Source organism: Rana temporaria, chromosome 6, assembly GCF_905171775.1.
Source record: "Rana temporaria chromosome 6, aRanTem1.1, whole genome shotgun sequence".
Taxonomy (NCBI): Eukaryota; Metazoa; Chordata; class Amphibia; order Anura; family Ranidae; genus Rana; species Rana temporaria.
In genome coordinates this window covers 2,312,798-2,456,976 of record NC_053494.1, presented here as the reverse complement: position 1 = coordinate 2,456,976, position 144,179 = coordinate 2,312,798, and the positions used below count along the sequence as shown (strand labels likewise).

At 44.7% G+C, this 144,179-nt stretch overlaps 1 protein-coding gene across 1 annotated transcript; it reads right to left on the bottom strand.

Annotated features, from left to right (window-relative positions):
* Window positions 1–29,387: 29,387 nt before the first annotated feature.
* On the bottom strand, window positions 29,388–118,490 carry LOC120942792 (uromodulin-like). Its single transcript, XM_040355717.1, has 13 exons — window positions 118,262–118,490; window positions 90,508–91,293; window positions 85,184–85,276; window positions 78,201–78,409; window positions 74,597–74,760; window positions 69,064–69,306; window positions 63,674–63,836; window positions 57,499–57,595; window positions 50,791–50,814; window positions 46,668–46,691; window positions 33,158–33,181; window positions 31,894–31,917; window positions 29,388–29,500 (listed from the first exon to the last, which is right to left on the bottom strand). The coding sequence occupies exons 1-13, from the start codon at window positions 118,488–118,490 to the stop codon at window positions 29,388–29,390; spliced, it is 2,193 nt and encodes a 730-aa protein (XP_040211651.1).
* Between the last annotated feature and the right edge of the window lie 25,689 nt (window positions 118,491–144,179).

Below are 144,179 nucleotides of genomic sequence, written 5' to 3'. Positions count from 1 at the left end.
GGGGGGATGGACATTTGGGATCAAAGTAAATGGCCTCATGGTCCTCCAACTTTACTCATCCCTAACAATTATCACTCACCTGTCCCTTTCCTAGACTTAACCCTTATGCCGCATACACACGATCGGATTTTCCGTCATGATAAACTCTGACGGTATTCCGTTCAAGCTGTCTTGCATACACACGGTCACACCGAATTCCGACCATCAAGAACGCGGTGATGTACAACACTACGATGAGCCAAGAAAAATTAGGTTCAATGCTTCCGAGCACGCGTCGACTTGATTCTGAGCATGCGTGTTTTTTTCTCTGTCGGAGTTCCCTACAGACGAACGGAATTTCCGATAGAAATGTTTTCCGTCGGAAAAAAAGAGAACATGTTCTCTTTCTAAATTCTGACTGAAAAAAGTCAGATGGGGACCACACACGGTCGGAATATCCGATGGAAACATTTCGTCTGACTTTTTCCATCGGAAATTCCGATCATGTGTACAGGGCATTAGCCCATCCCTACACTTTAAACCTTAAAACTGAAACACCATCCCTGTCAACTTACCCCGATTGTTAACTGTAACTAGCTGTTGTAAGATAACATTATGGCCCAGATTCAGATAGGAGAGCGGATCTTTATATTGGCGTAACATATGTCATTTACGTTACGCCGCCGCAAGTTTTTCAGGCAAGTGCTTTATTCACAAAGCACTTGCCTGTAAAGTTGAGGCGGCGTAAATCACCCGGCGGAATTCAAATTCGGCGGGTAGGGGGCGTGTATCATTTAAATCAAGCGTGTCCCCGCGCCGAACGAACTGCGCATGAATCCCAGTGCGCATGCTCCAAATCACGTCGCTAATTGTCAATGAAAGCGACGTGAGCGTAACTTACGCCCAGCTCAATTGTGAATCGACTTACGCAAACAACGTAAAAAATTCAAAACTTGGTACGGGAACGACGGCCATACTTAACATTAGCTACGCCTCATATAGCAGGGGTAACTATATGCCGAAAAAAGCAGAGGGTACACGACGTAAAAAAATGCGCCGGCGGAACGTACGTTTCTGAATCGCCGTATCTACCTAATTAGCATATTCCTCGCAGAAATATATGGAAGCGACACCTAGCGGCCAGCCTGAAATTGCAGCCTAAGATACAACGGTGTAAAACACTTACACCTGTTGGATCTTAGGGATATCTATGCGTAACTGATTCTCTGAATCAGGCGCAAAGATACAACGGCCGGACTCAGAGATTCAACGGCGTATCAGGAGATACGCCATCGTATCTCCTATCTGAATCCGGTCCTATGTGTCTTGGTGTATGTGCTGTAAAAATATAATGCAGATTTGTACTGTATTTTATCACGCCTCCCGGTGCTCACGTGACTGCTCGCTGCTCTCCTCTTCCAGGCTGACAGCTACAGTGGGAGGGGCCAAGAATCCCCCGCTGACATCAGTCGTGATGATTGGAGGAGAGAAGGAGAGCAGCGAGCAGACACGTGAGCGTTGGGAGGCGCTCTGAAATAAGGTAGAAATCTGCATATTTTGTATAAAGCACATACAGAGGGGCACATAACATTATCTAACATTGGGGATTGTATGAATATAAAATAGTTATTATAGCAGCAGGAAAGGAAAAGGCAGGAAGCAGAGCGGCAATGTCACTAGGCAGGGAGGGAGGGAGGGGGAGAGGAGGACCTAAGAGAGCTTAGGATGATGGAGGCATGTAAACTGACTACTCACTAGGGGGAGAACCTCTGGGGGAATCAAGGATGGAGAAAGATCTGGGGGTCCTAGTAGAGGACAGACTGAGAAATGGCATGCAATGTAAAGCTGCAGCTATCAAAGCCGGCAGAATTTTAGCATGCATAAAAAAGGGGATATACTCCAGAGATAAAACAATAATCCTGCCAATTTATAAAACTCTGGTAAGGCCACATCTGGAGTTTTCCATCCAGTTCTGGTCACCAGCCCTTGGGAAGAATATGCTGGAACTGGAGAGAGTCCTAAGAAGGGCAAAAAAAACTAATAAGGGGAATGAACGACCCCAATTACAAGGAACAACTGCAAAAACTGAATTTATTTTCGCTGGAGAAGAGACGCTTGAGAGGGGACATGATAGCGATTTAAAATATCACAATTGTGATTCCAGCGTAGGAAAAAAAACTATTCAGTCACAAGGAGTGTAAGGGGACACGGGGCCACACAATGAGATTGGAGGAGAAGCAGTTTAACCTTAAACTTCATAGGGGTTTTTTCACTGCCAGGGCGATAAGGATGTGGAACTCTCTTCCACAATTGGTGGTGGCTGTGGAGAGTAAGAATATTTTTAAAAGACTCTTGGGTGTACATCTTAAAGAACACAACATACAGGAATATGAGAAATATAGACACTGACACACATACACCTACACAGGTTGAACTGGATGGGCTATGAAGGGCATCTTCATTGACTAATTTGTAGGGAGTAGTTGGCCTGTGTGATCAGCTCCAGGGTCTTGTAGACCTTGGCTTATTATAGCAAATGCTATAATGATTGAAGGCCCTCTTGGTCCCCCAACTTTAATCCATCCCTAACAATTATCATTCACCTGTTCCTACCCTGGCCATAACACTTAGATAGACAGTACAGACATTTTCTTTTAAAGTGGTTGCATACCCTCACCTACAGGTAAGCCTAAATTAAGGTTTTCCTATAGGAGCTTGCAATATCTTGCAATATCTCCTTACCCCCCCCCCCCCGCTGTCTCCTGGGAAACACACTGTTCCCAGGAGAGAGCGGGGACCAGTGACGGCGCGCCGCGCTACTCCCGCATGCTCAGTAGGGAACCGAATAGTGAAGTCACAACGCTTCACTTCCTGATTCCCTCACCGAGGATGGTGGCGGCAGCACCCGAGAGACAAGCGATTGCTCGTCCTCGTCTGCCGGCATCGCGGGCGCGCTGGACAGGTACAGTAACTGTCCATTTTTTAAAAGTCAGCAGCTGCAGTATTTGTAGCTGCTGGCTTTTAAAAAAAAAAAAAAAATTGCGGAACCTCCGCTTTAACTTTTATGCTGATACTTCTGATTATGGCCAGATAGTTCTATGCTGTATCCTTCTCATATTTCTGATTCAATTATGTTTCAGTAGATTCTTTGTACCTCAGTCTGGTGCAGGGGCGGACTGACAACTTATGGGGCCCCTGGGCAATAGGAGATTATGGGGCCCCTAGGCAATAGATTATGGGGCCACACAGTATACACACATACAGTATACACACACAATATACACACATACACATGCAGTATACATACACAGTGTAACGGAATAATCCGTGACACCCAGAGACTTTTGAAGGATGGGGGGGTACTCCTGTGCCAGCGTCACTAATGACTCTTGGGTCTAGGGTCACCTTGTGCCCCTTTTGGGCATAGGGTGACTGATAAATGGTAATTCATGTATTGCAGGAGATCTGGACATGTTACGGGTGATTTTCATGCTGACCCACAACCGGTCAATAAGAGACCTTCAATGACTGTTGAGATGCTAACTAAGTCTGCTACTGTGGTGAGGTGGATTGAAGCTGAGAGTCAGCCTGGCTGGCTATTAAGGGATGTTAACGTATCTTGCTGTGATTACATTCATTGTCCATTGTGCTAATTACGGCTGCTCCTAAGACCTTTCATTGTGTGATGCTAATAACACTGTTTGTGTGAAGATGCAATTGATGATAGATATGTGTTGTGAGTTAGCAGTCTAAAGGTCAGACGTCTGACTTAAGGAATGTGTATTAGGAAGTAGGTGAGAACAGCTTGGCGGAGCCATGCTGTCTGGATAATGTTTAGTAATTAGCCCATCTGAAGGTGTATTGAAGCCCCATTGTGTGATGCTGGGGGTGGAGAGTTTCATTGTCACTGTAACATGCTTGTACTGTATATAAGAAAGCTAAGATACCATTAAAAGTATTCATTCATACATTTTGAAACCAGTAACAGAGCGTATGTCTCGTTATTCTGGGAAATGAGATGGATCGTGTCTGCTGGATTGTGGAGTGTCAGATAAGCTGTCGTGGTTGATGGAATGGAAAATCGTAAACGGTGGTGACCATTACACACAGTATACATACACACACACACACACACACACACTGAAAAGGTACTGGAGAGGCGGGGCAGCTATAATCTTGTGATTTTTTTTAAAAACACAGATTTTTACATACTGTCCCTGGTCTTACTGAGGCTGGCAACCCTGATGGGGCCCCCTAGTGGCATGGGGCCCTCGGACAGTGCCCGAGTGCATGAATGGTCAGTCCACCCCATGTCTGGTGTACTCCCTATAAGGGGTTCCAATTTTCTCTCCCTTGCTGCTCAATGATTGGTCCATCTATTTTACATTGTAGAGAATGGGTGATGTCTATGAGACAAACAACAACCTCCTGTCCAAGTCCTCTGTCCTCTTGGAATAATCTCTGTTCTAGAAGGAGTTTTGGTGATATGGTATCATTTGGGGCTTACAAATACGCAGATAAAAATTATTAAGCATAAAAAAAAAACATATATATAAGTATCCAATCTCAAGTTTACCCGATTGTGTAATTGGTCCAACTGACAGAGCACCATCATAACTCTGGGGGGCTCTAGTTCCATCGCTTTGACTGCCTGCTCTGGCACAGTCCTAGAAACAAACAAGATCATTAAGAAAATAGTGAAAATGTGACAAGGGTTCATCACCAGTATAAGATGAAATCATCACAGTATTCACAGAGCTAAGCTGATGAGCTGACTGACTGGAGCTCAGGTCACACCTTATCACTCTCATACATACTGTAGCTGCTGACTTTTAATAGGGACACTTAGCTGTCAAGGGAGCCCGCAATGTCACCCCCCCCGAGGTCGTTCCGTCTACCGGCTCGGGTGCAGGTGTCGCCATTCTAACTAAAGTAAACTGGCAGTGGAGCCTCCAGGCTTCACAGCCGGTTTCCTACTGCGCATGCGGGAGTTGGGTGGCACTTTGTGAATGGCCACCTCGTCTTCTGGGACACACACAGGTCCCCGAAGGCAGCGGGGATGAAGGAGGAGGGTTTGCGACAGAAGAGGACATGATGTCCTGCACCGCGGCTGAGTTAGGACGGAAGTACACTTAGTACTTCTAAAAAGGTTTGAAAGAAAAAAAAATATATAGATAGCCAAAAACGAGTGGTGGAGGGATGGTCTTTAGTTTAAGACCACCTTATAAAAGTGGGTGGAACTCAACTTAAGGGGATTGCACCACCCACTTTCCCATAATCAGAGACTGAGCTCCTTGCTTTGGTTTGTGAGGATGTGTAAATACCTTCTGTTTTAAGAAGGCAATTCTGTCATTGTATGCTGTTATTACTTCATCATTGTAGACAATTGTGCTCTTCCAACCTTGTGGTGAAGGCTTTTTCTGTTCCACCATGACTGTGCCCCCCCCCCACCCCTGTACAAAGCCAGCTCTATAAAGACATGGTGTGACCAGTATGATGTCATCCCTACTGAACATCCTTAGGATGAATTGGAATGCTGGTGAAGCAAGTCTTCTCTTCCATAATCCGTACCTTACCTCACAAATGGGAACAGATTCCCACAGACACCCTCCAAAATCTTGTGAAAAGTCTTTGAGAATATGATGGACTTCATATTATCTGCTTGATCTTACACTTGTAAGGCTGGTGCACCCTCTTTCCCTGTTTTCTTTTAGAGTTTCTTCTGGGTTCCCCCTGACCTGTTTAGAGTGGTGGCACAGCTGATGCGGTGGTGTGATATTTGCTCTACGGCAGGAACATTTGTTTATTTTTGTATTGACATCCAACATGACTACCTGACCTCACAAATGGGCACAAATTCTCACCCTCCAAAATGTAAATAATTTGTATTTATTTTTTAATACTCCTGAAGATTGTCTGATCTCCAGAGAAGCAATGTTAAAATACACCTCAATTGCCCAATTCAGTTCTCTGAACTTTGTGTTTCTCAGCAAATCTACAGATTAAATATTCAAGGATTAAAAAAAAATGAACTGGCAATTCTCTGGATTTTTTTTCACCCCTATTCATGGGAAAACGTATAAAATAATGCAAATGTTCACCTATTGATAGCATACTTGAACTGTGGAAAGCATTGAGACTGTGTGCTGTTTATGCTCTTATGCCTCGTACACACTTTCAGGAAAACTGCCATGACAGCTTTTGGCCGGGAAAACTGTCCATGTGTATGCTCCATGGCAATTTTCCTGACATGTCTTCTATTTTCCTGCCCATGGAGAGCAGGGGAAGGGAAATCCACTGCCGCCAAGCAAGGGAAGCCGCTGGTAAAGCCAGGGAGAAGCACTGCCCACCACAGAAGGAGTAAGTGCACCAGACCCACCCGACAGATCGACAACCCAGTGATCGGCAAATAGTATCACCCCCCAAAACAAAAGACCACTGGCCGCCACTGCCACGTCTGCTATTTCATCATGGACAGCAAGTTAGAATCAAATGTTACATTCTTCGTGAGATTAAGATGTTTGGCATGATTTGGCAAGTTTACAGTGATGCTGCAATGAGTCAAACGAAACCAAGGGGGCCCCAGGCTGCTGACCCAGGAGCAGAAGGAACACCACATCGAAGTCTGTCAAGAACTCCACCGGCGTGACCTGGGGAGGAACTTGGCAATGACACAAATTCAAATCACACTTGAGAATTGCCTGGACTGTTCCGTATGACCCACCGACAATGGCAGCGATGCAGTAGATTGTTCTCCAACGACCATCATGCACAAGTTGTCGCATGGTTTTGTCATTTTCAGGGGGTTGAGCTTGTTGAATGTCTTTTTGATCTCTCGTTGTCTTCCAGTGATGTTCTATGGTTCTTGAAGCCTGTGTGCCACTCAAAACAACTGGAATGACTTATTGCACCTTCAACATAAACTTGCCAAATCATATGAAATGTTTCTGTGCCAGATTTGCCCAGTTTCACGCAGAAATTCACATTTTGCTCTTTGTTCTAACCTGCTGTGCATGAAATAGCAGACGTGGTAACGCAAGTGGTCAGAATAGCACCAGTTGCAGAGTTCCAGATGTATACAGGACAATGTCTTTTGGCACACTGATGTGACTTATGAAGGTCGGTGCTCCCTGTGACTGTGCGTACAATCCTCAATGAAACAAAGAAAGCTAAGCTAAGTTAATCCCCATACACATTACATTACTAGGGTGCTAGCCCAGCTCGCATGCTGTGTATCATAAAGCAAATGATTCTGGGTGGCTGCACTTCCAAAAATCCTCTTTATAGAAGTTCATGTGACAGGTAGTTAACAGATAGAGGTAATGACTAAGCGCATTTGTGTGAAATGCCCCTACCTTCTTGTACCATGCTCCATCGGTTAACCACCTGTCACATTAACTTCAATAAAAATGATTTTTGGAAGTGCAGCTGTCTGGAATCATTTGCTTCATGACTGTGTGTCAGTGGCGGCCCATCCACAGAGTGCCCTATCCATGCGTTCGGCCCCCTGACCTACTTATCAGAACGCTGGGCCATGGATTGCAATGAGGGGTGGGTGTTTTTTTTAAGCACCTGATAAGAGCCAGAGGCTAATTTCACACTAAAGTTCCTCCTCGCCAATCAGGAGGTAGGTCGTAAAAACCTGTTTCCCAAATGGCCAAAGCGTCAGGTGATCTTATTGGATGCCTAGAGCTTTGGCGGAAGATGAGACACACGGCAGAGGAAGCTTGAGGAGCAGACACTGGAGCCACTGCTGCCCACACTTCAGGAGAGGACACTACAGCCCCACCACATGATTGACTAAGTGCCAGACTGCCCGTGGGGGGTTGCTGTCAGTGCTGCGCCACCTGGTGAGGGGTGTTGTTTGCCCCCCCAAAAGAAGAACCCACCAGCCGCCACTGCTGTGTGCGCAGCCTTGTTCTGCCATCTGTTGGTGTCTTACAAAACTAGTCTGAAAACCTTTTGATATCACCTCATATATAGTTGCAGAATTTTTCAGTATGTAGAGAATCATAGAGTGTTCGCCCGACTCCTTACATTGTGTGTCAACATTCAGGAGATTCAATGGTTAGCAAACTATTATTTTTTCTGATTCATTGTTTCAGTTATCCTGGTAATGGGATTTTGGACTGGACCAGCTTTCTTATCTGCTCTAACCCTCATTATATAGATGGAAATCTACTTACAGATGCACAGGATCCAGTACTGGGGTCACACAGGCTGACAGCGCAGTGTAGATACACACGGTTAGAGTTTCCATTAAACTTGAACATCTGCACAGAAAACCGTCCTTTACTGGAGACACCGTTCTCTTCAACGGTTATGGTTCCATCTGCCTTGGTTTTACAGCTAAATAAAGTAAAAGTGAGATAAATGGGCATTGTACAGATAATTATTATAATACACATTGTATTAAAAAAAAAAAACTTTATTCAGAGAAACAACAATGTACATAATGGTTTATAAACGTAAAGGGAACGGCCAATCGAATCTGGTACTTTAGCTTTGGCTGGACACCGGTGGGTTAAACCATCCAGCAACTTCTACTGTCTCTGCACACCGGATATAGAGATCCTTAGAGGGATCTTCTTACATCAACATTTACCTGTTTTGGATGATGTAGTATTTGGAGGAGTCAGTTGCATAATTTGTTGGGGTGGCGTAGCAGTTCTTCATCACCATAACAAAATTTGATGATCCTCCCAGAAAAAAAACTCCAACATACAAGAATTTCTCTGTGGACAAGGCAACTTCTGATCCCGTGTATGGAGTTTTGTAGTTGCTATCCTTATATAAAGCCATGTAGACCATGAACTGTCCCTTCCCTGAAACTGTGATCGCTATAGTGCTGCATTTCAAATAGAAGAAAAATTATTTAAAAAAAACAATTAAATATATTGTAAAAATTCTAATAATTTAAATGACAGTTAAAAGGTAAATTAGTTGAGATTGGCAAGAATAGAAACATTGAAATTAGAAGGGTTCGGTCACAGTTACAGACAATAAAGCAATACAGGGATTCTCTGTAGGATAGATGACAGAGGCCTAAATACAGATCATACCACACAAGACAGTACTAGGCCCTTCCACAGTGAGATTTTGGGTACAAGACATACAGAATTTTCATTAAGACTGAGTGCAAAGCTCCAGAGGATTATTTCTGAGTTGAGAAGACTGGGCTTGTCAGGGTTTGATAGGATCAGGATCTGGAGCTTGAAGACTAGCGAGTCCAGCGGACTGGATGGAGTCCATGAATCTCAGGAGAAGTGTGAGAACCCAGGGTCAAACAAAAGCAGCAGAAAGAGGGCACCTGGGTCAGTGTAATAGTAAAAACAAGTAAGGCCCCGTACACCTGACCGGTTTTCTCGGCAGAATCCAGCAAGAAACTCGATGGGAGACGTATTCTGCCAAGAAAACCGGTTGTGTGTACACTTTTCGCCGAGAAACCCGTTGGGAAACTCGTCGAGCCAAAAAGAGAGCATGTTCTCTATTTCCTCGTTGGGCAATGGGAACATTTGGCTCGACAAGTTTTTTGACAGCCGAACAAGGAACTCGACGGGGAAAACGTTGTGTTTCGCCCGTCGAGTTTCTCGGTCGTGTGTACGGGGCCTAACACTATATTCAGATACACTTACATAAAGGTCTTGCAAGCTGCACACAGGGTGGATGTGGATCACCAATCAAGCAGCCAGCCGTCACAAGGGATGAGAAGACTGTTGTAGGGATAAGCTCAGACCCGTGGCAGCCTGGCAGCTTGTCTTTTAGGGGAGCCAGAGCACCGCCCCCTCTAGCCATGGCCACCACCCCCATGCTCTAGCCATCGCTGCTGCCACCCCCTTATTTATGTGTCTGGCCCCTTTCAGGATGCCGGGCGCCTGCATTATAGAGGGTGTTTTTTTGAAGCAACTGATTAGAGCTACAAGCTCTAATAGGCTTCAAAATAGGGTGGGCTTGTGGCACAGAGCAATGTAGCCCATCCATAAGCCCATCCAGATGTTACAACAGCAAAATAATGTTCATGAGCCGCTATCCGATGCCCCCATCCCTACCGCTCCTTGATGTCCGCCGCTGCCCGATGCCTAGATGGTGTAAGTGGACTAACCGGCAGACAGTGAATGAGGGGGGCTTTGAGGTCCTGAAGAGGGGGGTGCCACCCCCCAAAAAAACAATGAGCCGTCACTGTATATAACCAGAAGTATCTCCAGCTCTCACACCCGCTCTCATAGAGCTAGCAAGAGACCAAATTAGGATGGGACGGGGACCTGAGGTGCCCAGAGACCACATATTGAGAGGCCAGGGAGTGGACCCATGTAGAAGTGGTGCTACATCTCACCCCCCTCTCTCTGACACCTCCCTCTCTCTCTCTCTCTCTCTCTCTCTCAAAAACACACACACACCCACCCATCTCTCACTCTCACACACCCTTTCTCTCTCACTCTCACACGCCATCTCTCTCTCTCTCTAACTCTCTCTCTCTCTCACACCCCCTCTCTCTCTCATCCCCCTCTCACACCCCCTCTATTTCTCTCTCACACACACACACCTATCTCTCTCTCTCACACACCCATCTATCTCTGTCACACACACCCATCTCTCTCTCCCTCAGCCCCTCCTTCTCTCTCAGCCCCCCCTCCCTCACAGCCCCCCCTCTCTCATTCTCCCTCTCTCATTCTCCCTCTCTCTCAGCACCACCTCTCGCTAATTGCAGTGCTGGCACTTTGAAATAAATATGTTGGTTTTGTGTTGCAGTTTGGGCACTCGGACTCAAAAAGGTTCACCATCACTGACATAGCCATTCATCGAGTAAAATACCACATTATTGCCACTGGATGAAGCTGAGGTTTATAGAAAATACATAAGAGTTACACTCTAGAAATTGTGAACCCACACTGAAAACACTAGCGGTGCCGCTTGAGGTTCCTGTGTGTCCTAGTCTTGTGACTCACACTGAGGATCCTGGCTGGGGAAAGCCTGCATGTAGTTTAAAGGAAGGACGTATATAGTGGAAGCAGCCTCAACCCGCCTCCGTACCGGCTACGCCTCATGACTAAGCCCCACGGCAAGGGTGTGGGCTGATTAGAGCCACACTGAGGCTGCTATTATAATGGCGACTTTTGGGTCCTGATGGTGTGCAGCACTCAGGGCTGTCTCCTTCCTTTCTCCTGCAAACTCTAGAAAATGCTAGCTATTGGTTACACTTATTTGTTAATTCCCTCTAGCATGCTCTAGAATTGTTACATTGTAGAAGGATGTATATATGTTCTGTGTCCCTCACTTCATCTAGTGACCATAATGCTGTATTGTACTACAGTCCATAATAAAAAGAGCATTAATTTAGAAGATAAAATAGCTTAAGGAACAGTTTTCTTTGCCCAATTTGCACCACATTAATATATAAATTAAGATTTTATGGATGAATGGCTATAAAATATACAATATTTGGAAATAGACCCCATACATGTATTTTCTGCTATGGCACATTAGTTCCAGTGTCTCCTCTTGCACTGGATAATCATCTATGAAAAATCTTGTGTTTTGGATCAGTCAGATTTGATGGAACGGCATCCTAATGTGAATCCATCCAGAAGCCAAAATACTAAGCAGGCCACCATTAGACATTTCCATTATCCTTAGACTTGCATTTTATTTTTTTTGCTTTTACCTGATGATAGGATCGGGAACCGTATTCAGACTTTCTATCATATCAAATTTGTTGGAACACTGGAGGGTTGCAGTCAGGGATTTTTTGCTTGGGGTGGTTCCATAGGTGTCCACATTAATGGTGATAACAGTCTTATAGGTGACATGGGTGTTGTTTGTTTCCTTAATAAAAACATATGAGAAAAAAACAATAATTACAAAATTGTATTATATAGTGCATCTATTCCCTCCTCTCACACTAAATGCCAAACAAAGGCCACATAAGATGCAATGGAACTTCAACTATTGGATAGAGCCATGTGAATTCTTTCACACCCATCTAGAATTTTTTTATTTTTTATTTTTCATATTTATTTACTTTTAACAGTGGCACCCCTGTTGATCTTGGTGAAGTCATGGGGGGAGGGGTTGGACAGGAGGAAATGTTACAAGCTCAGTTTTAGAAAAATTGAGTTTGAGGGATTGAGTTTGAGGAAATGGCATTGTGACATATCTCTGATTCCCTGGCTGGGCAACTCCGCCAGACCTGTGTCTCCTGTTCTCCAAACGCACCCGCTGCCGGCAGACTCGCCATACCCAGCCCTTAACCCCTCAATCACGAGACAAGCCACACAAGTGTTGAGGGTTAAACATGCAGAGCATAAACTGTTTATTAAATACAAAACATACACCTTTAAACACAGTAACACAGTACACATGACAGTACACACAACTGGACCAGACTTTCAAAGAAAAAAAAAATCAGACAGGCTTTTTTTTATCGGAAAATACGGCCATGTGTAGCCTCCATCGTACTTTTGTTGTCGGAAATCCGACGGACCTTAGATAGAGAACCCGTTCTCTTTCTTTCCGTCGGACTTCCGATGGACTTATGGCAGACTTGTGCACGGTCAAAAGTTTGGTCGTGTGTATGAGGCATTAGGGACACTCCCCTTAGCCTTGACATAGAGGGGGTAGGGGATAAGGAAGAACCAATGGGAACTCAACACTTGTTAATTAAAACATAAACTACAGTTGAAACACATAAAGGGATTATGATAAGCAGGCAGCCCCTCCTTACATATCCCCTGCTGGGAGGTGTCTCCAGACCTTTTGTCTACATGCCATGACCTAACATAATTAACACAACACAATATAGGGACCTTCATTACATTATCCCAACGCAATTTTGTCCCCAAGTCTTGAAAACAAGTACATTGCTTGTGTAATAAAAGTATATATTTAGCCCAGCCAGGTCAATAGGTTTAGGTAGCCGGAAACAACTCCACAAGCCCAACTATAGATACCGCGTTCACACGGTTCCGATGAACTGGCGACCGCGGACACAAATGTCTGGAGGTGGCATCTTCTCCAGGTGGTGGGAGACGGCAAATAGCCTTCCAAATCTCCCATTCTCTGCCGGGGCATAGACTGTGGGTAGGAGGCGAGCCCACAACCCCCTCCAAAGCACACAGTGACAGTGGGTTCTGTCACAGGCATGATATCCATACTGATATGTAGATTAGTACATTTGTGATAGGTCAGGAGATGAAGGGGTCGATTTGACCAGTAGAAAGATAGATCTGGATCAGCATAAAATCGGTTTTTGAAGCAATGGGAGGTTATCAACTGGATCAGGGAAAGGGTATAGAGAGAGAATAGGAGGGGCCCAAGGTCAGAGCCTTGGGGTACCCCAACAGAATGTGGAAGAGGAGCAGAGGAGTTGGGGATGTGCATGACACTGAAAGTGTGCTGAGATCGGTAGGAGGAGAACCAGGAAAAAGCCGTGGAGTCCAAGGGAGTGGGGTTTATTGAGGAGGAGCAGGTAGTTGACTGTGTCAAAGGCAGCAGAAAGGTCTACGGCCCCGTACACACGTCCGAGAAACTCGACGGGCAAAACACATCGTTTTGCTCGTCGAGTTCCTTGTGAAGCCGGCGAGGATCTCGGCGAGCCAAGTTTCCTCATTGACTAACGAGGAAATAGAGAACATGTTCTCTATTTGGCTCGACGAGTTCCTCGTCGGTTTCCTCGGCCAAAAGTGTAGACACGACCGGGTTTCTCGGCAGAATACGGCTCCGATCGAGTTTCTGGCTGAATTCTGCCGAGAAACTTGGTCGTGTGTACGGGGCCTCAGAGTATGAGTATGGCGTAATGGCTATTGCTTTTCTTTCAATAATTTGCAATAACTAGATATGGTTACAGAAAAAGGACGTTGTATCAAAATGAACATCATTGAAGCATGAACAGATTAAATCGAACAAGAACTTGACAAGTGTATAGATCACAATAATAATAGCAAAGATATCTGTCTTGGGTCCAACTTGATGGATAAAGTGATCATAGTAGCAAGAAGAAAGTGGAATATTGGTTCTATTAAGAAATAGATTATCCCCCCTAATGGGAGTTAGGTTAACTAGAGGATAACCTGCCCACGAAACCCAGAGACATGTCCCAAAACAAATAACCAAGCAATGAAAACTTGGAGAGGGAGAGAGAAGAGGGAAAGACCTTAAGAAAGCATAAAGCAAACAAAAAGAATACATAATTTAGAGACAGAACAGGCATCAGGGTTTCGCATGGAGGCCATTGGTTTTAGAAGTTAGAAGGTCATTAGCGGGTTCTCAGTTGGGCAGTTTCAGTGGAATATTGCGGGTGGAAGCCAGACTGTAGGAAATCTGTAGAGAATGTTGTTCTCAGTGAGGTAGCAGCTCATACGGTTGTAGACAAGGCATTCAAGAACCTTGGAGGCAAATAGGAGCAGGGAGATGGGTCTTAAAATAATTGTAAAGTCTTGTTTTTTTTTTAATTAAGAAACACGTTATACTTACCTCCTCTGTGCAATTGGTTTTGCACAAAGCAGCCCAGATCCTCCTCTTCTCGGGTCCCTCTTTGCTGCTCCTGGCCCCTCCCTCCTATAGTGCCAGCAACTTTCTATGGGGGCACCCAAGCCAAGTCAGCAATCCATGTATCCATTCAGACACGAAGCCCCAACCTGACCACAGCCTACTGTGTCTCAGCCAATCAGGAGAAGTGTCCTGGACGGCTTAGACATTCGTGGACATCGCTGGATAGTAATGGGGCTCAGGTAAGTATTAGGAGGGGGGTTCCACACACAGAAGGCTTTTTATCTTAATGCATAGTATGCACCTTCTGCCTGTAGCACTACCCCCGTAGGAGCTGCAGGTTATATTTTGGGTGGCACGTTACCTCAGTGTTCTCGCTGTCCAGGGTGAAAGGAGAGTCTGAAGAATTTCAATGTCCACACAATACACGTATTTTTCTTGGATTTATTTGGGAGAACTTCAGAAGAAAAGAAGGATGAGGGGTGGAAGGGTAGGTAGGTTCAGGTGCATAATTAAAGTAAGGAAACACTCCTGTTTCCAGCAAACAGTTCTAGCCAGAGTGGGTATTACTCCCCCGGATAGGTCCCTCTCACTGGCCTAGCAGCCGGGATGGTGCACGAAGCAAAGTACAGTCTCTGCCACAGACCTTCCTTTGTAGATGAGACACTTTTGGTCCGGAATCCCCAGCCACTGGATTCAGCACCGGGATCTCTTTAGCTTGACTTCTTTAGAACTTTTAGATCCGACAGGTGACACTGTCAGGCCTCTCGGTGTACGGTGCATGCTTCGATGAATTTTCCAGGCCTTCTCCCAAGGAACCAGCCTCTTGGATCGTCCTCTCCAGGATAGGTCCCCCCCCCCCCCCGGCTTCCTTCATCAAGTGGCTTCCTCCCGCAGGACCGACAGCACAGGATTACCCTTTTAGCACAGGCCCCAGCCAGACAACCGGGCCCACAAGCAAAGCCGCAGCTCCGGGCCAGCGTGATCCCCGAGCTAGGATTCAGGGCTTGCACCTCAGGCCAGGCGGGCCACAAGGAGCAGGCGAACAACAGACCCCGCACCAATGGCGTCTGTCCCTTAACTACCCCTCCCCAGCATGCGCAGCGGGGCAACCACTGCCACTGATTTGTTGCTGAGGGGAACACTCAATACACCTTGACCTTGCTGCTGCCACCCTTGGCCTGGGGTAGTAATGACACCCCCAGACGAGCAATGGTGGATACTTTCAGCACAGCCATGACTGGAACAGAGGCTAAATTGCCCTTAATCACTCTGGTCTGAGCCAAATACCAGCTCAGACACCCACTAAATTTAAAGTAGCACCTGTTTAACAGGAGCAGGGCGCTACATGCCTTTAAGCTATTCAAGCAGGTGGGGTTCACTGAGGTTTTTTTTAAGTATGGAGGTAAGCAGTGCATGTTTGAGCGGGGAAGGAAAGGTGCCAGAGGAGAGGGAGAGGTTGAAGATGTGGGTTAGAGAGTTTAGGATAGAGCAGGAAGTGTGGTCGTAGTAATTGTGAGGGGACAGAGTCCAGGAGACAGGTGGTGAGGTGGGCCTCGTAAAGGAGTTTGGCAACTTCCTGAATGGTAACAGGGTTGAATGAGGAAAGTATTGAGTGTGGTGTTGGACCTGGTGTGTTGGTTGGAGGAGAATGCTGGACACTGGATATCTCATCACAAATTGTGTCCATTTTGTTTTTAAAATGACTGGAAAATTATTAAAGAATACTTACCCTGACTCCACAACTTCCGAGTTTTAGAGGAGCCAGAATTGAGAAGGTATTTGTGGCGGGATCATCCTGGAAGTCATAGCAGGCGTTATCCTTCACATGAGTCTTGTTGAAGTAAATATTCAGGTCATTAAACTGACATTTATGGAAGGTGGCTGTCATCTCAAATGATCCGCAGGTCTTCTCTGGAACCACCTGTGACAAATCTTTAAATGAAACATGGATTTATTTTATTATCTTTCAGGGATGCCATTATATATTCCAAAGATGTCAGCCTGCATGAAGGATTTCCAGGATAATGGGATTAAATGGAGGAGGGGCATTTGAGCAATAAAGGAGGAGCTGGAAAGACTAAAAACGGCTTTTGCAATGACTTGGGATTATTACATAGAACACATTAAAGTTTAGAGTAGATGAGATTTTAATGGTTTGATTTCCATTTACGTTAACCACTTAAGACCCGGACCAATATGCAGGTTAAGTACCCGGCAAGTTTTTGCGATTCGGCACTGCGTCGCTTTAACTGACAATTGCGCGGTTGTGCGACGTGGCTCCCAAAAAAAACTGGAGTCCTTTTTTCCCCACAAATAGAGCTTTCTTTTGGTGTAATTTGATCACCTCTGCGGTTTTTATTTTTTGCGCTATAAACAAAAATAGAGCGACAATTTAAAAAAAATGAATATTTTTTACTTTTTGCTGTAATAAATACCCCCCAAAAATATATAAAAAAACTATTTTTTTCCTCAGTTTAGGCGATACGTATTCTTCTACCTATTTTTGGTAAAACAAAATCGCAATAAGCGTTTATTGATTGGTTTGCGCAAAAGTTATAGCGTTTACAAAATAGGGGATAGTTTCATGGCATTTTTGTAATATTTTTGTTTTTTACTAGTAATGGCGGCGATCAGCGATTTTTTTCGTGACTGCGACATTATGGCGGACACATCGGACAATTTTGACACATTTTTGGGACCATTGTCATTTTTAGCGCGACCCACTGGGCTCTTAAAGGCAATGTACATGCCTGTGCCCAGCCGTGCCATTCTGCCGACGTATATGTGCAGGAGGCGGTTCTTAAGTGGTTAAGGCTTTGTTCACATTGGTGTGATTTGAGAGGAGACTTCAGTTGCACAGAATCACATGACAATGGAAATTGCATTGTTTTCAATGGTGTCCTTCACACCAATGGAACTCAACACAAATTGGAAAAGGTTCCTGTACTACTTTAGTGCAATTCTAACATGATTTTGACCCCATAAAATATGCAAACCACATCCAAGTTGCACTACATAATTGCACTGAAAGTTTAATCAAAATCTGATCACAGCAGTGTGAACCGAGCCTAATACCGCGTACACACCATCACTTTATGTGATGAAAAAAAACGACATTTTCTGTGAAGTAAAAAATGACGTTTTTGAAACTTCAATTTTCAAAGACGAAGTTGCATACACACCATCGTTTTTCTCACAATGTTCTAGCAAAGCGAGGTTACGTTCCACCACGTTTTCCATTGAAGCTCGCTTCTGGGCAAGCGCGGGTGTAAAAACGTCTTTTTAAATGACATTTTTTGCTACACACGGTCAATTTCTGTGAAGTAAAAAACGACGTTTTGAAAAACGACACATAAAATTGAAGCATGCTTCAATTTTTTTTTGGTCGTTTTTTACAAGACATAAAACAACGTTTTCCCCCACACACGGTCAATTAAAGTGACGTTTTTAAAAACTTAGTTTTTTTTCATCACATAAAGTGATGGTGTGTACGGGGCATAAGAACTAGGAGGTGGTGCAGCTTAAAGACCAATAGGGAGTGATGTTACTTGTATCCCTTTATTCCATCAGAAAGACAGAGAACAATTTTCAGAGGCTGCAGCTACACAGATTCTGGGTCAATCCCCACCCCCATCAACACCTCCATTTGGCTATATGGCGCACTTGTGAACATTGCCAGACTGGTGACACCCACCTGTATTCTAAGTTGAAAAGATATTGGAAAGATTTTTGATCAAAATATTAATACAATTTTGAAAACTAGTGTTGTATGTAATCCACAGGGCAGCCATCACATATTTTGGGGCCCCTTACACAGCTTTAGGCAGGGCCCCCCTGGAGCAGAGAACCGGGGAGGGGGGTGCTGATGGAAAAAAAAAAAACAAGTGTAATCTCTTCTCTCCTGAAGTGAGATAATAAGCGAAGGGGGGGGTCTGGGCCACTTATAGGGTACCATCGGGTCCCTTACAGGTGTAATGCAAAAAAAATCTAAATAAAAAAAAACGGGGGGGGGGGGGCACATGTGGACCATTACAGGTGTAATGCAAAAAAAAATGGGAGGGGGCCAGCCAGGCCTGTAAGGGGCCCTGGGGACCATCGGGCCCCTTACAGGTGTAATGCAAAGAAAAAAAAGAATAATAAGAAAAAAAACGGATGGGGGGCCAGCCGGGCCCCTTACAGGTGTAATGCCTGTACCCCCCTGATGGCGGCCCCGGTAATCCATATACAGTACATGAATTTTGGGGCATCCAGAGTAGGAGTCTCCAAACAATGACCTGCAGGCCAATATACCGCTAAAGGATTGCATAACAGATTTACAGATTTGTATTTTCCCCCAATATCTTAGCAATGGATGACCTTCTTGAACCAGCAAGAGGACAGAAATTCCTCCATCCGTACCTGCTCTACCTCCTGCCTCCCACCCTGCTGTTACAATGACAATAGACATGCTGAGAGCAAGGTAAGGGTGGACTACTTATAAGAAATCTCATGTAAAGGGGAGGCTCTGATGGGGACCCTAATGTAGGGGGATTCCTAATTTGGACTCTAATGTAAGGGGGGCTCTGATGAGGACCCAGACATAAAAAGGACTCCAATGGGCACCCTGAAATAAAATGGCCACTCTTTGCTTAGGAAAAAGCAGATCCACAGAGCCTCTCACCGACCACCCAGCATCCCAGGCCTCCAGAATACCCGCTCTACAGTGTGATCCAAAAAGACCCTGGCAGGGCCCGCAGCTGGTAAACAAAAAATGTACCTCCTTGTTCCCTGACATGCACAGACGTCTACAGCCTACAGCAAAAAAATATTCATTATTTTATTATTCATTAATTATAACACAGATTTTTTTTTTTTTTTTTAAGCACGTGAATATTTAAAAAGTTTATGATGGTCCCCATACTGGAAAGGAGACTTTAGCTCTAGTGGTTCCAAAAATCTGAGATTGGGGCTCAGGGAAACATTGTTCCTTGACAGAAAATGAATTGCACAGAATTGGATCTCCTCACATCCAACAACATTGGGGGGGATGGATATCCACAGTCAATCAGAAATTGAGATTGAAGCGGGTGACGATTCAGCATAGGGGAGCTTCAAATAAGTATCTGGGGGGAATGCCTTCAGGGACCCAGCTTGGTACCGAATTGGTGAGAATATAAAACATGCTATTATCTCGGGAAAGTTGGAGTCATGTTTTGCTTGGGATTTTTTTCTTCTCTCTCTTTTTTTTGGACCTGAGGGATGTGATAGATCTCCTCTCTTTTTGCAGCTAATTATCCTTCTTGTGTGTCCCGGCTTCATAACATGCTCCTGGTTTGCCGCTCATACCCACTTTCCTTTCTGGGCAGGGTTACCACTAATAAAATGAATGTGTCACCCAAAATATATATTTTTAGAGCCCTGACGATTACTGTCCCGAAATCTTTCATTGATCAATCTCAGTATCGGCCCGGATTCACAGAGAACGGGCGCACATTACGCCGCCGTAGCACATCTCAATGTACGCTAAGCGTAGAGAGGCAAGCATGGAATTCAGGAAGCCAGTGCTCCCAAAGCTGCATCGGCGTGGCGTAGATTTCAAAGGCGCAGGCCGGCGTAGGTGGAAGGGGGCTTGCCCCATGCAAAGCCATGCAAATGAGGTGTGGCCCCATGCAAATGATGGTTTGAGAGCCAGACAAGTAAGTTGAATGAACTGCGCATGCGTCGTGTCGTGGACGCATCCCTGTGCACATGCTCATAACCACATTGGAACAACTACCTAAGATACGCCGGATCACTGCCTACGCCATGAACGTAATCTACGCCCATCCAGACATACGTCCTATGTAAACTATGTAAAAACCGCCGGCTTCTGTTCCCTGGTGCAGACCTTGACATGTCTGCTGCTGAGTTACACCTCCTTTATGGGGCTTAACTTTACGCCGGACGTAGAACTTACGTGCACCTCTCGTAGCCTGCGTCGGACGGGCGCAGGTTCGTGAATCGCCGTATTTTCCTCATTTGCATATTTGAATGGCTAATCAATGGCAGCGACCACCATGCGGCCAGCGTTAATGTGCGCCCACCCTACGCCGGCGTAGGCAAGTTACGTCAGCGGGATTAAGCCTGTTTGTAGGCGCATCTTAGTTTGTGGGTACGGCGCACAGATACGACGAAGCATATTTGCACTTACGCGGCGTATCTGGAGATACGTCGGCGCAAGTGCTTTGTGAATCCGGGCCATCCTTTATAAATCACAGTCTGCAGGAGGCCTAAGTTTGCCCAAGTTTTTTTTGCATTTTTTGGTTTTCAGGTTCTCTCCATTAGCCCAGTGGAATATCATTAATACTAATATCCCATGGACTAGATTTGAGTCAGGCTCTATATTTTCATTTTTTTTTTTTTAACATTAAAAGTTTATTGATGCGAAAGGGTACAGTTCACAACAGTACATGGCATGACTTTCAGGCATATGAAGTCAGTCATAAGTTTATCAACTTACATTCTTGAATTTGAACATCAATACTCTCAAAAAAGGTAAACTAGACACAAGTAATAAGGTTATTAGAGTTAGCGGTCTTTCGATATGGTCATTGTATGCTAGTTGTGTGATTATCCTCGTCTATACATAACTAACGCCGTGTGTACAAACGCTTAAGTGTTGTCCTGTTATATTTTGTACCTGAGCAACATGTAGCTGTAAGAATATACAGATTCTAAGAGATAAAGAAAGAAAAAGCAATTGGGAATTTAGTGACAGTATAGGGTGAAAGAAGAAATCAGAGTAAAAGTAACGTCTCAATGTGCGGCTCGGCCGCCGAGCGTGCAAAGCAGATCCAAGGATGTCATACGTACAGCCTGTTACGTGAAGAGTTTAAATGCGATTCACATCATCTCTAGTCTGGGAGCCTGAGATTTCAGAATAGGTGTCAGAATATCTGAAAGCAAGCCAAGGCCGCCATGTTTCATGGAACCTCTCTGCTGTTTCCTTGGACTGGGCAAGTGTGTCCTCCATTTCGTGGGTCTCTGATATTTTATGTAACCACTCTGAGATAGAGGGCAATCGGGTTGTGTTCCATTTGCATGGAATAAGGGATTTGGCAGCGTTTAGTAAATGTTTTGTGAGTGAATTTTTATATTTTTTCAGGGACCAGTCAGAGATATGCAGAAGACAGCATGCCGCGTCAAGTGGCAACGTGGTCTCGGTGATCTTGATTATCAAGTCTTTTACCTTAGCCCAAAATGGCTGTATGAGGGGACAATTCCACCAAATGTGGAGCAGGGATCCCTCCTCTGTGTTGCATCTCCAGCATTTATCACTTTTTAGGGGGTTCCAAGTGTGCAATTTAGTGGGTGTTAGGTACCAGTGCGTTAACAACTTGTATGCCGTCTCCTGCATTCTCGCACTAATTGAACATTTGTGTGTCAGGATGCATGAATTTCGCCATTGCTTAGGTGTTATGGTTACCTGGAGATCGTCCTCCCACTTCCTTCTGAGCCCATCATCCGGGGCACCCCTGGCCTTCTGCAACCAGGCGTATGCGGTCGACGTTGCTCGAGGAAGACACTCACCAGTATGACACACCGACTCAAATTCTGTTAGGGGTCTACTAAATATGTTGAGTTTGTCTTTGCTGTGAAGAAAACTGCGTAACTGCAGATAAGTCCAGAAAGGTAGTGTAGGGAGACCGTTCTCTGTTTTGAGTGCACTCCATTCCTTGATTGTCGACTGTGTATAGCAGTCTCCAGCAAGGAAGTGGCCATTTCCTATGGTTGCTATAAGGTGGTTATTACCAACTCCCGGAGTAAACTCAGGATTGTCTTTTAGTGGTGTCAATGGGCCAAGAGGGGTTGTAAGAACCGCTCCCCGAGCCACTTCGCGAATCGCCGCCAAAGTGGAACCTGTGATAGGGTGACGTTTCAGTTCCCTTGGGACCACGGGCCAACTCATCCAGGGTGAAAATCTTGGTGATATGGGGTGTAACTCGAACTCTAGGTCTACCCAGTCTTTGGATTTTTGATGACAGTGCCAATCTATGACTCTCGTCACTTGGGCCGCTAGATAGTAATCTCTAAAATTGGGTAGTCCCAGCCCACCCTGTTCCTTTAACCTGAGTAGAGTGTTGTATTTTATTCTGGGTTTCCCGTGGGCCCACAGGAACCTACGTAGAATCTTGTGAAGGGTGGCAAAGAAGCTAATTGGTAGATGTATTGGTAAAGCACGAACAAGGTAAAGGTATCTCGGAAGGATGGTCATTTTAATTATTGCTGCGCGGCCAAACCACGTGAAAAAACCTTTATGCCATCTCTCGAGGTCATTCTCGATAGATTTACATAGTGGGGCAAAATTTTCGGTAAAGATTGAAGTTAATTTCGCTGTTAATTTGATGCCTAAGTATTGTAGGCTTTTGGTGGTCCATTGAAAGGTGGAGTTCTGTTTAATATTTGAAAGGTCTTGTTTTGGTAGATTAATGTTCATTGCCTCAGATTTAGCATAATTTATTTTTAGGTTGGAAATATAGCCAAATTGTGTGAATTTACTTATCAAATTGGGAATGGTGGTGTGGGGGTTAACTAAAAAGAATAGTAAATCATCCGCGAAAGCGGCCATTTTGTATTCTCTGTCCTTGACTCTGAAACCATTAATTGCGCTTTCCGCATTGACGGTCCTAATGAAGGGTTCTAGTGAGAGGATGAATAAGAGTGGGGAGAGTGGGCATCCCTGTCTCGTTCCGTTTGATATATGGACTTTTTCTGATAATGTACCGTTAATTTTTAGCCTAGCTGTTGGGTTTTGATAAAGGGATGATATCCAGGTTAGCATCTTGGGACCTAATCCAATATGTGAGCATGTAGCCAGCATGTAGTCCCACGCCACTCGATCAAAGGCCTTCTCCGCGTCTGTGGACAGGAGAAGGCCTTTGATGCCCAGCGGGTCTGCTGCGTGTATTAAAAGCATAGCCTTAATAATGTTGTCTCTCGCCTCCCTTCCTGGCATGAAGCCCACCTGTTCGGGTCCTATGAGCGATTGAAGTAGTGGTGTTAACCTATTGGCTATTATTTTGGAAAAAAAATTTACGTCCAGATTCAGTAATGATATGGGTCTGTAGCTCGTGCATTCGGTAGGATCTTTGTTTGGCTTTGGAAGTACTGTAATATGGGCTGAGAGCCAGTCTGGAGTCACTTCTCTTTGGTTCGACAGGGAGTTCAGTGCTTTTGCTAGGGGTTCTGATAATATGTCCGGTAGTGATCTGTAATATATGGCTGTAAAGCCATCTGGGCCTGGGCTTTTGCCTGTTTTTAACTTTTTGATGACCTCCTGAATCTCTGATGGGGTAATCTTATCTTCTAGGACCCCGGTGTCAGTGGTGTCCAGAATGGGCAGGCCACTCTTAATTAGAAAGTCCTGAATGACTTGGGACCTGTTTCCTACCATCCCAGGGGGCCTATGTTGCTGAGGTAGATTGTACAAAGCTTTGTAGTATGAGTGGAAATGTTCCGCTATTGCTTCATTGGATACATCCAACTTGTTATTTGCTCCCTTGATCCCCAGAATGGTGTTGCTGTGAATGTGTTCTCTTAACGCTTTAGCTAAATACTTGCCCGTTTTGTTGCCTGATTCGTAATATATCTTTTTCCTAAAAAACAAAAAACGTTTGGCCCTATCATCAAGGATCCGTTGTAGTGCTTTCCTGGCGTCTAGCAACTCAGATGCTGTGCCCACTGAGAGGGACTGTTTGTGGAGGGTTTCTAGTTTGTGAATCTGATCGGAAATTTTCCTAATCTCCTTCTCTCTGTCCCTTTTACGCCTAGCTCCTATTTTCATGAGTTCCCCTCTAATGGTGCACTTGTGGGCTTCCCAAATCGACATTGGATCCATGCCAGGCGTGTCATTGCGTTCAAAAAAGAGCTTCAGAGACAACTTTATGTCCTCCAATAAAGCCGGATCCGTCATCAAAGAGGAATTAAGCCTCCAGGTCTGAGACTTCGGTTTTTTTCTAAGTAAATCTAGGGCCAGGGCGATTGGGGCATGGTCTGATACTGAACCTATGCCTATTTTTGCTTCGGTCAGGATCGGGAGGTCTTTTTGTGTGATAAAAAGATAGTCTATGCGTGTGTATTTCTCATGGGGAAATGAATAGAACGTGAAATCACGTCCGTCCGGATTCATAAATCTCCATGTGTCAATTAATTGTAGTGAGTGCAAAAGGGATTTTATTTGTTTAAGGGTCCTATACTTCATACTAGATTTACCGTTGGACGTGTCTACTAGAGGATTCAAGGGGATGTTGAAGTCCCCCCCCAATACTATGCATCCTGAGGCAAAGCACTGTAATTGTTGAACTAGGTGTCTGCAGAATGACAAATGGGCTCTATTAGGGAAATATACGTTTGCTACAGTTAGGGGAGTGCCCCCGTAGAGCCCCTTGATAAATAAAAACCTGCCTTCAGGATCGACCTGTTGACCCGTAATCTCAAAGGGTGCTTCCTTGTGGATTAGAATGGAAACTCCCTTAGATTTGGCGATGTCATTGGTGGCATGGAATGCCCTGGTGAATGTTGAGTCGGTGAGTCTAGGTACTTGGTGTGTTTTAAAGTGTGTCTCTTGTAAATAAACAAAGTGCGGTTTACCTTTACGAAGTTCTCTGAGCAACGCCGAACGTTTTTCTGGTGAGTTTAGTCCCCGTACATTGTGGGAAATGACCACCGGGGTGCGACCAAGCGAGGAGTACGCCATGAGATGGACCCAAAGGTGGACACTTAGTCGCCCAGACCTGAAACAAAATTGAGAAGACAAAAATCACTGAGTTGCAGCTTCACCGCTCCACGGCCGAGCCCACACAAGAGACAAGAAAGGAAAGAAGAAGAAACAAGATAGTTCAAGAAGAAAAATTGAAGAGTGTATGATCTACCTCGTGATAAAGCCCTATCCTCTGAGGTCAATGAGGTCTAGTAGTGCTTTGTGGCTCAAAAGAACCGTGCACTTTGTGGGGATGTGGGAGACGGCCACCTGGTTATCGAGGTTATGTATCTCTATCACACCAGATTTCAGATAGCAACAAGTTTTGGCAAGGGCCAATATATTTAAAGTAGAGTAAATAAAAACTGTTACTACGCCTCCTAACCGCACACAGCCTACAAAATATCTGATTGTAATTAAACAAATGTTAAGCATTATTTGGTTAACCCGACCAATTGGTGATGTACTGCACCTCAAACATTGATGAAAACTTAGTAAATTTAAGGAACAAATAATGGTGCAGATCATCACCATTTCTCCTCATGTGCGCCAATCGTGGCGTCTCATGATGAGAAATAATGAAAACTAAGATTGCTATGAGAAAAAACATATGAAAAACAAGAAGGAACATAGCAAAAAAAAAAAAGAAAAAAACAGATTGCAACTTTCCAGAACTGTGACAGCTAAAAAGAAGGTATATTCGGCGATGGGACCCCCCACTTTAGGTAACTGCCTCCCCCTGTCAGAGCATATTTCCCCTCCTATAGCTATGGATCAGGAAACAACATTTGCTTTCTCATGTGGTATAGAATAATGAAGGATCTACTCTTTCTGACTTAAAAAAAAAAAAAAGGAAAAAAAAAAAAAAGGCAAAAAGAGAGAGTATGAACTTCTGCAATATCTCCCCATGTAACCACATGACACATGAAAAAAAAAAACCTATAAAAAGTAACACAGGAAAAATAAAAAGGGAGAAAAATAAGGGGGGGGTGAAAGGTGGAGAGGAGCATGTGTCCCATAAGAGAGTAAGGGCAGAGTCACTCATTTGCGGATGTCTGGATAGTGCTGCCACAGGAGAGAGTTTGGCGTCTCATCAGTCGTCCCCTCTGTCACGAGCTTGGGCGAATCCCCGTCCTGGGGTCCCGTTTCTGGATCCTCCGCTCCTGGCATGTTTTGCTTTTTTTGGATGTCTCTTCTCCGGGGATGAAAGCGGCGAATGGGAAGGGCTTCTTTCGCGTGGAGGTAATGCAAATTCCGCGTACCAGTCAGGCAGGCCTATCTCTCCCAACCCCAGACCTTCACAAAACTCCTGCAAATCTGCTGGGATTCTGAGCACATGCTGGTGGCCATTTGCTGTGACGATGAGCGCAAAGGGGAAGCGCCATGTGTATTTTAAGTCTTTTTCTCTCAGTGCATCAAGCAGTGGACGCAGGGCCCTGCGGTTCCTCAAAGTGATCTGTGAGAGATCTTGAAATAGCATAATGGACTCCCCATTAAAAACAACGTGCTCGTTTCTCCTTGCCTTCCGCATGATCTCCTCTTTGAGCTGGAAATTTTGGAGGCAGCAGATAATGTCTCTAGGCGGTGCCGTGTCTGGGCCCCTCGGCCTGAGGGCTCTATGGGCGCGTACAAAGTCTATCTCTATGTCCTCTTGTCTTTCCAGGAGACTATTAAAAAGTCTTTTCAGGGCAGGGATGATGTGGTCTGGCTCCACAGATTCTGGAATGCCTCTCACCATAATATTGGACCTCAGTCCTCTATTGTCGAGGTCCTCCAGATGTCTGTTTATTTCTATGAAGTGATTCGTATGGGATACCGTGATATCCTCCAGCCTGTGTATGGCCCTGTCACGTAGTTTGCCCGCCTGTTCTGATGCTGCCAGCTTCTCTGTGAGCACCACTAAGTTGGTCTTCAGGTCTGTGATTGCAGCAGAGAAGGTAGACTTAATGTCGGCTGTGAAGCCTGACATATCATCGTAGGTTAGGGGCTTGTTGGAGCGGGAGGTACCCCTACCTGTGTCCTCGGCAGCAGAATCAGAGTCTCCACTAATTTCCTCCGCGTGTCGTGTCGGCGCCATCTTGGGCCCAGTGGCTCCGTACTTCGCCTGTGTCTGGGAGAAGTGTTCAGTGATGCTCCGTGTCGCGGGGGTCGACTGTCCTCGTCGGGAACGAGCCTGGGGCGTAAAGAATAGTTTTTTGCCCGGCATCTGAGCTTCTGTGGTCGGGTAACGAGCGAGTAGGCTGTGGGCTGACCGGAGCTCCTCTAGTGTGCTGCCATCCAAGCCGCGCGCCAAGCCACGCCCCCCCTATTTTCATATCACCTTCTAGATGTTATGTTGCCCTCATCTATGTCTACAATAATCTACCCTCTCTTTACAAATTAGGCATTTTCATGCCTCCCATTTTGGTCTCTCCCTTACTTCACCAATTAAAATGTTCAAAAGACTTTGCTGTAACTCTTCCAGAGGGAAAGAGCTCATCTTGGACCTTTATCTATCTGTTATCAATACCCTTTTTTCTAACTCCCTTTCTTATATGTCTAATGCCACGTACACACGATGGGAATTTCCGACAAGAAAAGTTTGATCGGAAATTCCAATCGTCTGTATGCAATTCCGACGCGCAAAAAAAACACACATACTCGGAATCAATTAGACGCATGCTTGTAATCAATTAACTTCATTTTTCCTGGCTCGTTGTAGTGTTGTACGTCACCGTGTGACCGTGCGTATGCAACACAAGTTTGAGAGAAAATTCAGTCGTAAAAAAATCCACGGTTTTCTTGTCGGAATTTCCGATCGTGTGTACACGGCATAATGCGGCGTACACACAGTCGTTTTTCGGCATGAAAAAAATTTACACTTTTCAGCATGTCCAAAAAACAATGTTTTTCCAACTTCATCATTAAAAACGACGTTGCCCACACACCATCGTTTTTAAAAAATGATGAACAAAGCGCGGTGAGGTACAACACGTATGACGGCACTCTGAAGGGGAAGTTCCATTCGCCTTTGGGCTAATTTAGCTGATTCCGTGTTAGTAAAAGACGATTCACACTTTTCTGTCTGTTACAGCGTGATGAATGTGTTTACTCCATTATGAACGGTAGTTTTACCTGAACGAGCGCTTCTGTCTCATAACTCGCTTCTGGGCATGCACGGGTTTAAAACGTTGTTTTAGCCCACACACGATCATTTTTTACAACCCGAAAAATGAAATTTTTCAGAAGCCGAAAAACGATGTGAAGCCCACACACAATGATTTTAAATGACGTTTTTAAAAATTTTATTTTTTTTCATGCCGAAAAACGACCGTGTGTATGCGGCATTAGGCTCAGTTCACACTGGAACCGGCCGTGGATTGGACAGGAACACTGTGCGTCCCCGTTCTCTATTTCAGGGAGGAATCAGTGCCGAATCTTCGCCTTAAATGGAGCCAAAAACACACAGCGTTACTGTGCAAGCTGCTCCGAAGCCGCCCCAGAGATATGTGAACCAGCTCCATAGAGAGCCGGTCACATTCTCCTGCTATGCGAATTGGATGCAGCGAAAATTTGCATCCAATTCGCATAGGTGTGAACCTATCCTTAATGGGAAGAATCGCCTTCCATGGATTAACTGTCGGTCCCACCAGGTTCTGGACTTCATAAAAATAACTGCCAGTCACAGAAGGTTCTACCCTTTCAGAAAGTAATTTCCAGTACCACCTGGTCCCATCCTTCCTTATCTTGATTGCTATTCCCACCAGTTCGCATCATTCCTAAGATTGACTGCCAGTCCCACCAGATCTAACTCTTCCATATCTTGACCACCAGTTTGACTGGTTTCTTAGTCAGACTACCAGTACCACTGGGCACCAATTCTCTATCTAAGTATCATTAGGGGAATATTGAAAGGATGTGGCCTAGCCTGTATTTTGGCTTCATCATCCCACATCAACCCATCATGTGGGACAGACAGGAGCTTCCCAAACTATTCTGCACAATTTTGCACCATGCTATACAATCTTTGAGGAGATTCTGAATTTCATAGGTTCGAAATTATTTTAAAAAATGTAGACAACATCTGATCAAACATTTCAGGAGTTCTCTCATTCTATTCCCCAGTGTTGTCATCAACAGAAATAAAAACCCAACTGACATTTTTACTATTCTTGAGTCTACCCAAAGTATGTAAAAAAAATGCCTTTGCCTGGGGTAAAACTTCTTAAATTCTTGCATACATACCGGTCACCTTATACGGATCTTTGCAAAAGCATCCATATCGACTGCCCCTCAGCTGCCATTCCTCGTCTGCTTTACATGTCTGTGTTGAAGCACCTATACAGAGAACATGGATACCAATAAAATGTATTGGATACTTTTATAAATAAGATAATATAAAGAAGACATACTGGGAACTATGGTATGTTTCATAGAATGAGTGGATTGGTTTGGAAACCCAATGAATCAGCAAATTGTGCTTTTTTTTTGTCATCTGTGAAAACACATTAATCTAGTCTGCAGAGAATTGTACAAATGCAGCTCAGCTGCCCGTTCCCTTCTACCAAATCAAAAAAGCTGAAAGTGAAATTAGCCTTTCATTTTGTATGGCTTGAGGACAAGCTCAGGAGAGCCATCATTTGTGTACCTGTTGGAGCACACACTCTATGGGCATCCAAGGCTGGGACAAGGCAGGAGTGGCAGGGGCAGCTGCCCCTGGTACACTCTTTCAGGTGGGTGGAGGGACGCCGTGTGGCTGCCCTGCCTTTCTCGGAACGTGCACTACGGAAGAGGATTCGGCTGCTGCTGCCGGACTCATTGCTGACACCTCTGGCCACTTTCTGCATGTGCACTGCTCCTGTGTGTGCTGCCTGAATTCTACACTCTGCTTGGCTCCAGCTCTTCTTTGTAAGAATTTAAAAGAAAAAAAACTTACTAGTGGTGGTGGAAGAACTGGGTTCTGTAGAGATTAAAAACAGACGACATGTCAAAGATATTTTCCATGACACTATATCCTATGACAGGTGTAAAGCAATCTTTATGATTTATACAAGGTCCTGACAAAGTTCAGGGGGTGGAACGAAACATGTGGATAGACCAGACATAGGAACGGACCCCCCCATCCCCTGCAGCACCACACGCCTCGGTCACTTAACAGGCACTCACAGTAAATGTCATCCAATCGTTCACAAGGGAATTTCCAAATACGGGACTTTCTTGGCTGTGTGCCAGTTTATATCTTATGCTCCTGCTTCTGCTGCCTGGCTGTTTGGCTGGACTATTGATGAGCTATGAAAACTGCTACCACCAGCTTCTCACTGTTTATCATCCGTACACCATATTCTATATCTGATATGTGATGCTGACAACTCAAGAGCACAATTGGGAAAAAGTTGTCACCATGTAACAGGAAGTGAACAAGACTCTTTATGGCCGGGTCACCAGAGCTTCACTGCAATTGTTATAATCTCCAAACCACGTCCCTTCCTAACCAATGACACCACAAAGCTCCTGATTCACTCCCTGGTCATCTCTCACCTCGACTACTGCAAATCCCTCCTCATTGGGTTACCTTTAGATAGGCTCCTCCCCCCTTCAGTACATCATAAATGCTGCTGCCAGACTCATCTACCTTACAAACCGCTCAGCGTCTGCTACCCCTCTCTGCCAATCCCTCCATTGGTTGCCGCTCACCCAACACATTTAATTCAAAATACTAACAATAAATTACAAATCCATCAACAACTCTCCCCAAACTACATCACTGACCTAGTCTCAAAATACCAACCTAATCCTCTTTATTTCTCCCAAGACCTCCTGATCTCTATCTCCATCATCACCTCCTTCTATTCTCGCCTCCAGGACTTCTCTAATGTCTCTCCCATCCTCTGGAATTCCCTACTCCAATTGGTCAGACTATCTCCAAATCTATCTACCTTTAGGTCGATCCCTGAAACTTTTCTTTTCAGAGAAGCCTATCCCCTAACAACTGTTCTTTCATTTTCTTCATCAGCTCATCCCCTGCAGTTATTACCCTCTCATATAACTTTAATGAATGAATGAATGAATGACTTGTATAGCACTACACATGCAAACTGAATCGCCTCTAGGTGCTTTTTGCAGCCAGTGTCTTCTTGGCTGGTGCGGTCATTTACCCCGTAGGATCTCGACACGCTTGGGACACACAGTCATACACACATACATACATGTATACTGGGGCAATTTGGACAGGATCCAATTACACTACCTGCATGTCTTTGGAATGTGGGAGGAACCCGGAGTACCCGGAGGAAACCCATGCAGACACAGGGAGAACATGCAAACTCCAGGCAGATGGTGTCGTGGTCGGCATTCGAACCAACGACCCTTTTGCTGCTAAGTGAAAGTGCTAACCACTACACCACTGTGCTGCCCCTTGACACCCCCTAGATCAGTGATGGCGAACCTTGGCACCCCAGATGTTTTGGAACTACTTTTCTCATGGTGCTCATGCACTCTGCAATGTAGTTGAGCATCATGGGGAATGTAGTTCCAAAACATCTGGGGTGCCGAGGTTCACCGTCACTGCCCTAGACTGTAAGCTCCAACGAGCAGGGCCCTCTGATTCCTCCTGTATTGAATTGTATTGTAATTGTACTTTCTGCCCGAATGTTGTAAAGCGCTGTGCAAATTGTTGGCGCTGTATACATCCTTGTATAATAATAAAAAATATTTTAAAGAAAAAAACTTACTAGTGGTAGTGGGGGAACTGGGTTCTGTAGAGAATAAAAACAGATGAAATGTCACAGATATTTTCCGATGATATCATATAGTCATAACTTTATTACCATGAGTACATTTACAGAACAACATTGATTAGTCCGATTGGTCATGAGCTCAATGACACTATGGGGTTGATCTACTAAAGGCAAATCCACTTCACAAGTGCACTCAAATATCTGAGGGGAAGATCTGAAATGAGGAGAAGCTCTGCTGATTTATACATCCAATCATGTGCAAGCAAAAATACAGGATTTTATTTTCCTTGCATGTCCCCCTCAGATCTACAGCGACTGCACTTCTAAGTGTACTTGTAGTGCAAAGTGGATTTGACTTTAGTAAATAACCTCCTATGTCCTATGACAGGTGTAAAGCGTGCTTTATGATTTACACAAGGATACAAGTTTGGGGTACAAGGGTGAGGGTCTAATGAAGGAGCATGCATGCGTGCCGCCTCCCCCTGTATCCCCAAATCAAGTCGCACCCTGGTCTGCAGCATCCTCAGCCCCCCGGTGACCACTATTGGTAGTGCGGGAATCCACCAGCACTGCTCATAGTCTGCCATTGTTACCGAGACAGAGAGGGACCTAGCATTGCCGGGAACTGCAAGAGGGACTTACATCTGTTTACAATCTCATCCATCCCTGGGAGTACATTACTTTTTAACCATTAAAGTGTTTTAAAAGATTACACTTAGAAGCGCTGTTCCTGTTCTTCCTCATGATTTATGATTCAGACAAGTGGGGCAAATTACACATCTGCTCATATCAAGGCAAGGCCACCAATGATGACATGTGCCTCTTGTTCAGAGCTCAGGGATGTTCCTTCCTGCCTCTTACATCATAATCTCTGGAGGGCACATTCATTGACCAATAGGCAGGGGCAGGGAAGAGTTGGTTCAAATGTTCAGCTTCAGGGTCTTGTAGACATTGGCCTATTATAGTAACCAGGGGTTGGGGGTTTTCATGAGGTCTCTACAAGGTATGTGAGTCTTCATACAGGTATAGAACACACTTTCCTCTAGAATATTCCCTTTAGGAAACTTCTCTAGATTTGTATTGAAGGACAAAAATAGGAGAACAGTGTACGGAATGTTGGATGGTTTACTCCTCACCATATATAATGTACAACAAGAGCAACCAATCAATGATATGATCATCACATTATATTGTACAAGTATAAAATAATCCACAGGACTTCCACCATTGTGATCTGATAGAAGAATAAAACACTTACTAGGAGTGGTGATGGGAATAGGTTCTGGAAAATAGAATAAATGATATGAAATGAATAAATATTATCAGACACGATGACATTCTACATTGTTACTTGTATGTCTACTTTGGATGAATGAAATGTGGGGGTTGGGAATTTGCAATCAATGCAAAAGTGATAATCACTGTAGGCCCTCATGGTCCCCCAACTTTATCCCATCCCTAACAATTATCATTCACCTGCCCCCTTCCTAGACTTAAGGCTCCTTTCACACTGGGGCGGGAGGTGCGATGACGATATAGCTTCGCTATTTTTAGAGGCGCTATATCATCGGAATTGCGGCGGTATTCGGCCACTAGTGGTGCGGTTTTAACCCCTGCTAGCAACTGAAAAAGGGTTAATACCGCTGGCAATGCACCTCTGCAGAGGCGCATTGCCGGCGGTATAGCCGCAGTTTCCCATTGCTTTCAATGGGAAGGAACAGTGGAGGAGCGGTAAACACACTGCTCCTCTCACCGCTCCAAAGATACGGCTAGCAGAACTTTTGGACCGATCCTGCTGGCACACCGCTCCAGTGTGAAAGCCTGAGGGCGTTCCACACTGGAGAAACAGCAGCTGCTGTTTAGGGTCGTTTCAGGCTCTATTTTTAGCGCAATAAGGCCTGCAAACCACCCCACTGTGAAAGGGGCCTAACTCTTAGCCCACCCTACAATTTAAACCTTAACACTGAAAAATCATCCCTGACTTAAGCCTGAAAATTAACTTTTAAGTGCCAGTTCACACAGGGACTTTCAGCGCGACTTTGCGAGACGACTTCAGCGCAACTTCAGCGTGACTTACAACGCGACTTCAAGTCGTCTCCAGGACAGACGACTTTGCAAGTGGCCAATCAAACAATAATCAGCTCTGTGGGAGGGAGGGGGGAGGGAGGGGTTTGCCTGAGAAAACGACTTTCTCTCCCTGTAAAGTTGCTTCAGTTAAGACAGAGATCCGACTTTGGAGGCGACTTCCCTTGAAATCAATGGGTACAAACCGCCTTGAAGTAGTACAGGAACCTTTTCTGAAGTCGGAGTGACTTCAGTAGTGTGCATTAAGATGACTCCATTCACTTCAATGTAATTTCTCATGTTGCGCGACTTGGGGTGACACAAGTCGGATCCCAAGTCGCGGTAGTGTGAACGGGCACTAACTGTCAACTTACCCCGATGCTTACTGTAACTCAAACACTTGACCCTTAAAGTGCTTGCAAAGCCACTATGTGATGATCATACAACAGCCTCTGTTAGATATCATTATGTGTCTCGGTGTATGTGCTGTATAAAAAATATGCAGATTTGTACCATATTTTAGCATGCCTCCCAGCGCTCACATGACTGCTCGCTGCTCTCCTCGTCCAGGCTAACAGCTAGAACAGGAGGGGCCAAGAATCCCCCACAAATGTCAGCCAGGAGGAGGGGAGGAGAGGAGGAGAGCAGCGAGCAGTTACGTGAGCGTCGGGAGGCGTGCTAAAATATGGTACAAATCGGCATATTTTTTTTATAGGGATTGTATGAATTTAAAATGATAGTTATTATAGCAAAAGGAAGGGAAGGGGCAGGCAGCAGAGTGGCAATGTCACTAAGCAGGGAGGGAGGGGGAGGAGGACATAGGAGAGCCGAGGATGATGAAAGCACGTAAACAGTGTCAGGTAAACAACAACCATTGTGGCTAAATAGAGGCTTGGCCGTTATCACAAGGAGCAAGAGGGACGTCCCGATCCCACTGCCTTCCACTGCTTCGCCCGGTCTCCTGTCCGCTGGCTGGCTGGAGTCCCGAAACAAAATTGGAATCGGCTTATATTGGGTCTCCGATGTAGTAACCCGGAAGCGATGTCACAACGCCACTTCCGGTTTACTCGGTTGCCAACGGCACCGATTCAAAAAAATCCAAGGTATTCAAAATGCAGATTTTGGCGTTTTGAATGCTTTGAAGTGCAGAGTGTCATGAATTTGTAGTAATACTTTCATGCCCCGTCTGTCTCTTACCTGGTCTGTGTATCAGCCTTAGGGCCTGCACTCTCACACCTGCATGGTTAAGTAATCTTCCCTCAGCGTGACTCCACCCCAGCCTCAACAGGAACCACTATTTAGCACTGTGCTGTCCAAGCCTGCCTTGCCGAGGAATATTGTGTGTTTGGTTTCCTGTCACCTGCTTGCCATGTTCTCTACATCTGTTTATGTTACCGATCTTGGCTTGTTCTTTAACTATCCCTGCCTGCTTGTTACCCTGACCTTTGGCATGTTCTCTGTCTATCCTTGCCTGCTAGTTGCCCCGAACTTTGGCTTATCTCCTGACTATCCCTTGTTATCCTGGGCTGCTGCTTCCTCTCTATCCTCCTGTAAACCACCGCAAATAAGAGCTGGGAGACCCTGGGGGCTGCGACCTGGAGCAAGTTGCTGTGCAGTCCATCCTTACCACTAGAGGCTCTGGTAAACAACTGCTTGCTCTTAGACCTGCGCCCTGGGGGAATCTTATGTCCTAGTTTCCAGTGGGATCCATGATGGTGCTCCAATGGACCTGCCTTCCTTAACCACCCAGAGTTCCATCCGCAGCAGTCAGCTGTAGGGTCTACTACCTTAGAGGTGCGCTCCTAACTCCAACGGTGTGCATCTATCACCTGGCCTTAGTCGATCTGACACAGAGGAGGGTTTTGGAGTCTTTTAGACCCCCAGATCCCTTCATAAAGAGTACCTTTCACTGCCTATTACGGTCACAAGGGATGTTTACAGTCGTGACAGCGATAAAAGTGGTCAGAATATTTTTTTTTAATGAACAGTGTAATAAAAAGTAAAGTGCCCAGTCCCCACATGCTCATGCACCAAAGAAAACACATACATAAGTCACGCCCACAAATATAAACAGAAAACAAACCACACATGTGGTGCTAGTCCTCCTCTGTAACTCTAAACTGGTAAATCTTTTAAAGCGTTGCCTAAGGAGGTTTTTAATCACTTACGGCCCGCCTGCTGTCGTTATACGTCGGCATTTTGAAGAGGAATATCGTTATTATGGTAGCAGCTAGCTGCCATAACGCCGGTATCCACTTCTTCAGCGGGCGGTCCGCTTTTATATAAAAGTGGTCTCTGTGACGAATTCGCCACAAGATCACTTTTATCACCCCTCCGCCACGCTCCGGTGCCGTCTGTCGATTACCGGAGTCGCCAACATCGGCAGAGGCGATCGGATCCTCTCCCCTCTTCGGTATCAAGCTGAGTGAGGGGAAGATGGTTACCCCCGACTCCATACCCTTGCAGGGCAGAAGAGACTTCAAAACCCATAGCTCTTAAAGAGATTTTTCTATTCCAAACAACATTTATTTTGCATTTTAGTGTGAGGTCTTTTTGACCCCGGATCTCATAGTTAGGAGGTCATGTCATGTTTTTTTTCTATTACAAGGGATGTTTACAACAAGCTAAGCTCTGTGACTTACTTTGCCCATTTTTGGCAATTTATATGATATTTATAGCTTTTAGCTTTTTTGTTAAAATAAAAAAATAAAATAAATTATATATATATAATTCTGACTATATTGTCTCTTTTGCTTTAAACACTTGGTTATTACTTCTAGACCACATTTTTTGGGGGGGAAAAACTATACATTTCAAATTTATTTTGGGTTACTGCCTCTGTAAGCCAAGCAATTATTTAAAAGTAGAGTAAATGAATAGAATATGACATGGCATTTATGTGGTGCTAGAATATTGTGTCTCCCTTATTCTGTAGTTCCACGTACAGCTTTAGAGAAAATTGAGTTCTGTCCGTGATAATTTTTTATTTGTACCAACAATTTTTCAGGGCAAGCTTTCGGAGTGTGTCCCCTTTTTCAAGGTCCAAGCAGTACTTGTAGAAGGGGATACACCCCAAAAGCTTGTCCTGAAAAATTGTAGGGTAGTGCAAATAAAAAAAGTATCACGGACAGCAATTGCACTAATACGGCTACAATCACCTCAAGCCCTTACAGCTTTAGAAATCCCCCAAACATGTTATTTAAAGAAATGATATATTGCATATAGTTGCATTTTAATCTGCCCCCCAAATGGCCTCTCCTCATTGAATCATAACTTACTTTTTTCCCATCAGTACATTTCCCTGCCGGTCAGTAAACCCCTCCCCCTCATAATTTGTCCATATCTTGCCCTTTTAATTTAGAAAATGTCCATTACTGAAAACAAAAGTTTGGCTCCCTTTGATTTCAATAAGGTTTGGATTACAGATCCGAACTTCAATAACATTCACCAATTATTTGCCAAACCAAACCTGAGTACATTCGGCTTATCACTAGTGTTGGGCAAGCAGTTCGGGGCAAGCATACGCTGACGCAAGACCCCCTCCTTGTTCTCTCTCCCCTCTCTGGTGGTTACACTGCAGATGATAACGCCACATCCCTGATAGAGAATTTCTCTCTCTCTGCAAATGTATCTATAGGAAGAGGTGGCTACCTCCCCTCTGGTGCCTAGTTCATTGCAATACTGCATGTGAAGCTTTATGAAGCTAAGGGGCAATTAGGAGGACATCTGATGGGGTTTCTCGTCACTTATCTGCCACTGTCTACCGACAGTTTGTGTCACAGTCTACCACCTTTTTATTACTACATATAACGAACACCTACCCAATGCCCAGGAGGCTGGTTAGGTTAAAGTTTTGTACATACACTGTTCTACTGCTAACAGTCGGATTAACGTTTTTTCTTCTTAAATTCGTTTGGTCTACTTCTATGCTCCTGATGAAGCTTTTTTTACGCGAAAAATGTCGAGAGTAAAAGCAAGATCTACCACCTCGCATATTGAACCCAGTCTCAAGAACTAAAAGTCTATATATACCCTTTGATGCTATACGTTCTCATATTATGAGTATATTTGCATAAAGTATAAGATTTTTTGCAATACCGTTGTCATATATACTGGGATCATATGCTGACACTATACTGTTTTACAAAGTTGTGTATACAATTTTTTCTACATATTTTTTTAATAAATAAATATTTATAGATTTTTTACATTAGTCAAAAAGTCTAACCTTATTAGCCTAGATTAATTCTCACTTTCACATTATCGGGACGTTGGTACACTAAAATAGTTGCATTCACAGTGATTAGTCGCCCTGTGTTTGATGCACATCTTGGCAAGGCCCATTTAAACAGTTAATGTGAACACTACAATTTTCGGGGTGCTCAGCGAGATGTTCGCCCGCTGAGCTCACAGTAAATAGCTGCTGGTTGCTAAGGAGTGGCCCGGAAAGCCCGCCGCCATGTCCTTAACAATGGATGAGTCATCAGCTGACAGCGGACACAAAAAAAACATTGACGCCAATAGAACAAGCCAACCCCCACCCCCCCCCACCAATCCATACCAGACTCTTTGGGTCTGGTATGGATTTTAAGCAGAACCAAATGCCAAAATGTAAAAATCGGCATTGGGTCCCCCCCAGAATCCATACCAGACCCATATCCGAGCATGCAGCCTGGCAGGCCAGGAAAGTGTGGGGGGCTAACCGGGACTGAGTCTAACCGCCATCTGCCTGCTCCACCATCTGACAGTTCTTAAAAAAGGTAAAGGAGTGGAGTCACCTGGAAAACATCACCTGGTGGCACCGACCCAGAATGCACCGTAAGTACAAAAGTCTTTGTACTCTATAAATTTATTGTAAAGTGTTCAATAAGAATCTATTGAAAAAAGCACTGTGCAAACTGTTGGTGCCATATAAATCCTGTATAATAATAAATAATAATTAAAAGGAAAAAAAAAACTTACTAGTGGTAGTGGGGGAACTGGGTTCTGTAGAGAATAAAAACAGATGACATGTCACAGATATTTTCTGATTATATCATATATTTATAACTTTATTATCATGAGTACATTTACAGAACAACATTGATTAGTCTGATTGGTCATGAGCGCAATGACACTATGGGGTTGATTTACTAAAGGCAAATTCACTTTGCATTACAAGTGCACTGCAAGGGGAAGATCTGAAATGAGGAGAAGCTCTGCTGATTTTAACATCCAATCATGTGCAAGCAAAAATACAGATTTTTATTTTCCTTGCATGTCCCCCTCAGATCTACAGCGACTGCACTTCCAAGTGGATTTGACTTTAGTAAATAACCTCCTATAGCCTATGACAGGTGTAAAGTGTGCTTTATGATTTACACAAGGATAAAAGTTTGGGGTACAAGGGTGAGGACCTAATGAAGGAGCATGCATGTGTGCCGCCTCCCCCTGTATCCCCAAATCAAGTCGCACCTTGGTCTGCAGCATCCTCAGCCCCCCGGGGACCACTATTGGTAGTGCGGGAATCCACCAGCACAGCTAAAATATCTGCCATTGTTACCAAGACCTAGTGGGACTACCCGGGAACTAGACATGTGCATTCGTTTTCGTCCGAATTTCAGATTTTCGCGTTCGTTTTATCACATGATAACAAACGCACAGAATCCGAAATCTAAAAGATCCGACATAAACAAATGCTTTATTTTTGTTTTGTTGCGACAACAGTTGGATATAGATAGAAGATTGGACATGACGGTGACAATAGTGATCTGTGTCTATTGAACCTGCGGTCGAATGTGCCTAACCTAACTCTATTAGTCCGAGATTATTCTACATAGAGAGGAAAGATTCCACATTATAGAGACATGAAGATTCGACGAAGCACCTAAAAACATACGATTGCCACAAGCGGACATTTCCGGTCAAATTCTCTGCCTTATGGACTATCGAAGAATTCTAATGTTGGTTGACTAGTAATAGTAAATTAATAAATATAATTATTACTAGTGTCATACAACATTAGAATTCTACTATAGCTTGTGGGCGGAGCATTGAATCGGAAATGTACGATCGCGGCGTTGTACAGTTTAGCTGCTCCGTTGAATATCCTAGAACATTCGACAGACACCATAAGCCTTCAATGACAGATTCGACCTTAATTCATTCGGATTTTCAGACGAATGCAATTTTTTAACGAAACAAAATAAATAAAAACTATTTTCGGGGGTAACTAAATAAATGTATTTTTTGGACTAAACAAAATATTTCAGTGTGCACGTGTCTACCGTAACTGTAAGAGGGACTTACATGTGTTTACAAATGCAATCTCATCTATCCCTGGGAGTACATCACTTTTTAACCATTAGAGTATTTTAAAAGATTACACTTAAGCCTCATACACACGATCGGACTTCCATCGGACTTTTACATGGATTTTTGTCCGAATGGGCATTGGCTCAAAGTTCTGCCGTGTGTATGGAGCCAATGCCCTTTCGGACCAAAATCCATGGAAAAGTCCAATAGAAGTCCGATCGTGTGTATGAGGCTTAAGTGTAATCTTTTAAAATACTCTAATGGTTAAAAAGTGATGACTATTTGCCAGGGGTCACCAAATCCTGGACTTTTCCTGGAGCCCGCAGCCGCCCACTCAGCCTCTTCACAGCCACCCATTCAGTTCACGGCATGGCTGTGAGGCATAGACTAGAGGTAAGCTGACTGGTGAGGAATGTGAAATAGGAGGGGCTGGAGGAGACCCTATCTCCTGATTTCGGCATAGGAGTTACTGCTGCGAGACACTACAGAGCTGGAGACACAGTTAAGCCAGAGACGGGAGCCACAGTGAGTAACACTACCTGTGATTAGAGTTGCCATTAAAAGTCCCCACTACAGTTCTCAGATCAGCAGGTGACCTTCATCAAGAGCATCTAAGTTGGCTGATCAAATTTTTTTCAAGGGGTCATGGCACTAGTTGGTTGAGAACCTCTGCTCCAGAATATTCCCTTTAGGAAACTTCTCTAGATTTGTATTGAGGGACAGAAATAGGAGAAAGGTGTACGGAATGTTGGATGGTTTACTCCTCACCATATATAATGTACAAAAAGAGCAACCAATCAATGATATGATCATCACATTATATTGTACAAGTATAAAATAATCCACAGGACTTCCACCATTGTGATCTGAGAGAAGAATAAGAGCCGGTTCACACTGGGGCGACTTGGGATCCGACTTGAAGTCGCCTCAAGTCGTCCCAAGTCGCGCTGTAGAGAAAAACAATGCAAGTGAATGGGAGCGGTGTTAATACACACGACTCGAGTCACTCCGACTTCAAAAGAAGTTCCTGTACTACTTCAATCCGACTTGTAGGCGATTTGTACCCATTGATTTCAATGGAAGTCGCCTCCAAGTCTGATCCAAGTCTGATCACTGTCTTAACTGAAGCGACTTTCCAGGAAGATAACATACATTTCTCAGGCAAACCTCTCCCTCCCCCTCCCTCCCCTAGAGCTGATTGTTGTTTGATTGGCCACTGGAAAGTCTCCTGTCCTGGAGACGACTTCAAGTCGACTTCAGATCGCCCTGTGGTTCATGCTCAAGTCGTGTCGGAGTCACCTCTGAAAGTCGCGCTGGAAGTCGTGTTGCCCTAGTGTGAACCGACTCTTAAACACTTGTTTTTAAACTCTTAAAAACAAAACAAAAAAAAAACACTTACTAGGAGTGGTGATGGGCAATGGACCTGGAAAATTTAATAAATGATATGAAATGAATACATCTTATCAGACGTGGTGACATTCTAATTGTTACTTCAATGTCTGGTTTGGATGAATGAAATTTGGGGGATGGGTATTTGGGATCAAAGTAAATGTGATTTTCATTGTAGGCCCTCATAGTCCCCCAACGTTACCCGTCCCTAACAATTATCATTCATCTGCCCCTTTCCTAGACTTAACTCTTAGCCCACCCTACACTTTAAACCTTAACACTGAAACATCATCCCTGACCTAAGCCGGAAAATGAACCCTTAACTGTCAACTTACCCCGATGTAACTCCAACACTTAACCCTTAAAGTGCTTGTAAAGCCACTATGTGATGATCATACACAAGCCTGTGTTAGATATTGTTATGTGTCTCGGTGTATGTGCTGTATAAAAATTATGCAGATTTGTACCATATTTTAGCACGCTCATGTGACTGCTCGCTGCTCTCCTCTTCCAGGCTGACAGCTAGAGTGGGAGGGGCCGAGAATCCCCCTGCTGACGTCAGCCTGGAGGAGGGGAGGAGAGGCGGAGAGCAGTGAGCAGTCACGTGAGCGTCAAGAGGTGCTCTGAAATAAGGTACTACATGGCATCTTTTTTTATACAGCATATACAGTGGGGCACATAATGTTATCTAACATTGGGGATTGTATGAATATAAAATGGTTATTATAGCAGTAGGAAGGGAAGGGGCAGAGAGCAGTGCAGCAATGTCCCTAGGCAGGGAGGGAGGGGGAGATGAGGACAGAGGAAAGCAGAGGATGATGGAGGCATGAAAACTGACCACAGTGTCAGGGCTCAGCAGACATAATAAATTATGATCAGTTTATGGGGGGGGAGGTGGGGATAAACCAGGTATTTCAGGTGATAGAAAAGGCCAAATTACACAACACAAGCATTGTGTTGTTATTCATACTTTAACCACTTTCCACAAAACGACGCGCCTGTACGTCATTTTGTTGAAGTGGTTGTACCGGGGTGATGCCAAAGGCGTTTTATAGAATTGGTGGTCGGCTTTCAACTAATAACAATCAATGTGGCTAAATAGCAGCCTGGCCGTTATCACAAGAAGCAAGAGGGATGTCCCCCTCCACCGCCTTCCACTGCTCGGCCCAGGTCTCCTGTCTGCTGGCTGTCCGGAGTCCCAAACTAAATCGGAATTGGCTTACTGTATATCGGTTATCCGATGTAGTAACCCAGAAGCGACGTCACAACATCACTCCCAGGTTTACTTGGTTACCAACGGCACCGATTTAAAAAAACGAAGATATTCAAAATGCAGATTTTGGCATTTTGAATGCTTTGAAGTGCAGAGTGTCATGAATCTGCAGTAATGCCGTGTACACACGATAATTTTTCGGCATGAAAAAAAAACAACGTTTTTCCAACTTCATCATTAAAATGACGTTGCCCACACACCATCGTTTTTAAAAAATGCTCTAGCAAAGCGCGGTGACGTACAACATGTACGACGGCACTATAAAGGGGAAGTTCCATGCGGATGGCGCCACCCTTGGGGCTGCTTTAGCTGATTCCGTGTTAGTAAAAGACGATTCGCTAGTTTTACCAGAACGAGCGCCCCCATCTCATAACTCGCTTCTGAGCATGCGCAAATTTTTAACGTCGTTTTAGCGCACACACGATCATTTTTTACAACCCGAAAAACAACATAGTTTAAAACGTCGTTAAAAAATGCTGCATGTTCGGAAAAAAATTTCTTTTTTTTAAAACAAAGTTTTTTTCATGCCGAAAAATGATCGTGTGTACGCGGCATAATACTTTCATGCCCTGTCTGTCTCTTACCTGGTCTGTGTATCAGCCTTAGGGCCTGCACTCTCACCTGCCTGGTTAAGTAATCTTCCCTCAGCGTGGCTCCAACCCAGCCTCAACAGGAACCGCTATTTAGCACTGTGCTGTCCAAGCCTGCCTTGCTGTGCAATATTGTGTGTTTGGTTTCCTGTCTCCTGCTTGCCGTGTGCTCTACATCTGTTGTTGTTGTTACCAATCTTGGCTTGTTCTTTGACTATCCCTGCCTGCTTGTTACCCTGACCTTTGGCATGTTCTCTGTCTATCCTTGTCCAGTGCTCTTTTTTGCTAGACCAACTATAGGTAGGGGCGGGGTTAGGTGATCACCTGCCCCCTATCTATTCCATCTCCTGTGCTCCTATTTATGAGACTTTAAAATTCATAGTTAGGAACTGTAGTACACGGAGAGCCTTGACACGGCCTGCAGCTCACACAGGTATTTGCAAATACATGCAACTAAACCTCTGTTTTTAATGCATACAGCTAGACAGATTAATTTGGTTTAGTGCTCTTTTGGTTGGTAACTTTGAGCCTGGCTATTATGGAAAAAAAATTATATTCCATATATATATATTTAATTGCATACTGCTATAAACGCATCTCACTTAAAGTCCCAAAACCTCCCCCCCTTCTATCCATTTACACGGATGAAGGCCTGTGGTAGTTCTGTCATATGCCTCATGTAAAGTCCCAACCCTATCCCCCCTTTTTTAATCCTTGTCTGCTAGTTGCCCCAATCTTTGGCTTATCTTCTGACTATCCCTTGTTGCCCTGGGTTGCTGCTTCCTCTCTATCCTCCTGTAGCCTACTGTGAGCTGGGAGACCCTGGGGGTCGTGACCTGGAGCAAGTTGCAGTCAATCCTCACCACAAGAGGCCTCTGGTGAACACCGGCTGGCTATTAGACTCCACGCCTTGGGGGAATATTATTCTCTAGCTCCCAGTGGGATCCATTCTGGTGCTCCAGTGGACCTGCCTTCCTGAACCACTCAGAGTTCCATCCGCAGCAGTCAGCTGTAGAGTCCACTACCTTAGCAGTGCGCTCCTGACCCCAACGGTGTGCATCTGTCACCTGGCCTCAGGTGACCTTACACAGAGGAGGGGTTTGGGGTCTTTCAGACCCCAGATCCCTCTATAAAGAGTACCTTTGATTTGGCTCCATTTGATTTCAATAAGGTTTGGATTACAGATCCGAACTTCAATAACATTCACCAATTATTTGCCAAACCAAACCATTCAGCTTATCACTAGTGTTGGGTGAGCAGTTTGGGGCAAGCATAATTTCTGCCTGATCATTGCCTGTTCATGTGTTCGGTGAACACTCCAATTTTCAGGGCGCTCAGCGGGATGTTCGCCCACTGGGCTCACAGTAAATAGCTGCTGGTTGTTAAGGAGTGGCCCGGAAAATCGTCCGCCACGTCCTTAACAATGGATGAGTCATCAGCAGACAGCAGACACAAAAAAAACATTGACGCCAATAGAAATAGGTCCCCCTAATCCATTTGGGTCTGGTATGTATTTTAAGCACCAAATGCCAAAATAAAAAAAACGGCATTGGGCACCCCCCAAAATCCATACCAGACCCATATCCGAGCATGCAGCCTGGCAGTGGGGAAGACTGTTCTATTTATCTCCTTGTCCAGAATTCCCCCTATTTCCAGTCAGCTGGAACTTGTAGTTTGCAGCAGCAGCAGAAGCAGGTCAATTGAAGTCCTTGCCCTCTGGACCACACATCCCACAACCCCCTGCCTTCGTGCCTTCAGTAGTGGTCTCTCTCTGCAATCAGGAAATGATGACACAATCCCCATGTTGGGCACCGGAGGGAATAAAGCCTAATGTAATCTGTGTCAAGGATGTGTCAAGGATTGTCCCAGGATGACAAAAGCGATATATCCAGCACTTGGATACCACTGTAACAATTAGCAACTGTAGTAATAAAGATGCTAAATATATGACTTCCCAATTCAGTAGGAGCTTTACACAAGGTCCTGACAAAGTTCCGGGGGTGGAACGAAACATGTGGATAGACCAGACATAGCAACAACCCCCCCCCCATCCCCTGCAGCACTGCACGCCTGAGTCACTTAACAGGCACTCAAAGTAAATCTCATCCAATCGTTCACAAGGGAATTTCCAAATACGGGACTTCCTTGGCAGTGTGCCAGTTTATAGTTTATCCTCCTACTTCTGCTGCCTGGCTGTTTGGCTGGACTGTTGAGGAGCTATGAAAACTGCTACCACTAGCTTCTCACTGTTTATCATCCGTACACCATATTCTATATCTGATATGTGATGGTGACAACTCAAGAGCACAATTGGGAAAAAGTTGTCACCATGTAACAGGAAGTGAACAATCGGCTTTATGGCCGGGTCACCGGAGCTTCACTGCAATTGTTATAATCTCCAAACCACGTCCCTTCCTAACCAATGACACCACAAAGCTCCTGATTCACTCCCTGGTCATCTCTCACCTCGACTACTGCAACTCCCTCCTCATTGGGTTACCTTTAAACAGGCTCCTCCCCCTTCAGTCCATCATGAATGCTGCTGCCAGACTCATCCACCTTACAAACCGCTCAGCGTCTGCTACCCCTCTCTGCCGATCCCTCCATTGGCTGTCGCTCACCCAACAAATTTAATTCAAAATACTAACAATAAATTACAAATCCATCAACAACTCTCCCCAAACTACATCACTGACCTAGTCTCAAAATACCAACCTAATCATCCTCTTTATTCCTCCCAAGACCTCCTGATCTCTAGCTTCCTCGTCACATCCTCCCATACTTGCCTCCATGACTTTTCCTGAGCTTCTCCCATCCTCTGGAATAACCTTCCCCAATCTGTCTGACTGATTCCAAATCTATATACTTTTAGGTAATCCCTGAAAACTTTTCTCTTCGGAGAAGACTACCTTGCCTTCACCTAACAACTATTATTTTATTTACTTCAACAGCTCATCCCCCGAAGTTATTACCCTTTCATATCACTTGACCCTCCCTCGTAGATTGTAAGCTCTAACGGGCAAGGCCCTCTGATTCCTCCTGTATTGAGTTGTATTGTAATTGTACTGTCTACCCTACTGTTGTAAAGGGCTGCCCAAACTGTTGGCGCTAAAGAAATTCTATTTAATGATAATTGAAAGAAAAATAAGAAAACTTACTAGTGGTGGTGGGAGAACTGGGTTCTATAGAGAATAAAAACAGATGACATGTCAAAAATACAGATTTTTATTTTCCTTGCATGTCCCCCTCAGGTTTACAGCGACTGCACTTCCAAGTGCACTTGTAGCCTTTAGTATATATGCCCTATATCCTATGACAGGTGTAAAGTGTGCTTTATGATTTACACAACGATAAAAGTTTGGGGGTACAAGGGTGAGGACCTAATGAAGGAGCATGCATTCTCCGAATGTGTGCCGCCTCCCCCTGCATCCTGGAAGCAAGTCATACCCAGGTCTGCAGCATCCTCAGCCCCCCGTGACCACTCAACACTGAAGAAATTGCAGCACTCCACGATCCATCAAAGTTCTTGTTTAACTGCTTGCCACCCGCTGGCCGGATGGTGCTGCTCTTGTTCTGGGTGGGTGTCATATGACGTCCTCACCTTCCGAGGCTACTTGGAGGCACGTGTGTGCTCCCGCCGCGTCACTTGGAAGCTGATGTGCATGCCCGGCGGCCGCAATGTCCGCCGGGCACTGGTGATTGCCCGGTAATGGAGCAGGACCGTGGATCGGTGTGTGTAAACACACACCGATCCACGCCCCGTCAGGTGAGGGGAGACTGATGGTGTGTTCCCAGTACAGAGGAACACCGATCAGTCTCTTCCCCTTGTGAGTTCCCTCCCCCTAAAGTTCGAATCACTCCCTAGGACACATATTTAACCCCTTGATCACCCCCCCTAGTGTTAACCCCTTCCCTGACAGTCACATTTATACAGTAATCAGTGCATTTTTATAGTACTAATCGCTGTATAAATGTGAATGTTCCCAAAAATGTGTCAAAAGTGTCTGATGTGTCCGCCGCAATATTGCAGTCACGATAAAAATCACAGATCGCCGCCATTACTAAAACTATCCCCTATTTTGTAGACGCTATTAGCTAGATTCACAAAGAGTTAAGCCGGCGTATCAGTAGAGTATCAGTAGATACGCCGTCGTAACTCTGAATCTGCGCCTTCGTACATTTAAGTGTATTCTCAAATTGAGATACACTTAAATGTAGCTAAGATACGACTGCCTGCGCTGTCGTATCTTAGTTGTCTAGTTCTGCCGGCCGCTAGGGGCGTGAACGCTGATTTACGCCTAGAATGCGTAAATCAGCGAGATACGCCTATTCATGAACGTACGCTTGCCCGTCGCAGTAAAGATACGCCATTTACGTAAGGCATTTTCAGGCGTAAAGTTAGTCGAACAAAAAGCTTGCCTAGTCAATGTTAAGTATGGACGTCGTTCCCGCGTGAAAATTTTACGTCGTTTGCGTAAGTCGTCCGTGAATGGGGCTGGACGTAATTTATGTTCACATCGAAACCAATAAGTCCTTGCGGCATACTTTGGAGCATGCGTACTGGGATATGTCCACGGATGGCGCATGTGCCGTTCGTTAAAAACGTCAATCACGTCGGGTCATGGTTTATTTACATAAAACACGCCCCCTGTTCACAATTTGAATTAGGCGTGCTTACGCCGGCCCATTTACGCTACGCCGCTGTAACTTAGGAGGCAAGTGCTTTGTGAATACAGCACTTGCCTCTCTGACTTACGGCGGCGTAGTGTAAATACGATACGCTACGCCACCTCAAACATACGCCGCCCTACGTGAATCCAGCTATATAACTTTTGCGCAAACCAATCAATATACATTTATTGCAATTTTTTTATCAAAAATATCTAGAAGAATACGTATCGGCCTAAACTGAGGAAAACAATTGTTTTAAAAAAAAATTGATATTTATTATAGTAAAAAAGTAAAAAATATTGAGTGTTTTTTTCAAACTTGTCTCTCTTGTTTATAGCGCAATAAATAAAAACCGCAGAGGTGATCAAATACCACCAAAAGAAAGCTCTATTTGTGGGGGGAAAATTATATATTGGGTACAGTGTTGCACCACCGCACAATTGTCATTCAATTTGTGACAGAGCCGAAAGCTAAAAAATGGCCTGGACAGGAAGGGGGTGAAAGTGCCCGGTGTTGAGGTGGTTAATAAACGAACATCCCAAGTGTTACAAATAGTTCAAATGGTAAACCCCCCAGTGGCCACTATTGGTAATGCAGGAATCCACCAGCACAGCTGACAGTCTGCCGTTGTTACCGAGACAGAGACCCAGCAGGACTACACGGGAACTGCCAGAGGGACTTACATGTGTTTACAAATGCAATCTCATCCATCCCTGGGAGTACAAAACTTTTTAACCATTAAAGTGTTTTAACCACTTAAGCCCCGGACCAATATGCAGCCTAAAGACCCAAGGTGTTTTTACAGTTCGGGACTGCGTCGCTTTAACAGACAATTGCGCGGTCGTGCGACGTGGCTCCCAAACAAAATTGGCGTCCTTTTTTCCCCACAAATAGAGCTTTCTTTTGGTGGTATTTGATCACATCTGCGGTTTTTAGTTTTTGCGCTATAAACAAAAATAGAGCGACAATTTTGAAAAAAAAGCAATATTTTTTACTTTTTGCTGTAATAAATATCCCCCAAAAACATATATAAAAACATTTTTTTCCTCAGTTTAGGCCGATACGTATTCTTCTACCTATTTTTAGTAAAAAAAATCGCAATAAGCGTTTATCGATTGGTTTGCGCAAAATTTATAGTGTTTACAAAATAGGGGATAGTTTTATTGCATTTTTATTAATTTTTTTTTTTTTACTACTAATGGCGGCGATCAGCAATTTTTTTCGTGACTGCGACATTATGGCGGACACTTCGGACAATTTTGACACATTTTTGGGACCATTGTCATTTTCACAGCAAAAAATGCATTTAAATTGCATTCTTTATTGTGAAAATGACAGTTGCAGTTTGGGAGTTAACCACAGGTGGCGCTGTAGGAGTTAGGGTGCACCTAGTATGTGTTTACAACTGTTTGGGGGTGTGGCTGTAGGAATGACGTCATCGATCGTGTCTTCCCTATAAAGGGAATGACGCGATCGATGCGCCGCCATAGTGAAGGACGGGGAAGCCGTGTTTACATACGGCTCTCCCCGTTCTTCAGCTCCGGGGAGCGATCGCGACGGAGCGGCTATAAACAAATAGCCGCGCCGTGGTCCCGGATCGCTCCCCGAGCGGACCCGACCTCCGCATGTAGCGGGGGGGGGGGTCCCGATCGGACCCCCCACCCGCTAATAGGCGAGGACGTACGTGTACGCCCATGTGCCTGTACGTGCCATATTGTGGACGTATATGTACATGCGGGGGTCGGGAACTGGTTAAAAGATTACACTTAGAAGCGCTGTTCCTGTTCTTCCTCATGATTTATGATTCAGACAAGTGGGGCAAATTACACATCTGTTCATATCAAGGCAAGGCCACCAATGATGACATGTGCCTCCTGTTCAGAGCTCAGGGATGTTCCTTCCTGCCTCTTACATCATAATCTCTGGAGGGCACATTCATTGACCAATAGGCAGGGGCAGGGAAGAGTTGGTTCAAATGTTCAGCTTCAGGGTCTTGTAGACATTGGCCTATTATAGTAACCAGGGGTTGGGGGTTTTCATGAGGTCTCTACAAGGTATGTGAGCCTTCATACAGGTATAGAACACACTTTCCTCTAGAATATTCCCTTTAGGAAACTTCTCTAGATTTGTATTGAGGGACAGAAATAGGAGAAAAGTGTACGGAATGTTGGATGATTTACTCCTCACCAGGGGCGGACTGACAACTCATGGGACCCTGGGCAATAGAAGATTATGGGGCCCCTGGGCTTACAGATTGCCACCACGCCAGGAGGCAGTGCAGAGGCAGGGCAGCTAAAATCTCAGGATTTTCACGTCAGAAGCATGTCGGTTTCAGACATATCAGAGACAGATGTAAAAAAAAACACAGATTTTTACATACTGTCCCTGTTTTTACTGAGCCTGGCAACCCTGATGGGGCTCCCTACTGACATGGGGCCCTCGGGCAGTGCCAGAGTGACTCAATGGTCAGTCCGCCCCTGCTCCTCACCATATATAATGTACAACAAGAGCAACCAATCAATGATATGATCATCACATTATATTGTACAAGTATAAAATAATCCACAGGACTTCCACCATTGTGATCTGATAGAAGAATAAAACACTTACTAGGAGTGGAGGTGGGAATTGAACCTGGAAAATAGAATAAATAATATGAAAGGAATAAATATTATCAGATACGATGACATTCTACATTGTTACTTGTATGTCCAGTTTGGATGAATGAAATTTGGGGGATGGGTATTTGGGGATGAAAGCAAATGTGATAATCACTGTAGGCCCTCATGGGTCCCCCAACCTTACCCATCCCTAACAATTATCATTCACCTGTCCCTTTCCTAGACTTAACTCTTATGCCCTGTACACACGATCGGTTCATCTGATAAAAACGGACCGATGGACCGTTTTCAGCGCACTAACCGATCGTGTGTGGGCCCCATCAGTTTTTTTCCTATCGGTGAAAAAAAAAGAACCTGTTTTAAAATTTTCGTATGGTTAAAAAAACGATAGAAAAAAACGATCGTCTGTGGGGAAATCCATCGGTCAAAAATCCACGCATGCTCAGAATCAAGCCGATGCATGCTCGAAAGTATTGAACTTCATTTTTCTCAGCACGTCGTAGTGTTTTACGTCACCGCGTTGGACACAGATTTTTAACTGATGGTGTGTAGGCAAGACTGATGAAAGTCAGCTTCATCGGATATCTGATGAAAAAATCCATCGGTCCGTTTTCATCAGACGAACCGATCGTGTGTACAGGGCATAAGCCCACCCTACACTTTAAGCCTTAACACTGAAAAATCATCCCTGACCAAAGCTGGAAAATGAACCCATAACTGTCAACTTGGCTGCCAACGGCGCCGATTAAAAAAAATCCAAGGAATTAAAAAATGACAATTTTGGCATTTTGAATACTTTGAAGTGCAGAGGAGGGGTTTGGGGACTAATATTGTTACAAGGAATGTTTACAATCCTTGTGACAGCAATAAAAGTGATCAGAATTTTTTTTTTAAAGGAACAGTGTAAAATAATTAAATAAATGAGAAAAAAAAGTAAAGCGCCCGTCTCCGAGTGCTCGCGCACCAAAGAAAATGCATCGGTAAGTTGCGCCCGCAAATGTAAACAGTGTTCAAATCACACATGTGAGGTATCACCGTGATCATTAAAGCGAGAATAATAATTTTAGCAAAATACCTCCTCTGTAACTCCGAAACTGGTAACTTAACAATTTTTAAAGTGTTGCCTAAGGTAATTTTTAAACACCGTAGTTGGTCACCATTCAACGAGCATGCGCAATTTTAAAGTGTGACATGTTCAGTATCTATTTTCTCGGCATAACATCATCTTTCACATTATAATTAATAAAAGCTGCACAAAAAATATATAGTGCTCAAAGTTACTAAACTGAAAAATTTAAAAAAAATGAACACCAACAAATATGTAGAAAATATTAGAAAGTGCAATAATGTATAAAATAAAATGCACCGTGTATCAAACTGATGACAACAATCAATGAATGGAAATAAAAAACACATAGTTCAAATAGCCCCACTGTAAGATGAAAATCAAGCAAACTTCATAGTGAAAAGATGGATGCCAATATATCTATAACATGGAGTCTTCCTAGGGATAGTCTTGTGATATCAAACCGCAAATCACCCAAGAACAGTGTTGTTAGGATAGAAAAGGGATCCTCCACCTCCAAAACCACTGCCGCTTACCAGAAACTAAGATCCCTGTAAGGCCACGTACACACGGTCGGTCCATCCGATGAGAACGGTCAGAAGCAGACTGATGGTCTGATGTGCCTACACACCATTAGTTAAAAAATCGATCGAGTCCAACGCGGTGACGTAAAACACAATGACGTGCAGAGAAAAACGAAGTTCAATGCTTCCAAGCATGCGTCTACTTGATTCTGAGCATGCGCGGGTTTTGAACCGATGCTTTTGCATACTAACCATCGGTTTTGACTAGGGTTGAGCGAACCCGAACTGTAAAGTTCGGGTTCGGTACGGACTTTGGATTTTTCCCGAACCCGAACCCGAATAATTGAAAAAAGTTTGGGTCCGGGATCGGAGTTCGGGAAAAAAAAATGCGCGGAGATCCCCGCAAATTCAATAACCAGACCCTTTAGGTCTGGTATGGATATTCAGGGGAACGCCGCCGTCAATTTAAAACAAAAATGACGTGCGGTTCCCCCTAAATATCCATAACCAGACCCGTTATGCGAGCACGTTGACCTGGCCGGCCGCAGAAAAGAGGGGGGACAGAGTGCGGCCCCCCCTCTCCTGAACTGCACCAGGCCACGTGCCCTCAACATGGGGAGGATGTCCCCATGTTGATGGGGACAAGGGTCTCATCCCCACAACTCTTGCCCGGTGGTTGTGGGGGTCTGCGGGCAGGAGGTTTATCAGAATCTGGAAGACCCCTTTAACAAAGGGGACCCCCAGATCCTGACCCCCCCCTGTGTGAAATGGGGGAAAGTGTACACGAAGCGGTGATAATCCACTCGTTCCCGGCTTCCTGCGTTATCCTGATCCTGCGAAGGGCTGCGGGTGATCTCCAGCGATGAGAAGATCCTGCGTCGGGTGATCTCCGCTCCAGTGCTGAGAAGATCCATCCATCCAGCGCAGCAGCATCCCCGACCTCCTCTCACCGCTGGACACAGCCCAGCGAATGACGCACTGAAGCTGTGACATTACTTACCGTATTTATCGGCGTATAACACGCACCCTAACTTTAAGAGGGACGTTTCAGGAAAAAAACGTTCCACAGCCCCCTGCGTATAACACGCAGGCACAGTTTACCCTCTATTTTCAGGGTAAAAAAGTGAGTGTTATACGCCAATACGCCAGAGGGGGCGGGGTCACGTGATGGGTGGCTCTGCCTCCTCTATATAAGAAATGTCACAGCTGCAGCGCGTCATTCGCTGGGCTGTGTCCAGCGGTGAGGGGAGGTCGGGGATGCTGCTGCGCTGGATGGATAGATCTTCACATCGCTGGATCGGAGATCACCCGACACAGGATCTTCTCATTGCTGGAGATCACCCGCAGCCATCGCAGGATCAGGACAACGCAGGAAGCCGGGAACAAGTGGATTGCTCACCGCTGGATGTTTTTTTTTTTTTTTTTAATAAAGGACTTTATTCTATTTTGTCAGTGTGTTTTCTTGCAATACTTTACACTTCCTTCGTGAAATGGTAGGGGTACAGTGTACCCCATTACCATTTCACACAGGGGGGGTCAGGATCTGGGGGTCTTCCAGATTCTGATAAACCTCCCGCCCGCATACCCTCACAACCACCGGGCAAGGGTTGTGGGGATGAGACCCTTGTCCCCATCAACATGGGGACATCCTCCCCATGTTGAGGGCATGTGGCCTGGTGCGGTTCAGGAGAGGGGGGGCTGCACTCTGTCCCCCCCTCTTTTCTGCGGCCGGCCAGGTCAACGTGCTCGGATAACGGGTCTGGTTATGGATATTTAGGGGGAACCGCACGTCATTTTTGTTTGAAATTGACGGCGGGGTTCCCCTGAATATCCATACCAGACCTAAAGGGTCTGGTTATTGAATTTGCGGGGACCTCCGCGCATTTTTTTTTCTAAAAGTCCATGTCCCATTGACTACAATAGGGTTCGGAGTTCGGGTTCGGGTTCCCGAACCAGGACTTTTTTTTTAAAGTTCGGGTTCGGACCCGAACCCGAACATCCAGGTGTCCGCTCAACTCTATTTTTGACCTATCGGTCAGGCGTCCATCAGTTGAATTTTAAAGCAAGTTCTAAATTTTTGGACCGAAGGATAACTGACCGATGGGGCCCACACACGGTCAGTTTGGACCAATGAAACTGAACTTCAGTTTGTTTTCATCGGTTTTGTCCGATCGTGTGTACAGGGCCTTAGAGATCTATGTTCGCAAGATAGCCTGTATCCCAGCCTTGGTCTCTTATGATTCTTCTGGCAGACAGCATCAGATATATCATTAATTGTGTCCATATTTCCTCTTTAAACAATTTAACTCCCACATGTAATTTCATAATCCCCAACTTAAAGCCCAGTGATGATTTAAGCCTTAACCTTATTAACACCAAAGACTAAACTTTCACCCGAACTCTTGGGCTGATATATCCGATTGTGTCCAGATAGTTCCATGCTGTCTTCTCCTTATATGTCTAACTTTTACAGTAGATTCTGTCTTTGTACATTTGTTTTTAGGTTACCATTCCCCCCCCCCCTTCCTTCTCTCTGGTTGGTCAATGTCCCGAACTATTTTATAATGTAAAGAACCAGTGATGTCCAGGAGACATAGGACAACCTGCACTGTCCTCCTGGTTGGTCTATGTTCAGAACTGAAACAAAAATGGTAGCCGCACTAGCCTAACCTGTGAAAAATGTATTGAATAAACCACTTAAACAATAACTAGTAGTGATCCGGTGAGATGAAGTCCAACAGACACTGGTATGACTCCAAGTGCTAATTGGCAATAAATACAGCAATAAACAAATATGCATAAAGAAAAAATGTGCAAAAGTGACAAATGAGTCCAATATTAAACGAAGATCAGGAAATGGATATCGTGCATAAGTTAATATTGTCGGCGCAAGATTCCATCACCAGAGAGTGCTAACACCATAAGGATTGCACGTTTACCAAATGGCAAGCATGATGTTCTTGCAGCTGTAAACCCCAGCCAGGGCCTTTATCCGGGAACTCGCCATAAAGGCAGCTTCAATGATCAGAAGTAGAGTGACTGGGTCCTTATACATGGTAATCCTCCATGACTTGGACCTGTTGGCAGTGGAGTACTACCTCAGATGAGATTCGGGTCTCTTTGAGATGAGCAGATTTGCTTCATATTTTTGGTTTCAAAATAAATTTTATCGCCAGGACAGAGGTGTCGCAATGGGGGATAAATATGCCCCCAGTCTGGCCAATTTGTTTATGGCCATGTGGGAGGAGGATGTCATCTATGTTTCCCAGAGGCCCCAGCTTAAGCTGTAGGCTAGGTACATCGACGACATCCTCCTCCTATAGGATGGGCCTCATGAAGACCTTGAGCTTTTTATGGAATCACTAAATGAAAACTCTAGGGCAGTGGTTCTCAACCTGGGGGTCGGGACCCCCTCGGGGGTCGTATGACGATTTGCCAGGGGTCACTGAATCCTTGGCTGCTCCTGAAGCCCATGCCACTCTCCCAGCCTTCTCATGGCCACCCAGCAGGGCTGTCCCTGAAGCCTGTGGCCACCTACTCAGCCTCTTTGCAGCCGCCCACTCAGTTCATATCATGGCTGGGGGGCAGAGACTAGAGGTCAGCTGACTGGTGAGGAATGTGAAGATGGAGGGGCTGGAGGAGACCCTATCTCCTGATTTCGGCATAGGTGTCACTGCTACGATACACCACAAAGTTGGAGACACAGTGAAGCCAGAGACACAGTGAATAACACTACCTGTGATTATAGTTGGCATTAAAAGTCCCCACTACAGTTCTCAGATCAGCAGATGGCTGATCAGAACTCCCCCCAGCACTGTCACCGATCCCACCCCCCCACCAGCACTGCCACTCATCCTAACTCCCCACCAGCACTGCCACTCATCCCATTACCCCCCCCCCCCCCCCAATAAGGAGTAAGAGAAGGAATACAAGTAGAGAATACATGGAAGGGAGAGGAAAGAACAAAGAAAAAGGGAGAGGAAGAATAAAAGAACAAGAAATGACGGCTAGAGGATTCTAGGAAATTAGGATAGAGAGAGATAAAAGGGAAAGAAAGGATAACAAAGAGAACGAGTGGAACATACTAAAATGTACCATAAGGGATTTTAATACTGTACGAGTGTAAGGGACTTGGGGAGCGCTATATGTCCGTGGGTTAGGTGCACAAATTACTTGTCTTACCTTGGGTACTGACAACCCGGGCTACCAAAATAATTTCATTGTTAGGGGTTCCCACAACTTGGGAAATGTTATCAAGGGGTCACGGAGAGGTTGAGAACCACTGCTCTAGGGGAATCCATTTAAGTTTTGAGGCCAGTCAGTCCAACATCAATTTTTTGGACCTTAGAATTTCTATATCCCAGGATCAATTTATTACCTCCACCTATTTTAAAAGTACAGACCGCAATTTATATATACTGGTGGACAGTTGCCATCACAAGTCTTGGCTAAGGTCCATCTCTAAGAACCAATACTTGCGCATTAAGCGTAATTTTACTGACACAAAGTATTTTCTGGAACAGGCAGACATTCTAACCAAAAGGTTTAAGGAAAGGGCATTCGAGATTCCCTTATGGTGACTTTGGAGGAAGTTACTAATAGAGAAAGAGCAGATCTCTTAAAAGAAAAGTGCCTTGTAATGAGAAGACTTGTGTGGTCCCGTTTATAACCACATATTCTGTGCAACACAATAGCCTAAAAAATTTGGTAAGGAAGCATTGGCATAATTTGGGTAACGACCCTATTTTAGGCTTAGTGTTACCAGATAGGCTTCAGGTGATCTATAGAGGGGAGTCTACTTAAACAATGAGTAGAAGTGATCTGGTGAGATGAAGTCCAACAGACACTGGTATGACCCCAAGTGCTAATGGACAACAAATACAGCAATAAACAAATAAGCATACAGACAACCTGCATTGTCCTCCTGGTTGGTCAATGTCCAGAACTATTTTACATTGTAAAGAACCAGTGAAGTTCAGGAGACATAGGACAACCTGCACTGTCCTACTGGATGTTCTCTGTTTTAGAAGGCATGTTGGTGTTATTGTATCATTTGGGGCTTATTCCTAAAAAGAAGATACTGTAAAGTATCCAATCACACATTTACCTGATCGCCTAATTGGTCCAATTGTCATGGGACCGGAGTAATCAATAATCCTAGGGACTCCAATTCCATCACTGGGACTCCCTGATCTGGAGCAGACCTAGAAACAAACAAGACCGTTAAGAGGGGTATGAGAGGTAACAGTTTGGTGAAGACCCTCAGATATCCAGCAAGCTCATATACGTATTATAGTCATGTGATAATATATTGTACAGTAATTACAATGCAGGGGGAGCTGAAGAATTTGTCCAATGATATGTTTTCATAATATCCAAGGATGGTCAGACATAAATAAAAATGCTGTAATTGTCCATTATTGTACAGTTTCCTTAGTTTGCCACCTTCTTCCTTTCCCTGAGGAGGACACAGGGACATCAATAACTCTTCACAGGTATCCTGGACCTCCAGGGTATTGGACATTGTCCAGGTGGAATTTCTGGGAACAGGACACAGATGGAAGCTACAGAACTGGTGGAAATGCATTCAGTGGATTTAATAAGGCTTGGCACAGGGCTCAAGTCCTGCGGGAACGCGTGGGAACAGAATCCCTTCATCGGGTAGTGTGCGGGTGTTCCGTCACTTCCTCGATGCCGCAATGTCTCCTGGGAGCTTTTGTCATTGTTCCCAGGAGACATTGCGGAGGTCTGCCGCGAGTTATCGTGGGATTTAGAAAGAACTTGCTTAAAGGCAGACCTCTGCAATGTCTCCTGGGAAGAATGAAAAAAACCTCCCAGGAGACATTGCGGCATCGAGGAAGTGACGGAATACCCGCACACTATCCGATGAATCCATATACAGGAAGCGGCCAGTAACATAAAGGATTACTAAGGTACAGTGGATCGAAAAAAAAAAAAACATGCCGTTTAGTAATTATGCATATGAGCGTATAATTTTTTTTTTTTTGGTGGGGGAGTGGATCTTGGGTGGGAGTTCCCCAGGACTTGACCCCTGGCTTGGCATTATGATTCCTCGGCATGTCTGTGAATAATCTTATATATCCAGGTCATGACATATCTAGTAGTATAGTTAGTAGACATGTGCAGACTGGAATATTTTGTTTCGTTTTTTCGTTTGGAAAATAAATTTATTTAGTTACTCCCGGAAATCGTTTTGATTTATTTAGTTTTTCGTTGGGGAATAGCTTTCGTCCGAAAATCCAATAATACTTGGTTTCTGTCGAATGGGCAAAAGAATATTCGATGGAACGTCGAATCTTTACGTCGAATCATACATTTCTGTTCTAATATTCCGCCTACAAGAATTCTAATGTTGTATGAAAAAAAAAATGCGCGGAGGTCCCCGCAAATTCAATAACCAGACCCTTTAGGTCTGGTATGGGTATTAAGGGGAACCCCGCCGTCAATTTAAAAAAAAAATGACGTGCGGTTCCCCCTAAATATCCATAACCAGACCCTTCAGGTCTGGTGTGGATTTTAAGGGGAACTCCACCCCAAATTTTAAAAAAATGGTGTGGAGTTCCCCCTAAAATCCACACCAGACCCCTTATCCGAGCACGTTGACCTGGCCGGCCGCAGAAAAGAGGGGGGGACAGAGGGGGGGACAGAGTGCTACGTCACTGGGCTTTCCCAGTGACGTAGCACAGTGTGCGTCAGAGGGGGACGGGGTCACGTGACGCGTGGCCCGCCTCCCCTATAAAAGAAACGTCAAGCTCCAGAGCGTCATTCGCGGAGCTGTGCTCTGAATGGACGGACCTTCTCATCGCTGGACCAATCGTGGGCGAGAACACCCGTACACCCGTCGCAGGAGAACTCATCTGCCGCGGGATACAAGACAACGAGGGATCAGGGAGCAGCATGGATCGTCTATTTTCACCGCTGGATTTTTATTTGGTTTAATTAATAAAGTATTTTGTTCAACGGTGTGTGTTTTTTTTTTCAGACAACTATTTTCACTTCCTTTGTGAAATGGTAGGGGTACAGTGTACCCCATTACCATTTCACACGGGGGGGTCAGGATCTGGGGGTCCCCTTTGTTAAAGGGGTCTTCCAGATTCTGATAAGCCTCCCGCCCGCATACCCCCACAACCACCGGGCAAGGGTTGTGGGGATGAGACCCTTGTCCCCATCAACATGGGGACAAGGTGCTTTGGGGGGCACCCCAAAGCACCCTCCCAATGTTGAGGGCATGTGGCCTGGTGCGGTTCAGGAGAGGGGGGGCCGCACTCTGTCCCCCCCTCTTTTCTGAGGCCGGCCAGGTCAACATGCTCGGATAAGGGGTCTGGTGTTGGATTTTAGGGGGAACCGCACGCCATTTTTTTTTAAATTTGGGGTGGAGTTCCCCTTAAAATCCACACCAGACCTGAAGGGTCTGGTTATGGATATTTAGGGGGAACCCCACGTCTTTTTTTTTTTTTAATTGATGTTGGGGTTCCCCTTAATATCCATACCAGACCTAAAGGGTCTGGTTATTGAATTTGCGGGGACCTCCGCGCATTTTTTTTTTTTTTAAAGTCCGTGTCCCATTGAGGTGTCCGCTCAACTCTAATGACTAGCAATAATGTCGAATCTTTTCTCTATAGTGTCGAATCTTTTCTCTATAATGTCGAATCTTTTCTCTATGATGTCGAATCTTTTCTCTATGATGTCGAATCTTTTCCCTATAATGTCGAATCTCTCTATATCGAATTTTTACCGAAACTAAAACGAAAATAAAGCATTTTTTATGTCAGATCGTTCGGTTTTCGTCTCTTGCACTTTCGTTATCGTTTGTTAAAACGATAACGAAAAAAACTGATTTTCGGACACAAATGCATTCTAACGAAAACGAATGCACATGTCTAATAGTTAGTCAAATTCAGCTGGACCATAGGACTGCCACCTATGAAGACTTCCTAACACCAAGGATGGGATTATGTAACTAAAAATGAACCGGGGGGGGGGGGGGTCCATGACTCATACACCTCCCATCATGTTCTTGGACTATTAACATCTACACATGCCATGGTGATTGGATTAAGGTGTCTGTGCTACCTCTGTGGACAGGGCTGGACTGGGACAAAAATTTGGCCCTGGATTTCATCCAGTCCGGCCCACTGACAGGTTTCTCCAATGTGGGGGGCCAGACAAACCCGCCCCCCCCTGGTTGGCCACCCAAGCCCCCCTCCCCCTTCACTAGCCATTAGCCGTTCTACTTTATTACATGATGCTGCGGGGAGGGAGAGGAGGTGAATGCTGCGGGGAGGGAGAGGAGGTGAATGCTGCGGGGAGGGAGAGGAGGTGAACGATGCGGGGAGGGAGAGGAGGCGAACGCTGCGGGGAGGGAGAGGAGGTCGAATGCTGCGGGGAGGGAGAGGAGGTGAGCGATGCGGAGAGGGAGAGGAGGTGAGCGCTGAGGGGAGGGAGAGGAGGTGAATGCTGAGGGGAGGGAGAGGAGGTGAATGCTGAGGGGAGGGAGAGGAGGTGAATGCTGCGGGGAGGGAGAGGAGGTGAACGCTGCGGGGAGGGAGAGGAGGCGAACGCTGGGGGGAGGGAGAGGAGGCGAACGCTGCGGGGAGGGGGAGGAGGTGAACGCTGCGGGGAGGGGGAGGAGGTGAACGCTGCGGGGAGGGGGAGACAGAGGAGCGGAGGGGGCGGTGGTCCGCTGTCACTGAAGCCGGCCCACTGAGCCATCGGCCCACCAGGAAACTCCCTGTAGTCCAGATGGCCAGTCCATCCCTGTCTGTGGATATAAATGGTGGGGTGTGTTCTAGAGACGATCACAATGGAAACATTTGTCTTGTTTTTGATTCGTTTGTTAGAGTGCTTGTAAACAATCACCTTGAAAAACAATCCATTCAGTTTAAAATAGAAATAAAAGGCAAAACATTTGTGTATAGATAAAAAAAATATATATATATACATTTTTTTCCCTTTTTTATAAGTGACCACATCCTCTGTTCTCACTTTCATAAGAACTGGGGGGGGGGGAGAAACAGCAGCACACAAAACTCTCCAGTGAATAACTTTGCAGGATGTCAGGGCAAGTCTGATCATTGGAGGAGAGCACACTGAGGGCCAGATCCACAGCCAGCGGGCTTAACTTAAATCTAAGTTACACCACCGCAAAATCTCTACCTAAGTGCCCGATCCACAAAGCACTTACCTAGAAATTTGCAGCTGTGTAACTTAAATCCGTCCGGCGCAAGGCGTTCCTAATCTAATGGGGCGAGTCCCATTTAAATTAGGCGCGCTCCCGCGCCGGACGTACTGCGCATGCTCCCGACGCAATTTTCCCAACGTGCTTTGCGCGAAGTTAAGTTGCGCCGAGTTTTGAGAATCACGACGGGTGTAAAAGAAAAAAAAAAGAGTTGCGGCGGGAAAAAAAAATGTTTTAAAAAAAATTTGACAGCGACGCGGGAAAGAAGGGTATACTTTTACATGGTCTACTAAGTCTACACTTTGTAAAAGCAGCCCTAATTTTGCGACGGCAAACTAACACTTACGGAAAAAAAACGAAGGGAAAAAGCTTTGTGGATTTCCGTAAGTGCTAATTTGCTTACCCGACGCGGAATTTCGACGAGAAATGCCCCCAGCGGCGGCCGAGGTACTACATCCTAAGATCCGACAGTGTAAAACTATTACACCTGTCGGATCTTCTGCCTATCTATGCGTAACTGATTCTGTGGATCAGTTCCATAGATAGAAACAGGGATACGACGGCGTATCAGCAGATACGCCGTCGTATCCCTTTTGTGGATCTGGCCCTGAGTTCCCAGCATAGTTAGAGAACTGACCACGCTGTTCTCTCCTGCTTAGTGTGGTCAGCAATACAAAGTGAACAGGAGACTTCCTCATACCAGTACATGGTGCAGCAGACAAATATCAGGAATATGAAATGTTGGGGTAACAAATGCTTATAAATTTTTAAGGATCAGTATTTCAATAGCAAATATTCATTTGCTGTTGTAAAACCAGGGTGGGCCCCAACCATATTGCTCTATGTCACGTGTCCACCCTATTTTGAAGCCTATTAGAGCCTCTGGCTCTAATCAGGTGCTTCAAAAAAATACCTTGCCAGTGCCACTGTAATTCACGCACCTGTAGGTAGATTCACAAAGAGTTAGGCCGGCTTATCTACAGATAAGCCGACCTAACTCTGAATCTAAGCCAACCTATGTTTAAGTGTATTCTCTAACAGAGATACGCTTAAACATATCTAAGATACGACGGCTTGCGCCGTTCTATCTTAGATTGCAATGTTTCTTTTGGTCGCTAGATGGCGCTTCCATTGCGGCCGGCGTAGATTATTTAAATGAGGGGATACGCCGATTCACGACCGAGCGCAAACGTACGCCAGGCCTACGCCGTCTAATTACGTTGTTTCCGTAAGGGATAGGCCGCCTAAAGTTAGAGCTATGCCCTAGTGGCCTAGCCAATGTTAAGTATGGCCGCCGTTCCCGCCGCACATTTCGAAATGTTAACGTCGTTTGCGTAAGTCGTCCGCGAATCGGGAGTTACGTCGTTTACGTCCGCGTCAAAATCAATAGGCCCGTACGGTCTACTTAGCCGCAATGCGCACTGGGAAATGTAGTCGCCCGGCGCATGCGCAGTGTAAAAAAACGTCAAAAAACGTGAGGTCAAGCCTCATTTCAATACTACACGCCCCCCTCCCAGTCATTTGAATTAGGCGCACTTACGCCCGCTCGTTTTAGGCTACGCCGCCAAAAATTTGAAGGTAAGTGGTTTGAGAATCACTAATAGCCTAAATAATTTACGGCGGTGTAGCCTAAAAAGACTAGGCTAGGCCGTCTTAATTTTAGGCCATTGTATGTGAATCTACCCACTGGTGTTCTGAAAGGGGCCAGACACATGAATAGGGGAAGGTCACCGCAGCCATAGATATATTCATTCATACCATGAGCTCTATCTATTCATATAGGGGTGTGGCGTGGACAGAGGGGGTGGCGCCAGGGCACCCATAATGGACGGGCCACCACTGCTTTAAGAAGATATGAAATGTCTTCAACATTACAGAACAAGTGCAGCTGTATGTGATCAACTACTACAAGAAGTTCCTCAGCGTGTGGGCAGGGGTCATACTTCTTTGTATTCCAATGAATTGTTCTTTTAATAACTATTAACCACTTCCCGACTGCCCACCGCAGATTTACTACAGCATGGCTGTAGACCGGCCTACTTATCTGCTCTAACCATTTTTTTATAGCTGGAAACCTACTTACAGGTGCACAGGATCCATAATCTGTTTCACACAGGCTGACCGTACAATGTAGATACACTTTGTCATAAATTCCAACAAACTTCAACATCTTCACAGATACCCGTCCTTTGTTGGAGACACCGTTCTCTAGAACACTTACAGTTCCATCTTGCAAGTTAGGACAGCTATTGAACATAAAAAGAAACAAATTACATTTTACAGATAATCATTTTATATACATTGTACTAAAATACTTTATTCAGAGAACTAACAATGTACACAAAGGGAAAGGCCAATCAGTTCTGCTATTTTCGTTGTGGATGGACACAGGTGGGTTGAACCATCCAGCATCTTCTCCTGTCTTTGGACACTGAGTAGAGAATCCTGGATCAGGCCACTTGGATCCTCAAGGATCCAAGTGGCCTGATACAGGATTCTCTACTCTACCCAGTGTGGGATCTGTGCAATGTTACAGCTCCACATCAAGCTCTGAGGCTATTGAGTATATTCCTTGGAAAGACCATTTTGTCCTTTGTTCTGTATACTGTATTATTATTAGTTTTTTTAGATGCATCCATGTATTTATGTACTATTAAAACAATTTGTATATTCTAATGTGCCTACAAAGTCCAATTCTTCTTGGAAAAATACATTTTTGCAATGCTTTTTTCTTTAACCCATATATTCTAGGATGTGGCACCTATTCTCTATAGGGTGTTTGATTACCACCCCAGGGCAATTGTAATCAATCTAAAATCATGAAGTTAAATCTTGTCTATCCTACCAGGCAGAAAATTATCTTTACTGGTACCACATAAATTTGATATCAAGGAAAATAAACCTGACTCCCCATTAGCACCCAGATTGAAGGTCCTAGATATGTAGCACTTAAAAATGCTATAGATTAAAAAAAACTCTAATGGCTCCCTTGTCTTTTTGCCCCTAACAAAATCCTTCAAATCTTCAAATCCTATCTACAATATTTTTATTCCACCCCAGCACCCCTAAATCCCCATCTTGCTAAAATGTTTTTTGTTAAATTGTCAATGCCCTCCTTGAACCCTATCACAAAATCTCTCTAATGCCCCGTACACACGGTCGGAAATTCCGCCAGCAAAAGTCCGATGTGAGCTTTTGGTCCGAAATTCAGACCGTGTGTAGGCTCCATCAGACTTTTGCTGTCGGAATTTCGGCCAGCAAAAGATTGATAGCTGGTTCTCAAATTTTCCGACGGAAATAATTCCGATCGGAAATTCCGATCATCTGTAGCAATTCCGACACGCAAAATTCTGACGCATGCTCAGAAACAATTTGACCCATGCTCAGAAGCATTGAACTTAATTTTCTCGGCTTGTCGTAGTGTTGTATGTCACTGCGTTCTCGACGGTCGAAAGTTCAGAGAACTTTTGTGTGACCGTGTGTATGCAAGCCGAGCTTCAGCAGAATTCTGTCGGAAAAACCATCCAAGGTTTTTCCGACGTAAATTCCTCTCATGTGTACGTGGCAGTAGACTGTGGAGAGATCTCTGCACCCGTGTTTCCAATATTTTCCAAGTTTTTCTTCTGTTATGGAGATCCCAGTCTGCTGCCCGTGTTTTACTGGAGTAGACCAAGGTTGGTTCACAGATCCCTCATCTACAGTAAGGGGAAAAAGTATTTGACCGACTGCTGATTTTGTACGTTTGCCCACTGACAAAGAAATGATCAGTCTATAATTTAAATGGTCGGTTTATTATAACAGTGAGAGACAGAATAACAAATATATTCAGAAAAACGCATTTGAAAAAAAGTTATAAATTGATTTGCATTTTAATGAGTGAAACAGTGGCGTCGCTATGGAGGGGGGCAAGTGGTGGGGCCCGCACCGGGTGACACCCGCCAGAGGGGTGACACCAGGGCCTGGCTACACAGTACACTATATTGGATGCTCTTGCAGTTCTGCAGTGGAGCAGTGTGCGTAAGGCTGCCTGTGACACTCCCCAGTCAGTGAAGCTAACCCTTGGGGATCTCCAATATCTCATTCAGACAGGGTTGGTGGGCAGAGATGGGGGTGTGGCTGCCTCCTCCAATCCTCCCACAGACTTCTTTACTTTAGCTGATCCCGTGGCTAAAGGAAGAGAAAGGAGGCGAGGACACAGCAGCCTCGAGTGTCTTCATCTGCAGCTACTGCAAACCGTCACTGCATAGATCCCTAACCTGTCCTGTACCACCCAAAACTGCCCTATACCATCCTGAACTGCCCTATACTACCCCAACCTGCCCTATACTAAGCCAACCTGCCCTATACTAACCCAAACTGTCCTATACCAGCCGGTTTGGGGTGCACCCCGTGACTATGCACTGCCTGTAGGGCGCTGGAAAGAATACACGGGGTGACACCAAGTTTTACCGCACCAGGTGACACCAACCCTACTGACACCAATGTCCCCATCATAGTCTCCCCACAAGCTTTAGACGGACCTTAGCATGTACTTTCCTGAGCAGGGGACCTTGCGGACGCTGCAGAATTTCAGTCCTTCCCGGTGTAGTGTGTTACCGATTGTTTTCTTGGTGACTCTGGCCATGGTGGAGAGATTGGAATCTGATTGATTGCTTCTGTGGACAGGTGTCTTTGATACAGGTAACAAGCTGAGATTAGGAGCACTCCCCTTAAGAGAGTGCGCCTAATCTCCCCTCGTATAGAAGACAACTTGGGAGCCAGAAATCTTGCTGATTAAAAGGGGATCAAATACTTTTCTTTTTCGTACATCATGGGACACAGAGTCTTGTTAATTACTTAATGGGTTATGTTCCACCTTCAGGTGATTAGACACTGGCACACCCAAGACAGGAAGTCCCCCTTCCTATATAACCCCTCCCATACCGGGAGTACCTCCGTTTTTTTGCCAGTGTCTAAGGTGTTGGTCATGGTTAAAGATGTGCTATGAAGAAAGCTCTGCTGGAGGATCCCTGCGGGGGTCAAGGAGCTACACAATCCGGATCCATCCAAGAGTGCTAAAAAAAGCCAAACATGGATGGTACCCGGGCCTCGTGGAAGAACAAGGTTTTGCCTGTAATGTCTCTCTTGTAGGACTGGACTCCTGGACCCAGCACTTTGGGCACGTATCAAAAAATGGCCAAAGGTTTTCTGGCAGAGTGCTCTACATATCCAGGGAAGAGGCCTCCTTTAAATGAGAACCCAGAACCCTGAAGGTTTGGCACAGCATGGCCCGCCCGGATGGGTGAAGGTTGGATCTGTCTGATCTTCAGCAGTATCCTGTGGTGGGGATAAGGTAAGTGAAGACAATCTTGAGAAATATCTTAGGATTCTCTTCTGTGAGTAGTTGCATGTCTTACCTGTTTTCCGCCACTAGAGGGAGTAAATAGACATACCTGGTGTTTCACTTAACATGCTCTCCAGAATGAGAGCTCAGTGTCAGCCGGTCTGTTGATCTGCTCTCCTCCTCCGCTTCAGGCTCTGCAACGGATGTTGAAGGGGGGTCCCTCGAAGTCTGGGGTCCCACTGCGGCCCCTCCGTAGGGGGTCCTCTCTTTCCCCCCTCTCCCCCGTTCGCTGCCATCTCCTAAGCGCATTTTTTACTACGGCCAGAGCGGCGGGGAGGGAGGCGGCGTGGTTGCCCCAACATGCACATGCGGCATGCACGGCGACCTACAGCACAGGTGCAGGGCAGGTTTTTTAACCCCAGATGCCAGGAGCTCTGTAAGCTAAGGGACACAAAAGCTTGTTGGGGCATGTAAGCATCTATGTGGTTTGGATTCAGGCATACTTTCTAAAGCACCTACTCAGCATCAGGCTGTGCAGATTAGCGGCTTTTTTATTTACTGGACTAAGCTCAGCAGTTGATGCACCTGTGTAAGTACCTCTGCTTTTGGGCTTAGGACCATGTCTCCCCGTAGAAGGGGTTCAGGGGCAGGAAAGAGGGGCACTAAAGTGTCGCCATCTGGATCTGAGGGTCCTAGACATGCCTGCATGATACTATCCTCCATTGAAAGACCTAAGGCAGCCACACAGGATGAGCCCTTGGCCCTGTCAGGTATTGCAGCCTCCCCCAACATTGTAGCTCCTGCATATGTCACAGAGGAGGCTTTAGCAGCAGTACTGGTTGGTTTGAGAGGGAAGATAGCTGCTTTAATCACAGCATCCTTGCAGAAGAGCAGGCAGTGGGGTAGCTCCCCTTCTTCTGCTCTGGATCCCCTATCAGAGGATCAACAACCAGATGATGATGATGATGATGAAACACCATCAGGGGACAAGGATCAGGGACAGTCGGATGAATCAGGGGATTTAGAGGAACTCTTTTCTGCCTCTCAGCGTCTTAAGATGCAGGTGCAATACTATACAGAAGCCATTCGTGCTACGTACAAATTGCCCTCTACCGAGTCAGCCGAGCCCCCTGTCTCCTCCTTGGGGTCTTTAAAATCCCCACAGGCTGCATTTACCTTCCTGTGTGCTCAGCACGGTAAAATACCTATAGCACCTAGGCTGAGTTCTCAACCTAGAGAAATCTTCCTTGCAACCCCTAAGGAGGCTGGAGTATTTGGGTATGGTCATCATAGACACAGCCCAAAGCAGAGTATTTTTACCAGAGTCAAATCTATTTGGTCCAGGTAGTCAAAGTAAGGAAGAAGCCTTCTGTTCACCTTTGCATGAAGTTATTAGAAAAGATGGTAGCCACAGATAAGTGTGCAGAAAATACAGCGCTAACCAATTGCCAAACCAAAACAAGAAAAAAAGCACCACAGCAGCAGCTCTATTTTTGTGATAGACATAAATAATTAAAGAAACAGTGAAGAGCTGTGCTATACCGTGAAGGACCAATATTGGAATCAGCCCATCATATATACAGTGAATACAGACCATAACAGATCATATATCATAATGTGTCTGCTGAAATCAAATGTAACACGCTTGAAAAAACTAACAATATGAATATTGAAAAAAACAGACAAGGATGTGATCTCATCTAAATTGAAAAACATATATATATATATATATATATATATATATATATATATATATATATATATATATATATATATATATATACAGTAGATATATAGTCCCAATTTCTCAAGTGCAAAGAGGATCTATGCAAAGTGGATCCATGATGAAAAGTAGATGTTGATGAAAACAATGAAGGGATATAACTCTATAACTCTTTTGCAGGTAAGCTGTTTAATCCTATTATTTCATTCTGGAATGCATTTTTCTGGAGATTTTTGTTGTTATTCTGTCTCTCACTGTTATGATAAACAGACCAATAAAATTATAGACTGATCATTTCTTTGTCAGTGGGGCAAACATAGAAAGTCAGCAGGGGGTCAAATACTTTTTACCCTTACTGTATCACTCCCAGGCATGGAGAAGGAAATGTCGGATGCAAGTAGATGGAACTTATTACATCTAAATTTACCTGTTTTGGATGATGTAGTATTTCAGGGGGTCATTTGAATTATTTGTTGGGGTGGAGTAGCAGTTTTTCATCAGCAAAACAAGATTTGATGGGCCACCCAGAAAGAAAACTCCGACATACAAAAATTGCTCTGTGGAGAGGGCAACCTCTGATCCTGTGTATGGAGTCGTGTAGCCGCTATTTTGATATAGAGCCATGATGACCTCAAACGTTCCTATCCACCAAACTGAGATATTTATAGAGCTGCATTTCAAACAGAGAAAAAAAAATGTTAAACAAAAATTCAACAAATTTAAATGACATCTAAAAAGGTAAACTAGTAAAGAATGGTGAGGATAGAAACATTATAATTAGAAGGGCTTAATCATAGTTACTGACAGTAAGTACACAAACATAGAATATCCAGGCTCAAAATTACCGACCAATCAGCAACCAACCAAATTCACCTGTCTAAGAGTGTGCGTTAAAAACAGAGGTTTAGTTGCACCTGCCCCTTATCTATCCATCAGCAGTCATGTGCTCCTACTGGGGAGACTTAAAGTGGAGGTTCACCGATAAATTGCTATTTTTACCCTTAGATTCCTGCTCGTTTTGTCTAGGGGAATCGGCTAGTTGTTTTAAAATCGAAGCTGTACTTACCTTTTTAGAGAGCGATCTTCTCCGCCACTTCCGGGTATGGGCTGCAGGACTGGGCGTTCCTTCTTGATTGACAGTCTTCCGACAGGCTTCCGAAAGGCTTCCGACGGTCGCATCCATCGTGTCAAGATTTTCCGAAAGTAGCCGAACATCGGTGCGCAGGCGCAGTATAGAGACGCACCGACGTTTGGCTTCTTTCGGCTACTCGTGACGCGATGGATGCGACCGTCGGAAGCCTTTCGGAAGCCTGTCGGAAGACTGTCAATCAAGAAGGAACGCCCAGTCCCGAAGACCCATACCCGGAAGTGGCGGAGAAGATCGCCCTCTACAACGGTAAGTACTGCTCGGATTTTAAAACAACTAGCCAATTCCCCTAGACTAAATGAGCATCCATCTAAGGGTATCTAAGGGTAAAAAAACATTTATGGGAGAACCCCCTCTTTAAAATGCAATGTTATCGTTAGGACTGCAGTATACAGAGAGCCTTGACGGGGCCTGCAGCTCACACATGCATTTGCAAATGCGTGCAACTATACCTCTGTTTTTAACGCACACTGTTAGACAGGTGAATTTGGTTGGTTGCTGATTGGTCGGTAAGTTTGAGCCTGGATATTCTATGTTTTTGTATGTATATGCGCCCTTTACAGCACTCCTTATTGTATAGACCAGTCATAGGTAGGGGCAGTGACTTTTGTTTACTGACAGTAAGTAGTACAACTGAAGGATAGATGACAGAGGACTAAATACAGATCATACCACAGAAAAAAATGTAACTATATCATATATATAATTTAATATTTTGTTTTACATATATATATATAGTGGCAGGATGAGGCCGTGACATTGTGTGATAAGGCAGTCTGGGCCAGGTTTATGAGGAAACAGGCCCACTAATGGCACAGGGGTGTGCTGTCTATTTTTTTTTTTTTTAACAGAAGTGTGCTGTCTATTTAGCAGTATCAGAAGGAGAGGTCAGGACCCTCAGAAAGGGGTAGGGTATTGTAAGGGAGATAAGAGGTTAATGTCTGCACCGTGCTGTCCAGGATGGGACAGGCTCAGAAGCTGAGACAGTGTCTCACCCAGGGGTCAGAGGTGCCCCAAACCATAGGCTTGAGTCTGAGAGAAAGTCTGTGAGAGAACTTGTAAAAGAAAGACATGGAGTTGGAAGAGGTACAGTGTTTGAGTACTAGCACTGGGGATGGGTGCTAGACGGTCTGAAGGACCAAGGATTGAGGCCTGAGCCACAGGGCTGATAAAAAGAAACTAGAGGTTTTAATATGGTTTTGTCATATTGCTGGAATTCCCCAATGGTCAGGGTTATAGTTACAGTCCATAATTTGACCAGGCCCATGGACAAGGGATAGTTATCAACAGCTAACAATTAAAAAGGGTCTTTGTACATTAGTAAACGGAATATGTAGACGGTGTGCTAGGTCCCTATCAATGAAATTGCTAGCGGCACCAGAATCTATAAATGCAGCCTTACCATTGCCATGAATGCAGCCTCACCACTGCCATGAATGCAGCCTCACAATTACCATGAATTCAGGCTCGCCATTGCCATGAATAAAACCTCACAAGTGCAATGAATGCAGCCTCACCATTTCCATGAATGCAGCCTCGCCATTGCCATGAATGTAGCCTCACCATTTCTATGAATGCAGCCTCGCCATTGCCATGAATGTAGCCTCACCATTTCCATGAATGCAGCCTCGCCATTGCCATGAATGTAGCCTCACCATTTCTATGAATTCAGCCTCGCCATTGCCATGAATGTAGCCTCACCATTGCCATGATGAATGTATCCTCACCATTACCATGAATGCAACCTAACCATTGCCATGAATGTCTTCACACTATTTACATGATGAATGCAGCCTCACCATTGCCATAAATGCAGCCTTACCATTGCCATGAATGCAGCCTCACTATTGCCATCAGTGCAGCATGATTGATGCCCATATGCAGCCTCTAAGGCCCCATACACACCATAGAATCTATCCGCAGATAAATCCCATCGAATGGGTTTCAGCGGATAGATTCTATGGTGTGTACACTCCGGCGGATATTTATCCGCGGATATTTCCGAATTCCAGCAGATAGATATTTGTCGACATGCACAGAATATCTATCTGCTGGAATCGGATCCCACGGATGGATCCGCTGGTCTGTACAGACTCACCGAATCCATCCGTCCGAAGGGATCCCCCGCATGCGTCGCAATGATTCAACGCATGCGTGGAATTCCTTATATGACAGCGTCACGCCATCGCCATCGCATTGAAATCCGCGCGGAAATCCTCTGGCGATGACGTGTCGCGCCGTCGCCGCGATTATGACGCGGCGACGGCGCGACACGTCATCGCCAGAGGATTTCCGCGCGGATTTCAATGCGATGGTGAGTACACTCCATCGCATAGAAATCTGCGGAAATCTTTGAGAGGATTTATCCGTGGAAACGGTCCGCTGGACCGTATCCGCGGATAAATTCTCTCGTGTGTATGGGGCCTGAGGGGACAGGGAGGGGGAGGGATGAGCGACAACAGATTACATACAGGAGAATGTCCTGTTTACTCAGCGGACTCTTTAATACAAAGTCTCTCCTCCTATGATAGACAGAACAGTAAGGCCCCATACACACGATAGAATCCATCCGCAGATAAATCCCAGCAAATGGGTTTCTGCGGATAGATCCTATGGTGTGTACACGCCAGCGGATCTGTTTCCGCGGAGAAATCTCCTCTGGGATGGATTCCAGCAGATCGGATATTTGCTGACATGCACAACAAATCCATCTGCTGGAATCCATTCCAACGGATGGATCCGCTCGTCTGTACAGACTTACCGGATCCATCCGTCCAAAGGGATTCCCCGCACGCGTCGTAATGATTTGACGCATGCGTGGAATTCCTTATATGACAGCGTCGCGCCGTCGCCGCGTCATAATAGCGGCGACGGCGCGACACGTCATCGCCAGAGGATTTCAGCGCGGATTTCAATGCGATGGTGTGTACACGCCATCGCATAGAAATCTTCTGAAATCCTCGAGAGGATTTATCCGCGGATACGGTCCGCTGGACCGTATCTGCGGATAAATCCTCTCGTGTGTATGGGGCCTAAGTCAATGCCAGCCCAGAAGATGGGACTTCCTATTACAGAGGCCGCCATGTAAACAGGAGATTCTCCTGTATGTAATCTCTTGGCACTCGTCCCGCCCCCTCCCTGTCCCCTCCGAGGCACAGATAAATATGGTTATATATCTTTTGTGGCCCCCGCAGCGCTTGGAGATTCGTTGGGGGCCACAAAAGATATATAAATCATAATTACCAGTGGGACCATTGGAAAATGGAACGCTGGCCGCAATTGGCCCGCGGGCCGGATTGTGGGCATGCCTGGCCTAGAAGAAGGAGGGAGGAGATGCGCGGCGAAAGCTGCCGTAATACTAAAGAGATGCAGGGGAAGCCACCGCCAATTGCCCAGAGAGAAGAGCTGCCCGCGCCATACATGGGGCAAGTGCTGGGCTGGTAACAAGCCGACTAACCGACTGGAGCGAGGGGGGTGTTTTGGGTGACTCGACCGACCAGGGAGGGAGTGGCTGTGGGTGCTGTGTCCCCCCCCCAAAAAAAAGTTTTAGCCCAGCCACCACTGATGATGTCTTATAAAAAAAGTATTTTGTAATTGGGTCATTAGTCTAATGCCGCATACACACAATCGGAATTTCCGACAACAAATGTTTGATGTGAGCTTTTGGTTGGATATTTCGACCGTGTGTAGGCTCCACCCCCACAGAGGCGGGGGGGGGGGGGTGCAACACTCCATCATCACTATGACAGCTTATTGATGTTCATGGATGAAGTCTTATGTGTAGGTTACTTATAATTCATTATAGGACATTTTATCTAATCCATTTCTGATAAGAGTTGTGCACTCTTTCCTTGCCGTTATCACAGAGATCCAGATACAACCTTTCCCATTAGAAGACATCACAGTGTCTTCTGATGGGGTGTCCATTTCATGTCCCACCGTGGACTTTTTAACTCTTGAGGGACTAAGCAATCATTTACTCTACAGCGTTAATCACTCTATTATTTATAGTTTGTTAATTGATGTGACATTACTGACTATTGGTTGGTCTGTGCTTCTGGGTTTTGGCTTCTTTAAAACAAGAGATTCAAGAAATACAATATTACATATTCTAGAAAATGCTAACTATTGGTTACACGTATTTGCTAATTCTCTCTAACATTCTCAGGAATTGTTACATTGTATCTCTTATTTCAAAGGCGTGCCTGTGTATATATTTCCTATGCCCATCAACTCCAATCAATCTAGTGGCCAGAATGCTAAATTTTACTACTATTCATAATAAAGGAACATTCATGCAGAAGATAAAATACCCTAACCAACAATTGTTTTCTGCAATTTGCAAACAACAAAGGTACATTCAATTTTGCTGGATGATCCACTATAAAAATGATTTAAAAATAGACCCCATAGATGTATGTTCTGCTGTGATGTATTAGTTCTGGTGTCTCCTCTTGTCCTGGAAAACACGCTCTGAAAATTTTGCTAGTATTGGTTCCTGATGTAAATCCAACCGGGAGCCAAGTTACTAAGCGAAAATGTTCCATTCTCCTTAGACTCTGGGGTAAATCCGATTGCCTCTCGGGGGATCAGGAAGGAATTTTTCTCTGCTGTAGCAAATTGGATCTCATGCTCTGCTGGGGTTTTTCACCTTCCTCTGGATTAACTGTGGGTATGGAGTTGGGTGTATGGGATTGTACTGTGTTTTTTATTTTGTTTGTTTATTTTTTTGTGTTTGAACTGGATGGACTTGTGTCTTTTTTCAACCTGACTAACTATGTAACTTTGTGACTCACATTTATTTTAATTTTACCTGATGAAAGGATGCAGAGTGATGTTCAGACTGTTTATCATATCCAACACATAGACACACTGCCGGGTTATATCCAGGGTATTTTTCCTTAGGATTATTGCACCGGGTTCCTCCACGTCAATAATGATTTTAGCCTTATGTGTGACGTGGGTATCGTTTGTTTCCTTTATAGAAATAAAAAAAGAAATTCCAATTATTAATAAAATAGATAGTGAGGGCATATATTTTCTCCTCCCCATCACACTCACCAACTGCCATACAAATGCCATGTAACCTCCACCATGGGATAGAGCCATGGGGAAAAAATAACACTGTTCGAAAAATGTTTTATTTTTATTTATTTATTTTAAAAGTGGTGCCATTTTGTTTCCAAAATGTGTTCCATGAGGCGTCTTACACATCGCTAAGCGTATAACAGAAAAAAATCATCATCTGCTTTGCCAGCCCCTTCCACCTCTACAGTCATTACATGACATTTTCTTTCATTACTGGACTCTCAATCTATTTGTCATTTTGACTCAAAAGGGAAGATAGAGGTACTGTGACATTATGAAAGGTGAGATGATTGATGAACGCTGTGTACCACCTCACATGTGTTCATAGGCAGGAAACAAAGGTGAAATCTGGTCCAGGTTTTCCAGGCCACCTTGGCAGGGTTGGTTCCAGACCAGATTTTGTGGTCCACTAGTGACCACCAACAGGTGGTATAAATAAAGCAGGACTGGAGCAGGAGATTTCTCTTGGCCTAGGACTCGGGAAGCCAAACCTGAGAGAGCTACTGATATAAAGTTTGGTTTGTGAAAGAAAGGAATAGGTTTTCATTATGTTTGTTTTGTGGGCGATGGGGAGAAGCCCTTCATCTGTGAGTTAGGTACCTGAAATGTTGTGCCTAGATAGAAAGAATTTATTTTCTGTTTTGTTTGAGTTTCAAGCAACCTTCTAAATAAAACTGGCTACAAGTCATATTTTGAAGAAAACCTGCTGTTTGGACTATCTTATTTCCAGGGGAGGTGATCCCCATTTGAGTTACCCCCCCCCCCCCACACACACAGTACAGAGCCAGCACAATGCCACTCAATATTCCCCCACCAACGCTACGCCTGCTAATTCCTGATATATCTTCTCCCTCCTTTAAATATCGCAATGATCTGTATGATAACAGAAAATTAAAACCCCTCTCTAGACTACAGAAAGATCTCCTCCTAGATCAGCCATTGCCTTGCACATACACCCCTCTCCATGCCAGAGATCCCCAATCCGGTGTGACTTTATCTTAAAGGATCAGTAAAGATTTTTTTTTTTTTTTCAAATAACAATCATGTTATACTTACCTCCACTGTGCAACTCGTTTTGCACAGAGTGTCCCCGAACTGCTTCTTCTGGGGTCCCTCGGCGGCTGTCTCGGCTTCTCCAGGCAAGCACTCCACACCTTAATGGGAGCTCCCTTGCATGGTGTGGAGTCCTTGCGGGCGCGCTCCAGTGATACAGCCAGCTGCTATTGCCGCTCACTGTATCACTCTGCCCCGCCCCCCGGTGCACCGCATCATTGGATGTGATTCACAGCAGCGCGAGCCTAAAGCTGCTCTGCTTTCAATCCATCCACTCTACCCAATCAATGGGCAGGGTGAGCGACGAGGAAAATGACGTGGACGAGCGTGGGGCTTTCGAGGGCTCAGGTAAGTATAACAGGGGGCTCGGGGGGCGTTATTGTCAGAAGTTTTTTCACCTTAATGCATTAGGATGCATTAAGGTGAAAAAACTTTTACCTTTATGACCCCTTTAAATCCCGTTTTTCCAATAAAAAGGTATCTTGCTATTCTACAACCCCCTCCAGGAAAAGGAAATCTTATGCCGCGTACAGACGATCGAAAATTCTGACAAGAAAACCCTGGATTTTTTCAGACGGAATGTTGGCTTAAACTTGTGTTGCATACACACGGTCACACAAATCTTGTCTGAAATTCCAACCGTCAAAAACGCGGTCACGTACAAGACGTATGACGAGCCAAGATCAATGAAGTTCAATAGGCAGTTCTGCTCTTCTGCTTGATTCTGAGCATGCATGTTTTTTTGCGCGTTGGAATTGCATACAGATGAGCAGATTTTCTAATAGGATTTTTTTTTCGTCGGAATAATAGAGAACCAGCTCTCAATGTTCTGTTAGCGAAAAATTCCCACAGCAAAAGTCCGATGGAGCTTACACATCTGAGTTTCCTTGTCGGAATTTCTGATCATGTGTACACGGCATAAGAGAAATCTCTCCCTTTCAAAGAGTGGGAGCGTGAACTGGGGAAGCAATACTTCCCTTCTCAATGGCAACTTATCAAGCCTCAGGCTGTGCCTCCCTTTGGGAGCTGACACTAAAAAATCACCCAGCGATGGTACCTAACTCCAATGAAAATATCCACATTTAGACCTCAGCTGTCTTCATTATGCTGGAGAAGATGCGGAATGACAGGATCTCTGTTCCATATTCTGAGGAGCTACCCAATGCTTCAGAGTTTATGGACAGACATCTTTAGTCTCATCTGAGACATTGCTAAGGCCCCAATCCCCCATCACCTGGCTTAGCTCTACTTAACCTATCCATAGAATCCATTCCCTTACCCCTCCCTTTGGGAAAACTCAGATGAGAGCTTTGGTCGGGAATCCCGGCCGTGTGTATGCTCCATCGCAGTTTTTCCCATAGGAAAACTGCCGGTAAAAAGTCAGCTGGGAATCCCGGCGGAAAAAAAGAGAGCAGGTTCTCTTTTTTTGTCGGGGATTCCCAACCAAAACATCTCCTCACACCGGCCGTGTGTACGAGGCTTTAGAGTTTGCAAAAGACTTGAGACAGAGGTTCACCTTCCAGCAGGACAACGACCCGAAAGTAAGAATGGTTTAGATCAAAGCCTATTCATGTGTTAGAATGGCCCAGTCACACTCCAGACCTAAATCCCGTTGAGAATCTGTGGCAAGACTTGAAAATTGCTGATCACAGACGCTCTCCATCCAATCTGACAGAGCGTGAGATATTTTACAGAGAAGAAGAATGGGCAGAAATGTCCCTCTCTAGATGTGCAAAGCTGGTAGAGACACCCCCAAAAAGACTTGTAGAGAAAGGGGGTTCTACAAAGTATTGACTCCGGGGGGCGCCATACAAATGCCCCTCCCCCCCACACTTTTCACATATTTATTTGTATCATTTTCCTTCCACTTCACAATTATGTGACACTTTGTGTCTCTCACATAAAATCCCAATAAAATTAATTTATATTTTTGGTTGTAACATGAGAACAAATAGAAATAAATTAAAAGGGATATGAATACTTTTTCAAGGCACTGTGATTGGTTGGGGAGCATGCTGGTTAAGCAGCCTACCCAATCCAGGCATGCTCTGTGTCTGTACAGTGTCCTGTACCTCTGAATGGCCAGCAAACAAATGACAACTGACCACCGAACACAGATCAGCTTCTGTACTTTGTGTGGTCAGTTGGAAGAAGTCCATGAAAATGATAGAATTTATAGAACACACATACAGTATGTGAACACTATGAGAATAGAAATAAATATTCAGGGGAACACACACACTTTAACAATAATAGCAGCACTGGAGAATACTTACGTAGGACTGGACTCCACAACCTCCAGCTTTTATAGGGGCCAGGATTGAGAAGGAATTTGTGACAGGATCATCCTTGAAGATGAAGCAGATATTGTCCCTCACATGAGTCTTGTTGAAGTAAATGTTCAGATCATTAAAGTGACATTTATGGAAGGTGGCGTTCATGTCGAAAGCTCCGCAGGCCAGATCAGGAACCACCTGTGACAAATCTTTAAATGGAACAATAATATATTTTATTATCTTTCAGAGGCCCCAGTGTATATTCCACAAATGGCAGTCAACATGGAGGATTTCCAGGAGAATGGAATTAAATGGATCTTGGGTAATGAAGGAGGAGCTGAAAAGACTGAAAACGGCTTTTTGAAAGACTTTGTATTATTGAATAGTACATAATAAGGCTTACATGAGATGTGATATTATTGGTTGGATTTCCATTTGCTGTAAGAACTAGGAGGAGGGAGTAACGTTACTTTTATCACTCCGTACCATGAGATAGAAGGATGACACTTTTCAGCGGCTGAAGATACCCAGATTCTTTGATGGGGACCCTGATGTAAGGGGGACTCCTAAAGTGGACTCAAATTTAGGGGGGCACTATTGAGGACCCTGAAAAAAGAAGAAGGACACTCATTGTCACCTCAATGTAAGGGGGTCTAAGAGTGAACTTTGATGTATGGGAGCCTTAATGAGAACCCTGGTGTAAAGGGGATTCCTAAGTGGGACTCTAATGTAAGAAGGACTCTGGTGGCCCACTAACGTAAGGGGGATGCCTATGGTGGACTCTGAAGTAAGGTTAACTCTGATGTGGATCCTGATGTAGGGTTAGCTCTGATGGAGATCATGATGTAAGGTTATCTCTGATGGGGATCATGATGTAAGATTAGATCTGTTGGAGATCCTGATGTAGGGTTAGCTCTGATAGGGATCCTGATGTAGGGTTAGCTCTGATGGGGATCCTGATGTAGGGTTAGCTCTGATGGGGATCCTGATGTAGGGTTAGCTCTGATGGGGATCCTGATGTAGGGTTAGCTCTGATAGGGATCCTGATGTAGGGTCAGCTCTGATAGTGATCCTGATGTAGGGTTAGCTCTGATAGGGATCCTGGTGTAAGGTTAGCTCTGATGGGGATCCTGATGTAGGGTTAACTCTGATAGGGATCCTGATGTAGGGTTAGCTCTGATGGGGATCCTGATGTAGGGTTAGCTCTGATGGGGATCCTGATGTAGGGTTAGCTCTGATAGGGATCCTGATGTAGGGTCAGCTCTGATAGGGATCCTGATGTAGGGTTAGCTCTGATAGGGATCCTGGTGTAGGGTTAGCTCTGATGGGGATCCTGATGTAGGGTTAACTCTGATAGGGATCCTGATGTAGGGTTAGCTCTGATGGGGATCCTGATGTAGGGTTAGCTCTGATGGGGATCCTGATGTAGGGTTAGCTCTGATAGGGATCCTGATGTAGGGTCAGCTCTGATAGTGATCCTGATGTAGGGTTAGCTCTGATAGGGATCCTGGTGTAAGGTTAGCTCTGATGGGGATCCTGATGTAGGGTTAACTCTGATAGGGATCCTGATGTAGGGTTAGCTCTGATGGGGATCCTGATGTAGGGTTAGCTCTGATGGGGATCCTTTTGTAGGGTTAGCTCTGATGGGAATCCTGATGAAGGGTTAGCTCTGATGGGGATCATGATGTAAGATTAGATCTGTTGGGGATCCTGATGTAGGGTTAGCTCTGATGGGAATCCTGATGTAGGGTTAGCTCTGATAGGGATCCTGATGTAGGGTCAGCTCTGATAGGGATCCTGATGTAGGGTTAGCTCTGATGGAGATCTGATGTAGGGTTAGCTCTGATAGGGATCCTGATGTAGGGTTAGCTCTGATGGGGATCTTGGTGTAGGGTTAGCTCTGATAGGGATCCTGATGTAGGGTTAGCTCTGATGGAGATCATAATGTAGGGTTAGCTCTGATAGGGATCCTGATGTAGGGTTAACTCTGATAGGGATCCTGATGTAGGGTTAGCTCTGATGGGGATCCTGATGTAGGGTTAACTCTGATAGGGATCCTGATGTAGGGTTAGCTCTGATGTGGATCCTGGTGTAGGGTTAGCTCTGATGGGGATCCTGGTGTAGGGTTAGCTCTGATAGGGATCCTGATGTAGGGTTAGCTCTGATGGGGATCTTGATGTAAGGTTAGCTCTGATGGGAATCCTGATGTAGGGTTAGCTCTGATGGGAATCCTGATGTAGGGTTAGCTCTGATAGTGATCCTGATGTAGGGTTAGCTCTGATAGGGATCCTGATGTAAGGTTAGCTCTGATGGGAATCCTGATGTAAGGTTAGCTCTGATGGGAATCCTGATGTAAGGTTAGCTCTGATGGGGATCCTGGTGTAGGGTTAGCTCTGATAGGGATCCTGATGTAAGGTTAGCTCTGATGGGAATACTGATGTAAGGTTAGATCTGTTGGGGATCCTGATGTAGGGTTAGCTCTGATGGGGATCCTGATGTAGGGTTAGCTCTGATAGGGATCCTGATGTAGGGTTAGCTCTGATGGGGATCCTGATGTAGGGTTAACTCTGATAGGGATCCTGACGTAGGGTTAGCTCTGATGGGGATCCTGATGTAAGGTTAGCTCTGATGGGGATCCTGATGTAGGGTTAGCTCTGATAGGGATCCTGACGTAGGGTTAGCTCTGATGGGGATCCTGACATAGGGTTAGCTCTGATAGGGATCCTGACGTAGGGTTAGCTCTGATGGGGATCCTGATGTAAGGTTAGCTCTGATGGGGATCCTGATGTAGGGTTAGCTCAGATAGGGATCCTGATGTTAGGTTAGCTCTGATGGGGATCCTGATGTAGGGTTAGCTCTAAAAGGGATCCTGATGTAAGGTTAGCTCTGATGGGGATCCTGATGTAGGGTTAGCTCTGATGGGGATCCTGATGTAAGGTTAGCTCTGATGGGGATGCTGATGTAGGGTTAGCTCTGATGGGGATCCTGATGTAAGGTTAGCTCTGATGGGGATCCTGATGTAGGGTTAGCTCTGATGGGGATCCTGATGTAAGGTTAGCTCTGATGGGGATCCTGATGTAGGGTTAGCTCTGATGGGGATCCTGATGTAGGGTTAGCTCTGATGGGGATGCTGATGTAGGGTTAGCTCTGATGGGGATCCTGATGTAGGGTTAGCTCTGATGGGGATCCTGATGTAGGGTTAGCTCTGATGGGGATGCTGATGTAGGGTTAGCTCTGATGGGGATCCTGATGTAGGGTTAGCTCTGATGGGGATCCTAATGTAAGTGTAGCAAAGTCTTTAACCTGTAGTGGGTTGTGAGGCATAGTGGGTGCAAAGATGGTGAGAGTCATTGGGCGCCAGACACTTCTTGGATATAAAATCACATTTATTTGGTAAAAACAAGCATCCAGCATCTCACTTAAAGCGGAGTTCCACACAGAAATGGAATTTCTATGGATTGGTGTTAAATCCGGGTAATTGCTCCCACTTCCAGGGAAACATCACTGCAATCTGTCCGGCCCCTCCTCCTCCCCCTGCTGGGAGACACTACAGGTCCCAGAATACAGCAGGGACCATTCAGAATGCACAGTACGACTCACGCAAGCACAGTAAGAAGCAGGCTGTGGCGCCAAAGGCTTCACTTTCTGTTTCCCTTAGTAAGGATGCCGGCGCCTGCACCCAGAGCCAAGGGACGGGTCGGATTCAGGTGCCGACATTGCGGGCTCCCTGGACAGGTAAGTGTTCTTATATTAAAAGTCAGCAGCTAGAGGATTTGTAGCTGCTGCCTTTTTTTTTCCAGGCGGGACTCAGCTTTAATCCAGTGAATCCTCCCGCCACCAGGCCCAATTTGAATTCCGCCGGAGGATTAACGATACGCCGCCGCAAGTTTTGAGGTAAGTGTTTTGTGAATTACCCACTTGCCTCTAAAACTTGCGGCGGCGGATCTTAAATCACATAGGTTACGCGGATCTAAAGATCCGCTAACCTATGTGAATCTTGCCCTATAACTATGAATCCTATATGTAGTAAAGAATAATGAAAGCAAGGTAGAGACTTCGGGGCAGATCCACAAAGATCTGCCTATCTTTAGGCAGGCGTAGCGTATCTACACCGCTGTAACTTACTTTTTCTTCTTGTGAATCCTCAAAGAATCCGCGCGGTAAGTTACGGCGGCGTAGTGTATCTATTGCGGTGTAAGGGCGCGCAATTTCAAATGGGAATGATGGGGGCGTGTTCTATGCAAATACGTTGTGACCCGACGTAAACTACGTTTTTTTTAACGGCGCATGCGCCGTCCTTAAAATATCCCAGGGTGCATTACGACAAAGTATGCCGCAAGGACGTCATTGGATTTGACGTGAAAGTAAATGACGTCACATTCCTATTCACGAACGACTTACGCATACGACGCAAAAAAATTTAAATTATACGCGGGAACGACGGCCATACTTAACATTGAGTACGCCACCATTTAGCAGCTTTAACTATACGCCGGAAAAAGCCGAACGGAAACGACGTAAAAAAATGCGACGGCCGCTCGTACGTTCGTGGATTGTCGGAAATAGCTAATTTGCATACTCGACGCGGAAAAGCCACCTAGCGGCCTCCGAAAAATTGCATTTAGGATCCGACGGCGTACTAAGGCGTACACCTGTCGGATCTAACCCAGATGCCGTCGTATCTTGTTTTGTGGATACCAAACAAAGATACGACACGGGAAATTTAAAATTACGCCGGCGTATCAATAGATACGTTGGCGTAATCCTTTTGTGGATCTGCCCCTTTATCTGTACCTTATTACAACATACCTACTATAGAGAAATACATGGTAAGATACAGTATAAAGACAATCAAAAAGGTGAGCAAGTGCTTGAGCTGAACACCCCCCAGTTCGGTTCGAACCCGAACTTGCAAACAGGCAAAAAATTTGTTCGAACACCTTTAAAGTCTATGGGACAAGAATATGAAAAACCAAAAGTGTTTATTTTAGAGATTAATATGCAAGTTATTGTCCTAAAAAGTGTTTGGGGACCCGGGTCCTGTCCCAGGGGACATGTATCAATGCAAAAAAAGTTATAAAAACTTCATTTTTTTTCGGGAGCAGTGATTTTAATAATGCTTAAAGTGAAACAATAAAAGTGAAATATTCCTTTAAATTTCATACCTGGGGGGGTGTCTATAGTATTCCTATAAAGTAGCGCATGTTTCCCGTGCTTAGAACTGTCCCTGCACAAAATGTAATTTCTAAAGGAAAAAAGTCATTTAAAACCGCTTGATTACCGAGCCTGTTTTTCAGATTCGGTGTTTACGAGACTAAAACCGTTTTTTTTGCTAGACAATTACTTAAAACCCCCAAAAATTATATATATTTTTTTCTAACACCCTAGAGAATAAAATGGCAGTCATTGCAATACTTTTTGTCACACCGTATTTGCGCAGCGGTCTTACAAGCGCACTTTTTTTGAAAAAAAAAACACTTTTTTGAATTAAAAAATAAGACAACAATAAATTTTGCCCAATTTTTTTATATATTGTGAAATATAATGTTACACCGAGTAAAATGATACCCAACATGTCACGCTTAAAAATTGCGCCCGCTCGTGGCATGGCGTCAAACTTTTACCCTTAAAAATCTCGATAGGCGACGTTTAAAAAATTCTACAGGTTGCATTTTTTGAGTGACAGAGGAGGTGCGTGAGCTCGTCGGGACGGGGCGCTTTAAAATTTTTTTGTTTTCTTATTTTTTTTTATTTAGTTTATCATTTTTTACACTGAAATAAAAAAAAAATATCACTTTTATTCCTATTACAAGGAATGTAAACATCCCTTGTAATAGAAAAAAGCATGACAGGTCCTCTTATATATGAGATCCGGGGGTCAAAAAGACCTCAGATCTTATATTTAGACTTAATGCAAAAAAATAAAAAAAAATTAAACTGTAATTTTTTCAAATGACAGAAAAAAAAATGTTTCTTTCAGACGCTGGGCGGGACTGACGTTTTGACGTCACTTCCGCCCAGCAGAGCTATGGGGACGGATGAGGGCGATTTTTCCCTCACTCGCATCCCCAGTCAGCTGCCGAACGGACCCCATCGCCTCCGCCGCTACCGACGGCTCTGGTAAGCGGCGGAGGGCGCGGGAGAGCGGCGGGAGGGGTGGGGGCTCAATAACGGCGATCTCGTGAATCCGCCACGGATACCGCCATTATCGTTTACAGGACCGTTGGCACTAAAGATGGATACCTCGGTTGTGGCAGCAGCTGCTGCCGTTACCGAGATATCCATCTTTAAAAAAAGGATGTCTTTTGACTATGGGGCAGTAACCACTCGCGGCTATAATGAATTGTCGGGTCCCGGCAGTACATAGAAAACTCATTGAAAAAATGGCATGGGTTCCCCCCAGTCCATTACCAGGCCCTTTGGGTCTAGTATAAATATTAAGGGGAATCTGAATCAAAATAAAAAAAAATGCTTGGGGGCCCCCCAAATTCCATACAAGGCCCTCTGGTATGGTTTTTAACTGGAACCCTGTGTCAATTTTTTTTTTTTGTGTAGGGTAACCCCAAAAATCCATACTAGACCCTTATCTGAGCACGCAACATGGCAGGCCACAGGAAAAGAGGGGGGATGAGAGAGAGCCCCCCTGAACTGTACCAGGCCACACACCCTCAACATGGGGGGATGTGTGCTTTGGGGCAGGGGGGCTTTTCACCAAGGCCCTCATCCCCACAACCCTTGCCCGGTGGTGGTGGGGGTCTGCAATGTCCAGTGATGTCCATTCATCTTCTATTCCGGCACTGACGCCGGAAAAAAAGAAAAGATAACCTCAACTAAAACTTTTGTGAATTGCTAAAATAAAATGTTTTGCTTGAGGTTAAACTTTAAATGGTTTGTAGATAATATTTGCAATACTAGAAGACTTCAACTATGAAAGAGTATGAAAAACTGGAGCGGCTCCTCAAATTCTTACGTACTGTACATACCGGTGACTTTATACTGATTTTTGCAAAAACATCCATAACGATTGTTCCTCAGCTTCCATTCCTCATCCACTTTACATGTTTGTGTTGAAGCATCTAAAGAGAGAAGAAGATACTGATGAGGACCAATGAAACTTCTGGGGGACTTTCATAAATCAGATAATATAAAGAAGACGCACTGAGAAGTGCGGTGTGTATAGTATAGGAAGAGTGAATTGGTTTGGAAACCCGATGGATCTACAAATTGGGATTTTATTTTACATTATATGCAAGTATATGGTTTCCCAGAAAATCCCTGATATTTATAAAGTTTGCAAATTGGGAACTTTTGGATGTAGAGTTCACAGGTTCACCATTAGAAATAAGATAAAGCCTTTGTTTTAACCACATTATAACTAAGTATACTGTATATGTTTTGCTCAGCTGAGTCAAACAAGCCAATCATTTAAGGAAATTCCTAACCCAGCCCTCTTTATATAAAACGGGGGGCTTAGAGCAGCCATATTGCATTCAGGAGCGCTGACAATTCTGTATCGACAGATATAGTGTTTGTTTTTTTGTTTTGTTATCTTCTAATGTTTGTAAATTTGCTTTTGGCATCAATGCATGCCACTCGAGGATGTGCCGGCATTCCCATTCTTTCTGTTTGACAATAGAATGTCAATTATAAGAACCCCCCCCCCCCCCCATAGACTTCAACGGGGTTTGCTGCAAAGTTCTTGAAGTTTGTACTTCTTTACACTAAATGGCAAAATTCTTCCACAAATATTCCTGATTTCACAATAATGTTGACTAAGAGAAAATTAAAAAGTTAGCCAACACAGAGTCCTGACCTCAACCCGATAGAATAACTTTGGGATGAATTAGAGCGGAGACTGTGAGCCAGACCTTCTCCTCCAACATCAGTGCCTGACCTCACAAATGCTCTTCTGGAAGAATGGTCAAACATTCCCATAGACACCCTCCTAAACCTTGTGGGCGGCCTTCCCAGAAGAGTTTTAGCTGTTAGAGCTGGAAGGGGTGGGGCCAACTCCATACTGAACCCTCCGGACAAAGACCGGGATGTCATTAAAGTTCATGTTCTTTTGGTAATATACTGTAGTGCATCTTTTTTTGTTATTATTATTTGTTACATTTAAGTAATTCATTAAAATAAGTCACATACCTTTGGTTTTAAGTACTCTAAGGCAGTACCCCCAACACGCCATGTTTTGGGAATTTCTTCCTAGATAAAATAGCTGTCCAAAAATACCAAGCCATTGACTCCGATTTAAAGCACCTGTGCAAGATAAATAGAAAACCTGCAAACATGGCCTGTTGGGGGTACTTGAGGACAGGGTTGAGAACCACTGGTCTAAGTACCATATTTTATTTATTCCCACTGTTGGAGACTCTCATACATTTTTAGTAGTGTTAGATTTGCAAGCAATACACAGGGTGCCGTGAAGAGGCCTTGCATCTTAAGCATGAGTTTGCAAATGTGTGCCACCTAAACCCCTGTTTCTAACACAGACTGTTGGACAGGTTCATTCCGTTGGTAAGCAGACTGGTTGGTGAGTTGATCTGGGAATTTTTTCAGTTTTTGTCTTTCATGCATTTGCCCTTCCATGCAATCCTTGCTGTGAAGGTCAGTTATAGATGGGGACAGGGACCATCTCTTTGTTTTTTTATTTATTCCTTTATTTAAAATTGTACGTATTGGTTAATGGACCATGAGCTGTTGTACCTGAGCTATATTGCCTCTCATATGCAATTACTATTATGCGTGTAACATTTACCTCATAGATGCAACTATAATTACTTATGTTATATTGCTTCTCATACGCTTCTAATAGTTGCCGCAACAACTCCAAGTTACTACGTGTACTCTCAACGTACCTAAGCTATAAATTGCTACTCTTATGCAACTATCAGTTGCCGCTACAACACATATTTGTGTATGGGCCTATGCCCTAAAATTGCGGAACATGTTCGCCTAAAACTTCTATGCTAAGGGTTGACGTGTTCTATACCTTCTCCCTTAGTCGCCTATTGCACGACGCTATGTAATACTCATAATCACTAGCGTACAGTTGTGCATTGCAATCCTTTAGTACATACTATAATTTTAAACGCTAAGCTCTGGTCGCATGTTGTGATGCTTCCATCCTTAGTACTCAATGCCTTTCTTTATGTGACAGAGAGATGATATATAGATCCCCAAACTCCTGTTGCGAGGAGAGATGCCTGGGGCCTAATACTGAGTTGTCACATAAAGAAGCGCATTGAAATCCTTGCTAACCGCAGTTGTGGTTCACTCCGTTCACCAGAGCTGTTACAGCTGTAGGCATGTCGGGGTTTTCCGAGGAATGAAAATTAGTTCAAGTACTCTGTCAAGGTAAAAAGGTTGAGTAAGTCAGTCTTACGCCTTCCTGAACTAAAAACATGACAGGACTCTTCTGAGATCTATACAAAATTAAACTCCAAACTTTATATCCCTATAAGGACTTTTAAGGTGTCCTAAGAAAGTCACAGCATGAAAGAAAATTAAAATATGGAGGAATAAACTTCCCTCATACCATTTTATTTGTACAGAGTTATACAGTATAGAGCTTTCATAACTCTGTATGAATAAAATTGTATGAAGTGTGTTTTTCCCCATATTTACATATTTTTGTAAGCTGTGACTTCATTGAGGCTCCTCAAAAGCCCTTATAGAATATATATATATAGGAAATAAAGTTTGGGTTCTGTATTCTAATTGAATGTGGTGCTCCCAAGTATATCAATTTTGATAACTCTATCCAAAATTAGTACAAAGTAAAATGTTAGGCATTAAGTTAACCTACATTTAGGCAGACTGACCCAAAACAATAAAACTTCTTCATAATCAGCAAGTCCAGTTGATTTTGATTTACTACTTTTGGATCTTCCACAACCTGGAGGACTTTAACCACTTGCCGACCTTCTAATGTACTTGTACTGCGGCAGGTCAGCTCTAGTGCACAAAATCACATATCTGTACGTCATTACATGCAACAGACACTGGGGAGTACACACGCGGCCCCCGGAGGCGCAACCGCATGCTGATTGGACAGAGGGGGAGCCAATCAGCGGATCCAGCAGACTCGATGTCCGCCGGCCAACCGCAATCGTTCGCAAGTGAGACAGAATGGCAATCTACCTATGTAAACAAGGCAGGAATATGGATCTCTGTCTTCATCCAGTCAGAGCAACCACCAGACAGTTAGTAAGCCCCCCCTAGGGACACATTATCCCTTTGATCGCCCCTGCTGTTAACCCCTTCCCTGCCAGTGTTATTAGTACAGTGACAGTGCATATTTTTAGCACTGATCACTTTATTAGTGTCACTGGTTCCTGCAAAGTGTCAAAAGTATCAGTAAGGTCTAGTTTACACTTTGCTTAAAAATAAGACTTTGGACAAGCTTTGTTAAAGCTCTCTGAACACCAGTCAAAGCTCCCATCACTAAATAAAATGGTGAGCTTACAGTCCTGTTTACACCTTGCTTTTGCTCGGTGCTTTGGTGGGACTTCGATGGGGGCTTTGATGAGGCTTCAGCTGGGCTTCATTGCGGCTTCAAGCAAGCTTTGCTAGCACCAGGATTTAAACTCAGCAACACTTTCTGTTTGGACTGGAATTTGTGAACTGGCGCTTACCCATAATTGGGGACGTGTTGCAGCATGAATGCACATGAATTGTGAAAAACTAATTTTTGGCACCAACGCACCTTATTATTATTTTTATATATTAATAATATTATTCATTATTTATATGTTCGCACACTTGTGCATGTATATTCATAATAGTTTATAGACTCACTTATAGCACTTTGGAATATTGTTTCACAAGCACATCATTTGGGGTAGCCATATTTATCTATTTATTTATTTATTCATTTATTTATTTTTGATGGCACAGCATATGAACATAGCATCACGCTAGTACATATGTTCACAAGAGCTGTTTCTATAGTGACCCATCACGTACATCACTGTACTGGATCTAGCACTATATCACTATAGGGGTCAAATAGAGAAAAAACATTTTTTTTGGGTAAACTAGATCACATTATTATACCAGCGCAGTACCAACACCTTTTAAATTTTTTCACCTAAACCTCATAGAAGGTTTATACAGCACTGCAGCAGGTCAATATAGTATTATTTAGAACTTATTTTTGCGCCGGTGACAATCACTTTTCCTATAAGCTTTGCTATAGTCTTCTATGGAGGTTTGAAGCACCACGGAAGTTACACAGGGTATCATCTTTGAACCAAAGCAAAAGCAAAGTTAAATGGGTTGTAAAGGTAAATGTTTTTTCACCTTAATGCATCCTATCACGGGAGCGCGCCCGCAAAAGCTTTCCACCATGCGAGCTCGGAAGTGGAAGTGGGTGTGAGCCATGCAAATGAGGCGTGACCCCATGCAAATTATGGGCCAAGCGCCAGACAGATACGTATCACGAACTGCGCAGGCTCCGTGACGTGGACGCATTGCCCTGCACATGCTCACAACCACGTCGGAACAACTGCCTAAACTACGCTTGATCACTGCGTACAGCGTGAACGTAACCTACGCCCAGCCAGACACACGTCCAACGTAAAATACGCCGGCTTGTGTTCCCTGGTGCAGACCTGTGCATGTCTGCTGCTGGGTTATAGGACATAACTTTACGCCGGGCGTACAACTTACGCGCACTGCGTCGGGCGCACGTATGTTCATGAATCGCCGTATTTCACTCATTTGCATATTTGAATGGCTAATCAATGGGAGCGCCACCGTGCGTCCAGCCTAAATGTGCGCCCACCCTACGCCGGCGTAGGCAAGTTACGTCGGCGGGATGAAGCCGCATCTTAGTTTGTGGGTCCGGCGCACAGATACGACGGCGCACATTTGCACTTACGTCTGCGCATCTTGTTATACGTCGGCGTAAGTGCTTTGTGAATCTGGGCAGATAACTTTTGTGCAAACCAATCAATATACGCTTATTGGGATTTTTTTTTTACCAAACATGTAGCTAAATACATATTGGCCTAAATTGATGAAGACATTTGATTTTTTTGAATGTTTTATAGTAAAAAAAAAAAAAAATTTATAGCACAAAAATAAGTGATCAAACACCACCAAATGCTCTTTGCTTAGAGCAGAAGGGAGAACTGAGTGATCGGCGGTGCTTGATTGCTCAGTTCTTGGTGGAGCTGGTGGGGGACAGCTACAGCTGGGATCGGTGAGGTGAGTATGATTGCTTTTTTTTTTTGCTATTCTTATACTTCTCTTTTAAACCATAATAGGTATAATGACTAGGAAAAGGAAATGCATCACTGACCTGTACAATAAGATGAGTAGCACCAGGAGCCTGGATTTGAGGATAATTTGTACACATGGTATCCCTGTGGACAAGCCTTCACCTGGATAGTTGATGTCCGATAGCAGCAGTCTCCATACCAATGGGCACAAGCAGTGCGATCTACAATGCCGTCCCTGATCATAGGATGTGTTCCATTCATCCACACTGGAGCCTGTGTACCACATCTATTTTCAGGTACACAGTTTTCTGGTAAACGAACACCTCCACTACCAGTAAACCGATACCACCCACTCATGTAATTATCACAATTATTGAATGGGGATAGTGTGTTGTTTGTGCCTCTCCAGGGATTATTGAGTATCCGGTGGCTTACACAAGGATCAGAGCAGAAATAGTAGCCAGTGTTCTTGTAACACTCCGTTCCAAAGCCACAATCACCTCTCTGACATTCATCAATTTCACAAAGGGAACCACCCCCATAGTATCCATCAGGACACACACAGGTATATCTATAAATATTGTAAATGCACTTTGCTAAAGGATGACATCCATATAGACTCGGATCTTCACACTCAGTGATGGGAACACAGGAACCATTTAAATGGATGTAACCCCTCGGACAGCGGCAGATATAAGAGCCAACAGTGTTCTCACAAGTGCCAACAGAGCAGTTGTGTGTTCGGGAATCGGCACACTCATCAATGTCGGAACAGTTGAATCCATTCCCAAAGAAGCCGGCCTTGCAGGAACAATGGAGTCCGTCACATAGAGCATGCGGGTCACATTCTGAACAGTCTACTGCAGCTGTAGAAAAAAAAATCAATAAACAGACTGGTGTAAAACAAAGAAATAGTTGTGACTTTATGTGAGACCATGACTGTACAGTACACAGGTCCCCATCCCTATTGATTGATAAGGGGGGGGGGGGGATAGAGGGAGAATGGGACTTTGTATGAAACACAACACTTGGGTATAATTAATGAAACAAAGATAGTAAATAGGATATTTATTAACCACTTAAGACCTGGACCAATATGCAGGTTAAGGGACCTTGCCCCTTTTTGCGATTCGGCACTGCGTCGCTTTAACAGACAATTGTGCGGTCGTGCGATGTGGGTCCCAAACAAAATTGGCGTCCTTTTTTCCCCACAAATAGAGCTTTCTTTTGGTGGTATTTGATCACCTCTGCGGTTTTTATTTTTTGTGCTATAAACAAAAATAGAGCGACAATTTTGAAAAAAATGCAATATCTTACTTTTTGCTATAATAAATATCCCCCAAAAGATATAAAAAACATTTTATTTCCTCAGTTTAGGCCCATACGTATTCTATCTATTCTTGGTAAAAAAAATCGCAATAATCGTTTATCGATTGGTTTGCGCAAAATTTATAGTGTTTACAAAATAGGGGATAGTCTTATGGTATTTTTATTAATAATTTTTTTTTTACTACTAATGGCGGCGATCAGCAATTTTTTTCATGACTGCGACATTATGGCGGACACTTCGGACACTTTTGACACATTTTTGGGACCATTGTCATTTTCACAGCGAAAAGTGCTATAAAAATGCACTGATTACTATAAAAATTACACTGGCAGTTTAGGAGTTAACCACTAGGGGGCACTGTAGGGGTTAAGTGTGACCTCATATGTGTTTTTAACTGTAGGGGGCGGGGCTGGACGTGTGACGTCAGTGATCGTCTTTCCCTATATCAGGGAACAGACGATCAGTGACATTGCCACTGTGAAGAACGAGGAAGGTGTGTTTACACTCACCTCTCCCCGTTCTTCAGCTCCTGTGACCGATCATGGGACACTGGCAGCAATCGGGTCTGCGGGTCCCGCGTCCGCGGTCACGGAGCTTCATACCGGGTCGCGGGCGTGCGCCGGCAGCGAGCAGGCGACCCATGGCTGGGCTCTTAAAGGCGACGTACCTGTACCCGAGCCGTGCCATTCTGCCAACGTATATGTGCAGGAGGCGGTCCTTAAGTGGTTAATAACACAATTGGACGTGGTGCAATAGATAACATTAATAGTAGACCAATACGTACGATACAAAATTACGATAAACACGGTGAGTAGTTCACATAATAATAATAATAACATAATAGACATTATTGCACATAATAGATAATGAAACAGCAACATACCCAATAGATGGAAAACATGATACATAGTTAAATTGATTGCTTCAGACAAGTAAAACCCATAGTAAATACATGGGGATAGATTCAAGTAACCCGCCGTAAGTTTGTGCGGGCGTAGCATATGTTTTTTTAATTCTACATTTTCTATTCTGGTCTTTGTTTTCTATTCTATTATATTCTGTTCTTTCTATTCTTTTCTTTTCTTATGTATTCACATTTATTCTATTTGAAATTATAATTTCAGAAGATAGTTATATTCTTTCTATTTTATTATATTATTCTTCTATTCTTTGTTTTCTATTCTACTTTGTTCTTTTTTACTCTATTATAATGTATTCCTTTATATTATTTTATATTATATTGTATTCTCTTTGGATACTGGAAAAGTATTACAATTTTAATAAAGCTCTGCACATGCTCAGTTGATCTCTATTTTTTGGCGTATAGTTACCCCATGAGGCGCAGCCAATGTTAAGTATGGCCGTCGTTCCTAAGTCGAAATTTGAAAATGTTACATCGTTTGCGTAAGTCGTTCGTGAATAGGGCTTTGCGTAGAATGACGTTACCGTCGTAAGCATTGGCTTGTTCCGGTTTAATTTCGAGCATGCGCACTGGGATACCCCCACGGACGGCGCATGCACCGTTAAAAAAAAACGTAATTTACGTTGGGTCACGACGTATTAACATAAAACACGCCCCCATCTCATACATTTGAATTGCGCGCCCTTACGCCGCCTAAGTTACACTAATTCTTTCAGGATACAAAAAAAAACTGTAAGTTACGGCGGCGTAGCGTATCAGAAATACGCTACGCCGGACGGAAGAATGCGCCACGCTACGTGGATCTGCCCCCTCATCTCTAGACATCACTTATTTTTTGAGAAATGTATTAGGCCTCATACACACGATCGGTTAACCAGAGGACAACGGTCTGATGGACTATTTTTATCGGTCAAAACCGATCGTGTGTGGGCCCCATCGGTTAGTTAACCATCGGTTAAAAAAAAGCCAACTTTCTTTAAATTTAACCGTTGGATTCCTAACCGATAGGTCAAAAACGATCGTTCGTAGGTACGACCATCGGTTAAAAACCCACGCATGCTCAGAATCAAGTCGACGCATGCTTGGAAGCATTGAACTTCATTTTTTTCAGCACGTCGTTGTGTTTTACATCACCGCATTCTGACACGATCGGGTTATTTAACCGATGGTGTTTGGGCGCGACGGACCATCAGTCAGCTTCATCGGTTAACCTAGGACAACTGTCCTTCAGACCGTTCTCATTGGATGGACTGATCGTGTGTACGAGGCTTTAGTCTACTTTTACCTTGTCGTTTTAGGTGCAACAACTTTTTGTCTTTTAAACCCAGCTCAAATCCCGGGTTACCCACAACTGGGGTCATCGGATTCCGAAGCATATCCATTTAAATTTTTTTAAATGTCTTTTTAACCGAACTGAGCGTTGTCTCCACTGTTGGATGTTGCCTTACTACCTTCGGTATACTTGTGCTCCTAAGCCATGCTAAACCCTCCAGGGGTATCTCAGCCATTGCCTGCTCCATCTGCACCCATGTTTTTTTTGGGGATGTACACCAATCCAGTACCCTTGTTAAATGTATCGCCTCGTAGTAGCCCACTAGGTCGGGAAAACCCACCCCTCCTTGTTCCTTAGGTAAGGTCAAAATATCTCTACAGATTCTGGCTGGTTTCCCGTCCCAGATGAAGCTCCCAAACTTTGATCCCAAATCCCTCAGGAATCCAATATGGATCCTGACGGGAAGAGTCTGTAAAAGACATAATAATCTCGGCATTACGTTCATTTTTATAATATTGATTCTGCCAAACCATGTTAATACTTCCTTATCCCAACGCTTTAGGTCCAATTTGTACAAGGGGGATGAAATTGAGTTCAAGTATTCCAGTTAATCTCTTTGGTATTTTTGTTCCCAGATATCCTATATGGGAATCTGTCCATCTAAATGAGAAAAAGGCAGATAGCTGCAGTTTCAATGTATTATTTATCTCGACTCCCATTGCTTCTGATTTATTATAATTGACCTTAAAGTTGGACAGTCTCCCATATTTACCTATCTCAGCTAGTAATGAGGGCATAGATATTGCTGGGGAAGTTATGAAAAACAAAAGGTCATCTGCTTAAGCAGCCAGTCTATGTTCTTCTCCTTTAACCAAGATACCACCAATATCTGGATTGGCCCTTATTGTTCTTAATAGTGATTCCAGAGTCAGGATAAATATAATGGGCGATAATGGACAGCCCTGACGTGTTCCATTACATATAGAGAAAGGTTCCGATAGTATATCATTTACCCAAACTCTGGCTTTTGGAGAAGAACACAAACTCATGATCGAATTCTGCATCCCCCTCCCTAATCCTACGTGTTGAATAGTGGCCTTCAGAAAGGTCCAATCCACTCTATCAAATGCTTTTTCTGCATCTGTAGAAATAAGCACTAGTGGTTTTTGGTGGTATTGTGCCAACTGTATTGCACTTATGACCCGCTGCGTGTTTTCCCTTCCTTCTCTCTCAGGTGTGAACCCAACTTGATGCGGGTGTATTAATGCTGGGATATACGGCAATAGTCTGTTTGACAGTATTTTTGTGAAAATCTTTAAGTCTACGTTTAAGAGAGAAATTGGGCAATAACTCGAACATTGGGATGGGTCTTTCCCTTCCTTGGGTATTACAGTTATGTGCGCCATCAATGTTTCCTCAGGCATCACTTGCCCTTCTCGTATCGAGTTGAAAGCCTCCAAGAATCTGGGTGCCAGTTTATCAGCGAAAGTTTTGTAGTAAAGTAAAGTGAACCCGTCCGGGCCTGGGGCTTTCCCCGGCTTTAAAGTTTTAAGGGCATCTGTGAACTCTTTCATGGTGATTGGGCCATCTATGTCTTCTGCTCCTTCATCCGGCAGTCTAGGCATTCCTGAGTCCTCTATGTATTCCTTAGCTTCCACTCCACTGAGTCTCCTTGGGGTCCGTTGTTGGTCCCCTAGCTGATATAGGCTTACATAGTAGTCTCTGAACGCCTTTGCGACTGCCTGGGATGAGTTGACTAAAACATCTCCCTGTGTTTTAATTTGTTCAATATAATTTCCTGTCCTCGTTTCTCTAAATGCATTTGCTAGCATCCTGCTTGGTTTGTTACCGTACTCATAAAAAAGCCTGTCTGCGCCGGGTCATCGTAGCTTTAGTTTTATCCATTAATAATAGATTAAATTCTTTGCACAGACAAGTTAACTTTTTCTCATGCTGGATTTGCATGCGCTTTCTTATGTGTAATTTCCAGACTACGGATTTCCCAGAGCAAGGACTCTAGCCTAGCCCCTATTCGTCGTTTTCTCCGTGCCCCTAATGATATCAAAATGCCTCTGATGTAACATTTATTTGTTTCCCATGTGAAATATATGTTCACTGCTAAAGAACATTTGTTTTCACCAAGTTGTTATTGGTAAACACTAAACACAAGTAAATTGTCAACTCACAGGAGAAGAAGAAATGGCACTTTTTGTATGTGCGTCCGGTTCATGCATCTGGGATGGGGAGCCTCTTCCTACAACTTACATTCTGGAAAGTCCAGGTATCAGGCTGGATGACAGCTTAGATGATGAAATAGAAACAAACACGATGGTGGATGGATTCTGTGTGATGCAAAACAAACCAGAAGTGACATAATTTGTATGTCAGGGGGTGGAGCTATGCATTTCAAGGCTCCTATCCTCTTTCTCAAGGTCCTGAACGTAAGAAAGAGGCTTGGGTGGCCTTAAATTGCATAGCTCCACCCCCTGACATGTCAATGAAGTCACTTCCGGTCTGCTCTGCATCCCACAGAAGCCATCTACCATCTTGTTTAACCTCTTCAGCTCTGAAAGATTTACCCCCCTACATAACTAGGCCATTTTTTTTGCAATTCTAGACTGCGTCGCTTTAACTGACAAATAGGCGGTCGTGCGACATTGTGCCCAAACAAAACTGACATATTTTTTCCCTACAAATAGAGTAGGATATTGATTAGTTTGCATAAAAGTTATACCATCTACTGGGATAGATTTATGGAATTAATTTTTTATTTTTTGCCAGTAATCAGGGCCGCTGATAGGCCAGTACAACTGGCCCTGTTGTACCGGGCCCGGCCAGCAGGGGGGCCCGGCAACCTGATCAGATAAATAATTTAATATAAAAAAAAAATCCTCCAGCCATGTCTCTTAACGTCGATCGACCCCCCCCTCCCGTTTAGATTTTACGTTTTCTTTGTTTTGTTTCTGATCGCTAATTACAGTATTAGGTTAGCAGCAGGGAAGGGCCTAATTTGTGTATTTCGGGTGCAGAAGAATACCTCTTCCGTGTCCGCTCCTAGTGCTAGCTCAAGTCCCGGCCAGCACGTCGTCTGTGTAGTGCCGTCCTCCTGGCGCTGCGGAGTGATTCCTTCCTGTCTCTGAGTATCTCTGTGTGAGAAGTTGCAGTAAGGCAACTCAGGTGAGAGGCGGCGGCAGAGGATATCGGCAGAGGCAGAGGCATCCCATCTAACTGACCCTCAAGTCCAGGCAGCAGCAGCCATCGGGGAAGAAGTGACTCCTTGGGCCCAGGCAGCTAAAAATTACACAGGTATGTGCTTGGGGGAAGGGGGGCTTCAAGATCTCCTACTACTACTGCAGCAGCAGCATGTATACATTATGGCATGATTGGCATCGACGGCATCGGCATGGGTGGCTCTGTCTGCCCATAACACATGTGCTGCCTGCAGAGACTGTGCCAGCCATGTCATGCCACCAATGCCGTAATGTGCTTCAGACAGTGCCACCCATGACGCTAATGCCATAACTCATGTGCTGCGTGCAGAGACAGTGCCTACCCATGCGGCCAATGGCATTATGCCATTGGCCGCATGGGTGGCAGTGTCTGCAGCACAATATGGCATTGGCAGAATGGGTGGCACTGTCAGCAGGTAGCACATGCGTTATGGTGGCACATGCACAATATGGCATTAGCGTCATGGATGGCACTGTATGCAGCACATTATGGCATGGGTGGCACTGTCTACAGCACAATATGGCTTTGGTGTCATGGGTGGCACTGTCTGCAGCACAATATAGCATTGGTGGCATTGGTTGCACTGTCTGCAGGAAGCACATGCATTATGGGCCATAACGCATGTGCTTCCTGCAGACAGTGCTACCCATGGAAAGATGGCATTGGCGGCATGGGCGGCACTGTCAGCAGGTAGCACATGCTTTATGGCATTGGGTCATGGGTGGCACTGTCTGCAGCACATTACGGCATTGGTGGCATGGGTGGCACTGTCTGCAGGTAGCACATGCATTATGGTCCATAGCGCATGTGCTGCCTGCAGAGACAGTGCCACCCATGCCGCCAATGCTGTAATGTGCTGCAGACAGTGCCACCCATGCCGCCAATTCCATAATGTGCTGAAAACAGTGCCACCCATGCTGCCAATGGCATGGGTGGCACTGTCTGCAGCACAATATGGCATTGGTGGCATGGCATGGGTGGCACTGTCTCTGCAGTACATTATGGCATTGGCATGTCCCGCTGTCAAGTCGCTGGGCCAAGGGGCGGGGCCAGGGGTGGGGCTGAAGGAGGGACCAGGGGTGGAGCTGAAGGGGGCCCCGTCAGGTAGGCTGAAGGGGCCCCATGATTTCTATCAGTGGCCCTGTCAGTAATGGCAGTGATCAATGTTTTTTTAACGGGACTGCGACATTGTGGCGGACACATCTGGGGTTTATTTACTAAAGGCAAATCTACTTTGCACTATAAGTGCACTGCATACATGGACCCCATCCTCTTTCCAAGTTGGATTACGCCCTTTACCATTCAGCTGTCTATTGCCCAAGTCTACACAGCTCACTGAAGATCTGCAAAGACTAGGGGCATGACTTAGTCCCAAGGTGGCTGAGCATTCATCTGACTTGGTCAGAAGTAAGGATGAGTGAAAATGAGAGTTTCTATTTCACTGACATTTTAACAAAAATTTTGAGATTTCACCAATTTGATGTATTATTATTATTATTATACAGGATTTATTTAGCGCCAACAGTCTACTCAGCGCTTTACAATATAAAAGGGAGACATTACAGTTATAATACAATAAAATACAAGAGAATTAAGAGGGCCCTGCTCAGAAGAGCTTACAATCTAATAGGTTGGGGGGGCAGGTGGTATAAAAGGTTGTAACTGTGGGGAATGAGCTGATGGAAGTGGTAAATGATTAGTTGGAGACGTGATAGGCTTCCCTGAAGAGGTGAATTTTCAGGAATCGCCTGAAGGTAGCAAGAGTAGGGGATAGCCGGACAGGTTGAGGTAGCAAGTTCCAGAGGATGTCTTGAAAGTAGGAGGTCTTGAGAAGAGCAGAGAGGATGGTTTGGGATATGTTTGGAGACAAAAACTAAATTAAAGTCAGTAGGAAAGGCAAAATGAAAGTGATTTTAGGGGGGATTATTAATTTTAGATGTTTTTTTTAGTGTTTGGGAAAGATCCTTTCGCCTCTCCTAGACCTGTTATTGACCAAAAAGAAATGCCAATTTGGTAAAACTTTGCCAACAGACAGATCAATTTAACCAAAATCACTGCACTTGCACCTAGACAAAAGTAGAGCCCTCATGTAGAGCCTGAGCCTAGGATCCAAGGGACACATGTAAAGGTGAAGTAGTTGGAAACATTACAAAATGAGGCTCTACATTGGAAGAGTTTTAGGTTCACTTACATAAAATATTGTATAAGTTACATACCTGGTGCTTGGCCAGCTGTGAAGGTCACCACTGATGTGCTGGACACAATCAGCAAGATTACGAGGGTCTTAGACATGGTGGTTGTTTTTCATCAGGTTCAGACCCAGTCAGTGACGTCTCCCGGAGAGTCTTCCCTTACCTGAGATACCAGAGATACAATTGTTTCATCTCACGCACTCTTATATATCACTTTTAGAAGGAAGTAAAAATTCAGAAGGCCATGGAGTTTACAGAATCACGTACTTTCCTATTTCTGTTCTATAATACCTCAGAATTTGAATGTTTCCCGTCTGTGCATTTATTACCTTTGGTTATCCATTGAAAGTTTAGAGTTTTTAAGAGTTTGTGGATGTTGAATTGTAGGTGTCATTTCTGAATACAGGTCTCTGTTTACTATATATGGCCACCACGAAAAGAAAGTCTGTGACTTCTTTAAAGCCTCAGCTGTAAAATGTACCATTTTATTTGCCTATATACTTTTTTTTTAAAGAGAGAGCAAGACGGGTTGTTCAGCATTCTCCAACTGCCCAATAAAATGAGGCCTAAATGAAGGATGGAACTGTTGAGGAGACAAGCTGAACCTCTGTGTGAATCTCAAATGAATTATTCAATAGTACAAACCGGTGCTCCTCCTATTATAAACGGTGCTCCTCCTATTACACATGCAGCTGTTAGGGAATTCAGGAATACGAAAGAGGGTCTGGACAGCCACTCCAAAAAATGTTCCTTTCATTGTAAAAACAAATCACAAAAATACATACCACAGCAAAAAAAAAAACCCACAGCTGTTAGGGGAGACCTCTCCATTGCAGGATGGGCTAAACGTTACAATGTGTCCCTCTTTTCACCATAGTCTCCCTCATTGGCTGCTCCTTCCTCAGACACAGCAGATCAGAGTTGTATACACGGCCAGTGAAATTGGCCCTGTACCATGTGAGCACTGTGTCCAATAACAAAATGTAGTCAACTGTAAGTCGACTGTAGTAAATATATTCTTCTCAGGGGTGTGGCGACTGCTTTGTACTATGGCCACTCTCTAAAGAAGCTCAGCTTAGCCACTGAGGATTTTAGCCCTCCACAGAGCCCCTGAACACAACATTATGGGGGTTTTGGTCCCCGAGCCGCAGGCACCTCTCCACCATGCCGCACACATGCCAAGACCCGTTGCGGCTGGGTAAGCTGGCAGACTTCATCTCGCGGCCAAAATGGCCAAAGCAGCTCAGCGAGAGAAGCAGGCACACTCCCGGAGCACAATGCAGGTCTGCAGCCTACACACAGAGGGTCCCAAGTCCTTTTACATAATAGTCCACTGCTGTCAGGACCCTCTACTCCCTCCACCAGGAGCCCTGCCATGTCTAGGCCACGCAGGGACTCCCAGGATGATGCAGTAAATACTTTTTCGTGTTTTGTTGCCTCACAACCTGGAATTAACATGGATTGTTTGAGGAACATGAGGGGTATAATAAACAAGACAATATTGTTAGTTGTTAGTAACAGAGCCTGGAATGTGCCCTTAGGGCTAGTGGGGTTCCCCAAGGCTCTGTCCCTTGGACCAATTCTGCTTAATTTATTCATTAATGATATACAGGTTGGCATAAATAGTTCAATCTCAGTGTTTGCTGATGATATAAAGCTAATAAGACCTTAATAAAATAGAAGGATGGGCAGCTACATTGCAAATGAGGTTTAATATTAAAAATGGGGAAAAAACTTTAGGGAAATCAAGGGTGGAAAAGGATTTGGGGGTCCTAGTAGATAATGGGCTCAGCAATGACATGCTGCAGCAGGCAAGGTCAGCAGAATATTGGCATTTAAAAGGAGACTTACTCCAGAGATAAAATGATAATTCCAACACTGGTCCGGCCGCACCTGGAGTAAACTGTCTAGTTCTGGTCACCAGTCCTCAGGAAGGATGTGCTAGAACTGGAAAGGGTTCAAAGAAGGCCAAAAAAGCTTATAAAATGACTGGAGGACCTCAGTTATGGGGAGCAACTACAAACATTAAACATATTCTCCCTGGAGAACAGACATTTAAGAAGACATATGATTACAATTTACAAATATAGAAATGGTGATACTGGGCCAGATTCACAGCCGAGATACGAGGGAGTATCTCAGATACTCCGTCGTATCTCTCAGAGTATCTATGCGACTGATTCATAGAACCAGTTACGCATAGATAGCCCTAAGATCCGACAGGTGTAATTGTTTTACACTGTCGGATCCTAGGATGCAATACCGCGGCCGCCGCTGGGGGGAGTTCGCGTCGTAAACCAGCGTCGGGTATGCAAATTAGGAGTTACGGCGATCCACTACGGTTTTTCGCGTTCGCTACGTCGCTGCTAGTCTAGTTTCCCGTCGCAAATTTAGTCGTTGTTTTTGGTGCCCTAACTTTACACAGCCCATGTTAAAGTATGGGCGTCGTTCCCACGTCGAAATTCAAAAAAAAAAATTCTTGCGTAAGACGTCCGGGAATACGGAAGTACGCTACGCACGTCGCTGTTCGAAAAAATTACGTCACTTCGCGCAAAGCACGGCGGGAATTTCGAAACTGAGCATGCGCAGTAGGTCCGGCGCAGGAGCGCACCTAATTTAAATGGCATACGCCCATTTTAATTACGCGGGCTTACGCCGGAGGCCGCCAGCGTAGGTTTTCATTGCAAGTGCTTTGTGAATCAGGCACTTGCGATGAAAACTTGCGGCGGTGTAACGTATCTATGATACGTTACGCTGCCGCACTTCTACGTGAATCTGGCCCTTAATCATTGGCAAAAAAAAAGAGTCATTTAAAAAGAGTTCTTTACTGTTAAGCCCCGTACACACGGCCGAGGAACTCGACGTGCCAAACACATCGAGTTCCTCGGCCAGTTCAGCCCTGAAGCCGCCGAGGAGCTCAGCGGGCCGAGAGCTCCCATAGAACAACAAGGAAATAGAGAACATGTTCTCTATTTCCTCGTCGAGCTCCTCGTCGGCTTCCTCGGCCGAAAGTGTACACACGGCCGGGTTTCTCGGCAGAATTCAGCCAGAAACTCGGTCGGAAGCTGAATTCTGCCGAGGAAACTGGTCGTGTGTACGGGGCCTTAGAGCGGTAAGGATGTGGAACTCCCTTCCACAGATGGCGGTGTCAGCGGGGAGTGTCAATATTTTCAAAACACTTTTAGATGTGAATCTAAACACAATATTTAGGGATATGGGAATTTGGTAATAACATCATTTTTTTCAACTTTACCAACTATGGGTCAGATTCACAGCGGAGATACTCCGTCGTATCTCTCAGAGTATCTATGCGGCTGGTTCATAGAATCAGTTACGCATAGATATCCCTAAGATCCAACAGGTGTAATTGTTTTACACTGTCGGATCTTAGGATGCAGTACCGCGGCCAGCGCTGGGGGGAGTTTGCATCGTAAACCAGCGTCGGGTATGCAAATTAGGAGTTACGGCGATCCACAACGGTTTTTCACGTTCGCTACGTCGCTGCTAGTCTAGTTTCCCGTCGCAAAGTTAGTCGTCGTTTTTGGTGCCCTAACTTTACACAGCACGTATGTGCTGTATAAAGTATGGCCGTCGTTCCCACGTCGAAATTTGAAAATTTTTCCTTCTTGCGTAAGACGTCCGGGAATACGGAAGTACGCTACGCACATCGCCGTTCTAAAAAATGACGTCACTTCGCGCAAAGCGCGGCGGGAATTTCGAAACGGAGCATGCGCAGTAGGTCCGGCGCGGGAGCGCGCCTAATTTAAATGGCACACGCCCCTTTGAATTACGCGGGCTTTGTGAATGAAATGAAATGAAATGAAATGAAATGAAATGCGATGAAAACTTGCGGCGGTGTAACGTATCTACGATACGTTACGCCGCCGCACTTCTACGTGAATTTGGCCCTATGTAACTATACAGAGACACAAAGTAACGTTGCTTATAAACATTGATCAGACGGGAGATGGAGAGATACAAAGTAACATTGTTTATGAACATTGATCAGCCTAATGTAAACAGCGTATCTGTACTGCGTCGGCCGGGCGTACGTTCGTGAATTCAAGCATCTAGCTGATTTACATATTTCTAGGCGTAAATCAGCGTACACGCCCCTAGCGGCCAGCGTAAATATGCAGTTAAGATCCGACAGCGTAAGAGACTTACGCCGGTCGGATCTAATAGAAATCTATGCGTAACTGATTCTAAGAATCAGGCGCATAGATATGACGGCTCGGACTCAGAGATACGACGGCGTATCAGGAGATACGCCGTCGTATCTCCTTTGAGAATCTGGGCCTCAGTTTTTTTTCATTTAAAAATAACAAACATGTTATACTTACCGGCTCTCTAATGGTTTTGTACAGAGCAGCCCCAATTCTCTTCTTCTCGGGTCCCACGCCCGCTCTCCTGGCCCCTCCCTCTTGCTGAGTGCCCCCATGGCAAGCAGCTTGCTTTCGTGGCTCCTGTCAGTGAAATCCTATAAGTCAGGGGTCTCCAAACTGTGGCCTGAGGGCCAGATGTGGCCCTTTGCTAGTCTTTATCCAGCCCTCAGGGCTTTATTCCTCCCACTGATATGAGGCACTATTCTTCCCACTGACTTTTTCTTCCACTGATACCAATGATGAGATACAATTACTCCTACAAATAGGGGCACTACGTATATACTGATCGCAAACTATGAGGCCATATTTATTCTCACCAATGCTGGGCCCAGGGCTTTTTGTGCCCCTGCTGGCCACAATCCGGCCCTCCTAAAGGCTGAAGAACAATAAGCTGGCCCTTTGTTTGAAAAGTTTGGAGACCCCTGCTCTAAGGCTTCTTGCCAATCAATATTCACAAGCGTGCAACAGCAGGGTGCACCTGAGTTGCGCATTTGCGCAAATTGGCACACGCATGAGGTATCTTGGTGCCAGGTTGGATATTTAAGGAGGACTCTGTCTGTGCTTTAATGCTGACTGGTCTTCAGCTGTTCCGTGAATCCTGCTTACCTCTGATATGTTCCTTTGGTTGCTGACTGGGCTTTCTTCTGACCTGATCTTGGATTCTGTTAGCTGGCTCCTGCTCCTGACCCGGCTCATCCCTGACCTTGGCTCTGTTCCTGATTCTGCACCTCGCTGCCCGCATGTTGGTGACCTTGGCTATCCTGCAAACATGCTCCTGTCTGCTGACTCCAGCTTCCCAGCTCACTTGAGTGCCTGCCCAGCTGTCTGCGATTATGATCCTGCAACCTGCTGCGAGTTCCTGCTGCAAGCCTGCCAGAAGTTCTACCCTAAAAATACAAACAGTCTCCTGCGCTCGGGAGCTTGATCACTTAGTGAAGAACCAGAGTCTTCCGTTGGAATAGGGAATGACCAGGGATCTTGCTGACCTCCTCAGAATTTTTGGTATTCTTGAGACAAAAATGTAAAAGGAAAAGAAGGGCGCACTGACATAGTGCATTACCAATGGCAAGGTTTAATTAAAATTGTATAAAAAGTCATGAATACTCACAAACCAAGTAAAAAACAAGCATAAACATCACTCCATCAAAGGGATAGATGCCTCCGATAGGTCTCCTACTGGAACCAAACAGCCGGAGAGTTCAGACGGCATAGATTACAGCTACGGCTTACGCGTTGCGAGGGCGAACCCTCTTCCTCAGAGCCAAAAGTAATAGTACCTGGACCTCTCTCTGACCCTCTTTATATATATATATATATATGTGTGTGTGTGTGTGTGTGTAAAATGGTTGAACTGATCACATGTCTAGAGCACCGCCCACCACAGGCCACTCCTCCCCCCACACCCCACAGGCCAGAACACTCTTAACCCCTTACTATCCTCGCTACCATGGGCCACTTGTCCCATCTGCGCTGTTGTCCTTTGCAGATAAAGGGATGGGTAGGTGGGGTCCCGCAGTACAAGCGGCGTGCTTCTTTAACCCCCAGATGAACTGTGGTGCACGTCTACCCCTCCTGATCTGATGGTTCTTCTGCCCTCTCAAAGTCGCATCTCCTTCTGCAAGTTTCCGGGTCTACACCTGCAGACACTCGTGTTCCCCATGTCCCTTCTCTCTCCTCTGTTTCACTCTCAGTGGGACCTGGGTTGGAGATACAAGAGAGGCCGACCTCGTCATTTCAGTCTCCCTTTAGGTACGTGAAAGCGCCCAAGCCTCTGCTCTGTGTATCTATTCGTACATGGAGCCGCAGTTCGGCTCCACCCCCTCTTTCTCTTCATTGGCTTTATTGACTTTGATTGGCACCATGCTGATGTCTCAACCAATCAGGAGGGAGAGTCTTGGGCAGCTGAGACTCTCCTGCAACTTCACTGGATCTAGATGAAGCTCAGGTAAGTATTAGGGGGGGCTGCGGGGGGACTTTTTATCCTGATGCATAGAACACACCTTCTGCTTTTACAACTACTTTAAATCATCACAAACATATAGACTTATGATCAATCTTTATGCCGCGTACAGACGGTCATTTTTTGTGATGAAATAAAATGACATTTTTAAAAATGTCAATTAAAATGATCGTGTGTGGGCAAAATGTCATTTTATGTCTTCTGAAAAATGACAAAAAAAAAATTCGAACATGCTCGAATTTTTTGTGTCGTTTTTCAAAATGTCATTTTTTGTGTCAATGAAAATGATAGTGTGTGGGCAAAACGACGTTTTTAAACCCGCACATGCCCAGAAGCAAGTTTTGAGACGGGAGGTAAAACTACCATTCATAATGGAGTAAGCACATTCATCACGCTTTAACAGACAAAAAAGCACGAATCATCTTTTACTAACAAGTAACCAGCTAAAGCAGCCTCAAGGCGAATAGAACTTCCCCTTTAGAGTGCCGTCACTTTGTTCATCATTTTTCAAAATGATGGTGTGTATGCTACATCGTTTTTGAAAATGAAGTTTCAAAAATGTCGTTTTTTTTCATCACTTCAAACGTCATTTTTTTTTCATCACAAAAAATGACCGTCTGTATGGGGCATTAGAGTATTTATTTATCATGAAAATATATACCAACTATCTCTAAATTCATTTATCAATAGATAGCAATTAAATAACTAATTAATTAATTAATTTGATATTCCTTTTAGATTGTAAGATTTAACAATCAGGGCCCTCAGATTCCTCTTTTATTGTATTGTAACTGTACTGTCTGTTCTAATATTGCAAAGTGCTGCCCAAACTGTTGGTTCTATAAATCCTGTATTATAATAATAATAATAATAATAATCATAAAAAAAAATCCATTGATTTAGTGTGTATCAGCTAGACATGGGCAATTTGTTTCGTTCTGAATTAGTTTTTTTAACAAATTTTGACAAATTCGTTAATTCGCAAACATCTGAATTAACGAAAACCCATTTAACAAAATGTTGTTATTTGAAAATTTGTTAATTTGAAAATTCTTAATTTCGTAAATTCAATTTGATTACTTGATTAGAAAATTCGTAAGTCCGCAAATTTGAAAATTTTGAATTTCATAAATTCAGAAAACCCATTTAACCAATTTTTCCTAATATTTGTAAATCTAATTATTCGTAAATACGTAAATTTGAAAATTCATAAATTCTGAATTTCGGAAATGTGGAAATCTGAAATAATAACAAACTATTAAATTATAGGTATTGAAATCTCCTTTCAAATTTGGCAGTTAGTGTATGTAACAAATACAAATTTATCCGAAGTTACAAATTATCCAAAATAACGAATGCCGCATCTAAATAAATGAGCTCTCTAGCTCCCTCATCACCTTCTCCCATGCTCGCCTCCAGGACTTTTCCAGAGCCTCTGCAATCCTATGGCACTCCTTACCCCACTCTGTCCGATTATCTCCTACTCTATTACCTTTCAGACGATTCCTGAAAACCCTTCTCTACATAGAAGTCTAACCTACCCACACCTAAAAACTGTATTTTCATTTTCTCCATCACCTCATCTTTTCATCATCAGATCATCTCCTACAGTTATTTCCTTTTGTATAATTTGACCCTCCCTTCTAGATTGTAATCGCTAACAGGCAAGGCCCTCTGATTCCTCCTGTATTGATTTGTATTGTAACTGTACTGTCTACCCTCATATTGTAAAGTGCTGCGCAAACTGTTGCCGATATATAAATGCTGAATATTAATAATAATGGAATGTAATTAATAATTATACATCAGACAGGAGGCTCATATCTTATGCATTATGTTTCTTTAATAATGCCCATAGCAGAAATACAGTAAACATTTATTGTAACTTAAAAAATTCAAAGAACTACCCTTCCCAGCAGCCCCTGGGCCAGTGTAGCCCCTCCCAGACCCAAGCCTATATAAGGGACTGTCTGAGGTAACCTATTCCTCTTTCTTCCTGCTCATAGCCAGAACTCAGATAAGTACATTACTCTATGTTTATAATTTGTATGTAGGCTTGCTTGTTATTTGGTTATCAGCAGCCTTTTTAATTTGTGTAGATCCTAATGTCACATCATCTTTCCACAGGGTGCTGGGGATCCCCCCCCCCTCCCACCCCGGCTTTTATTACAGCTACGGAGGTTTTTCCCTCCTCCGCTATTCCCTTCAACTTCCACCTGTATCTGTATATACCCTCTGATCCCCTCAGACCTTCATCTGTGTGTTGTTCTATCAACCTTCTGTCTTATGAAGCACAACTGATATTTCTAAAAATGATAAACGTTTAGTTTTTGCTGTATGCTTTTCCCACTTTGCTATCTGTGCCACCCGTTTTGTAGAGAACGCGGTTTCCTCTGATGTGTACATCTTACAGTCATGGGGCTTCTTTATTTGTTTATTTTACAATATACCGCTGCTTTGCTTCTTTTGTTTCCCCCCGGTGCGCTCTGCACACTGCTCGTTTTCTGACTGGAGGTAGGACGGCGCCATTTTAACATCTCGGCGCCTTTTTTCCTACCTCCCTTCTTCTCCTTCTCCTCAGAGCGTCTCATCTCTGAGGGGGGCGTGGCGGTGAGGATCTCCCTGCACCAATCGCGCTATTGTCGAGAATCGACGGCGCCATTGCTGCGGACCTGTCCTGGGGACCCCATCCTCCGTGTGCTAGGCCGTCTCTCCCCATCGCCGCCACGCCAGGGTGCGGGCGGCTGTATGGTTGGAACTCTGTGTAGATCTCACTGATCTATGCGAATCACGTTAGGCCGTAGTCTCGCGAGACTACGGCCCCGAGCCTCACGTCTAGCTCCCCTTGTGGTGGGGAATATCTCCCCTCATCTAACTTCTGTCACTCACACCTAGCTGGTGGGGAATTCCTCCCCTCCCCTGCTTCTGTCACTCCTTCACCTTCAGTTACATTAAACATCAGTTCTTGTTCTGGGAATTTATTCCCCTGTAGTCTATTCTACATATAATGAATATATTAATACATGTAAATAAATAATAAATTTAAATAATTATACGAATGAATAAATTATTGACTTATTAAATAAATATAAATAAATCAATGAACATAAATGTCTATAAATAAATAATTTATACAATCTAAATGATTGAATAAATAAATAAATATATAAATATATATAATAAACACATTTTAAAATATAAACTATTAAACTATACTTTATATATAATTGAATAAATAAATACATATATATATATATAAATAAATAAACAAATTATAACAATAATTGAATGAATTATAGAAATTACTATACAAGTTATAGTACATAACTTCCGTATCTTCCTGTGCTGCACGGCCGTGCTGTCCGCAGACAGCTGACTCCTCTCCTGTGGCTGACGACAGATCCTTTACTCCCTACTGGTGCCACTGAAGTGGTGGACGCAGCCCTGGAAGGCCCTACCTACCTCAGTGCTGCACTGGTTCCTGAGCTGGTCGGTAGGTCCGTCCAGACTACCAGGGCATCGGTTGTTCCAACCCACATGCACCCCTATGTCCGGATCTCCCGGCAAGGATATAACGCCCCTGAGTAGGGCATGGCGTCCTGTATGCGCCGTCACATTAATGTGGCCTCCGTCTCCCCGGCAGGGGAAGTAATTAACATGCCCCAGGCAGTACCCTCCCAGGACTGCCGACCCATTGACTCCCCGACAGGGGAAGTAAATAACATGCCCCAGGCAGTACCCTCCCAGGACTGCCGACCCTCTGACTCCCCGGCAGGGGAAGTACATAACATGCCCCAGGCAGTACCTTCCCAGGACTGCCGACCCACGGACTCCCCGGCAGGGGAAGTAAATAACATGCCCCAGGCAGTACCCTCCCGGGCCTGCCGACCCACTGCCTTCCCAGACTCCAATCGACCCCCGAGCCTCGGGGAGATGCACATGCAGAGGCAGTGATCCGCTAGACGGACTGAGCCAAACTCCTCGTGGACTCTTCCAGAGTCGTCCGCGGAGTACGAGGCGGCTAACACCTTTGAGTCTGAGGATGAAAATGATGATGATGATTATGTGAGCAGTGGGCACATGGCGCTCCATGACGACGCCAACCCTAGGTCCCAGGGTAAAACCTTATTGGACTCTTGTGGAGTACCATTTTTCGATCAGGAGGTGATTGGCCACCCACACTCCGGTGACTGGGCACCTCTACCTGAGGTGATCCAATAGATCGAATGCTGGACCCGGAGATCGATCGGTACGCTAACCGGACAAGTTGAGGGTGGAATACTCACCCTTCCATTACCAAATACGGTGGTGCTCACTCCAGAGGTGGATCCCATAATCATTCAGTATTCCAGGAAGGGAATAGAGAGGGCCTTTGGGACCTCACAGTACTGGGTCTTAGATCTCTGGACCTATCACCTAACCCTACGCCTTAGTGAGCAGGCTACCGCCTCTGTAAGCCGGTTGACCTAGCACAATGGGATCACGCTAATTGATGATATCTTTAAGACGGTAGGACAAATGGAGTTATACTACCAGGCGTATACCTGGTTCACCATCCCATTCGGTTTTTCAAACCTAAACACCGTCCTAATGGACAACAGGTTGCTAGACCTTGGACCAAACAGCCGATAGTAGAGATGGACCCGCTCTCTTTGAACTTCCTCAACAACATCTTCCCGATCAGGAAGAAGAAAGGCGGTTTTTCGCCCGGTGGGAGCTTGAGAAATCTCACCAACTTACTGCCCTGTGGAACAAGGGTGAGGTTGAACATCTACTTGAACGACCTACTTCTAATGGCTGGTTCCCCTCGCCTAGCGAGCGAACACGCCTCCTGGATGGTCGGATCGCTTCGCGATCTGGGACTCCTCATAGATCACGAACACCTATTATCTCCCCATTTCAGGAGATAGAGTTTTTTTTGGGTTCTTGGTGGACACCAACCGAGCGATCCTTCGGCTACCCATACCCAATTAGCCGCCATCCGCAAAGACATCAGTATCATGCTGGGCAGCAGCGGGTGTCCTTACGCGGACTGACTCGCTTAGTCGGCCTGTTCCCGGTGTCAATCCAGGCCACTCTCCAGCCCCTCTTCACTGTCGAACCCTCCAGAGACTCGAGACTCTACATCTTCGCTAGGGGCTTCGATATACAAACTAAGTGAAGCCTTGGTGGACCTACGGTAGTGGTTACGTCATGCCGTCAAACGGAACGGCGAGACATTTTCAACTCCTCACCGGATTTCGTCATAGGGTCGGATACCAGCCGCCTCGGCTGGGGTGCTCGGTGCAGTCCCTCGTCCTCCGGTAGGACGTGGTCCGCAGAGAACCCTCGGCTGCACATCAACACGTACACCCCTGACGGCCTTTTTTGCCATCGGAAGTCTGTTGCCACGCACGTCCATCTGCTGTGTGCTATTGCGTTCGGACAACGTACCCGCAGTCCGGTACGTCGATCGCTTGGTGGGCCCCTGATCCAGAATCCTAGCGGATCTAGTAAGACTTCGGGCACTTCTGCCTGGAATGCAACATCGTCCCGATTGCGGGATATGCCACAGACTATCCCTATAGGGTGGCAGATTGGATTCTCGTTACCTGACCGATTCCAACGATTGGCGACCGCACCGGTCAGGGTCCCTGATCCTCGCTCACTTTGCGGATCCTTCTCTATGGACCTGTTCGTTCCCCGTATCAACCACCAGTTTCCGCGCTCTTACAACCGGAGGCCGGATCCGGAGGCGCACCATGTGGACGCCCTCCACCAAACGTGGTCACAGGGGACACATTACGCGTTCCCCTGTTCCCGGTGACCCTCAGGGTCCTCCTTCACTTAGCGAGCCGGAGGGAATCAGTCGTGCGGTTCACTCCGTGGTGGCCGACGCAGCCATGGTTTCCCCTCCTTCTGAGGATGACGGTGGAACTCCCCAGGTTGTTTCCTCATTCCCCCAACCTCCTCGCTGGTCCGAACGGGGATCTGCACCCTCTACTCACGAAGCACATCCTACCTCTCCTCACATGGTTAGTATCGGGGTTCCGGTCGCAGACTACGACCTTTCGGGAACAGCTAGGGATTCCCTGCCTTGGACTGGGCCCCGGGACTAGATCGGCATCTCGATCTACCTGGGGACTCTGGGTTACTTGGTGTGATCAACGACGGGTCGACCCCGTTCAAGCGCGAGGGTCTGTAATAGCCAATTATCTGGCGGACTCTTTGGATCCGTTGGTGTGTCAATTTTGAAGGCGTTAAGTTTAAATCGCCCAATGTACCAGCACACTTGGGATTTTTCCAAGGTCATGATCATGTTCTCGGGCTGGGGGACGTTGACACTCTGTCTTGAGGTTACTGTCTTTCGAGCTTACTGTCTTCTTGTGTCTGATTTCCATCATCGTGGGTCAGACGTCAAGGCTTTGGACATATGCAGGCGTCATTCCTCGCCTCAGAGACTCAAGTCTTTTTCCGTCGTGCGTTGGACCAGACGGTACTTCGATCGGTTTTCTACCCGTTCTTCCCCGCACATCCACAACTGTATGTGGTCCGCTGTCTACAGACTTATATGTCCTTGACAGCCTCGCTGCGATCTTCGCAAGTCTTTCAACTCCTCGTTTCCTACGTTAATCCTCTCTTCCTGGTTTCCTCTGTGACTTACTATAGCGGCGGACTGTTGTCAGCGACCGTTTTTCCGCCAATCCCGCTTTGAACAGGAGGTACACATATCTATGTCAGTGTTGTGGATTATTTTGATTGTTATTGGTCATATGCATTGTTATAGCTTTGAACTTGCATAAGATATGAGCCTCCTGTCTGATGTATAATTCAAGATTTTCCTAGCTTGTGACGGAAAATATTAATTATATGAAGACAGGAGGCGAGTATCTTCCCTCCCAACCCAACCCTGTCACGAGGTTGTCTCTTTCTCGTTCTAGACTGATGAACCACGCACCCTGCAAGTCGGAGGCTGGTACGCCCCGGGAGTTCGTTTTCACTATCCCCGTTGGGATTGCTGTCCGTTTCGATCCATGGGTTTAGTTCACCGCAGATGGAGGTTCCTACTGCGTTCCAGATCCGGAGTCGGGATGCCGTTGACTGAATCCGTTGGTCCATGTTCCTGAGGACAACTGACCGGTCGGCTCCGAATGGTTTGGGTTTCCTATAGTTCCCGTTGGGATGAAGTTGGTCCGGATGAAGTTGGTCCGTGTTGGCCTTGTCCTTTCGTTTCCTCCAGATTCGGATGTTGTGTTCCGGTCGGAAGGTTCCCGGCAGCCGCGGAGATGTCTAATTGGACTTTCAGTTCCTGTTTACACTAATTTGCATGAAGAAAGAGGAATAGGTTACCTCAGACAGTCCCTTATATAGGCTACGGTCTGGGAGGGGCTACACTGGCCCAGGGACTGCTGGGAAGGGTAGTTCTTTGAATTTTTTAAGTTACAATAAATGTTTACTGTATTTCTGCTATGGGCATTATTAAAGAAAGATAATGCATAAGATACTCGCCTCCTGTCTTCATATAATTAATATTTTCCGTCACAAGCTAGGAAAATCTCGAATTAATTACTAATAATAAATAATAATAATAAAATGTTCATTATTATTATTGTTATTACTATTGTTATTTATTATTAATTTGTTCCTTTCCATATGTTTAGATACAGCATTAGTTATTTCTGAGAATTCGTAACTTCGGATAAATTTGTATTTGTTACGTTCACTAACAGCCAAATTTGAAAGGAAATTCCAATACCTATAATTTATTAGTTAGTTACTATTAGTTGGTTAGCTATTATTTAAAAAATTTCGAATTTTCGTTCTTTTGAATTTTCGGATTTTCTTTCTTATTTTTTGATTTTCTAATTTACGAATTCACAATTTTTAAATTTACAAATTTGCGTATTTTCTAATTTACAAATTTAAGAATCTAAGAATTTTATAATTTATGAATAATAATAATAATAAAAAAAAAATATTATTATTATGTATTATTAATTTGTTCCATTCCATTTGTTTAGATGCAGCATTCATTATTTCAGATAATTCATAACTTTGGTTAAATTCGAATTTGTTACGTATACTAAGAGCCAAATTTGAAGAGAAATTCCAATACCTATAATTTAATAGTTAGTTATTATTAGTTAGTTAGTTAGTTAGTTAGTTAGTTAATTAGTTAGTTCGTTATTATTTAGAATTTTCGGATTTTCTTTCCTTTTTTTGGATCCTTTGAATTTTCGAAATTTTGCAATTCTTAGATATTACGAATTTTACAAATTTACAATTTTAGAATTTACAGATTTACAAATTTACGAATTTTACAAATTTAAAATTTTTAGAATTAAAAAATTACTAATTTTACGAATTCATGAATTACAATTTTTTGAATTTACAAATTTACGAATATATGAATTTTTGAATTTACGAATTTACAAATTGCGATTACAACGAATGACCCAAAAAACAAACAAAAAAAACAGAATGACATTAAAAGAAACACATTTTTCGGCAGGGCACAGTCTAGTATCAGCTAATCATGGAATCTGTGCTGGGTTCTGGGAGCAATATAAAACCTTAAAGATTAAAAAAAAACATCAGAATAACATTTTATTGTAGTAAAATCACTCCCTATATAAAAAATTCAATCTTTCAATGAATGCGGGATTGGTGGAGCGTACCAGATTTCGGAGGAATGAGGAACAAGGTAACAAGGTTCTGGACAAACCCTGAATTTACCGACAACTAATTTATTTGTGTTTGTGACAAGAACATATAAAAAGATACATAATACACATTTATGGGAATACGTGATGAGTTTGGCAAAGTTAATGATGATGAGTTTACTAGCCTATCCTATATATGTTATTGGAAACCGTTAGAGTGTCAATGAACTGGGCACATGGTAACCAGAGGGAGTTCCTTGTTTGGGGGAGGGGTTGAGCAGACTTGCCTTGGGAAAGTGAAACAAGCCTGGGTTACACTTATCAGAGCCTTCAATACTACCACCGCCCACCAGAGGGAGGCTCAAACCTACTTTTCTGGACACACGCAGGCAAATACATAATTTTCACGTAATCTTGTGCACTGTAAGGGTTGTGAAGAAGCTAGGCAATGCCCACACACATCTAAGGTTCCCCGAAATATTCAGCAAGCTTCCGCCTTCCTGGAGCACTTCCACCTTTCCCACAGACTCACACAGACTCACACAGACTCACACAGACTCACAGATGCACAACTTAGGGTAGTTTGCCACCACCATCAACTTGGTTCACTAGGTGACCACACACACATGCAAAATGTATTTGTCTCCACTCATGGCTTAGGTCAGGGGTCTCCAAACTTTTTAAACATAAGGTCAGTTTTTTGTCCTCCAGACTTTAGGAGGGCCGGATTGTGGCCAGCAGGGGCAGAAAGTGTCACAGGCTCGGCATGAGTGAGAATAAATATGGCCTCAGGGTTGGTTGTCAATAGGACAATAGGAGTAGATATAGTGTCCCTTTTAGTAGGAGGAATAGTATCCCATCATTGGTATCAGTAAGGAATGAGGGAAGGATTGACAAGGGCTTCCCCAAAACTTGGCCCTATGATGCCAATGGTGTTTAAGGACTATCAGTGGAAGAAATAGTGCCCCATTGTTGGTGTCTGTGGGATGAATATTGCCTCATATTAGTGGGAGGAATGGTGCCCAAAGGGCCGGGTAAAGGCTAGAAAAGTCCTGTGACCAATCCTATTTAATTTATTCATAAACGACCTGGAGGATGGGGTAAGCAGTTCAATCTCTGTATTTTGTGGACAATACTAAGCTAAGCAGCACAATAACTTCTCCTCAGGATGTGGAAACCTTACAAGAAGATCTGAACAAATTAACCACTTCAGACCATTTCGCTGGCCAAAGACCAGAGCATTTTTTGCAAATCGGGACTGCATCGCTTTAACTTTCAATTGCGCGGTCATGCGACGTGGCTCCCAAACAAAATTTACGTAATTTTCTTCTCACAAATAGAGCTTTCTTTTGGTGGTATTTGATCACCTCACCCCTTTTTTACTTTTTGCTATAATAAATATCCCCCAAAAATACATAAAAAAACTATTTTTTTCCTCAGTTAAGTCCGATACGTATTCTTCTACCTATTTTTGGTAAAAAAAAAATCGAAATAAGCGTTTATTGATTGGTTTGCACAAATTTTATAGCGTCTACAAAATAGGGGATAGTTTATGGCATTTTTATTAATATTTTTTTACTAGTAGTGGCGGCAATCAGCGATTTTTATTGTGACTGCGTCTTAATGGCGGACACATCAGACACTGTTGACACATTTTTGGGACCATTGTAATTTTTACAGCGATCAGTGCTATTAAAATGGTTTAAGTGTGACCTAGGGAGTGATTCTTACTGTTAGGGGGCGTGGCTACATGTGACACATCACTGATCGCTGTTCCCGATGACAGGGAACAGACGATCAGTGACAGTGTCACTAGGCAGAACTGGGAGATGCTTGTTTACACTTACCTCTCCCCGTTCTGCAGCTCTGTGACCCGATCGCGGGACACCGGCGGACATCGAATCTGCGGGTCCTACGGGAACGGTCACAAAGCTCGCGCCTGGCACAGCTGAAATTTCAAAGTCACGTAAATATACGTTATTTTGCCCAGCCATGCCATTCTGCCGATGTAAATCTACAGGAGCCGGTCCAGAACCGGTTAATTGGGTGGGTAACTACATGGCAATTTAGGTTTAATGTAGAAAAATGTAAAATAATCATTTGGGTGGCAAAAATATGAATGCAATCTATACACTGGGGGGGGACCTATGGGGGAATCTAGGATGGAGAAGGACCTGGGGGTCCTAGTAGATGAGAGGCTCAGCAATGCCAAGCTGCTGCTAACAAAGCAAAAAGAATATTGGCATTAAAAAAGGGATCAACTCCAGAGATAAAAGGATAATTCTCCCCTCTACAAGACTCTGGTCCGGCCGCACCTGGAGTATGACGTCCAGTTCTGGGCTCCAGTCCTCAGGAAGGATGTACTGGAAATGGAGCGAGTACAAGGAAGGGAAACAATGCTAATAAGGGGTCTGGAGGATATTAGTGATGAGGAAAGGTTGTGAGCTCTGAACTTATTCTCTCTGGAGAAGAGACGATGAGAGGGGAGATGATTTCATTGTACAAATACCGGACTGGTGACCCCACCATAGGGAGAAAACTTTTTTGCGAAAGGGAATTTAATAAGACACGTGGCCATTCACTAATATTAGAAGAAAGGAGGTTTAACCTTAAACTATGTAGAAGATTCTATACTGTAAGAGTGGCAAGGATGTGGAATTCCCTTCCACAGGTAGTGGTCTCAGCGGGGGAGGGGCATCAATGGTTTCAAGAAACAATTACATAATCACCTGAACGACCACAACATACAGGGATATACAATGTAATACTGACATATCATCACACACATAGGGGGGACTTGATGGACTTGTGTCTATTTTCAACCTCACCTACTATGTAACTAAGTAAATGGTCACATCGGGCCCTCGGGTAGCAGTTTGGAGGCCCCTGGCTTAGGGAAGGGTCATACGTAATGCTCTGGGATGGACCAAATCCAGTTCATCTTTACAGAACTTTGATATGGCGATGTTATAGTAAGGCAAAATGCTACCAAAATCTCACTTGGTGACAGAAGCGCCCAATTTGAGGGAAAATAATCCAGGATGGGGGGATATCAACTACATAACAAAGATAGATTTTTATTATAAAAACCAAATAATGTGTTCTGTGACTCGGCTCCACTTCTTCACAATTGTGGTGGGACCCAAACCCTAGTATAATGAGGAGAAATAAAATGGCAAAAAATATGAAATTGAAACAAGGTAGAATGTAAACCATGACCGATATCTGACCTAGGTTATGGGGGGAGGAGGGTCACATATTGTAGATGGTAAGTGCCACTATAAAAAAAAGAATGTCTTGTAAAATCCACTCTTGCACTTATAAGAATGTGAAAGGTGCTTATAAAACTCATAGCTATGCTGGTTGTGTCTATTTAATTTGCTATTGAGGGCACAAAAATGTTCCAGGGTGAGGTGGGTGGGAACCGAGACAAGAAGATGAATAGATTTCTGGCTACATATTTAGAATAAACTAGGACTTTAAATGCCAACAAACACATTCTGGCTTGAATATATACCCTACATCGTCAAAAGTATTGGAACACCTGCCTTTACACGCACATGAACTTTAATGGCATCCCAGTCTTAATCCATAGGGTGCAAGATTGAGTTGGCCCCGCCCTTTGCAGCTATAACAGCTTCAACACTTCTAGGAAGGCCATCCACAAGGTTTAGGAGAGTGCCTATGGGAATGTTTGACCATTCTTCCAGAAGAGCATTTGTGAGGTCAGTCACTGGTGTTGGAGGAGAAGGCATGGCTCGCAGTCTCCGCCCCCAATTCATTCTGAAGGTGTTCTATCGGCTTGAGGTCAGGACTCTGCGCAGGCCAGTCAAGTTCCCCCACTCCAAACTTGCTAATCCACACTATATTGCCAAAAGAATTGGGCCACTCTTCCAAACCATTTGGTTTAAGTGGTGTGGCATTGGGAAAAATAACATGCATGAGGTCACTTGCATATTTGTGGAGGTCAGCAGGAATCACAGATTCGGGAATGCCACGCAGCTTTACATTGATATGGCGCGACATGTCCTCCATGTCCACCAGTTTGGCTCTGGTCCAAGACTGTTCCTCCTGGACCTCATCATATGCATCAACCAAGTTGTTTACAGTTGTAGTACATTCTGCCATTTTATCCTCAGTGTAAGATACTCTATCCCCAAGGCTATGCATTTCGGAGGAAAACTTTACTATGAAAGATGAGCGGTCAGTCATTAAGAAGACTGTAGTGATAGAAGCATGTCTTTTAGTGTTGTGTCGAGTACAGGTTGGCCTGATGTGGGGAAATATGCCATAGATGATTGTAAGGCCTGGCTAGATTGGAGAGGATAAATGCCTATGCTTGGTCAGAGGAAGATGGAGCATCCATCCTCAGGCCTTAGCTGGGCTACCAGAATTTGGGCTTCCCCCTGATGAGTTTCTGGGAGACAGAGGCATGATTTGTGGTTCTAGATCTTCCTGTGTGTCATCTGTGAGATCTATGTAGGAGCAGTGCACCACAGCCATGGTTTTTGGAAGAAAGCCCTCAGCTCTCAGCTTTTTTGGCTGGTGGTCATCCTTCCTCCTGCTGGACATGGTCCACGAGGGTGCCCAGGGTGTGAGGCAGCTGGATGGCTGTAGATTGGCTGTGGATATTGGCCTTTATCACTTTGGATCTCTCCCAAGTCTGCAGAGCTCTGTGACTAAGCGGCCATCACAAGCACCGGCAGATCACCCCCACTGATGTCATTCTTTAGTGTAATTTTCATCTTCTGGGAAGGCTGATCATTTCTGAGGCCCATAGGTAAAATATTTTCTTCCAGGGCGGAACGAACGGCGCGTGCTCAGAATCACGTCAAATTTACTCCCTAAGATACGCCGGCTCAATGCCTACAACGTGAACGTAACCTACGCCCAGCCCCATTCACGTACGACTTACGTAAACGATGTAAAATATGACGGCTGTTCCGTCGTCCATACCCTAACATGACTTACACCTGCTTTAGGTGGAACAACAATACGCCGGACATACGCCTTACGTAAACGGCGTAGATTACAGCGACGGGCACAAGTACGTTCGTGAATCTGCGTATCTTGGTCATTTGCATATTCGACACATAAATCAATGGAAACGCCCTTTGCGGCCAGCGTAAATATGCGCCCAGGCTCCGATGGCGTAGGAAACTTACGTCGGTCGGATGAAGCCACAATTCAGGCGTATCTAGCATTGAGAATCAGGCGCATAGATACGACGGCGCATCTGTGCACTTACGCAGCGTATAGAAAGATACGTCGGCGTAAGTGCTTTAAGAATCCAGACCTGCAAGTGTATATCCTTAAGACCCTTCCATACAGTGTTGACAACAATATATGTGAAAATTAGAAACAATGTCTCTAAAAGGGTAAATAGTGACTCCAAAGGACAATGTCCATAAACTGTGATCAGTGGGGTCAAATTCTAAGACAGTATAAATCCAGGAACCATAGGGGAGTGTTCCAAATTTCCTATACCACCCAAGGGGAAAAAGGTTGAGACTCTCCGTGGGACACACACCGGGAAAAATGGAAACTCTTACCGGAAGGAGTGGACCTCCTGTTGTAGCAAGGTCACCTGCGCCTACAGATATAGCCCTCTGCGGGGTCTTGAGTGGATCCGGGTTGCTTGGTGCAGTAGACTTTGAACCTCCTCCTCATTCAATGACCACCATCCATCCACCTTAATCCCAAATACGATCTCCCTAATGAGAGTGAAGCATAAAAAAGGGCAAAAAAGGTCCAATGGTGTGTTATCGTTTTTAAACACAGCTTATTTATTGTTAAAATGTTCCAGTTGGATGTACAAAAACATCATAAAAGCACAATTGCCAGCAATAAAAATATCAAATTTCAATGAACGCCCGTACTTCAGGGGTCACGTTAGGCGTGATAACGTCAATGCGTAGCACCGCCCGACATGTTTCCTCTTCCTGTTTTTTATTGAAAGCCGCTGTGGCTAATTTTTTTCTTTTTTTTTTTTATTTAGAAAGAACAGTATTGAACAGTATACAGTGCTGCAAAAAAGTATTTACCCCCTTCCTGATTTTTTTATTTTTTTTGCATATTTCTTACACTTAAATAATTCAGATCATCAAGCAAAGTTTAGACCTATGTGATATGGATGAAAGTTATGAAGATTCTACAGGTGAGCAAGTGTTGTGTAAGACACCAGATTCCTTATTAGTCTCAGCGTTGTGGTGTAATTCTCTATCCTGGCAAGGTTGGTTCCACCATTAAGCTCTGCCTTCAAGGAAAGCCTGCTTAAAGAGTTACACCAAAAAAAAAAAAAATAGTCAGCAGCTACAAATACTGGAGCTGCTGACTTTTAATATTAGGACACTTACCTGTCCTGGGTGCCCGCGATGTCAGCACCCGAAGCCGATCTCTCTCCCTTGGCTCTCGGGTGCTGCTGTTGCCATCTTCGATAAGGGAATCAGGAAGTGAAGCCGCAAGGCAAGGGGGAGAATTCCAAAAAACGGAAGTTCCATTTTTGGACAATATTTGTTTTCCTTGTTTAATAACATTTGTTTATTATGTTGCTCAAGTCAGTCCTTCAATTGTTTATCCTGATCTAAAAATTTGAGTTGAGATTTAATTTCTGAAACCTGGGTAAAGCCTAGTACAAACAGGAAGTTGTTGCTCCGTTATACCCAGGAGGCTGAATGAAAAAAAAGAAAACTGAGTAGGTTGCTGTACTATCTAAGCAATGTTAATACAGTAATCTCCCCGCTGTGCTATTGTGTTCTAACAGGGTGAGCACCCCCCCTCACCACCACCACCACCAAAACACACCAATCAGCAATTGGATGTGAACATTTTTTAACAATATATCCAGGAATCAACCATATTGGGTTGAGGATGCAGTTCTTTCCTTATATACAGCACATACAGTTATTGATGGCCTCAAATGGAGTGGGAAGGAGGCTCTCATTGATTGCTCTAAAAAGATGATGTCACAACTATCTGTTGAATATCAGAAACAGTTGATTCAAAAACCTTCTTAGGCTCAGTACACTTGGCCAAATTTTTTTTGAAAATAGTAATTTCGGCAGTTACTAGCTGGCTTTCAGCCCACTTACAGCTCCTTGTCCAACAGAAGTCAGTCTCACGACCAGCTTCTGTTGAATTAACAATGCCTTATGATGAGCAGCTGGTCATGAGACTGACTTCTGTTGGAAAAGGAGAAAAGGAACTGTTCACACAGGCTGAAAGTGGGCCAGTAACTGCCAAACCAACTTTTTTCGGACGATTTTTGGCCCGTTTGTATTTTTGAATCTCTACATCAATAAGCTCAAATTGTTTCTGGAATTCATCAGACAGTTGGGACATCCTTCTTTTAGGACAATCAATTAGAGCCTTCTCCCATCTTCATTTGTGGTCATCAGTAGTGTTGAGCAGAATACGCCATATTCGATTTCGCGATATATCTCGAATATATAGTCGAATATTCGAGATATATTCGCTAAATTCGAATATTCGTGATATTTTATCGAAATGAAATGATTGCGAATTTTCGCTATTGCGAATGCGAAAATAATTGCGAAATTTCGATAACTGCGGTAGGAGCACTCTGATTGGCTCAGAATATTCTTGATATTTTTTCGAAATTTTGCAAAATGCGAATGCGATATTTACTGCGCAATTTCGACAAATGCTGTAGGAGCACTCTGATTGGCTCAGAAATATTCGTGATATTTTACAATACAAAATAATTGCGAATATTCGGCAAATGCGGAAGGAGCACTCTGATTGGCTCAGAATATTCTTGATATTTTACAATACAAAATAATTGCGAATATTCGGCAAATGCGGAAGGAGCACTCTGATTGGCTCAGAATATTCGTGATATTTTACAATACAAAATAATTGCGAATATTCGGCAAATGCGGAAGGAGCACTCTGATTGGCTCAGAATATTCGTGATATTTTACAATAGAAAATAAAAAGTGTTTTGCATTGGTGGTGATTCTTTACTCTATCCATCTGTCACAGCCGTTTGTCAATCAAACACCTTGAAGATTGAACACGTTCATGCTGCATGCTTTGGACTTTTTTTCACTTCACATATCAAAGACATTTTTATGAAAGATTATTTTTCTATTATTGGGACTATATTTCTTTATATATTTGTTTCACTGTGTATTTCACAAGTTATTTGCGCTTGCTTATTTTATAATTTGCCCACATGTCTTGTCACTAGACATATTTTTTATTCTTGTAGAGCGACTCCATTTTCTGTCTTGTATTAATTTATGTTGTATAACATTTTTGAGTTGCTGCTGTATTCTCCCCTTTTTTTAAGGTATGCGCAATTTTTTCCTTCTTACAAAAAAAAATAATATCAAACATACAAATATTCATAACAGAAACATACACAAAGCCCCCCCCCCCTTTTGCATCAGAGACAATTAGAGTTCTCCTACCACAGTTATCGAAAATTCGCAATCATTTTCGCATTCGCATTAGCGAAAATTCGCAATTTTTTTTTTTTCAATTCGGCAACATAAAAGGATCGCCTCAGCTTAGCTACTCGGCCCAGGGTCTCTAATCATACCAGCAATGCTTTTAGACGTCGATAGGATGTGATCTGTTTTAAAAATAAAATTGAAAAAATGCAAATATTCGGAATTGCGAATATTCACCGCGAAATTCGAAATATATCACGAATACTCGAATATGCCATATTCGAGCCGAATATTCGCAATACGAATATTCTTGAGCAACACTAGTCATCAGTGACTTTATGTAGATCAGGAGAGAATTGCCTCCTCAAGCGAATAGGGTTGATACCTTCCTGGATATAATGTTAAAAAATATATATTTATGTCAGAATAGAGTAGACTTTCTTTCCAAAGTTTTTCTCAAAGAGAAGAAGCAAGATTGCATATCACCCTCCCATTTATATTAACGGCTATATTGATCCTCCCCATCCACAGCCCCCTCCCGCCTTTGATAAATCATGAATCAATTGTGATTAAGAACATTTTTTTTGGAAAGCTGAGTTAAATTTCACTTGCCACACCCAGTCCTGATTACTGCCAGACCTGTTGAATCAAGACATCACTTAAATAGAAGCTGTCTGACAAAGTGAAGCAAACTAAAAGATCTCAAATGCCATACATCATGCTGTGATCTAAAGAAATTCAAGAAAAAAGAGTGACTGACATGTATCAGTCTGAAAAGTGTTATAAAGTAAATTCTAAGGCTTTGGTACTCCAGTGAACCATGGTGAGAGCCATTATCCACAAATAGAGAAAACTTGGAACAGTGGGGAACCGTCCCAGGAGTGGCTGGCCTACCCTAATTACTCCAAGAGCACAATGACGCTCCAGGAGGTCATAAAAGACCTCAGAACAACATCTAAAGACCTGCAGGCCTCACTTACCTCAGGTAAGATTGGTGTTCATGATTCACCAATAAGAAAGAGACCGGGGAAAAATGGCGTCCATGGGAGAGTTCCAAGGCCAAAGCCACTGCTAACCAAAAAGAACACAAAGGCTCAACTCACATTTGCCACAAAAAATCTTTATTGTCCCCAAGATTTTGGGGAAAATATTCTCTGGGCTGATAAGACAAAAGTTTTACTTTTTGGAAGGTGTGCGTCCCATTACATCTGGAATAAAACTATCACAGCATTTCATTAATATATAACATCACACCAACTGTCAGACATGGTGGCGGTAGGGGGGATGGTCTGGGGCTCTACCAGAAAATCCTGAAGGAGAATGTCCAGCTATCAGTTCCTGATCTCAAGCTCAAGAGCACTTGGGTTAAATAGCAGTACAAATGATCTGAAGCACACCAGCAAGTCCACCTCTAAATTGGTCAAAAACAAATCAAAATTAGGTTTTGGAGTGGCCTAGTCAAAATCTGCACTGAAATCCGATTGAGATTCTGTGGCATAACCTTACACAGACCGTCATGCTGGAAAACCCTCCAATGTGGCTGAATGAAAACAATTCTGCAAAGAAGAGTGGGGCCAAAATTCCTCCACAGCGATATGAAAGACTCATTGCCAGTTATCACAAACGCTGGATTTGCAGTTGTTGCCACCAAGAGTGGCCCAACCAGTTATTAGGTTTTAGGGGACAATTACTTCTTCACATATGGCCAGGTAGATTTGGAGGCTTTTTCCCCCTTAATAAATGAAATAATAATTTAAAAACTGCATTTTATATTTACTCGGGTTATCTTTGTGTAATATTAACATTTGTTTGATAATTTGAATCATTTAAAGGGGTTGTAAAGGTACAATTTTGTTTTCCTAAATATCTTCCTTTACCTTAGTGCCGTCCTCCTTCACTTACCTCAATGCAGTCCTCCTTCACTTACCTCATCCTTCCATTTTGCTTTTAAATGTCATTATTTCTTCTGAGAAATCCTCACTTCCTGTTCTTCTGTCTGTAACTGCACACAGTAATGCAAGGCTTTCTCCCTGGTGTGGAGTGTCATGCTCGCCCCCTCCCTTGGACTACAGGAGAGTCACTCCACACCAGGGAGAAAGCCTTGCATTACTGTGTGGAGTTACAGACAGAAGAACAGGAAGTGAGGATTTCTCAGAAGAAATAAGGACATTTAAAAGCAAAATGGAAGGATGAGGTAAGTGAAGGAGGACTGCACTAAGGGAAAGGAAGCTATTTAGGAAAAAATAATTGTACCTTTACAACCCCTTTAAGTGTGACAAATATTTTTAAAAAAATAGAAAATCAGGAAGGGGCAAATACTTTTTCACAGCACAGCTTTATATTCCCCTGGTATATGAGTTGTGGTCCTTTTAAGGAGGACTGTTTTGGATATATTGCTTGGTACTCAGGGGTTCTCACCTATGTAGGGTGAAGTGTTATGGGCAAGTGTGGCTAGAGAGAGGACTGATTTGCAGTAGGGATGAGCTTCGTATTCAAGTCGAACTCATGTTCGACACGAACATCGTATGTTCGATCGTTCGTCGAATTACGAACGTTTTGGGCCGTTCGCACCAAATTCGAGTTGCCTTTCACGGGCCATAATTCACTGCGGCATTGCAGTGCATTGCTGGTTGATGATTGGCCAAGCATGCACTATGACCCGCATGCCTGGCCAATCACAGCGCGCAAAAAACAGAGAACCGTAATTGGCCAAAGCCAGGGTGGCTTTGGCCAATTATGGCTCAGGGGGTTTAGTACACGCCCACACTATAAAAGGCCGCCTGTAGGTCGGCTTTGTGTAGTGTGTTGCGGTGGTTAAAAGAGAGAAGACAGAGAGAGAGAGAGAGAGAGTGTCATTTTTAGCAGGTAGATAGAGCAGGCAGGCTAGTCAGTTAAAGTTAGAGTGTGTAGAGGATATATATACATCCCAGGTGTTGTACATATATTTATACACTGGCAGGCAGGTGATTGTGCTAGCTGCAGTATTCTCACATGGTGTACTGCCTGTGTCCTCTGCAGTGTGCACCTAAAGCTATGTGGTGTGTGTACTGCCCGTGTCCTCTGCAGTGTGCACCTAAAGCTATGTGGTGTGTGTACTGCCCGTGTCCTCTGTAGTTTGCACCTAGAACTACGTAGTGTGTGTACTGCCTGTGTCCTCTGTAGTTTGCACATAAAGCTACATGGTGTGTGTACTGCCCGTGTCCTCTGTAGTTTGCACATAAAGCTACGTGGTGTGTACTGTCTGTGTCTGTGCTATTTTTCTCAGTGATTTCCATCCATATTGCAGGGACCAGACATTACATTAAAGCCGCAAGCAGTTTTAAATGACTTTTTTCTTATAGTAATCTCATTTTGTACAGGGACAGTTCTAAACACGTGCCACCTCACAGGCATACTATAGACACCCAGCAGGTACGATATTTAAAGGAATTTTTTATTTGTTTTTTTTTCACAAAAAAAAAATGTTTTCAGCATTAAAATCGCTGCTCCAGAAAAAACTACAGTTTTTAAAACCTTTTTTTTCCATTGATACGTGTTCCCTGGGGCAAGACCCGGGTTCTCAAAGACGTTTTCCAACAATAACTTGTATATTGGGCTTTAAAATGAGCACTTTTGAATTTGAACGTTCGAGTCCCATAGACTTCAATGGGGTTCTAAATGTTTGCGCGAACGGTCGGTCCGTTCAAAGGTTCTGGTGCGAACCGAAGGGGGGTCGGGGGTTGTTTGGCTCATCCCTAATTTCCAGTACTCTCTGGATTGATACGTTTGTATAAAGGGTCCTGAGATTTCAGAAGTTCAAAGAGTTTTGGGTGGGAAGATCCTCTAAACCCTGATTACTAGGACTCTGGTCCCAAAGGCGTTAAGCCCCAGGCAAGGAAGACTTGAAAGGCAGAAGGGTGAAATCAAAACCTGATCGGTGTCAGTAAAGCAGTGTTGAGGAGTACAAGAGCTGTAAGCAAGGTGAATGCTCTTTGCAACTGAGACACTTGTTGCTGAACCCCTGTGGCCTTGCACTTGCACAGTTTAGGAGATATTCACTGTATCCGCATATGCCGACGTCATTGGCACATGTGCACAGTTTCTTCAGGAGCCGTGCCTTGACTGCTGGTTCATGCGCGCATGCATGGGAGTGATGCCATTACGGCTCCAGACAATCAAAGCGCCAGAGCCAGTGAACCTGGAAATTACTCCGGGGGACATGTTGCCGGTCACAGTGGTGTGCGGGGACCGCTGCAACAGCTTTGATCTAAGGTATTTCATAATGAGCTAGTATGCAATGCATACTAGCTTATTATGCCTTAGTCTTGCAGGTTTTTTTTGACAGGACAGGTTCCTCTTTAACAGGACAGGTTCCCCTCAGAACCCCTCAGAATAGGCCTCGCCATGGTAAACCAGAGAAGTTGAGGTCACGTGCTCAGCGTCATATCCAGAGATTGTCTTTGGGAAATAGACGTACGAGTGCTGGCAGCATTGCTGCAGAGGGTGAAGGGGTGGGGGAGGGGTCAGCCTGTCAGTGCTCAGACCATATGCCGCACACTGCATCAAATTGGTCTGCATGACTGTCGTCCCAGAAGGAAGCCTCTTCTAAAGATGATGAACAAGAAAGAGCCGCAAACAGTTTACTGAAGACAAGCAGACTAAGGACATGGATTACTGGAACTGCATCCTGTGGTCTGATGAGACCAAGATAAAGGTATTTGGTGTCAGATGGTGTCAGGTGTGTGTGTCGGCAACCAGGTGAGGAGGACAAAGACAAGTGTGTCTTGTCTACAGTCAGGCATGTTGGGGGGAGGGTCATGATCTGGGGCTGCATGTGTGCTGCCGGCACTGGGGGGCTACAGATCATTGAGGGGACCATGAATGCCATAATGTACTGTGACATACTGAAGCAGAGCATGATCCCCTCCCTTGAGAGACTGGGCCACAGGGTAGTATTCCAACATGATAACCACCCCAAACACACCTCCAAGACCACCACTGCCTTGCTAAAGAAGCTGAGGGTAAAGGTGATGGACTGGCCAAGCATGTCTCCAGACCTAAACCCTACTGATCATCTGTGGGGAATCCTCAAATCCTCAAATCCTCAAATGGAAGGTGGAGGAGCGCAAAGTGTCTAACATCCACCAGCTCCGTGATGTCATCATGGAGGAGGGGAAGAGGACTCCAGTGACAACCTGTGAAGCTCTGGTGACCTCCATGCCCAATATTGACACTTTGGGCCCAATTTGGAATTTTTTACTTAGGGCTGTCCTGACTTTTGTTGCCAGAGGTTTAGACATTAATGGCTGTGTGTTGAGTTATTTTGAGGGGACGGCAAATTTACATGGTTATACAAGCTGTATACTCACTTCACAACATTGTAGATACAAAGCGTAATTTCTTCAGTGTTGTCACAAGAAAAGATACAAGAAAAGATTTACAATAATGTGACTGAGGGGTGTACTTACTTTTGGGAGATACTGTATATAATGACCAATGTACCTATGACAGAGCATCATGGGGGGAATAGAGGCGCATGGGGACAAGAGCATCATGGGGGGATAGAGGCAGATGAGGGACAAGAGCATCATGGGGGGATAGAGGCGCTTGAGGGACAAGAGCATCATGGGGGGATAGAGGCGGATGAGGGACAAGAGCATCATGGGGGGATAGAGGCGCATGAGGGACAAGAGCATCATGGGGGGATAGAGGCGCATGAGGGACAAGAGCATCATGGGGGGGATAGAGGCACATGGGGGACCAGAGCATCTTGTAATAAAGTAGAACGGCTAATGGCTAGTGAAGGGGGGGGCTTGGGTGGCCATCGGGGTTGGCCGGCCGGGGGGAGGGGCGGGTTTGTCTGGCTGCCATGGGAGATACCTGTCAAAGTGGGCCGGTCTGGATGAAGTCCAGGGCCCAATTTTTTTCCCAGTCCAGCCCTGGACTTATGATAAAAGGCCATATTGCTGGCATTTTGGGTTTTATGTTTCTCTACAGTACGTGTGGGTTCGGTCTGATCACAGCCATGCCGCGCATACTTGTAATGTATATAGAAGGTTTATAGCATCATATTGTTTTACTTACTTTCACTACTGCCAAGTGAACATCCTTACTGCTCACGTATAAAGTGTGACAATACCCCAATCATCCAACTTAATCAGTCAATAACATTATATGAGTTTATGGTCTTTACTAAAAAATGTACAGTGATTTACAAAAAAAATCTTATACCATTTCATGAATATATGATATGGAATTGAAAGGAATGTTTATGTTCTGTTTGTTTGACATCTCATCTCTGGAGGGTGATAATTGCCCCAAGTTAAATAAATGGGTATAAAGATCTTCATTCAAGTTTACCGACTACAATATATGAGCCCCGAATATCACCTCCTGATACAATATTTTCAGATCTCTTAAACCTAAAAGAATCTGTATTGCTACCGCGGATACTCCCTTTATTATAGGCTTACCAGCACCCCAAACCACAGAGGAACCCTACCCAGTTGTGGGTGCTGCAATCAGCAACTGGTAGGTGTCAACCAGGCAGTGTGGAGGAGTTCACAAGCTGTGAGAGAGGTAAATGCTCTTAGGAATGAAGACACTTGTCGCCGAACCCCTGTGGCCTGCCCAGCACCTGAAACACGAAGGAACCTTTTTGTATGAGTTCCGTCCTGGTTAGACACATAGGCCCAGATTCACAGAGTGTGGGTGCACATTACGCCGCCGTAGTGCAAACGCCGTACGCCACGCCGGCATAGCGCGGAGAGGCAAGCATTGAATTCAGCAAGCCAGTGCTCCCGCCGCTGCGCCAGTGTGGCGTGGGTTTCATAGGCGTACGCCGGTGTAGGTGGAAGTGGGCGTGACCCCATGCAAATGATGGTCTGAGCGTGGTGCTGTGTTTTACGCCCGGCGTATCACGAACTGCGAATGCGCTGTGATGTGGACACATGCACAGCACCCCGCTGCGCCTGCTCACAACTACACCGGCGCAACCGCCTCAGATACGCCGGCCCACCGCGTACGCCGAGACCATAAGTACGCCCAGCCAGACGCACGTCCAGCGCAAAAGTACGCCTGCTTGTGTTCCCTGGGGCAGACGTACTTTTGTGACCTGTGCCAACATGTCAGATAGTGAGTTTGACAGGGAGAAGAGGAAGAAGAATTTCTCTGCGGGTGAGAGGGCGATCCTGACCTCTGCCATATCTAAATATGATACCTATCTCCATGGCGCACAGAGCGGGAGGACCAGCAAGGCCAAGAAGTTGGAGATCCTTCAGAAGGTGACCCTGGAGATAAACAGCCTTGGCCATGAAACCAGGACCTGGAAGGAGGTCCAAAAAAAAATCAACGACATGCGTCGGCGTGTCAGGGAGAAGCTGGCCAAAATGAAAAGGCACCTCAGGGGCATGGGAGGCGGGTAAGCTATGACTGTCAAGCTGACAGCTGAAGAGGAGGTCATCGCTAGCTGCCTGGAGCAGGAGCAGGTGGAGGGCCTGGAGGGCTTTGACTCCAGCGAACAGGAATTGAGGAGAGGTAAGGGTGTTTCATCCCCCATCCGGTGTGAAGCATGTGAGGGGGTGCAAGGGAACATGTGACAAGTGTGTGGGTCCACCAACATGTGAATGGTGTGTGTCATCCACAGATGTGCTGGAGGGAGCTGGGCCATCTTCTGCTGCTGGACGACCCACTCAGTCTGACCCCCTGGGAAGCCACGCAACAGCGGTGGAGGGGAGTGCCCACACATCTGGTCTTGAGGTCGTTGTGGAGGAGCAGGTGGATATCTGACAGGAGGAATGCCTGTACCTTGATGAGGATACCATCTTCGCCGGACCCTCTGAGACGGTGGACCTCCTGACGACCTTGATGCCCATCAGGGGAACCCCCCCGAGGGCTACCCCGACCAGAGGAACCCCCCTGAGGGCCACCCCGTCCAGACGGACACAACCGGCTACTTCTCCCCGGAAGGCTCTGTGCAAGACCAGGGGTGTAGCCAGATCCCTCCAAGAAGGGCTGGAGAGGGAACAGGCACGCCAGACACGCCACATAGCAGATATAGCCTGCGACCTCCACCGTGTGGCTGACAGCCTGTCCTCCTTTGTCGGGTCCTCGGGAAAAACACAGGCTGAGTGCATAGTGGCTGTGCAGGGCACCGCAGCCGCAATGCAGCAGTGCCTCAACCAACAGGCTGCACATACCATGGCCATCTCTGACTGCCTGCAGGAGGTGAATGCCAATTGCGCAGCCATGGCCACATGCCTCTGTGACCAGTCACAGACCCTGGATGCCATGCAGGGGGTCCTTCCACATCTGGAGACCAGGGATCGGATGTGCAGGCCACCCAGGAACGGCACACTATGGCAATTGGGGAGCTGCAGGCCACAGCAGCAGGGATTGTGGCGGAGGTGAGGAGCCTGGGTGTGATAGTCCAGGCCAACACTGCCGCCATCCAGTCCGAGGGTCGCCAGAACAGGCGCCTACATCGCCAGCACAATTCCAGGCAGAGGCAATTGCAGGCAGAGACCAATGGCGTGCTGACACGCATTGCCATTGCCCTGGAGTGGATGCAGGCAACATCTGCAACCAGCTTCAGGAGCGACAGCCCAGGGGATGAACCTCCCCGTGATGCCCCACCCCCCCCACCCGAGTTGTCGCCACGACAACTGAGGAGCAGAACCCTGGGCACGAGGCCTGGCCCACGAGAGGGCAAATGACTGTCCTGAGGACGGGTGCAGCTCAGAGTCTGAGCTTTTTTTTTTATTTGTGTGACGTGCACAGATGCATGTGCTGTCCTCCTGTAAGGGCATGCCATGGCGGACAATGGCATGATCCCAATTTTTTGTTCTTTTTTCACTGACGTCACAGCACCATTGGACTGCACACGGTCAGGAGTGCAGGGGCAGGTTTTGCCCGGTGCTGTCAGTGCTACGGTGTGACTGGTGTGTGAGTGTGTGTATGTGTGTGTGACATTTCCGCCAACAAGGTGTGTCACCTTGGATCGTCAGGGAGAGGTTATCCCCACGACCGTGTGAATGTGGTATGAATGGACAGCAACATCATTGGGGCCTTGGCGTGGCGTTGCTGCTCCCAAGTCCCGCGCGGTGGACTTGGGCTAAACCAATGTGAGATGGATGTGGGGTGTGTGCTAGGGACCACAGTGGTGTGCATGCGTGCATTGTCCGTGTGCCATGATGAATGTGTGTGTTTAACTTGCAAAGATGCGTTAGACGAGGCAACTCCTGACTGTTGTTCCTTCAGCAGACGGGGTAGCTTCGGCCAGGGGGGGACTGTGTGGTTCGGGGGTCAGGTCATCACAATTGTTAATCTCCAGGCCCTTTCTCATTGCGTAGTTGTGCAGCACGCAACATGCACCGATGATCTGGCACACAAAGTTTGGGGAATACAACATGGCCCCCCCGGACTTATCCAGGCATCGGAAACAGGACTTCAGGATGCCAAATGTGCATTCCACCACTGCACGGGTACGTATGTGTGCATCATTGTATCTTCTCTCGTCTCTGGTTTGGGGATTCCGGTATGGAGTCAGGAGATGGGGCCCAAGTGCATATGCCGCGTCACCTGGAAGGGAAAAGACAGGAGGATGTTAGTCATGCATGTGCCCCTCGTGATGTCTGCATCATAGGGTCGGATAGTTATGCCTGACACCCATATCACTCACCAACCAGCCAGCTGTCCCTGTACACGTTCTGTTCTAATTCTGTTGGGATGGGGCTTTGACGGTATATGAAGCTGTCGTGGCTGGACCCGGGGTGTTTGGCACGGACGTGCCATATGAGGCATTGGGCATCGGCTATCACCTGTACGTTGATGGAATGCCAATGCTTACAATTGCGGTATATGTGCTCTGTGGCACGGGGGGGCCGTAGTGCCACATGTGTGCAATCAATGGCCCCCATGGTGCGTGGGAATCAGGCAATTCTGTAGAAATCCTGCATTGCCTTCTGCCGTAGGTGCTCATTGATGGGTTTGATGATGTGGTGGGACATGCGTCTGAGGATTGCGGGGACAACCTGGTGCATCTGCTCATGGTGGATTGTGACATTCCAGACGTGACTCCACTTGTACGTTGGAACGATCCACTGGCAAGGAAATGCAGTGTTGCCAGGACCTTAACCAGTGGCTGCACTGCATGTGAGCGTTGTGTCTGGCTGGTGATGTCATCATGCAGGGCTGTGGCTATTTCCAGGATGGCTTCAGGGCTAAATCTGAAGATGCGATACACCTCCGATTTCCCAATGCCAAAGACGTTCATGCGCGTTCAGTATATCCTCTCCCCTGCCCTCCTCCGTGCCTATTGATCCAGTAGTGCTATGACCAAGGCGGCCCCTGGCATGTTGGCATACGGATGTGTTGTCCTGCAAGTGTGATTGCTCAGCTCGTCTGTAACGGTGCTGCTGCAGCTGCTCTCCAGCTAACCTGTGCACGTCTGTTGCCGGGTTACACCTCATTTATGGGGAATAACTTTAGGTCGGACGTACAACTTACGCGCACCTCGTGTAGCATGCGCCGGACGCATGCATGTTCGTGAATCGCCGTATTTCCCTCATTTGCATGTTTGAATGGCTAATCAATGGGAGCAGCACCGTGAGTCGAGGCCATATGTGCGCCCACGCTACGCCGGCATGTGCAAGCTACGTCGGCGTAGGATGGCCTGTTTTTAGGTGCATATTGGTTTGTGGGTCTGGCGCACACATACGCCGGCGCACATTTGCACTTAAGTCGGCGTAACGTGATTTACGTCAGCGTAAGTGCTTTGTGAATCTGGGCCCTAGTATCTGGCACCTCATCCCAAAAAAATTGTATGTAGAGGGAGAAAGGGAGAAAGGGAGTGGGATTATAACGGTGCCAATAGATAAATAGTAGAAACCAAAATAATTAAAACATTGAATTTATTAGAAACACGAGTAAAAAATAATCCAATAAAATTGTTAGATTTCGGTGTACATATCCATTATGGTGATCAAGAAAGTGTGATTCCAGTTGTATGATGGTTAACCACTTGCCGCCCGCCAATGACATATTGACTTTGGCAAAGTGGTTGTAGAATCCTGACTGGACATCATATGACGTCCTCAGGATTCTGAGCCGCTGCGCGCCCCCAGGGGCGCGCATCGCGGCGATCGTTGTTGCGGGGTGTCAGTCTGACACCCCGCAACACCGATCTCGGTAAAGAGTCTCTCAAGGAGACTCTTTACCACGTGATCAACCGTGTCCAACCACGGCTGATCACGATGTAAACAGGAAAAGCTGTTGATGGCTCTTCCTCACTCGCGTCTGTCAGACGCAAGTAGAGGAGAGCCGATCGGCGGCTCTCCTGACAGGGGGGGTTCGCGCTGATTGTTTATCAGCGCAGCCCCCCCTCGGATCGCCACATGGACCACCAGGGAAGCCCACCCTGGACCACCAGGGAAGGGCAAACTATAAAAAAAAAACATAAAAAAAAAAGTCCCCCCAAAAAAATAAAAAGTCTGAAAAAAAACATTAAAAAATAAAAAAGATGCCAATCAGTGCCCACAAATGGGCACTGACTGGCAACATAGGTAAATCAGTGCCGCCCCACAGTGTCCATCAGTGCCACCCCACAGTGTCCATCAGTGCCACCCCACAGTGTCCATCAGTGCCACCCCACAGTGCCCATCCATGCCCAGTGCCCACCTATCTGTGCCACCCATAAGTATCCATCAGTGCCACCCATAAGTGCCACCCATGAGTGCCCATCTGTGCCGCCTATGAGTGCCCAGTGCCGCCCATGAGTGCCCATCAGTGCCGCCCATGAGTGCCCATCAGTGCCACCCATGTGTGCCCATCAGTGCCGCCTATGTGTGCCCATCAGTGCCGCCTATGTGTGCCCATCAGTGCCGCCTATGTGTGCCCATCAGTGCCGCATACCAGCGCCGCCAATCAGTGCCACCTTATCTGTGCCCGTCAGTACTACCTCATCGATGTCCATCAGTGCCATCTCATTGGTGCCCATCAGTGCCGCCATATCAGTGCCCGTAATTGAAAGAGAAAACTTACTTATTTACAAAAAAATTAACAGAAAAAAATAAAAACGTAATTTTTTTTCTAAATTTTCAGTCTTTTTTTAGTTGTTGCGCAACAAAAAAAAATCGCAGAGGTGATCAAATACCACCAAAAGAAAGCTCTATTTGTGGGGAAAAAATGGCGCCAATTTTGTTAGGGTACAGTGTAGCATGACCGCGCAATTGCCATTCAAAGTGCTACAGTGCTGAAAGCTGAAAATTGGCTTGGGCAGGAAGGTGCGTAAGTGCCCTGTATGGAAGTGGTTAAGGTCCAAATGTTATCCTGACATGTTTCGCCAGTGTTGGCTTCATCAGAGGATTTAAGAACAACTGGAGGACACAGAAAACTCTAACAGAAGAGTGCAAAAATACAATATCAGAAAATATATCCAAAAATACAATATCAGAAAATATATCCAAAAATACAATATCAGAAAATATATCCAAAAATACAATATGATACACAAAAATCTATAAAATGTAATTATATACAAGTACAAGTCATTTGCATCTGTCCCTCCACCCCAATGCTTACCCAGGAAGGAAGGAACCTTTTCCCAGTGTGGGGGACCAAGAGTTTGACTGTGAACTGTTTGATTTTGTGCTGAAGGAAGCTGTTTATGTTACAAAACAAAAAAAGGTCACTGCCCCCACCTATAACTGGTCTTCACAGCAAGGAGCACTGGAAGGGCAAACACATGTCAAATAAAAACAAAGAATTTCCAAGCTCAACTTACCAACCAGCCCGTGACCAACCAAATTAACCTGTCTAACAGTATGAGTTAAGTTGCACGCATGCGTAAGCTGCAGGCCTCACCAAGGCACCCTGTATCCTGCAGACCCTGGCCCGGATTCAGAAAGATGAGCGCATCTTTCTGCGGGCGTAACGTATCTCAGATACGTTACGCCGCCGTAAATTTAGTTAGTTACGTCGGCGTAACGTATGTGTGGTGGCGTAAGCCCGCCTAATTCAAATGGGGATGTTCTGGGCGTGTTTTATTTAAATTTCACTTGACCCCGCGTATTTGACGCTTTTTGTGAACGGCGCATGCGCCGTTCGTGAAAAAATCCCAGTGCGCATGCTCGGAATTACACCGCAAATCCTCATTGGTATCGACGTGAACGTAACTTACGCAAAGCCCTATTCGCAAACGACTTACGCAAACGACGTAACATTTTCAAAACTCGGCACGGGAACGACGTCCATACTTAACATTAGCTACGCCTCATATAGCAGGGGTAACTTTACGCCGGAAAAAGCCTAACGTAAACTATGTAAAAAAATGCGCCAGCGGGACGTACGTCTCTGAATTGGCGTAAATACCTAATTAGCATATTCCTTGCGTAACTATACAGAAGCGCCACCTAGTGGCCGGCGTAAATATGCAGCCTAAGATACGACGGTGTAAGACACTTACGCCGGTCGGATCTTAGGGAAATCTATGCGTAATTGATTCTCTGAATCAGACGCATAGATACGACGGCCCGCACTCAGAGATACGACAGCGTATCTGGAGATACGCCGTCGTATCTCGTATCTGAATCCGGGACCTAAACTCTAAATTTGGAGAGTCTCCACAGTGGGAGCACATGTATTCTGAGGGATAGATGAAGGGCAGATGGCTGGAGGGAGCCCAGTCTTCCTTAAAAGCGCAGAAACACACTAGACACCCAGCACATTGCACAATGGCAGCAAGGGTGTCAGTGCGTTGCCTGACCAATATGTCTTATTTGACATGTGTTTGCCCTTTAATGCTCCTTGCTGTGAAGACCAGTTATAGGTAGGGGCAGTGACCTTTTTTGTATTGTTGACATATTGCTTTTAAAGTCAAGCCTCGTACACACGGGCCAGAATCTCGTTAGGAAAAAAACTTTGTTTTTCCTGACGAGATTCTTGGCAAGAATCTCTTGCCGCCCGAGTGTACAGACACTCCATTCAAAAGAACCGCGGTTCTTTTGAAAGGCAAGAACGCAGTGACATCATCACGTACGACGAGCATGCGCTCGTCACATTCGATGCCGTCGCCGCCATCTTGCTTCACCCTACCTATGCCGTGGAAGCTTCCACGCATTCGTCAAAGTCATTTCAAGCATACGCAGATTTCCACAGCGACAGGTAAGTATACACACGCTCTTGGGTTTCTCGTCGGGAAACAGGCCGACAAGAATCCCAACGAGAAAAAAAAGAGCAGGATCTCTATTTTTCTCGTCGAGATTCTGGACAGATTTCCTGACGAGAAACCTGAAAGCCTCGTACACACGCTCTGCCAGCAGTTTTCTTGCTGGTTCTTGCCGAGAAAACCGAGCGTGTGTACGAGGCTTTAGGGTCTGCAGGATACAGGGTGCCTTGGCGGGGTCTGCAGCTTTTGCATGTATTTGCAAATGTGTGCAACTAAACTTCTGTTTTTAACTCATACTGTTAGGTAGATTAATCTGTTTGGTCTCAGGCTGGTTGGTAAGTTGAGCTTGGAAATTATTTGGTTTTATTTGACAAGCTGTTTATGTTGCTTGTTTTGGAGGAATTTATAAAGAACTGTTTTCTTTTTCAAATGTCTGCTAGTGATCTTGGTTTCCCCATATTAAAAGGTATATATGAACTATATGACAGATCAGATGTTCTATAAGTCTTAGTCATGAGTTGTGGTGTCAGCTCCCGGAGAACAAAATGTTTCCTCGTTATAACTAATGTAAGGTGACCAGATTTTTTAAATGAAATCCGGGGACATATTTTTTTTTTTTACTAGTAATGGCAACAATCAGCGACTCTCTGTCCGTTGCCGACGCCGTCCACCTAACAGCCTATCAAGTCTTATTCTTCGGGCCCCGGCTACTACTGGGTGGGGAGCGGAGGAAGATCACTCCGCCAGGGGAAAGCAAGGAGATAAGCAGGCAGGCGGCTGGCCGGGACTGAATGGGCATGCACCCGAAACTGAAGAAATATTCCCTCCGCTCCGACCAGCACATAATCATCAGAAAGAGACACAGATAACAGAAAAAATACACCGCCTAAGATAGTAGGAGCGACGGCACGGTTTGTGCAATTCAGATTTTTTATTCTGCGCTGACTGTCTTTGAAATTGCCTCAGCCCCTGTTCAAATCCAATCTGGGGACAAAACTGGGGACAGACTTGGTCTGGGGACAGTGTCCTCAATCCAGGGACTGTCCCCAGAAACCGGGGATGTCTGGTCACCCTAAAGTAATGTGAATAAAGATATATCAAAAAAGCAATTGTACTTTATCCGACTCAAGGTAACAATACAGATTCTTTTAGGTTTAAGAGATCTGAAAATATTGTATCAGGAGGTGATATTCGGGGCTCATATATTGTAGTCTGTAAACTTGAATGAAGATCTTTATACCCTTGTGACAATTATCACCCTCCAGAGATGAAATGTCAAACAAACAGAACATAAACATTCCTTTCAATTCCACATCATATATTCAGGAAATGGTATAACATTTTTTTTGTAAATCACTGTACATTTTTAGTAACGACCATAAAGAAGTCGGAATGGCTGCACTCATATAATGTTATTGACTGATTAAGTTGGATGATGGGGGTATTGGTCACACTTTATATGTGAGCAGTAAGGTTCTTCACTTGACAGAAGTGAAAGTAAGTAAAACAATATGATGCTATAAACCTTCTATATACATTGGAAATAAGCGTGGCACGGCTGTGATCAGACCGAACCCACACGTACTGTAGAGAAACATAAAACCAAAAGTCCAGGAACATGGTGTGTTATATTCTTTATCGTAAGTCCATCAGAAGTAAAAAATCCTATGCACAAAATATATTGACGAGTTTCAGCCCAGGTGGGCTTTAGTCATATGAAATGCGGGACAACATCTTTGTGCATTGGATTTTTTTTTTACTCCTGATGAACCTACAATAAGGAAGATTCTTATGAGCATAACACGCCGTGTTGCTGGCTTTTTTCAGCTATAATAAACTGCGGGGAACATAAGTTCTGGGAATAACAACATAAACATCAGTCATAAAACAAACTAAGCTAGATTTCCTAAGAGCTGTATACGTGAGTAGAGCAGCTCCTGAGACCCAGAAACACAGGGAGCGTCCATTCTACATGGGGGAACTGTGAGGTCCATAACAATAAGTTCAAAACGTGGTTTATCAAACAGTTATCAACAGGGGTCAAGTCCTGGGGAGAAAAGTGTGGGAACTCCCACCCAAGATCCACTCCCCCACCAAAAAAAAAAAATGATACGCTCATACATAATTACTAAACCGCATGTTTTTTTTAAATCCCGCGATAACTCGCGGCAGACCTCCGCAATGTCTCCTGGGAACAATGACAAAAGCTCCCAGGAGACATTGCGACATCGAGGAAGTGACGGAATACCCGCACATTACCCGATTAATCCATATACAGGAAGCGGCCAGTAACATAAAGGATTACTAAGGTTCGCCTGCCCCTGACAGTGACTCGAGCTGGGCATCGCCGCTTAGTGAAGGATCGGCTCGGGCGGCTCGGCTTCTCTCGGCTGGTCTAGTCCTGCAAAGGGAACTGCGTTCCTGCTGTGAAAAAAGTGCAGGAACTCCGTTCCCACGCGTTCCCGCAGGACTTGAGCCCTGGTTATCAATATCCAAAGTGTGTGTAAAGGGTGGGAGGTTGGGGGGCTTGAGAAACGAGGGGCGCTATGAGAGGATAGGGGGAGTTGAGGGCAGTAAACGGATCACAAGGGGAGGATTGGCAGCCTTTGACAGACTCAAAATACAGGTTGGGTGAGTAAAGGAGCAGTTCTAACAATGAGCAGGTGATAGAGGCTTGGCAAGGTCTCTTACGGCAAGTTGAGATGTTGAGAACAACGTAAGAAAGTCAAACAGTTTATACTTGCGGAAGAAACGTGACAGCTAACATAACGTTGGTTAGGCGGGCAGAAGGTGTCTTCACCTGTGGGTGGGAGAATAAAGCCTTTCCAGAGTGCAAAGCCAGTCCTCAGTACCATGGCAGGGAAGACAGAATACAACCCCCCCCCCTCCCCACTTATAGGTGCCCTGTCATCTGCGCCCTCCTGTGAAGTCTGCGGGTTTGCGGGAGAACTGGAAGCTGATCTGCATTGAACCTCTGAGCCATAGGTGCGGTCCACCAATTGTAGATCTTGCAAGGTACCTTGTTATTCCTTAGCGGAGTGGCAGATATGTTTGGAGCCCTTGTAAGAGAAATGCACAGAAAAAGAAAAGCCCCACTGATAGGAGAGATGGAGAAGCCGGAGGACTTGAAGCTGAGGATTCGTAGCTCTTCTTTTAGTAATCGCTAGTTAAGACAAGTCTGAAAAGAGTTGGTAATTGTGGCTTTGAAAGGTCAGTGTATCTTTCTCTCAAGCTGCTGCCAGTAGCTGTTCCTTGGAGCTTGAGTTTGACTATGATGTCACGTGGTGGGCTGTCCTTTTTCTGAGACTTAAGGGCTCTACAGACACTGTCCAATTCCAGGCGTTAGACTGGAATAGCGAGTAGCCTGGTCATTAAGGGGGCAAATCCTTCCGGGACTGAAGTGGTTAACAAAAAAAACACCAGCCACCACTAGTTACCGTATATGATAAAGGCAACATTTTTTATAAAACATTGCCAGAAATGTAGGACTGCCCATTAGCATACCCTTCCACCAATGATCACTGTTATAAGCAATCATAGCGTCGTAAAAAAAAATCCTAATCACTTCCCCAGAGTAGTACAATGTTACCATGGTAACACTGCACTGCTCTGGTCATAATATGTAAAAAAAAATGGTAAAAAAATAGAAAAATGTTTAACCAGTTAAGGACCATCCTCCGCAGTTGTACTGCGGCAGGTTGGCTCCCTTGTGCGAACTGCCGACATTGTACGTCGGCCACTTTAAGAGGAACAGGGGTGCACGCACACCCGCGACGCAGGAGCTGATGCATGTGGCCAGCAGCTGCGATGTCCGCCAGCCACCCGCGATCACTCAACAGAGAGCCAGAATGGGGATCTGTCAATGTAAACAAACACGTCCCTGTTCTGACAGGAGATAAGAGAGAGAGAGAGAGAGATCTGATGTTCCTAGTGATCAGGAACAGCAATCTCTCTCTACTTCCAGTCAGTCCCCTCCCCCCACAGTTAGAAATACCTTCCTAGGGAACACTTAACTCCTTGATCGGCCCCGAGTGTTAACCTCTCCCCTGACAGTTATATTTATACAATAATCAGTGGCTATTTTTAGCTCTGATCGCTGTATAAAAGTTAATGGTCCCAAAAATTTTAAAAAGCGTCCAATCTGTCCACTGCAATGTCGCAGTCCCGCAAAAAAATTCTAATCGCCGCCATTACTAGTAAAAAAAAATTATACAAATGCCATAAATATATCCCCTATTTTGTAGACGCTATAACTTTTGTGCAAACTAATAAATATACACTTATTACATTTTTGTACCAAAAATATGTAAAATAATACATATCGGCCTAAACTGATAAATGTTTTTTTTAATTTTGATATTTATTATAGCAAAAAGTAAAGATTTTTTTTTTTTTTTCAAAATTGTTGGCCATTTTTTGTTTATAGCGAAAAAAATAAAAACCACAGAGGTGATCAAATACCACAAAAATAAATCTTTATTTGTAGGAAATAAAGAACATAAGTTTTATTTGGGTACAGCATCGCACGACCGCCAGTTAAAGTGATGCAGTGCCGAATCGCAAAAAAATGGCCTGGTCATGGAGGTGAAAAATCCTTCCGATCCTTAAGTGGTTGATAAAAAAAAACTTATACATACTGTCACCAGTCCATATCCCTGATCAGGATAGTCATATGGGGACACTATGTAAAAAAAAAACACTTAAGGACCGCCTAACGCTAATATACGTTGGCAGAATGGCATGGGTGGGCACAGGCACGTACAGGTACGTTGCCTTTAAGAAACCAGCCATAGGTCGCTCGCACACGACGGCGGCACACGTACACGAGCCAGTCCGAAGCTCCGTGACCACACCCGCAGGATCCACAGACCTGATCGCCGCCAGTGTCCCGCGATCGGGTCACAGGAGCTGAAGAACGGGGAGAGGTGAGTGTAAACACACCTTCCCCGTTCTTCATTGTGGCACTGTCAGTGATCGTCTGTTCCCTGATATAGGGAAAGACGATCAATGACATCACACGTCCAGCCCCGCCCCCCTACAGTAAGAAACACACATGAGGTCACACTTAACCCCTAAAGCGCCCCCTAGTGGTGAACTCCTAAACTGCAATTGTCATTTTCACTGTAATCAGTGCATTTTTATAGCACTTTTCGCTGTGAAAATGACAATGGTCCCAAAAATGTGTCAAAAGTGTCCGATGTGTCCGCCATAATGTCGCAGTCATGAAAAAAATTGCTGATCGCCGTCATTAGTAGTAAAAAAATATATTAATAAAAATGCCATAAAACTATCCCCTATTTTGTAAACGCTATAAATTTTGCGCAAACCAATCGATAAACGATTATTGCGATTTTTTTTATCCAAAAATATGTAGAAGAATACGTATCGGCCTAAACTGAGGAAAAATAATGTTTTTTATATCTTTTTTTGGGGGGATATTTATTATAGCAAAAAGTAAAAAATATTGATTTTTTTTCAAAATTGTCGCTCTATTTTTGTTTATAGCACAAAAAATAAAAACCGCAGAGGTGATCAAATACCACCAAAAGAAAGCTCTATTTGTGGGGAAAAAAGGACGCCAATTTTGTTTGGGAGCCAGGTCGCACGACCGCACAATTGTCAGTTAAAGCGATGCAGTACCAAATCTCAAAAACTGGCCAGGTCCTTTAAATGCATAATGGTCTGGGTCTTAAGCGGTTAATTTCTTCTTTTTAAAACATATTGTGACAAAAAGTTCACCATGCCTCTTACTAAATACCTTGGACTGTCTACTTTCCAAAAATGATAATTTGGGGGTATTTTTTCTGTCCTGACATTTTCAGGCCTCAAGAAGTGAGATTAGTATATCAGTACTGATTAATTTTCAGATATATATCCCATAGTTTGTGGACTCTATAACTTTCCTACATAATAAATAATATACACTGATTTGGGTAATTCTCACAAAAGAAATGGAGCAGAATACAGTTTGCCCTAAATGTATTAAGAAAGATTATTTATTTGCAAAGTTTTATAACAGGAACAAAGGAAAACACTTTTTTTCTTTTTTTAAACCGGATTTCCACCCATAAAAATATTTTTACATAAATGTGCAGCAAATAACATAACAAATTACATTTGGAGATTTTTTTTCACTTACCTTTTAATCCCTGTTGCTATGTGGTCCCTTCTAATCTTCCCCTTCCTCGCTCCTAAAGTCACGTCCCTCGGCTCCTCTGCTCGCTACTGCTCAAGGGGAGATATGTGTCATCATTTCCCAGGAGTCAGTGGGCAGTGCCGAGGGCCAGGTTACTATAACAATGTTGCGGGCACTTCCGATGACACCGCCTGTTGTGATGGCAACCTGTATAGTTTCCAGCGCCGCTATGTACTATTACTGCGCATGCGCAGGAACGGACGGTGCATGCTGGGAATACAGAAGCGCCATATACAGAAAGAATATGCTTGTGGGCTTCTCCTGCTCACACGTAAGATGGGAGTCCCCAAGAAAGAAAAATATAAGGTATTTTTTAAAGATTATTATCTTCTAAAGGCAGCACTAATGACAATAATTAGATTTGATTGATATGCATTATGCAAGAGTACTAGTTATTTAAAAAAACAAAGATGTGGGTGGAACTCCGCTTTAAGTTTTGGTATTTTTTTCATTTATTTAGCAAAAAATTAAATATCCAGTGGTGACTAAATACCATCAAAAGAAAGCTCTATCTGTCTCAAAATAAAGATAAAGATTTATTTGGGGACAGTTTTGCAGGACTTGGGGCCAGATTCACATAGGGAGTACGCCGACGTATCTACTGATACTCCGGCGTACTTTCAAATTACCCGCGTCTTATCTTTAGTTTGAATCCTCAAACCAAGATACGACGGCTTCTGGGTTCTATGCGACAGGCGTACGGATTTGTACACCTTCGGATCTTAGATGCAATACTTCGGCGTCCGCTGGGTGGAGTTTACGTTGTTTTCCGCGTCGGGTATGCAAATTAGCGATTTACGACAATCCACGAACGTACGCGCGGCCGTCGCATTTTCTATACGCTTTTTCCGGCGTATAGTTAAAGCTGGTATTTTGCTGCGTATACATAGACTTGCCATGTTAAGTATGGCCGTCGTTCCCGCGTCAAAATTAGATTTCTTTTGTTTGCGTAAGTCGTCCGTGAATAGGGATGGACGTAACTCACGTCTAAGTTAAAAAAATGACGTCCTAGCGATGCCATTTAGCGCAATGCACGGCGGAAAATTTCGCGCCGACGCATG

Coding starts and splice junctions, on each gene's coding strand:
- LOC120942792 (XM_040355717.1), bottom strand. CDS start 118,490: ATGGCAGAATGTACTACAACTGTAAACAACTTGGTTGATGCATATGAT. Junction 50,815..57,498: donor TGGACCAATTAGGCGATCAG/GTAAATGTGTGA, acceptor TCTATTTTCCAG/GTTCAATTCCCACCTCCACT. Junction 29,501..31,893: donor CAGTTCCCCCACTACCACTA/GTAAGTTTTTTT, acceptor TTCTCTGTATAG/GTGCTTCAACACAGACATGT.